Below are 144,179 nucleotides of genomic sequence, written 5' to 3'. Positions count from 1 at the left end.
AATAATCAATGCTATGGGTCTCTTCTCTCTGTTACCAAGCTTTAACAGAATTCCAACCCCATTTAACTCTACCTTTTTTTCCCTCAAAGGTGTTGTTAAGTTTTCATAGTTTTTGAAGTGTGTAAGAAATTAAACCGGTGAAATTTGACACACAGTTTTGAGCTATTTATCTTTTACAAGTTCAGAGGAGCACCTGTTTTCAAGTGCTCAAAAGGAGTTCAGCAGTGTTCACTGGCAGGGGCAATGGGGCATGCAAACTACCGGGCCCTTCAGAGTGGGAGCCCTGGCACTTATTTATTTACAAATTAAGCACCGGCAGAATACAATTCTCACACTTACTCTCTCACAACTTGCCATTGGCTGTTTGGTTTATCATTTCTCCTCTAATCAAGTGCTCGTATTGACATGTGTGAGAGACTATTTTACAGGTTAAAAAAATACTTTGAACTATCATGCCTTCAATTCTTCTATCTCTCTAATAAATTGTCTATAGAAAACTATTGTTTTCTTTTTTTCACTGCTTCAAGCAAAGACTTTTTAAAATGTTTTTTACAGGACTCAAAGTTTAGGCCACACATATTGGCATTGCCAATGCTTGTTTTTAAACAGATTGAATCCATCTCATTTTAGGTCATGTGCCTTCGTCACCTTGCTTTCTTTGGTTTTAGTTGTTTTGGGTTTTCTAATCATTATGCCATTGTATAATGAATTTTCATGACACTTCCCAAAAAAAACTTCATTTACCTCAGCTCTTTTCTGGAAAGATTCAGGGTGAGTCATCAAAACATGAATTTCCCCATGTAATTTCCCATAGGAAAATTAAACAGTGTTACTGCAAAAATGGCTGAATTTAACTACACCAGATTTGGAAGAAAGCTAAGTATGGTCCAAAAAGCTTGCTTTTTGTGAATTGACGTGAATCTGTTTGGTAGTTTTTGAGAAATCAAGGTTTAAAAACGTTCTATATCTGGGCGGTTGGGTTAGCGAGAGTCCCGCAATTTGCCCAATCTGATTGGATGAGGGGGGCTTTTTTTACTTCAACCTCTTCGCACTCAGGGAAGCAAAAGGCTCTCATGAACTCCTGCTGGAGACCGTGCTCTGATTAGCTGACCGCCACGTGAGGAAAATTGTTGCGCCCAACATTTCAGGACACGTGAACTAGGTCCCCATGTCCCAAGGGTTTTCTGTGGAAGCCAGTGGAACCCCATGGACTCCCACATGAGTCCAACAGGATGATAAGGAGCACGAGTCTCGTAGGATCTGACAAAAAGTTTTAAACAGGGGGTGGGCCTGAGTTTCTCTGATTGGTTGCTGTGAACAGGTGTGGGCTGTGAATGGCAGGGCAATGGGGTTTACTGCCCGTTGGGTGGTGGATGGAGATCTAGGCCGCAGGCCAGACCCTGCGGCCGACCCCACGCTGGCCATATGCGGTGGGGAGTTGCCTGGCAGCGGAGGGGCTTGGCCTTATGCATGGTAATAAAATAATAATTTACACTGAAAAAATAAAGGTGAAAGTGACGTCATAGTTAGGTATGTTAATGATATCTTACTGTGCATTCCTAAAAACCTGCAGAAATGCACTGAAAAAAAGCAAAGTTAAAGTGACATTACAGTGAAAATGTCAGTTTAGACTTAACATTTCAAGGTAAAAAACCTGAAATTTTACAGGTATAGGGCCAGATGTAGGTAAATGCATGTTTGCGATTCCTAATTAGCGATTTTTAGGAAATCGCTATTAAGGAATCGCAAAATGCTATGTAGGTAGGAATCGCAATATTTGTTGCGATTCCTTAATATTCCTTAATTGTGAATCGCAAATTGCGATTCGCAACTAAGGAATACCTTCCCATTCATTCCTATGGGCCAATAAGCCCATAGGAATGAATAGGAATTGCTCCCGCAATTTGCGAGTCACCAAGAGGCACTTGCAAATTGCGGCCGTAATTTCAAGGGTGCCATGGTTCCAAAAGGACACCCTGGTGCATCCCTAAAATGTGCATGTGCGTGTGCACATGTGGCACACATACATGCCCTTATTTTTTAAAGGAAATTGCTAATTACCACCAACTTAAAGTTGGTGGTAATTAGCAATTCCTTAAGGCTAAAGTGCACTTTCTTTTGTGCTACTTACATTGCATTTAAGGAATCGCAATTTGCGATTCCTTAAATGCAAGATCTAAATAAGGAATCGCAATTTTGTCATTCCTTATTTGGTAGTAGGTTTCAACTTACCTACATTGCTTGATGCCAAAAAGCGATCGCAAACGCTGAAATTCTGCAAATGTAAGCGTTAGTGCTCACTATTGGCCACCTACATCTGGCCCTATATCTGAAGTCTCTACGTCTGTTAGGCGTGAAACCTTGCGAACACAAGCCATTAAACTGCACTTAAAACCTTGAAGCTACATTAACTGTTCAATTAAGGAAAAACTTGTAACTGAAAGTAAAAAATAAAACAGAGGGAGCGATAGAAAAGACAGACTTAAACTTCAGTAACTCAGGAGGTCAGCCGAGGTGATTATACTTTAAAGAGCCAAGATAAAATCAAAAGACCAGAATGGTATCAGTATTCTGATTGCTGCTGTTCCTTTTCTTTCAGGACTTTGATGGTCTCTGAGCAGAGAGAGGGGATCAGACCGAGTACTGAAGAAATGAAGAATATAGCATGTAGAAAGGTGAAACAGGATGAGAAATTGAGATCAGAGTAAAAAGAGGAGAGAAAGGTTTAGACTCTAAAACTCCATTCAAAAAGAAGAAAGTGGCAGGATATTTCTAAGAAACATGTCATGTAAGCTACAAATACTTCTGCGGAATGGGACTATGGCAAAAGTGCTTTGAGACAGCGCAGCAGAAATAGCAGTAGTGCAGCAGACCCTCCAGAGATTTTGGGTGGCGAGTCCAACTGATGATTTCAAACAGTTTAAGAGTCCAGATAAATATGTAAATCCTCTTGATTGGTTTGATTTAGATATACAGATTGAAGGGGGTAAACTGTGCACAATTAAAGCAGTCTTCTGGCTACATTTATCAGTAGATTATGACTTAATACTAGTAGATGATGAATCCCTCTTGTCTTCATTAGGAAGGCACCCCAAGGAGGTAAGGTAATACAAATTGCCATTTCCTCCATAGTAGCTGAGTATATCGGGGAAAATTACACAAGAAAGTGGACTGTATAACAAGTTCCAGCTTTATACAGATACCAAATCGGGTAGGATAAACATTCTATTCTGCATGCCATTCCCTTACACAATGATCCCAGAACAGCAGCTTAATGTTCCTCGCAGGCAGGTGCAAAGCGTGATATAAATTCAATAATAAATCAACAAAAATCTCAGGACATTATAGTGCTTTGTAATTCCCCAATAAACACTCCTCTTTTCCAATCCTAAAACCGGATAGATGCTATTGAACAGTTTTTGTAGCACAGCAATCTCAACTCACATACACAAACATTTCACACAGTACAGGTTTAATGACAAACCTAGTAAGGAAAAAAAATAAAACAACCCTGGACATTTCCAATGGGTCCTTCAGTCAGAACTTTTCATCTGAAAGTGAGAATCTAACTGCCTTCTGTTATGATTGGGGTAAAAATACTCTTTCAAATGATTTCCCATGGCTTTAAGAACATTTTCAGCATGCATAATGGAGATCTTACAACTAGACCCTGGGGTGCTATCAAATATTGATGACATCTACCTCACAGATGATGTCTTAAATGCACATCTAACTAGGGTGGACAGGATAGTGACAGTATTAGCATCACAAAGATACAAATTAACTTTACAAAGTCTGAAATAGCCTGTGAAACCTGGGCCGATAATCGTGAATATTACCTACGCCACCTTGCCCGATAATCCTTTTTGCGCATACATAGGCCACAGCCATTTTTTAATCGACCACAACCATTTTGTGTTCTATTGTTCACCCCTGTTTCACCCACACTTCCACAAGTATCCGTATAACCTTCTGACCGACTTGGTATGTGTGCTAAGGGCCATAACCTAGCGGACATGCCCACGTTTGATGTTAGATTAAGAACGATATTCTATTACCGCCGCAAACCTCTGCATTCATTGTTCCTCCTCATCCCTGTGTATGTAACCAAAGATTGTAGATACCAAAAGGTCTCGCACTAACCTGGTTTATTGCACCCCAAAGAATGCACCTCCTGATGGACAATGGAACTTGTTTTCCTATCAACAGTAAAGGATGTTAAACCCCGACCAGTCTCACATGTTCCCGACCCTGAGGCAAAGGCCAGCTGCCTGATAAACATTATATGTCCGACTGTTTATGATTGGGAGGGTACGATCCACTTGTCCGAAATGTATGGCATTCTGTCCGGGGCGGGGTACCAAGCTTACATCACACCGCTCATAAAGATTGTATTGTCGAAACACTGTATAAAAGTAGCCTGTTGAAGAGTTGAAGTTAGAACACCTCCCTGAAAGACATCTCGGTGTCTGCGGTAGCCGTACTCTCCTCTAGAGAAAATAAACCTCATTCTTGCCTTCCAGTTCCAGCGCCTGCCTCGTGAAAGTGAATTAAAGGTGATAAGCCAAGCAGCTTTGGGGGTCTCAAAGGGGGCTGCTTTTCATCAAGCCTACCTGATGGCGAATTTCCTTGTATATGAATTATCCAGTGAGGGCAAGGTACTGACACCTGATTTCCTTCAGAAATGGGCACCTTGCAACCTCTTGACACACTGAAATTGTTACAATCCTATTGGGTTTCTTAACTTCAGACAGACTTTCTTGCCACACTATGCTGAGTGAGTAAAGCCCTTGTAAGACTGAATTTCTCCCATGTTTTCTGAACAACAATGGACAAAATGACACACTGATCTTGCATGCTGTGCAAGCAGACAGGTTGGAGACAAAGTAGTTACAGACTAAGGACAAGATGAACCTAGTATTAAGAGGTTGCACCAGGCTTTCAAAGTTACACACATGTAATACATATGTGGAGGGAGAACTAATGATTGTGATTTCTCCTGTTCTTGATTTAGAGACAGCCAAAATGGCAAGCATTTACAATGTTTGAGCTCTACAGCCAAGAAGAGTGCAATGGATGTAAAGTTTCAGTATGATCCGACTCTGTGGACACAGGCTTTTCTCCAATATGAACAAAATGTCAATCAGATCCTCAAACCCTGACCCATTGAGTCATTCTGGAGCATGTTCTACATAGTTGGCTGTGCACAACCTGCAGTTTAGACTAAACAAAGTTCTCCGTAGCCTGCAGAGCAGTGCAAGGTGTAGTTTACGATGGTGAATTCTACCCACGGCACATGCAGAAATAAATCCATGCCTTGGTGTTTGCATTACAGAAAGCTGATCTGTCAGTTCTCACGTGGAAAGTGTATGATTCATCTTTCTGTGTATGAGGTTGCAATGTAGATCTAATAAATTGGTGCCTGAATGGATTCAAAGATTCTTAATGAAAACCGATTCAGAAGAAGCAGCCGTGGTGAAAGGCAGCTGCCTTACAAAATAAGCTTCTATTGGTCCATGTGATACACACTTGGGGCCATCAGCATGACAGTATTCACGCCAAAGTGAACCGTATAGCCAATTTAGCAGCAAAGGCTGCTGAGCAGACTGTTGAATTAGCTGTGTTAATCAGATCTCAAATGAAGATCAACACATATATTGTAGTAGCAATACAGGCAACAGTGAGGAATGAATCTTCTACAGCTGTCTCTTCTCTCGAATACTTTTACGCCATCAAATAAGATATCACTCTGCGGGTACTATGGCCGGTTTGGAAGATAGGATAATTCCTTATAGACACTCTAGATTAGATTTAATCAAAGCAACTCATGAGAGGCTTTGGCATCTGCTCTTACAGGGATAATTACAGGGATAATTGCAACCATTCAACGATTGCAATGCCACTGCTGCGCGTGTGCACAAGTCAGAGATTAGGATCGACAATGTGATGCTTGGCACCAGATTTTAGCTTCTCATGTTAGAAGACCCGTGGGAACTCCCCTCATTGTCTCAAACCTACCATTCAGGATGTTACATTTTGACCATATCAAGCCAATAAACTCAGTTAACAGATATAAGTGCATATTGATGGCAACTGATTCATGTTCTTGACTCCAATGGGTGTGGCTTCAGAGAAATGCAGGTGTTCAAGTAATCGTAAAGGTCTTGCAGTGTCTTAAAGTCAAAGGAGCACTACATACATATCATTCAGACAATGGTCTTTCATTTGCTTTCAAGGATTACAGGGATGAAATGTCTAGTCTGAGAGTGTGTCTGCAATTCAGCAATCCTTTTCAAGTGGAGAGTGATGGTTTAATCGAGCGCGATAATAGGGCACTTAAACAAGCCTTGAGCGATAGGTTACATGGTTTATGTTTTAGTTGGTACCATCACCTGTATGGAATTTTGAGAGCATTAACTAACTTGCCTGGAAGAGTGTTGGTGGATTCACTCCATAGAAAAATTATTTTCAGAGTGCCTATTTATGTACCTGGCATAGGTAATCCTGGGAAGGTGCCCGAAGAAAAAGAATTTGACCTAGACCAAGGGTTACATGTCTTACAAAGTGTCTAAGATGTTCAGAGACAAGCTATTTAGTTCAATGAATTCTGAAGCTTCCATTGGTGAAGAGATGGTGTCAACAATTGCTTACGGGTAGGCAATGAAGTCCAAGAAAAGATCCATGATAAACAAGGCTTTAGGTCATCATGTAGACCTGTCCCAGTTCTTAGAATAAAAGGCAAACAAACGGTAGTCTTGTCTCCTTTGTCTGATTCAAAGTAAAACTGACAGGTATCCATTGACTACATTAAAAATCACTATATGGCCAATACTGTACTGAAGACCCTCATGAACATAAAGAAAGATTCAAAGTGGAACCTCCCAGCCTCTCCCTTCTCTGAATGAACTAACTCTAGAAGAACACAGAAACATTGTTTGCTTGAATACCCAGCCGGATATATTAGAGGCTACTGTTTCTCCAGCTCTACATCAAATGATGGATTCCACGCAAGAATCTGATGCTACCCTTACTGAAGAAAAGTGACTTACTTTCCTTCAAATTATTTTCATGATTGCCAGAAATATTAATCATTGTACTGGTACAAAAAAAACTCACATCTGTTTAATTAGTGAATTTTGTTTCTCCTACATGTGTTTAAATAAGGATGACCCTGTAGGAAGGGTTATGAGCAGGTGTTCCTCCTTTCCAATGTTATACGCGTATCAAAGGGTAAAAATCAACACAATAATCAAGTTGGGTTGAGTGAAAAGCGATTCTTTTTATTCACCACATTGTTGTATCCATTTCACTCTTTTGTAATGCGGCAGAGAGGACAAAGGGCGCTGGCTTCTACGAGGGGAAAGATGCAGGTACTGACCGGAATCGAACCAGGAGGCTCGGCGAGAAGCAGACAAAGAGATTTTGGATGTTGAATATTCTGCTTTTTCATAAAATAGACCACTGGTTGACACCGTAATGTTGGACTATGACGACTAGCCTTGAGAAAGCCCTGGCTCTACCTGCCTCATAGGGTGAAACACGTGTCTGCTGTTCACTTATTCAATTTTGTCCTCTTCACTTCAAAGAAAATCATTACAATAGAGTGAAATGGACACAACAATGTGGTGAATAAAAAGAATCACTTTTCACTCAACCCAACTTGGATTACTGTGTTGTTTTTAAGCAAGGAATTACCCTTTGATACATATATAACATTGGAAAGGAGGAACACCTGCTCATAACCCTTCCTACAGTTGTCCTCTTTAAGGAAATCAAGTACCAGAGCCTTGAGCGAAGTTCCTCCATGTTTGCTAGAGATTCATATCCAGTATCAGGATCTCTGGGCCGTTCACCCTTCCGTTAAAAAGGATGACCCTGTGTTTAGCAGTGTTTCCGGCTGCAAAAAACCTGTAGGTCACTCACTACTGTGCGATTCAATTTCTTTGCACGGAATATCTAACCCTTTGATGCCTGGGTTGAACAGTATCTAATCAGTAACTCCCATTCGCCCATCCCCAATCACTACAAACTTACAAATTAAGTTTTATATTTAAAGTTAGCCAACAGCAGCTGTTGCAGCGTTGAACCCAGCCAACTTTATGTGATTATGGTTTCTGAAACAATACAGTGTTGTGGAAGAATCGTGTGCCCATCATGCAATACAAGGAGTCTCTTGGCCTAGAATTGATATGGAAGAGACGCATCTTGTAAAAATGATTAAACTTTATAATTGTACTACAAAAAAGTGGTCTCTTTGAATTCTGTGGCAGAAACCTGTGATTTGCAGACAGCCAAAACTGCTTTGGAAATGCAGATGCTGTTACCAACACCATACCCAAATATTTTTGATGATATTTTTCAAACAATTTGTAATGCTTCAGTAAGACCTGGTATTGTGCACTTTTTCAACAACATCAGTTTTGGTCTGGTGACTGGATTTAAAGCTGTATTCGGACTGATTCCGTTGTTTTTCCACTGCTTGTTCTCAAGTCTTTTTGGATGGTTCCGCACTATCCTTCTACTTAACGGCTGTGGTGTTCTCTCCTTCTCCCAGATCCAACAAGGGAATCGCAAACATGGAGTGCAAGTATCCAGCAGATCAAAAGTGCTGTGAAACCGCATTGTACTATCTGGGACAAAAGTGGCTTTCTGAACTCAGTGAAAACTGGATTTTGACCTTTTGCAAAATGGATGCTCTACAAGTAAAGCCCGCCTTAAGGGGTATGAACTAACAACCAAAATCATTTTTGAACTGCATCTGTAACAGCCCCCAGTGGCTCTCCCAGATCTAGAAGGTCTCCTGCAATCATTGCAGTCACACCAGATGCAATGTTGAACAGTGCATTAGCCTGTGCTGGGGAATGCCCATTATGATGCAGTAAGTGCCACAGAGCTGCGTTGCAGAGAGGTGTAAAAAGGAGCACGGCCTGGACCACCTCCCACCAACGCAGCACTGTGGCACTTATTGGAGGCACCTGGTGAGCTAGTTAGCTCCCTTGGACCCTCAGGATTGAAGGGGAATTATTTCCCAACTTAAAACGCGCCACAGGGCGTGTTTGCACACATCACCTCAGGCCCTATCCCCTGCTTTCACCACTGTGTAAACATGCTCTGTGGCCATTTTAATTTCGGAGATTAAGTCCCCTTGAATCCTGAGGGTTGCTAGAGTCCAACTAGCCCACTAGGTACCTCCAATAAGCGCCACAGAGCTGCGTTGCAGAGAGGTTTAAAAAGGGGCACAGCCTAGACCACCTCTCTGCAATGCAGCGCAGTGGCGCATACTGGATGCACCTGGTGGGCTAGTATGCCCCCTGGGGCTCTCAGTATTGAAGGGGAATTATTTCCTCAACTTAAAAACGTGCCAAGGTCCGTGTTTGCACACGTCACCTAAGGCCCCTCCCCCTCCCTTCACCACTGTATAAACGTGCCCTGTGGACTTTTTAAGTTTGGAGATTAAGTACCCTTGAATCCTGAGGGTCCCTAAGGTCCAACTAGCCCACTAGGCACCTCAAGAAAGTGCCACAGAGCTGCGTTGCAGAGAGGTGTAAAAAGGAGCACGGCCTGGACCACCTCTCTGCAACGCAGCGCAGTGGCCCTTACTGGAAGCACCTGGTGGGCTAGTTAGCCCCCTTCGGCCCTCGGGATTGAAGGGGAATTATTTCTCCAACTTAAAACGCGCCACAGGGCCTGTTTGCACACGTCACTTCAGGCCCCGTCCCCTCCCTTCCCCACTGTGTAAACACTCCCTGTGGCCGTTTTAAGTTGGGAGATTAAGTCCCCTCGAATCCTGAGGGTCCCTAGGGTCAAACTAGCCCACTAGGTACCTCCAGTAAGCATCATGGAGCTGCATTAGATAGTGTTGTAAAGCAGCGCGTGGCCTCTGAACACCTGTCTGCAACACAGCTACCTGGCACATACTGGAGATACCTGGTGGCTAGCTGGCCCTCAGGGACCAACAGTATTGAAAGAGAATTAATTCCCCAACTTACAACTCTCCACGGGCACGTTTGCACTGTGGTGAAGGAAGGGGGAGGGCCTGAGGTGACATGTGTGCAAACACGCCCTGTGGTGCTTTTTAATTTGGGGAATTCATTCCTCTTCAATCCTGAGGGTCCCTGGGGGCCAACTAGCCCACCAGGTACCTCCAGTATGCGCCAGAGAGTTGCGTTGCAGAGAGGTGTTCAGAGGCCACGCCCCTTTTTACAACACTCTGCAACACAGCTCCGTGGCACTTACTGGAGGTACCTGGTGGACTAGTTGGCCCTCAGGGACCCTCAGGATTGAAGAGGAATTAATTCCCCAACTTAAATTGTGCCACAGGGCATGTTTTGCACATGTCATCTCAGGCCCCGCCCCCTCCCTTCACCACTGTGCAAACGCACCTGTGGCGCGTTTTAAGGTTGGGGATTAACTCCCCTTGAATCCTGAGGGTCCCTGGGATGCAACTAACCCACCAGGTACCTCCATTAAGCACCATGGAGCTGCGTTGCAGAGAGGTGTAAAAAGGGGAGTGGCCTCAGAACACCTCTCTGCAACGCAGCTCCATGGACCCCCAGTATTGATGGGGATTTAATTCCCCAATTCAAAACGCACCACAGTGTGCGTTTTCAGAGTGTTTCCATGAGGGGGCAGGGCCTAGGCATGATCGCAGATCTTTTCATTTTTGTGGAAGGGGGGCTTTGTAGTCCCCCTTATTTTTACTTTGTTTGGGCCCTGGGGACCCCATCCCCCAGGGCCTGACCCCCAATGTAAAAAAAATATATATGTTAACGGGAAGGGGGCTGCGTGGCCCCCCTCCTGTGCCCAATTCTGGACCCCGGGGACCCCATCCCCCGGGGCATGGCCATTTTGTTTTACTCTTATTTCAGAGGGCGCTGCATGGCCCTCCTCCTAAGGCCATTTATGGCCCCGGAGACCCCATCCCACGGGGCTCTCCTATGCGTTCTTTTTAAAAAAAATTAAAATAATTATAATTGGGGAGGGGGCCACGTGGCCCCCTTCCCTGGCCACTTCTGGCCCCGGGGACCCCATCCCCCGGGGCCTGGCCACCTCGTTGGGGTCCGTGGGGGGATCCCTAATAGGCCCACGGTCCCAGCCAACTCCCCGCAACCTGTGGGAGACGGCATTGCTTTTCCACATGGGGAGCTGCCAAGATGCAGCTCCCCGTGTGGAAAAGCAATCTGCTTTGGTATTTGGAATAGAGAGCAGGTTTCCTGCTCTCTCTTCCAAATACCAAAGCAGAGTTTGCTATGGTAGGGCGGGAGCCGCGAGCCTTTCAAACTGCAGTGTACCATGGGTGGGCACCCTGGGACACTGCAGGACCACCATCACGCCATGACCAATCGGCACCATGCTGTATTGGAACAAAAACGAAACTAATGGGCGTCGCCTCATTATGCAGCATCACGAGCGCTTACTGAAGTCTTTAGTTTTAGTTAGAAAGGACTGCTAATATTGCGCACTGGCAAGAAGTTTTATACACAGCAACTCACTCTGTTCGAAGCGATGTCTTTGTTGGTAATCAGGCTCTTTTAGGCAGTTATTTGTTTAACACTGCTAGGTTGCACTGTTCTTGGTTTTAATAAGGGAGTAGGCAGATTCTTATTAAAAAAAAATTCTTCTGCCTTCTATCCTGTTTTATCACTCACTACCATTATAATTTTTTGCACTGCACTACAAACCCATCATCTCCATTATTTGGTAAATAGGTGCTTATGGGAAGGACCCAGCCATGGTATTAGGTATTAATAGGGTTTCAGTGATCAAGAGATCCTTCTACCTATAATGGATAACCAAATGATAATATTTAATCATTGCAAGATGTTGATGGGAATCCTCTGAATACCTCTTGGATTCTACTCACTAACCACAACGGACATTCTTTTTGTTGTGTGTCTCACTTTCTTCTAATCCGTGATAGTCATTTTTGGTACTGTTCAGACCATTGTGACATACTGAGATAGTTTTTCCTTTAGACCCCTAGGTTTCTGTCTTATATATATATATATATATATATACATATATACATATATATATATATATATATATATATATATATATATATATATATATATATATATATATATATATATATATATATATATTTTACCTACTGGCAGTCGCCAGTAGGTAGTTATAGTTAGGACCTAGTTTCCATAGGAAATCCTCAACATTCTATTTGGAATAACTTTGGCCCTGGTGGATGAGTCTTTGCGAATTTCTCAAAGAAGATGACTGGGTCCGCTGCGCTCCTTCCCTGAAAGTTTGGGGGGGATTGGTCAAGTGGGGGCTGAGATATAAGGGGGGTCCCAAAACGTGTTTTCTCCATGTTATTTTCCATAGGACCTTTAGACTCGGCAACAGGTCGAACGGCTGAATGAATTTATAAGAAATTTGCCAAAACTGTAGAGTCTTGTTCGCAGATTACGCTTTTTTTGGAATGGTGTAAATCCGTTCAGTAGTTGTTGAGAAAATTAAAGTTAAAGCCAATTATATATCTATAGGCGCGCACACGTGCGCGCACCCAAGCGGCTGCGCGTGAGCGGAGTTTTTTTGGGCTGCGTGACGTCTGTTAACGTTCGATTCGAAGGAAATCAGGAAGTTTTGTCCGCCATTTTGTCATTGCGAGTAAATATATTGTTCATTTCAAAGCGTTGAAACATGGAAAGGGGAGAAGGTAGAGATTGTTTTGCTGCGTAGCTTTTCTCGGGGTGTGCAGTAAGGCCCTTAAACGCAAAAAGATATAATTTTTCCCCGAAAAAAATACGGGGTGCGCGCACCCGGTCGCGCACACCTATTTACAAGAGTGTGAAAATGGAGATAAATCAGAAGTTTGAGTGCTTAGATATAAGGTGGCTCTGAAAAGAGCCCTTGTGTTAATTGAGTGTTTTCTGCATTTATAAGTAAGTACCGATGCAGAGCCTGATGTTGCAGAGGAAGATTCTGTTTCCCTCATTCGTGAAATGAACACCGTCTCTCCTATAGACGTCTTGCATGTGGTATCGCAAGTTGTTGTGGTAAATAGAACCCATGCTATAATCTCTGAGGAACGCAGAAACAGATTTATTTACATGTCTCCTTGCTTTCTCAAATTGTGCACAATGGTGATTGGACCAATTCTATTTCTGTCTTTGGCATATATTGGAATATACCAAGGCAGATCGAGGAAAAAGTGTCATCAATTGTCGAAAGGTGTCTTTTAGAAGCATTTCCAGACCTACCCCAGTGATTGTGCCTAGATCGTTCCCACCACAGTGCACAATTATAAGGTCTGGTTCTGGGAGATGCATAAAAGTTTTCACCAATGGAATCAATTGGTGACATTTCAATCCTCTTTTGGAAATCCATGTTATGTGTACATTTGGTAAGCTGAGGTTGCAAATTCGTCTGCTTACTGCATATTTTTCACTCCAGTGAATATAACTGTGTCCTATTAGCCAGACCTTCATTTTCAAGGGATTTGTAGTCGTCCTCCGATCGGTTCTGGAAGTGGAATGGTAGTTAGAAGTTGAAATTCTAAATAAAGAAAAAGGAAGAGGCTGGGTGTGGTTTAAAAAATAAAAATGATTGGTTGATTGTAACAAGTGGAGATTGAACAGGTTAATGTTTATGTTAAACGAAAAGTACTATTGGGTGTGAAAAAACAAGATATGTAACAGAGCTGTGTATTGGTAGGTGTTTCTGGAGAGAAAATAGTGTTCTTAGTTTGTTGTAGAACGTTAAGACATGAACTTTTGACCTGTGCATTCAGCAAGGTGCAGAATGAGGTGTAACCATGGAAACAGCCGGAGATGGCAGTTGGTGATGGGTTCACTCTTTGGTGCCTCTGCATCTGAGTCTGTTCTCTGGTGGCTGGCGGACAACTGTTTGTTATTGTGGAGATGAAAGGGTGATAAGGAGAGAAATACGACATAGCGTCTGGCCTGTAGAAGCGTGGGAGCAGTGATTAACTCTGAGTGAAGCGGAACTGTGTCGGTGCTTAGTAACAGTAAAAAAAAAATGTTAACACTGGTATAACTGTCTTTACGGTGCGCGACCTACTAAGAAAGAGTTCACGGGCCGTAATTGGCTTGCAGGTTCTAGTATCAGTAAGTGAGGTCGAGAAAAGAAAACATTCAGGACTTTATTTATGAAGGCCTTGCGCCACCGGTGCGTTACTTTTTCCCATTTTAAAAAATGAGGCACTGGCGGCGGAAGGTCTTCATAAATAAGGTCCTCAGTGACTACAGTTAAGGTTATGTGGAACCCATGAATAGTTTTTCAATATGAAATCATTTCAGTTGAGATTATGGATTAAAAGAGAAACCGTGAATATTTGAAATGTTTATTTAGAAATGTACTGTTTTAAAGGCAAATCATTATGTAATATGAGTACAGAAATTGCAAAAAACACAGTAATTGGTATTGTCAGTAGTACATGGAATACAAACGCTATAGTTGAAGAAAAATGAATATAGTTGGAAAAAACATTGTACAGTCTTATAAGGAAGTATATTATATTTTAATAAATGGAAGAAGGTTTCTGGCCTTTCAGTTTAGGAACGATATATGAAAATGGAAGTGGTTATACATCATTACTTTATGAATCAGCTGTCAAACAGCACGAAATCATAATGTCCACTGTTAGTAAAGCAAATAGGTCTGTTCTTCAAAAGAAAATATGGAAAAGAATGTGAAGAATATAGAAAACCAAAAGGAAATGAGGACGTCAATGGCTTGTTTGAGAGTTATTGAAGCATTGTTTAGGCAAAATAGGTAGCTTCTGCTTGTAACAGGAAATCAGTTTTATCATTTGAAAGTATGTCAGCTATCCAATGGAAAAGAGTAAAGCAGTACTGATGATCTGTTATAATCGGAGCCTCTTTTACCATCAGAGGGCAGCTCGGTGGGTTTTCGATGTAGCTCGCTGTTAGGAAAGAGTTAACCGTCCATTGTGTAGGCAAAGTATGCAGCAAGTGCCTCTAACATGAAATCATTGTTATCATCTGAAAACATGTCAGCCATCCAATTGAGAAGATGAAAGGAGCATTCATGATCTGTCATTATTGGGGCGTCTTTTACCATCATAGGGCAGCTCAGTGGGTTTTCGATGTAGCTCTCTGTTAGGAAATCTTGCGCCGCTGCGAATATATTCCAATGACCCAGAACTCCTTGTATCGCTGCAAAGGCCATAAACCCTCCGGAAAGTATGTCAGCTATCCAATGGAAAAGAGTAAAGCAGTACTGATGATCTGTTATAATCGGAGCCTCTTTTACCATCAGAGGGCAGCTCGGTGGGTTTTCGATGTAGCTCGCTGTTAGGAAAGAGTTAACCGTCCATTGTGTAGGCAAAGTATGCAGCAAGTGCCTCTAACATGAAATCATTGTTATCATCTGAAAACATGTCAGCCATCCAATTGAGAAGATGAAAGGAGCATTCATGATCTGTCATTATTGGGGCGTCTTTTACCATCATAGGGCAGATCGGTGGGTTTTCGATGTAGCTCTCTGTTAGGAAATCTTGCGCCGCTGCGAATATATTCCAATGACCCAGAACTCCTTGTATCGCTGCAAAGGCCATAAACCCTCCGTTGTAACAAAGCTGTTCATGATCAAGTAACGGATTCATGAGGTGATTGTAATTCGGTTCAGGAGGTACCAAATTGCAGAGACATAAATCCAGGGCCCACGTGAAATCACAGCTCAGGCAATGAAATACAGGCTGCACACAGGTGAAATACGAATATCGAAATGATAATCGATATGAAGTATTCAAAGTTGAGAGTGGTAAGGTGCCGTAGTACAGAAGTATTCTCTGTCGAAATAGTTCTAAGTGGTCCGGCTCGTTTGCGAAGGCAGGAGGGACATCCATTTTGAATTTCCCAAGATGGTACAGGAAACGGCTCAGCACTGCCGGTTGTATAGCAACTCCACAGAATTAGGTCGCCGGCTATGCAGTGGAGAGGAGCAGAATGACTTGATACATTTTCTAGGAGTCTAGTCACTTATATATTGCTTAGTGGTTATTAAAAAAGTAGCTTTTTTTGAACTGGAGGATGCGTTAAAAAATAAGGGAGTGATTTGAGGGAGTTGTAAAGCAAGGTCAATTTTTTTTTACATCAATGCTGTTTTCTGTGAATGTTAGCTTAGTGAAAGATATGTGTGTGAGCAGATGCAACGTTCAGTTTTAAATGTGACAATGTCGGTCTTGTTCATGTCTTCCGATTCAAGGTCGGTATTCGCTGCCAAATACAAAGATTAAGAAACGCATGCGTGGGGTACATAGTGTGCATTCTTAAAGGAAAGCAAATGAAGGGTTATTTTTACCGCGTTAGCATTGTCGTTTAAAAAGTTATAGTGATTTCTATTATATGTGAAGAAAGTGTCACTGATGAAGACTGAAAATAAATCCTTATAAATGATAGGGACTGGTGTATTTTAGAAAAGGTGTGTACCATTACATGAATTGTGGAAAAAAAAATAATGTAATTGAAAGTGTATGGTTTGAAAATGAAAAGTAGAGGTTTATAGTTCATGTTTTGAAAGCAGTTCTAGAGGGTCAGATGAAAGTGTATGGTTTGAAAATGAAAATATGGCTGAGATACCCGCCACCCCCTCTCAACACAATCCCCAAGGATGGGAAACCGGAAACAGTTCTGAAGTTTTTGGAAGACGGGAGGGAGTAACCCTCCCGGCCGTATTTATTAAAATATGAAACAAAATTAAAACATTAAATAAACAGTTTCATATTATGTACAATTTCATTACCACATTGCGATGTTTGGCTAACCTTAACAGATTCTCTAATACAAAGGTTCTCCTAGCCGAACTAACATCCTACAAAACATTTACTTGAAATTTTGAAATTGTACATCCTAACGTTTAAGGGCCAACGGCAAGGTCGTAACCGGTGTCAAGATCCCTAACCCAGAAATATCGCCCTCACTTGTGAGGGGCGGCCCAGAGGCGTACCTCAAGTGCAATTACCAATTTCCCTTGACTTGACGGGGGCCCCAATAAAACTCGACGCCACTTAGAGGTCGTACGAGGACTCGTGTGAGGTATCTAGAAGGTAGCGTAGACCCCCCCCCAAACCCCACACAACTTACCACATCTGCCGTCGCAGACGTCCTGGCCCCGGGAAATTCCCCAGGAGGGGGCTGTAACCCCTCCTACCCAGGAAGGGGCCTTGACCGCCTTTCCTTTTCTTTCGGCGACCCATCCTTAGAAGGGACCGCCTCCCCGTTGAGGGGCCAATGGCCACCTCCCCCGAGCGCTCCCATCCGTGCTGGGTGACGCCCACTCATAGGGATCTTCCAATTAGTGCTCACCGATCATGACCTTACCGCCCGACCAAAATAAATACGACAATGCTAACTAAATGACTAAACTAAAAGACAGTAGCAACTACAATTTTATTAAAAGCATGCTTACCAATGAACACTAAAGCAGAATTTCTTTATTTGCGAAACGTAACACAAATCGACCATTCTTTATTACATACTCAAAATCATCACGAAAATACCAGAACCTGTAAACGAAAATCAGAGTTATCCATCAACTTTATTCAAAAAACCACTTGCTGTCCTCAGGGGCTGGTGGGTGGGTCAAAATTGGCTCTTCGTTCCGCCTCGAGCTCACGTGCAGCGAGGAGGTGCAGCTTCAGAGCACAGGAACAAGAGGATGCCTTCTGATCTTCCTTCTCCTTTTATCCGTCTTCAGGGCGGGCGTAAACCCGCCCCTGCCTGCCCCAAGGGCGTGGCCAGCCGCGTCAGTGTCTAGGCCAACCCACTCTAGGGCGGGAAAAGGCGCGCCCCGGCTACGCCGCTTCGGGCATACCAGCCGAGACTCGCCTCCCGCCCAAGATGGCTTCCCGGGGGGATCGTGGTACTCTGCCATACGTTCGGGGGGACCGAGTGGTCGCCCCTTTCCATATGGCTGAGATACCCGCCACCCCCTCTCAACACAATCCCCAAGGATGGGAAACCGGAAACAGTTCTGAAGTTTTTGGAAGACGGGAGGGAGTAACCCTCCCGGCCGTATTTATTAAAATATGAAACAAAATTAAAACATTAAATAAACAGTTTCATATTATGTACAATTTCATTACCACATTGCGATGTTTGGCTAACCTTAACAGATCCTCTAATACAAAGGTTCTCCTAGCCGAACTAACATCCTACAAAACATTTACTTGAAATTTTGAAATTGTACATCCTAACGTTTAAGGGCCAACGGCAAGGTCGTAACCGGTGTCAAGATCCCTAACCCAGAAATATCGCCCTCACTTGTGAGGGGCGGCCCAGAGGCGTACCTCAAGTGCAATTACCAATTTCCCTTGACTTGACTGGGGCCCCAATAAAACTCGACGCCACTTAGAGGTCGTACGAGGACTCGTGTGAGGTATCTAGAAGGTAGCGTAGACCCCCCCCAAACCCCACACAACTTACCACATCTGCCGTCGCAGACGTCCTGGCCCCGGGAAATTCCCCAGGAGGGGGCTGTAACCCCTCCTACCCAGGAAGGGGCCTTGACCGCCTTTCCTTTTCTTTCGGCGACCCATCCTTAGAAGGGACCGCCTCCCCGTTGAGGGGCCAATGGCCACCTCCCCCGAGCGCTCCCATCCGTGCTGGGTGACGCCCACTCAAAGGGATCTTCCAATTAGTGCTCACCGATCATGACCTTACCGCCACAGGCCGGATAGTTGACCGGCTATCCGGACCCCCCACAACACTCCTACCTAAAGGTCATGGTATAACGTTTTTAGCCATGCTAAGAAGTCTCCTATGAGTAACTCATTCCCCACCCGAGACAAATGCACTCCATCCCCCAAATACATACTGTCATCATGAATACACCCATGCGAAATAGAATGCAGTGTCTTGGAACGGAACAACCTACTCACTTTGTTATTAAGCTTTCTAACAGAATGATTTAAAGCAGGAACCGAAATAGCCTCCCGCCACACTTTTCGTGGGATCATATGGGACCACGCAATTGTGCACCCTGGAACTCTCCTCGCTAACCAACTTACAGTGGAAAGCATCGCCTCAAGAAGAAGTCGTCTACCAGTGGTGACCAAATCATTACCCCCAAGATGTACTATGACTACAGACGGCGGTGACCTCGTCCGCCCTAGCAAACCCTCAAAAATTGATTGAAACTGGTCAATACAGAGACCGCCTCTTCCGTAGAAGGACACACTGTACCCGTATTCCCCAGCTACGTGAATCATGTCACCTGCCTTGAATACGTCTGCGGCACGTCTCACGTATGAGTGGCCCACGACCCACACCTCCTTTTTCACAGCCGGTGATGTCTGACCGCTGGCCCGGTGTTGGGTCGACTGCAAAGTCCGCCCCGCCTCGTAGGCTTGCGCAACTGAAAACCAAACAAAAACAAGAAGCGTGAGTACATTGTTACAGCTTCACAACATGTGCAACCGCACATACCTTTTATAACAATTGGAGGACCAACGCCCCACCCGTTTAACTTGTTCCACATTCAGACCCCTGGCTGTAGCTTCTGTAGCAGCCCCTATCCGAAAGGAATGGGTCCCAAATTCGCCCGGGTTCAAGCCCGCAGCGGCAATCGACATCGCAAGCACCCGCTGAAACTGAAACTTTGTCAGTGGGGTGGCGTCAGCGTGTCTCAACAAGGTCCCCCCCCATGATGCCACCCTTCATGCTAAATAATCTTCTAAACACTTTACCGGGCACGTGGAGGACCCGGGAATCCTGCGTATGATCACGCAGTCACCCATCCCACTTTGATCGGTCTTGGACCTGACAAATGAGACCGTCATTGTCTCCCCTCTGATCTGGACGTGCTCCTGGCACAATCCTCCTGTCACATCCTGCTTGTTCCTCGCCACTAGTTCGCTTACCCGCATAGCCCCATGGAATGCCAGCGTAAAAGCGGCTCGGAATAACACTGTCTCAAACTGAGATGAACACGTAGCAGGGAGTCTGGATAATAACTGGGCCAGCCTATCCAAACCTATCGGGCGCCTCTCGTCTACTCTGCGACCCTCAAGGCGTTGCCACCCCCGTAGCGCTTTCTGTACAACGAAAGACGCTGTCGGGTCATGGATACCATGAGCCCTAGCAACAAAGGAAATGGCAGCCCGATGCCTCTGAGCCGTGGCCACCGACTTCCCGACCAAATGTAAGGACATCAGAAAATTCACCACCCACTCCTCCTGGCCCCAAAGCTCCTCTCTATCACTCCCCAAAAAGGCTAAATAGGACCGGAACGCCCCTTCATATGCCTTCCTCGTCCTGGGTGCTAAGCTCTCTCCCACGAGGTTACGAAGTTCGGGGCACCGAGAGACCAGAAAGCTTCGGGAAAGGGTGCCGGCTCCGGGTCCACTGTGGGAAGAAAACCCCAGAAAGCCTGCATACGAAAACGAGACAGTGCATCAGCCGCCTGGTTCATTACCCCTGGGACATGTCTTGCTCTGAATATCACATTCAATTGCATACACAGTAAAACGATTTCCTTGAGCAGTCTCAAAATCCATATGCATCGTGCTGCCTGACTATTGATACACTCGACCACGGTCATATTGTTAGACCAAAATACCACAGAGTGATCTTTGAACCCCTCGGGCCAAGTTCTCAGGGCCACTAAAATGGGGAAAAGTTCCAGGAAAGCAATGTTACTTGTCAGTCCACTGTCATGCCACCATGTCGGCCACTTTTGTGCAGACCATCTTGTGCCGAAGATGGCACCGAAACCTATGCTCCCTGCCGAATCTGTCCACAGCCCCAGCTCCTCAGAAGACACGGCCGGTTTATTCCAGACGACTCGACCATTGAAATCCGCCAGAAATGCCAACCAAATGCGCATGTCCTGGCGGACCTCTGCCGAGAGCCTTGTGCGATGATGGCCCTCCTTCAGGCCGACCATGGCTTGAGCAATCGAACGGGAAAAGGGGCGGGCCATTGGTATAACCCTCAGGGCAAAATTCAACTGGCCAACTAACTGCTGTAATTGATGCAGCTTAACCTTAGGTCCACTTATACACATTTGCAGGGATGTCCTGAACTTTGACACTTTGTCAGCTGGTAAACGAAAACAACCTTCTCCGGAGTCTAACTCGATCCCCAGAAACTCGAGGCAAGTGGAAGGCCCCACAGTCTTACCTGGTGCCAATGGCACGCCAAACTGATTCATCAAGACACAAAACTGCGCCAAAGCCTGCCCACATTCCGGATCCCCGGCTGCCCCCAGGAACAAAAATTATCAAGGTAATGCATCACATGTTGGAAACCCGTCTTCCTTGTGAAGACCCATTGTAGAAAACTACTTAATTTTTCGAAATAGGCACAAGATATAGAGCACCCCATCGGCATACACCTATCCATGTAATAATGACCCTGAAACATGAAACCTAGGAGACGCTGATCGTCTGGATGTACCGGGAGCAACCGGAACGCTGACTCGATATCAGATTTTGCCATCAGCGCCCCGGGCCCCAGGCGATTCAAAATGGCTACGGCCTCATCGAAGGATGCGTACCGCACCGAACACACTTCCGGGTCTATCGCTTCGTTTACGGAAAGACCACGTGGGGCTGATAAATTATGTATCAGCCGAAACTCACCCGTGTCCTTCTTTGGGACCACACCTAAAGGGGAACAAACAAAGTTAAGAACCGGTGGTACACTAAATGGACCGGCGACTCGACCTCGAGTAACCTCCTTCCTGATCTTATCCTGTGCCACGGTCGTATGCTGGAAGACCGATAGCTGATTTTTACATTTCTCTACACCTTGAAAGTCCCCCACTGGGATGCGGAAACCATAAGAAAACCCGTTCCGCAACACCCCAGCAGAAGTACGATCCGGGTATTCACTGAGCCAAGGAATCATTGCCAAGGTATCAATCGGGGTAGGTAAAGGCGCCCCTCGGACTATGTTAGACCTGTTTGGCGCCTCCTCTACCCCCGTTATCACCCGTTTTGGCTCTGCACGTGGACTCAGGATGGGATGATTGCCCACACCCACTACATTCGTGTCTAAATTTGCACGATCCCTGGGGCCTAGTACATTTACCCCTGTTGAAGTTCCAACAAACCCCCCTTTTTCCTATATTGCCGGCAGGCCTCGAGTAATTGTCGGTACCCGCACCTGATCGAAAGGGCGTCCCCGCATACTGGCGGGAGGATTCGCCAACGTTACTCCCTACTAATGGCAATTTTAACATACCAGTATCCTCCATTTTGGACCATGACACAGAATCATAACAATCCCACGTTAAGTTTTTATCATGTTCTTTAGCCTTCCTAAACAGGTTATCATAGCAGAACCAATGATTACCCTCGTGTGATACCGAGTACCCCATGATTCGCGACTGATAAATCGGCAATTCGGGTAACAGATCGGGCCTTCGTTCCCCCAAGATCGATGTAAAAACCCCCCACGCTTTGCCCCAATTGCCAATGTTTTCATTTACCTTAAAGGCGGCCATTTTTGCGCGCCAAACACTCGGATGCATGAGATCCTTCTGGCCCTTAACATGCTCCATCTCATAGTGATCAGTAAGCAACGAGAAGATGTTTACGTACTCCCCTGCCCATATCTTCTCTTTAATAGCCAAAGGAACATGCTGACCCAACTTTTCCCTACGAGAGGGTGCTGACTCATCCCTCGCAATCGGCAATGGCCGCTTACCTGAACCGGACGCTGTCTCTGCTACTGAACCCGTCCCCTGTGGCTTCTCTACAGCTGCAGCCGGCGTGGACACCTTCGCTGCTTCCCGTGACTCCCGCAGTTGCTTCATCAGCACCTGTGCGTCGACAGCCGTGGCGCCCTCGCTACCTTTACTCAACCACGCTGCTAATTGTGCTGCCAGCTCGGGCGGCATATCTTCCCCGGACACGGGGGTGACCACAACGGGAATCGGATTCCCTTCCTCCGGCACGGGAGTGGGTGCCTCTAGCGGGGTACTGGGACCCGGGATGTCTTCCCCAGCTGTTCCTCTCCTGGGCCTCTTGTTTTTCCCTCCCGGGGCTGCTCCCGCCAAAGGACGTTTCGGTCCCCCTTCCTCGTTTTCATCCATTCGCCTCTTTAGTTCGGTCATCTCTTTCATGAGAACGCGCAGCATCTGGTCAGTAGTCATGCGCTTTCCCGCCTTCTTCGGCATTCTCCAACAGAGTATCTGGAAAACAAACAAGAACGATTACAACGCTCAAAATTGGCTCTTCGTTCCGTCTCGAGCTCACGTGCAGCGAGGAGGTGCAGCTTCAGAGCACAGGAACAAGAGGATGCCTTCTGATCTTCCTTCTCCTTTTATCCGTCTTCAGGGCGGGCGTAAACCCGCCCCTGCCTGCCCCAAGGGCGTGGCCAGCCACGTCAGTGTCTAGGCCAACCCACTCTAGGGCGGGAAAAGGCGCGCCCGGCTACGCCGCTTCGGGCATACCAGCCGAGACTCGCCTCCCGCCCAAGATGGCTTCCCGGGGGGATCGTGGTACTCTGCCATACGTTCGGGGGGACCGAGTGGTCGCCCCTTTCCAGTAGAGGTTTATAGTTCACGTTTTGAAAGCAGTTCTAGAGGGTCAGATGCATGATAGATTTATAAAAAATAGAACATGTTTTTAAATAGTATTTTGGAAAAAATATGTGCCTTTATGTACTATTTACATTATCTGCCTGTTGCGTATTCTTTGAGTTTTAGTAATCCTGTGTCTTATAAGTTTCTAGGGGCGGTTTGAGGTTCATGGTGGGTTTGGGCAGGGAGGGTAGGTTGGGGGTTTGTAATAGGGGGTTCGGCTGGGGTGGAGTGCGGAGTTTAGTGAAAAGTGAGGGGGGCGGGGAGTTACGGTGTTTGGTAATGGAGCAGAGTCAGAGGACGCCACATTTGTGTTATGGGGTGCCACGGAAATATGTATTTATTCTCAGAGGTTTATTATATTAAGGATATATATCAGCATGGTGGCTCTTGTCGTTTTGTGGTTCTGTGTATGTTTATAATGCTGGCCCTGTAGTTTTTGTTTATGGACCTTATTACGACACACAGGGGAGCTACGTTGCACAGTTGGAGATCAGAGACTTAGGAAATAAAACTTTATAATTGTAAGGGCTGTAAGCGATAGAAATCGCCCGTTCTCGGTGTAAAAAATATCACCGCTATTGGTGGTATTTTCTACGGTGTTAGTACACGAAGGAGAATAGTAACATATATGTGAAATAAAATTATGTAATAGGCTCAGCATTTCACATTATCGCCTGAAAACAAAAGTTGCTTTTACATAGCAATAAGTCTCTTATAATTAAGGGACGGAGTGTATATAGTGCTATTTAGTACTCTGCTATGTGATTGATGTAGAATATTTCATAAGAGGAGGCTTTAAAAGTTTTTTGATAAACTGGTTTTCTAGGGAAGTGGGTGGAGTGTTCCGTGTAAATTGCAGAATAGAAACTAGTAAGAACCAATTGGAAGTGTTGTTTTAAAGTCACATGACTGCACATGCGTGTCTCGACGCGATAGGTGGGTGCGCGCACCCGGTCGCGCACTATAAGAAAGCGGCGAGAAAATATCAGCTAATATGCTCTTGAAGCTTGTTTTGGTACAAAGAGTTAGTTCTGAAAAGAACTTTTTTTTTTTTTTTTTTTTTTTGGAAACAAGTGTTATGATGCTTTTGATTTCTTAAAGTTGCTACGACATTTTTCAGTATGTTATACTATCCAAATAAAGTGAAGAAATTTAACTTTCCTTTTAGCATTTATGACTCTCAATTTTGTGTTTAATTAGAGTAAAGCTTTGCTCTCCGTATACAAGAAGTTCTCCACAGTTGTTGCATTTTATGTGCACCTTCGCCAGACATGGTTTCAAGTCCATTTCAGCACTCGATGGAGATACAGGTCGTCCACCGGAAGATGTGCTGATTACTTCTGATGGTAATAGCGTGGCCTCCGTTTTTCTTGTCAAAGGTGGTCGCTCATTTTATCAGAATCGGAAGATGAATGCGGAACTGTAGCCATTGTACCGAAGTCTTCGGGAAGATGTTCGACGTTGTTGTCTCTTGAGAGTAGAAAAGAAAGTGATGGAAGTGGGTGGAGTGCTGCGTGTAAATTCCAGAATAGAAACTACCAAGAACCAATTAGAAGTTTCGTTTAGAAGTCACATGACTTCACATGCAAGTGTCAGGTCCTGTACGCGATAGAAGGGTGCGCGCACCCGGTCTCGCACTAAAATAAAGCGGCGAAAAAACATCTTATAATATGCTCTTGGAGCATGTTTTGGTGGAAAGAGTTAGTTCTGAAAAGAACTTTTTTTTTTTTTTTTTTTTTTTTGGAAACAAGTGTTTTGATGCTTTTGATTTCTTAAAGTTGCTACGACATTTTTCAGTATGTCATACTATCCAAATAAAGTGAAGAAATTTAACTTTTCTTGGAGCATTTATGACTATCAATTGTGTGTTTAATTAGAGTAAAGCTTTGCTCTCCGTATACAAGAAGTTCTCCACAGTTCGTGCATTTCATGTGCACGTTCGCAAGATATGGTCTGAAGTCCATTTCAGCACTCGATGGAGATACAGGTCGTCCTCCGGAAGATGTGCTGATTACTTCTGATGGTAATAGCGTGGCCTCCGTTTTTCTTGTCAAAGGTGGTCGCTCATTTCCTTCAGATTCGGAAGATAAATGCGGAACGGTAGCCATTGTAGCGAAGTCTTCGGGAAGATGTTCGACGTTGTTCTCTATTGAGAGTAGAAAAGAAAGTGATGGAAGTGGGTGGAGTGCTGCGTGTAAATTCCAGAATAGAAACTACCAAGAACCAATTAGAAGTGTTGTTTAGAAGTCACATGACTTCACATGCAAGTGTCAGGTCCTGTACGCGATAGGAGGGTGCGCGCACCCGGTCGCGCACTACAATGAAGCGGCGAAAAAACATATCATAAGATTCTCTTGGAGCATGTTTTGGTAGAAATAGTTAGTTCTGAAAAGAACTTTTTTTTTTTTTTTTTTTTTTTGGAAACAAGTCGTATGATGCTTTCGATTTCTTAAAGTTTGTACTACATTTTTCAGTATGTAATAGTATGAAAATGAAGTGAAGAAATTTATTTTTTCTTGGGGCATTTATGACTTTCAATTTTGAGTTTAATAAGAACAAGACTCTGCTCTCCATACAAAAGAATTTCTGCACACTGGTTGCATTTCATATGTACCTTCGCAAGATATGGTCTCAAGTCCATCTCAGCACTCGATGGAGATACAGGTCCTCCACCAGAAGATGTGCTGGCCACCTCTGATGGTAATAGCGTGGCCAGGGCTCTTGTCGATGCTTTTGCATAATGCTCAGGGTGCCTTTGTTTAACATGCCGCTGCATGGTATGTATAGAAAAGGAATATTTTTTATTTGGATTTCCCCTTGAGAGCTCCGAATTGCATATCGTGCAGGTTACTTTTGGCGCATTCACTTTCTTTTGATCTTCAGGATAAGTAAAAAATTGCCAAATGAAAGATTCCTTTTTTCTTCTTAACGGTGGTCGCTCATTTCCTTCTGATTCGGAAGATGAATGCAGAACGGCAGCCATTTCAGCAAACTTTTCCGGAAGATGCTCGACGTTGTTGTCTCTTGAGAGTAGAAAAGATTGTGAGGAAAGTGGGTGGAGTGCTTCGTGTAAATTTCAGAACAGAAACTACTAAGAACCAATTGGAAGTCTTGTTTTCAAGTCACATGACTTTACATGCGCTTCTCAGGACGTGTAGGCGGTGACACTATCTAGTTACGAACGTGATTACATACTTAGGAACTAGCATTCAAAAAAACTATGAAATTCACTGAAAAAACCATAGGTTTTACACACGTTATAGTTAGGAAGTAGCATTTGAAAAACCTATGAAATTCACTGAAAAAACCATAGGTTTGACACCAGTTATAGTTAGCTGGAAATTTTACTGACATAAAACCAATGAAATTCCACGTTATAGTTAGTTGGACTCACTATAACTTGCGCGTGTAATGCACTGCTGATGACATCACATATTACATCACTCATGAGATCACTGATAACACCATCTAGTGAATGTCTGTCTTTTTAAAAAATAAATATGTTTTATATATGTATATGTAGAGGTCGATGTAAAAATAAATTTTTAAATAAGTGTCTTAATGGATGTGGAGGACTGTATGGATGGCTGAGTGTGTATATGTGTGTGTTAGTGAGTGAATGCCTGCCTCACTAGTGTGTTTATCAGTAACGATATATGTTTTAATCTAGTTTATGTAAGTATTGATATATATAAGTGAGTATATGTGACAGTGAGAGATTGAAAGAGTTCCTCTTTAAATAAGTATGTGTTTCTATAAGTGATTGTTTAAAAGAGTAAGTAAGTGTAAGTTTACTTAGAAGTAAGGTGTTACTGTGTGTATATCTGTCTATGTAAATAAATGGATGTTTATTACTTTATTTGCAAGTGTGAATATGTGTGTGATTTACTTTTGGATGTCTGTCGGTATATAACAGGATGTATAGCTGTATCACTATATATAATCAGTGAGTATATATACGAGTGACTATATAGAACTGTTATTGAATTATTGGATGTGTATATAAATGTTGGAATTACTGAATTGGTTGTTGTAACTGGTATAGGTATGTCCACTTTTTTTTATATGTTAGTTTTTTTTTCAAAATGTGTTTTAAGGGTTACTTTAGAGTGGAAGTAGGTTAGTCTCTCTGTCACAAAGATGGTATCATCAGTGATCTCATTAGTGACGTCACTGACCATGTCATAAGTAATGTAATATGTGATGTCATCAGCAGTGCATTACACGCGCAAGTTATAGTGAGTCCAACTAACTATAACGTGGAATTTCATTGGTTTTATGTCAGTAAAATTTCCAGCTAACTATAACTGGTGTCAAACCTATGGTTTTTTCAGTGAATTTCATAGGTTTTTCAAATGCTACTTCCTAACTATAACGTGTGTAAAACCTATGGTTTTTTCAGTGAATATATACATGATTAGGACTAGGAAGTGACTTTTTCATTTTCATTGATAAGCGAGGCAATGGTGACATGGCTGAACTAGGTGCTGCAAAATCTATATATATATATATATATATATAAAAAATGATAAATTGACAACTGCTTCAAGGAGGCATTCACCCGAGGTTATTGCAAAAGGCCCTGCCAGACTGCCACTGCATCCATTCATATGCTGAAAGCTAATACAGAGAGGAAAGTAGCTGAGACCTAATGAAGTGTGTTTTCCTCCCGAGTAAAACCTTTCTTCGAGCTAAAGTCTGATCATCACAGCTTCTCCACTGTGAACACATATTCAATGCGCTGAATCCAAAGAAACTCTAGTGGCAAGTTAGCTACTCCATGCTTTCATTTTGTAACACATAGAAATAGCCCTACGGGTGCTAGGCTGCTCGGAAGATTTCAATCCTGTTAGAAATGTTCATATAATTTTCGTTAATAGTAACAAACATTAGTACTGTTCGAGTTATATTCTGTGTGGTTAAAAACTTATGTACTGAGCAGCAAGATAAGACTGTTTAAATAAACACTTGTAAATATAGTGTCTTTTCTTAGCACAGTAGTTGTGTGCGGTATTCCATAGACCTGAGGGCCATATTATCAAGGAAGCTGCAGTAGTTTATTGCCGCTTTACCGGTAGGAAACTGCCGATAAAGCGGCGATAACGGACTTGATAATATGCAATTCGAATTTCAATCGAAGCCCAGGTTAGATGGTCACACATCTAACCTGAGCTTCGATTGAAATTCGAATCGCATATTATTAAGCCAGTTATCGCCGCTTTATCGGCAGTTTCCTGCCGGTAAAGTGGCGATAAACTACCGCAGCTTCCTTGATAATATAGCCCAAAATTAGGTTGGAATTGCCACTGTATCCCCGACCCCTTTACAGGGCTGCTAGTGACCCAGAAAGCACGAAAACCACACCAACAGGTATGTCAAGTGGGGTTATATGGGGCTACAATAATCGGGACTTTCACATTCAAGTGTTGGCACACTGAACTAAGTCCAGGCACATTGTAGATCTAGATCCGAGCACTAGTTTACACAACAATAGGCTCTTCTATTGCCCAATGTTTTCAGGTTTTCACTGCTTAAGAATGTTTAACTAGTTCTGAATTATCCTAAGGTTGTTGCACTGAACTAGCTGGTGTTATAGACAAGGTTGCACCTATAATCTTTCTTTTCTTGTCTTTTCAGGTCACAGAAGAGTATCTTGGAACTTTACAGATTGAGGCAGAGTATTAGGAACTTGACAAAGGTAAGTGGGAACACTTGATGAAGTCTCGAAGCCAAGCAAGGCCTTGTGTGATATATGTGGTATTTATACAAACCCAGCCCAAGATGGCTGCCAGTTCTCTTTGGGAGCCTGATAGCTCACGAGTGTCTTGCCCCACGTTGTCCCCCATGCAAATGTGCAGTGTGCAAAAGCGAATATGGCCCCAAGCACTCTGGACCCTTGCATGCTTGTTGATTTGTTGTCTGTGCTCTCAATCACTGCAGGCTCTGGTCTGGCAATGTACATATATGTGCCTGAGCACTAGTGATCTATTGCCAATATTTACAGAATGTTCCTACATGCCCCGAGCACTGCTTGCTCAGATCTATTGCCAATGTTTCCAAGAATGCTTCTGAGCACGAGTTTCCCTGTTATGCTGGTTGTAATGAGATTGCCAAGATCTCATTTTTGGTAGCCATGTTGGGTGTAGCAAGGGTGCGGTCATGGACATAGCAGCCTATTTTAAACTGTGCCCTCTCACCAGAAACTAAATTATTGAAGACGCCGATGTGGAAGGAGGACCACACAGGAGTCCTCTATTCAGAACTCTGGGACACTCAACCTAAAAGCTGACTTACCTGCATTAGGACATCTCCTCTGTCGCAGCAGCAGAACCCGAACATCTTCTTCAGCTGCAGAGCCCATAATTAAGACTTGCAAAAACAAAATAATGAACAAACAAACTAAATTCAGGTTTCTCGTGATGCCTGCATGCAAAAATAGCAATAGAAAATCAAGCATCAAAAGGCAGCAACAGTGTCTGCGGACCAAGCATTGTGTTCCTCTGTTCTTCCTGTTTTATATTTTGTAACACTATCAAAGACTAATTCTACTATTAAAAACTATAATGCTACAGCTGCAAAAACTATAACAAACTAGCCGCTTCTAAAGACTAATATTGTGATGAACCAGTTAACAACGTTTGGGAGGGAGGGGGCAAGCCAAACCGATACCCATTTTGTGTGTGAAAAAGGCTGCTTTATTGAAACAGGTGCATTTTACAAAATAACCAACTGGCAAAGTGCCTTACAAAACTAAAACCTTGCTATGCATTGAATAACTGACCCCTGATCCCCCGCGCTCCTATGATCCCTTCTAACGTTGCCCCACCCTGGCATTAACATAACAATAACATTACACAGTATTGCAGTTAAACCTTTTCCCTCCCATGAAACCACATTCCCTACCAACCTTCCTGCAACTGTAACTGACAAATGTCTACCCTGAAACTTAGACTACCTACATACCCTTTCCTTGCTCCTGCTCACAAACTTACAATATTTAACCAAAAACCTCTGCCAACCTTGGCCAACATTTCAAAACTCTGCTACCCAGGAAAAAGGGGATAGGCCACCTATCGCCTATCCCCTTTTTTCTGTCCCCCTTTCCTAGTAGGCATCTTACCTTCCTGAATGGCTCTGGGCATTTAGGGTCCTGTATAACACCTCCCTAATCTCCAAAAGGTAAAGGTCCATGCCCAGCCCTGACAGCTGAATTCCGTCCCCTCTAAAAAACTCCACTGAGTCAGAACGAATGTCCCTATGTACAATCGTGCCAAAACCCAAATCCCTACACAACCAAGACATCTCTGTGTTAAGTTTCCTCCTGGCCCTTTCTACTGCTCCTGGGTAAACTGCCCCACACCAAACGCAGCGGGGGACAAACTCGGTCCATACCACAAAACATCCAGCCCAATGTTACTTGATCAGTGCTAATCATACTTCTCATCAGCACTATGCCCTTATTCTTACACAAGTCATTTTCACCTAGGTCTAAGACCAAAATGTCTGGGCGCCTTCTCCCAACCAATAAACCATTAAGATATGGAAGCAGTTCCCTCCAAAGCATGCCCCCTTTTCCCTTCCAGGACACTTTAAACAATTTTTCATTAAATCCTAAATTCTGTCTCAAAGAACTCTTCCGTGCTTGATGATGAGCTCACTTCACAAAGGAGTGCCCCACTACCCAGATTGACATCTCCACCGAAAGGGAGCCAGCCACCGAACCGGTTACAAGAAAAACTGCGTGAACTCATGCATTGTTAACAACCGCGCCAATCCCATTATCATTGCCGCGCAGATAGTACCTATAATAATCAGAGGACCCCCTCCCAAATCGCATCATATCACCTTGCTCCCACCCCCTGTTGCTTGCTTCAGATGCAGCCCGATCCGAAAAGAGTGTGTCCCAAAGCCCGCACCATGAATGCCCAATTCTTTAAATGCCTTCCTCAGCACCGCCAGCAGCTGAAAGTCTGTGACTCTTTTCCTGTTTGCAGGTGTGAAAACTTTCCCCCCTGATATTCCTGGATGCTGCCCACAAACATGCCCCCTACCTGAACGGGCAACTAAGAATAGGCCATTGTGCAAGGGGTGGGAGTGCGCCAGGTAATGAAGTCCAGAAAATTGGTATTAGGTTTTTTAAATAGTCTTTACTTTCAATTGATTATTTCTCATGATATGTGAGCATTACACTCAGCCAATGCGGTTTGCTGTCACATGGAGAACTGCCCCTCCCAATCAGCTATAAGACGATCACCATCCCATTTCTCTGCCGCCCAAGTACCATAAAGGGCACAGAGAGAAAGCGAGGTGGGGCGGGCATGATACTGGCCTGGAAAGACTCAAAGTCACAGAAACAAAAGCGGGTAGACAGGCTGCTAGAGCCAGTCACAGTAGGAGCTCCCCATTGAAGTTGCCCAGAGAAAGGACCAAGCAGCTGTGGCACTTAGGGCCAGGGACTGGGCTGTCAGAGAAGGTCTTTCAACAGACCACTAGGATTAGGCAGAGTTGCCTAGCTTCTGTAACATTCTTCCCCCACTTAAAAAACATCTGAACAATGGAGAGACCTTTGAGGACATCCTGGACCTGGCGGAAGCAATGTCAGAGGAATGCCAAGCTTGAGAAGGGAAGGCATCTGTTCCTACTGCAAAGAAAGACTCAGGGACTAGTTTTAGTTGGTAAAAAAAATTGTTTCACCAGTGACTGTGGTGCTGCCCCCTACACCTTCTGGGAAACAGTAAGGCGATGGATCTGCGGAGGGTCCTGGGGGGTTCTTCTGGATCTTTTTTGCACTGACCCTGAAGGAGTGTGACTTCCAGAAAGAGGGGGCTTCTTACTTCCTCAGACCCAGTTGCTCTGTAAGTGGCCAAAGGAGACCATAGGACGTGCAGGGTGCATACAGGGGAAACACTCTGCCTTGGTAATGCTGCTGAGGAAGGCTTCAGGCCCAAGATAGTGGCAGGAGTTCACACAGGAGACAGGTCTAGTGGGAGGGAGGAGAGCAGTAAAACTCAGGGTTCTGAACAATTTCATAATTTAGAGAGTAGGAGGCCTAAAAAAACACTCCTGATTTCAGGAGTCCACCAACAAGAGCAAGAAGAAACTTTCCACATGCAGTGAACCATTACAGGTATTACTGAATGTCATTATCAGAGGGTACCATCCTCAGAAGTGTTACAGGTGTTGCATTGGTTTATCATGACATATTTCTACTTTTATTTATGTGGTGACATCCTGGCAAAGTCAATGGGCATTCTTTTTTCCAAGTACACCCTGTTATATTGTGCATAGTGTATGTGGGGTTATCGTGGTCTTAGAGTTCAGGACTTGCTAGAGGTCTGACTGTTGGAAGGATATCACTGTGGGAATTTTCTCTTCGCATGACACATACAGATATGTAAATTAATGCATAGTATTTCACTTTTATAAGTAAAAGTACTGACTGATCAGTGATTTATGGGGTGTTATTTGTTGTGTGCCTGCTGAATAGGGCCCTAGTCCACACCATGTCCCTTAGTAGACCTTAGACTACCCTGTCTCCCTGCCCTGTCAAGTGCTACAACTGGTTTGCAGTAGACAGAAGGTTTTGGACAAACTACTTGTGAATGACCCACATACTTCACAACTAATAACACACTTTTTTATACTGTGTATATATAAAAAAAAAAATAACAATGTGTCAGGCAGACAGCTGTGCTGTCAGCACAGAACTAATGTACTCCAAATGCTCAATAAACATTATGGAAAGAGAACGTGAGAAGATAATAGGATTGTTTTTATCATGCAACATAGATAGTTTCTCAGATACTTTATACTGCCACTTCTCACATTGTTCCTATGCCATTCGGTCAGTACAGTACAAGACAACCATCAGGTGTACTGACATAAAATTAAAGCAACCTGAAAAAGGACAGTTGACAAAAGGACTCCTCCTAAAAGGTTCTAAAAAGGATTCTCACCTTGTGGATCTTCTAACCACCAGAGGACCTAACCAACACCAAAAGCCTTGCCTACTACTGTAATCTGTGAGCTTCCATGTAATGAATACCTGCCTACATACTTCAACACAGTGCAATAGCAATTCACCTTTAAGGACCTGCTTGTTTTAATGTATGCTTTTTTCAATAAATATTTTAGCCATAATGCCTTTGTTGAAACTTTTTATAATAAATTGACCAGATCCGTGAAATGTAACATAACTTTCCGAATATGCCACTTTACAACCTGTACTAATGCCACACGTGCCATTACAACCCGGGTATTAGTAGGCGAACACATTTACCACGACCTGCCATCACAACACAAACTTTTACCACATATATACCTTTAACAAACATGCCTTTGCAATGCAAAGGCATGCGTAGTAAAGGCATAGACTTGGTAAAAGTGTCTACGGCAAGTTATAGCCCCTGACCTTACCCTAAAACACTACCCCTGCAAGACCCTCCCCCAGCCCTCTCCCTACCCTAAATCACTACCCTGCATAACCCACCTGACCTTATCGTGAGCCCTAAAACACTACCCCTGCATGACCCTCCCCTGGTACCCAATCCACTCCATACCCTAAAGCACTACCCTGCATGACCCCCAACCATAACCTAAACTAAAACACTACCCCTTGCATGACCCTCCTACCAGCCCCCAGTACACTCCCTACCCTACAACACTAATCTACAAGACCCACCCGACCCGACCCTATACCCTAAAACTCTACCCCTGCAGTACCCTACCCCAAACCCGTCCTCTCACTACCGTAAAACACAACCTTCACAACTCCCGATTCTAATCTTTAACCTAAAACACTACCCCTGCACGACCCTTCCCCTGCCCCTAGCCCTCTCCCAACTCTAAAACACTACCCTGCATGACCCCTCCGACCCTCCCCCGCCCCTCAGTCCTCCTCCTACTCTAAAACACTACCCTGCACGACCTCTGTCCCTACCCTAAGCCCTAAACCACTACCCATGCATGGCCCTCCCCGACCCCCAGTCATCTCACTACCTTAAAGCACTACCCTGCATGACCTCTCCGACCATACCCTAAACTAAAACACTACCCCTGCACGACCCTCCCCTTCTCCCCAGTCCTCTCCCTACCACTAAACACTACCCTGCACAATTCCCGACCCTACCCTTAACATACTACCCTGCATGACATACCGACCCCTTTTTACCGAAAAATTGTAACTCCGAACCCAATCCACCTAACCTCTCTCTCCTCGTGATTCCTCTTTCTCCTGCTGCACGTTGGGTCTGAGGGGCGGTGCACATTGTTGTAAGGAAACAGATACAACATATGTGCTTTTAACATACATACCTTTACAAAAAAATTCGTTCTAAAGGCTGGTTGGTAAAAGCACATTTGTTGTAAAAAAAATGTGAAGTAAAGACTACATGTTGTTACAATGCAGGTGTGGTAACGCATGCGTTGTAATGGTATGTAAGGTAACAGCCATGATGTAATGACTGTTCCCCTAACTTTCCCAATGAACCAATCAGATCTTTAGCCTTAATCACTGACTTATAATCATAACCAGATCCCTATTGCAGTACTGAACATACGCTTTCTCACAAAGTAATCTTCAGGGGATACAGTCATACAATTACAAATATTTGCAAAATTACAGTTGGCAAAACAATATAAAGTGCTTCCTAAGAGGACCGAACAAAGATTCTCACAGTGCAAATATTCTATCACCACACTTTGTCACAAGGAATACCAACACCAAAACCTTTGCCTACTATGGTGAACTTTGAGATAGAATGTATCATATATGCAGGCTTTAACACAGTACAACAACAATTCTCCTTTAAGGCATATTGAATCAATGTATGCCTTTTATAATAAACTGGTTTGGCCTGCTGTGATTTTTAATAATACCTGCTAAGAACGATGGTGCCAGACATAAGATTTCCCAGTGAAACAATCAGCCCTGTTGTCTTTATCACGTACTTACACAATAAGCAACTTTGCCCTAGTATATTGAGTATAAGCTTCCTCACAAGGCAACCATCGGAAATCTGTTTTAAAATTACAGATATTTGCAAACTTTCACTTGGAAAAATATTACTGAAAGCTTCCTAAAAGAGCCTAACATGGATTGTCACATTGCAATTCTACCTCAGGGTCTGTCAGAGTGACTAAGCAATGTAAAAGCCCTAGCCTATTATGGCAATCTGTAAGCTTCCATGTAACAAATACCCATCTGCAGCCTTTTGACATCATGCAATGTCAATCCATTCTTAAACGCCAACTGGTTTATACATATGCTTTTGACAATAAATATTTCACCCTTACTGCCGATGTCATAATTGTTCGTAATGAACAGTGAAATAATTAGTCTTTTTCATTGGCTTGTCACCATAACCAAATCCGAGGTATACTGTTGAATTTAAGCTTTCCCCCATTAGCTGCCATTGAACACACAGGCATAAAATTACAACTATGTACAAAATTACATTTGGCAAAGCAATTTACCTCTGTCTTAAAAGGGTTTCAGAAAGATTACCAAAGTGCAAATCCGCTACCCCCGGATTTGTCAGGGTGTGTAACTATCTCCAAACCCTTGCCTAAGATGGCCGTGTTTGAGATTCTCTGTACTGAAATACAAGTCTACAGGCTTTAGCACAGCACAATTAGAATACACCCCGAAAAAACTGCTAACGTGCATTCCAATAAATGAGGCAGGCCTACTGCTTATTTTCTAATATTTCATGCAGATCGGACTAGGTCAGTGAGGTGCCTACTTTAATGAGCGCAGGCATTCCCACACAGCAAAGAGTGCCGTGCAAGCACTTATTTAGAGGAAACACACACATTCAGACCAATTAAAAGCGTGCACAGAGGAAGACCAACATGTGACCCTCTTTTTTATTACCGCTCTTTAACCCTAGTTGTGTGTTGCTCACATATGGTCTGGACCTAAAAATGGTCACCAGAATGGATCTGCCTAATTAGTAGACAGGCCCGAGTGGAGTTCTAAAGGAAAGAAGCACGTGAGCCAGCTTCACCATGGGTTTGAGCTGTAGAACGAGACATGCATGAAAGGAAATAAACTTTCCACAAAGGCCAGACTGCACTATCTCGTTTTCTGTCAATCTGCCCACTAGCATCTAATGCTTCAGTGCCATATCCCTAATTCAGTTGTGCTTTAAATTCACCCAGAGGTGCAGGCATAAAATCCGGACGTAATTTGTGCCACTGGTTTCAGGTGGTATGCATTGACAAACCTTTTTGAGTAATAGGACTACTTTTTCATCATCAGACTTTGAGTCAGTATCACAAAGAGGATAGAAGACAAGGGAGAAATAAATAGAAGGAAGAAAGGTAGGAAAAGGGTGACAAAAGGAAAAAGAATGGAGGATTTTTTTTAAATTGATATCACTCTCGTGGTGCAATGTTCTGTGCACGTGCATGTTCGCCTGTGCCCTTCATCAGGTGGAGGATGGGCTGTGTAAACATAAATGCATCTAAATGGACCTAGTAAAGCACATTATCTCTGAAAAATGTAGACTCTTACTTTATTAAAAATAAATTAAAAAGACTTGTGTTCACTGGAACCATCAATGAATGTATTTATTGTGGTCTAATTATGGCTGTCGCCTCATATCTGCGCCATGTACCATGGGCGCCAACAAGGCAGGTGTCAAGCATGGCTCTAAAAGTAAAAAATAAACCGAATAGGGATGGACTCATTTAGGCACTCCAAACAGCAAACTTTGTTTCATCATGTGATCATAGAAAAGCCCAAGAAAATGTCATTTTTGAAAAGGGGGTTAGAGCCTTTTCTGTTTTATCAAATATGGAAAGGAAGCATGCCATAGGATACAGAGGAGGGGAATGTCAAAATGAAGTCATAGTCAAATCCCACAGTGACTGATTGTGAGTTTCACATACCAGAAATTACACTGTTAAGGCGCATTAACTGACATCTTATCAATTAGGTAATGTCTGACCTAGATAGAGAATTTTAGTCTTTTGTGCTCTGTGCTGTGTATGTGTGTCAGCAAACAGCGGCAGAACCCCTTCTATCAATGGAGCCTTGAGCTGGATGCACTGTAATCACATTGACTGGGACTCAATGATAACAGCTGGGAGATGGCACCGCATGGCACGCAATGAATTAAATGTCTCTCTTACTGCCATGCGTTGCTGAAGTCTAGCCCTGCGTCTGAGGAGTCTCGGTGGCTCCATCCTTTCCGGGCTCGTCTTTCAAAGACCCTACAGCAGCATGTGGGAAAGGTCTGAAACACAGCTCTAGCATGTTATCTCCTGAAAAAGGTCAACAATTCCGCCGGTCCCTGGTGGCAATAACGCATAACTCAAAGACAAATTGTTGTATCCACCGTGTGAAATAAGTTTGCAACAAAAAAGATTCTGGCGAAAAAGCAAAATATGTTGACTAATGAAGAAATGCGAGTGAAACATATACTGCAGTGTGGCAGTCTGAAATGAATTTGAACAGGATTTACACCACCACCCCAGTAGAGAGTATCACGCACCCATTCAGTGGGCTAACTTTGCGTAATGTTCTCAATTACCGCCAGTGGCGTAACGCAAAATGGTGCGTTGCCCCTGATGAGTGCCCGAGTATCCTATATCTCACAGATATTCACATAGATACATTTGTAAAAGTATGAGTGCCAGTGCCCAAAGCTTTGCTCAGAAGCCCGCAGCCAGCGCTATTATATGTCAGTGCACGAATACTAAGGCTGCCTACTCTTGAATCCACCTCATGCCTCTTTATGCCACTACCAGACTCTCTCTACTCCTTTATCTCTCTCATGCAGGTTCCGCCTTCTCCCTTTGTGACGGTTTTCCTGTATTTCTCTTCCTCCTTCCTTCCCCTGTTGTTCTTTTTCTCTCTATTGCCCTTGGTCAAAGTCTGATGTAGAAAAATAAATGGCAGCCCCGAAATATGAGTGCTGGTGGGCCCTACTGCCAACCACCAGCTCAAAATAAGCACTGGGGGGCATATTACCAATAACGAGCGATAATTATCGCTATGTTGGTTTAGCGGCGATATTTTTATCGCCGAGCTGCGGCGATTTTTATCGCTTAGGAACCTTGCTAATATCAAGGTTTATCTCCTAAGCGATAAAAATCGGCCGAAATGCATGAATATCGCTGAAAAGTCAGCGATATTCATGCATTACCGAGCTAATGCTCTTAGCCATGTTATCCACCTACCATTGGATAACATGGCTAAGAACTGCTCAGGGGCAGGGGTTAGCTTTTGGAGATATTCGCGCTTATCGCGAATATCTCCAAAAGTTGGTAATAGGAGATAGCGATGTTAGCGACGGCACGCCCACTTTGCATGTCATTAGTGATAAATATCACTGACATGCAAAGCGGGGCCCAAGATGGTCGGTATCTCCTACTAGCTGTCGCTAACTGGTGTTAGCGACAGCTAGGTAATAGGGAGATAATTTTACCTCCGCTTTCTTGGCTTTTAAAGCCAAAAAAGCGGAGATAAACCCCCTTGATAATATGCCCCTGGATATTCATTGGCCTGGGACTGAGTCAGATGCCCTTGAAGAGTTGGATGCCCTCTGAAGTGGTGCGGGCCCACTGAACCACAGAGACTACTGGGGTGTGTTTTACGCCCCAGTTTACTGCCTGCGTTGTTTTGTTTTAACCACCCAGAATAACTGAAACTACAGTGTTTCCTATCTATTTCTTAATGTTAGACCCGCCCCAGGGACTTACCGCTACCAGTATTTCTACACGATAATCCTGTCTAAGGCCCTGATTATGAGTAGCACGATACTGGTGGGGTGGTAAATCTGCATGCTAAATTCACATTACTGTCCCCCATGCCAGTTCCATGTAATTTCATGGTTAACTCAGTGTAATGGGGAAATGCATGTAGAACTGGATTTACCAGACATAATACCACATGAAATTCCTCGCTGCGATGCCGTGGAGGTTGAGGAATGTGAGAAGTAGAGATCAGAAGTGGCAGATAAGGTAAGCCCCTCAACAGAAAAAAAAAGTCAGGGGATGATGCCTTGGCTGCTGCTGCAGTCCCACCCGTATGCGATTTTATCAGGTGGAATAACAGCCAGGAAACTAGAGTGCAGGAAGACTGACCCACTTGTGATCAGGTAGAGCCAGAATACCGTACTGTAATTTCACTCCACCTTAATCATAATCAGGGCTAATGTTTGAATTTAAAAAAAATTGTATTTATTTTATTATTTCTTGAGTTTTATATAGCATGAACATGAGCCTCTCTGGTATCAGAGCACTGTACATCAGGAGAGTAAAAAGGTACACAGATAGGAGTATACAAATGTGGGAGAACAACAAAGTAAATATACAAATGTAGGTTGACATTCATAAAGTCTGAATTTGGAACGGTCATTTACATAATATGTAGAGTGGCATCTTGTACAATAACGAAGGGTCTGTAGTAAGATCAGAAAGTCCTATGGAAGGGCAGACCAGGGAAGTGAAAGTCTGGGAAGGTTGCATCTTCATTGGGGCAGGAATCTGTTCACTAGCAATTGTTTTACTCTTTGAAGAGGGCAGTTGAGGGGTTGAATATGGTCTCGAGAGGAAGTGAGTTCCAAATTTTGGGGGCATTTACAGAGAAGGAATGCAGTTTTTTTATTTTTATTGCAGGACTTCAGTAAAAGTTAGCCTGTGTTTCTTAAAGTCCTATTCATGCCTGATAGGACAAGTTTCTTGGCCAAGTACGTTGAAGTGTTGTGGTGAAGAGCTCTGAGTCAATTAAGCAATGTATGCCTCCTAGGGTGGCTGGTTAAGTGCTTTGAGGTCGTGGCTGATATGAAAGATGTTTTTGTAGCAGGTTATGAGTCGAACTGCCACTTTAACGGTTGCCTTCAGAAAGGACAGTTATATGGCTGAATGAATGGATGGTTAACAGAGATTACAGATATGTTCCATTAATATTTGCTAGAGCTGTGTGCTTTTGTTTTCTCACACACCTCTTAGTAGCCAGAAGGGCATCAATAAATGAACCTTGCGTATTCCATTTTCATTTTGTAGACTTTCTAATGAACATGATTTAGGTGGTTAGAAATGGAATTTATGCTTAAGCATTCTAAGACTATACTGCACACAAGTGCAGGAGCTTCCTCTCTGCCAAAGGCCAACAAGCTCCACTTTCATCTTCACTCTTCTAAAATCAATAGAAGAGGTCCTAATATGTTTGGCCAAAGCTTTAACACCTTGGATGCTAAGGCGTTTCCCCCCCCCCCCCCCCCCCGGTGCTGGACTATGAGTTTTCCCATTGTTCATGACAAGGTCAACTCGTCATAAGCACAGGGCAGGTAAAACCCATGACGAGTTGACCTTGTCATTAGCATGGAAGTTGTTAAGCAGGCAGAGGCTGTGGACCAGTATGCAAAAGCTACCTGAATACTGGCCTTCTTAGGGTAGCAACATAGGACAGTTTTTCCACTTCTCTTCTGAAGTGAGGTGGCTGCTTACTTGGGTTTTCACCGGTGATGATGAGGAGTAAACAAAATAAAGGAGGGGGGCCCACCTTTCTGTGTAATTGCTGTAATTGATGACAATCAATAACAGTATTTGTCAAGTGTTTTCCGGTATGTAGGAGGATTCATTCAGAATGTTAATGGCACATAAGTTCTACTTAAGCACTCAAATAAATGCACGTAAGAGGACAACATTCTCTCCCTAACTCACTAAGTCAGAAATAGTGGGATGTTGGGGGGGTGTGGTCTGCGCCCGACAGCGATGGCTGCTCCTTTGTGACTCTCCGGCGGCGGTGGGGACCGAAACGCAACGAGAGCCGCTCGTATGCCCACACACGACCTCTAGGCAGATGGACACGCTGTGGGAAACCATGGAACCCTAGTGGACATTTCTTTGGCGACTTTTCCTAACTGCAGCGAGGAGTTTTGTGGCATTCAGAGTTGCGGTGCGGCTCCGACGAGTTGCGGCCCTCATTTTGTTTTACTGCCGAGTCGCGGACGGAGTTGCTCTCCTAGCAACACTTTATTGCCATATCCAGTTTCTTCATCGAAAAGGCCCCCAGCGGACTCAAAATCATTCCAGGTATCTCCATGACGCCCCTCTACTGGCTGGTCTTTTTACCGCTATGATTGCGTTTTGAAGTGTTTCTCCTCATGAAGTGTCTGCCATTTTGAGACTCTGTCACCACAGGCTCTTTACTTTCATGGCGACTTCAATTGTTCATTTCTCTTTTGCTTCATGATTTTTATCTACCTCCTTTGTTGGGCAATATTACCTGGTGACTTTCCTCTTTTTTTTTTTTCTCTGAAGCAGTCGGTACTGCGCAGCACCAGCTTACACTTGCGGCTGTCACTCTCCACACACTCAACTTGCTCACCTGGGTTTCTCTGGACTTTTATTACATGATATTAAGATTCAAGACTTATATGTTGCTATAATATTCCTTTTTTTTAAGTAGAGAATTTCACTAGTTTTATGTTTCTTTTCATGATCGGATGTATTGCTCATGACATGGTTCTTATATAATCCTTATATTGCTGTCTCACTGAATGCTTCCTCCTTCTGGTGTAATGTTCTATTCCTTTGCTTAGACCCATATGGCTGAGATACCCGCCACCCCCTCTCAACACAATCCCCAAAAGGAGGGAAACCGGAAACAGTTCTTAAAGTTTTTGGAAGTGGGAGGGAGTGACCCTCCCGGCCGTATTTATTAAAACAAAAATTAAAAACATTAAACGTTTCATGTTATGTACAATTTCATTAACACATTGCGATGTTTGGCTAACCTTAACATATTCTCTAATACAGAGGTTCTCCTAGCCGAACTAGCATCCTACAAAACATTCTCTAGAAATACTGAAATTGTACATCCTAACGTTTAAGGGCCAACGGCAAGGTCATAACCGGTGTCAAGATCCCTAACCAGACTTACCCCTCCCACTTGGGAGGGGCGACAGCACAGAGGCTTACCTCAAGTGCAACTACTAACAATTTCCCTTGACTTGACGGGGGCACTTAAGACTCGACGCCATTTAAAGGTCGTTCGAAGACTCGTGTGAGGTATCTAGAAGGTATCGTGGACCTCCCCCCACCCCACACAACTTACCGCATCTGCCGTCGCAGATGACACTGGCCCCGGGAAATTCCCCAGGAGGGGGCTGTAACCCCTCCTACAAAGGAAGGGGCCTTGACCGCCTTTCCTTTACTTCCGGCGACCCACCCTTAGACGGGACCGCCTCCCCACTGAGGGGCCAATGGCCACCTCTCCCGAGCGCTCCCATCCGTGTTGGGTGACGCCCACTCATAGGGATCTTCTAATTAGTGCTCACCGATCATGACCTTACCGCCTACCAAAAAATAAATACGACAATTCTTACTCAAACCTATGTAAACATTGGTCGCTACGACCGAAAGAGCATGCTTAAAGATACAACACTATATCAAATCATTTTAATCGTAAAAACCTACACGACATTCACCATTCTTTATTAGGCTCAACATCAAACTGATACCTTCACAGCCTGTGAACGAAACGGAAAACATATTTATAATTCACTTTATTACAAAACAACTGGCTGTCCTCAGGGGCTGGTGGGTGGGTCAAAATTGGCTCTTCGTTCTGTCCCGAGCTCACGTGTAGCGAGGAGGTGCAACTTCGGAGCACAAGAACAAGAGGACGTCTTCTGGTCTTGCATCTCTTTTTATCCGTCTTCAGGGCGGGCGTAAACCCGCCCCTGCCTGCCCCTAGGGCGGGGCTGGCTACGTCGGTGTCTAGGCCAGCCCACTCTAGGGCGGGAAAAGACGCGCCCCGGCTACGCCGCTTCGGGCATACCAGCCGAGACGCGCCTCCCGCCCAAAAATGGCTTCCCGGGGGGATCGAGGCACTCCGCCATACGTTCGGGGGGACCGAGTGGTCGCCCCTTTCCATATGGCTGAGATACCCGCCACCCCCTCTCAACACAATCCCCAAAAGGAGGGAAACCGGAAACAGTTCTTAAAGTTTTTGGAAGTGGGAGGGAGTGACCCTCCCGGCCGTATTTATTAAAACAAAAATTAAAAACATTAAACGTTTCATGTTATGTACAATTTCATTAACACATTGCGATGTTTGGCTAACCTTAACATATTCTCTAATACAGAGGTTCTCCTAGCCGAACTAGCATCCTACAAAACATTCTCTAGAAATACTGAAATTGTACATCCTAACGTTTAAGGGCCAACGGCAAGGTCATAACCGGTGTCAAGATCCCTAACCAGACTTACCCCTCCCACTTGGGAGGGGCGACAGCACAGAGGCTTACCTCAAGTGCAACTACTAACAATTTCCCTTGACTTGACGGGGGCACTTAAGACTCGACGCCATTTAAAGGTCGTTCGAAGACTCGTGTGAGGTATCTAGAAGGTATCGTGGACCTCCCCCCACCCCACACAACTTACCGCATCTGCCGTCGCAGATGACACTGGCCCCGGGAAATTCCCCAGGAGGGGGCTGTAACCCCTCCTACAAAGGAAGGGGCCTTGACCGCCTTTCCTTTACTTCCGGCGACCCACCCTTAGACGGGACCGCCTCCCCACTGAGGGGCCAATGGCCACCTCTCCCGAGCGCTCCCATCCGTGTTGGGTGACGCCCACTCATAGGGATCTTCTAATTAGTGCTCACCGATCATGACCTTACCGCCACAGGTCCGGATAGTTGACCGGCTATCCGGACCCCCCACAAGACTCCTACCTAAAGGTCATGTTTTAACGTTTTTAACCAAGCTAAGAAGTCTCCTATGAGTAACTCATTCCCCACCCTTGACAAATGCACACCATCCCCCAAATACATACTGTCATCATTAATACAACTATGCGAGATCGAATGCAATGTCTTGGAACGGAACAACCTACTCACTTTGTTATTCAATTTTCTAACAGAATGATTCAAAGCAGGGATCGAGATAGCCCCCCGCCACACTTTTCGTGGGATCATATGAGACCACGCAATTATGCACCCCGGAACTCTCCTCGCTAACCAACTTACCGTGGAAAGCATAGCCTCCAGGAGAAGTCGTCTACCGGTGGTGACCAAATCATTGCCCCCTAAATGCACTATGACTATGGACGGCGGTGACCTCATCCGCCCTAACAAACCCTCAAAGAATGCTTGAAACTGGTCAATACAGAGACCGCCTCTTCCGTAGAAGGACACTCTGTACCCGTATTCCCCAGGTACGTGAATCATGTCACCTGCTTTGAATACGTCTGCGGCCCGTCTCACGTATGAGTGGCCCACGACCCACACCTCCTTTCTCACAGCCGGTGATGTCTGACCGCTGGCCTGGTGTTGGGTCGACTGCATAGTCCGCCCTGCCGCGTAGGCTTGCGCAACTGAAAACAAACAAAAGACAAGAAGCGTGAGTATATGATTACAGCTTCACATCATGTGCAATCGCACATATCTCTTATAACAATTGGAGGACCAACGCCCCACTCGTTTCACTTGCTCTTCATTAAGACCCCTGGCTGTAGCTTCAGTGGCAGCCCCTATTCGAAAGGAATGGGTCCCGAATTCGCCCGGGTCCAAGCCCGCTGCGGCAATGGCCATTGCAAGCACCCGCTGAAACTGAAACCTCGTCAGCGGGGTGGCGTCTGCATGCCTCAACAATGTCCCCCCCCATGATGCCACCCTTCGTGCTAGGTAATCTTCTAAACACTGTACCGGACACATGGAGGACCCGGGGGTCCTGCGAATGATCGTGCAGTCCCCCCTCCCATCTTGGTCGGTCTTGGACCTGAGAAAGGAGACAATCATCGCATCGCCCCTGATCTGAACGTGTTCCCGGCACAACCCCCCCGCCACATCCTGTTTGTTTTTTGCAACCAGCTCACTTATCCTCATAGCCCCGTGAAATGCCAGCGTAAATGCAGTCCGGAACAAACATGTCTCGAAAGGAGACGAGCATGTGGTAGGGAGTGTGGCCAGCAACTGGGACAACCTATCCAGACCTATCGGTCGTCTCACATCTACTCTGCGACCCTCAAGGCGTTGCCACCCACGCAGCGCCTTTTGTACTGCAAAAGACGCTGTCGGGTCCTGGATATTATGGGCCCTGGCAACAAAGGAAATGGCGGCACGATGCCTTTGGGCCGTAGCCACCGATTTCCCAGCCCTACGTAAGGACATCAGAAAATGTACAACCCACTCTTCCTGACCCCAGAGTCCCCCTCTCTCAGTCCCCAAAAAGGCTAAATAGGCCTGAAACGCCCCTTCATATGCCTTCCTTGTCCTGGGTGCTAGACTCTCTCCCACGAGGTGACGAAGTTCGGGGCACCGAGAGACCAGAGAGCTTCGGGGAAGGGTGCCGGCTCTGGGTCCGCTGAAGGAAGGAAACCCGAGAAAGCCTGCATGTGAAAACGAGACAGTGCATCAGCCGCCTGATTCAACACCCCCGGGACATGTTTTGCTCTGAATATCACGTTCAGTTGCATACACAGTAGTACAATTTCTTTGAGCAGCCTCAAAATCAGTTTACAACGGGCTGCCTGACTATTGATGCATTCTACGACGGTCATATTGTCAGACCAGAACACGACAGAATGATCTCTGAACCCTTCGGGCCAGGTTCTCAGGGCCACCAGAATGGGAAACAGTTCAAGGAAAGCAATATTACTCGTCAGCCCCTTCTCGTGCCACCATAGGGGCCACCTTTGTGCAGACCATTTTGTGCCGAAGATGGCGCCAAAGCCTATGCTTCCCGCTGAATCTGTCCATAGCCCAAGCTCTTCGGAGGATACGGCTGGCTTGTTCCAGACGACTCGACCATTGAAGTCCGCCAAAAATGCTAACCAAATACGCATGTCCTGGCGGACCTCGGCCGATAACCTCGTGCGATGATGACCCTCCTTTAGGCCAACCATCGTTTGGGCGATTGAGCGGGAAAAGGGGCGGGCCATTGGGATCACTCTCAATGCAAAGTTCAACTTCCCCACCAATTGTTGCAACTGATGCAGTGTAACCTTAGATGCAGTTAAACATACTTGGAGGGCTGCCCTGAATTTCAACACTTTGCTAGCTGGTAAACGGAAACACCCCTCCCTAGAGTCCAACTCGATCCCCAAAAACTCGAGGCAAGTCGTGGGACCCATAGTTTTACCTGGTGCCAATGGCACACCAAAATGACCCATCAACCCACAGAATTCAGCTAAGGCCTGGGCACATTCGGGATTTCCGGCGGGGCCAAGGAACAGAAAGTCGTCAAGGTAGTGCATTACATTTCGGAAACCCGTTTTCTTAGTGAACACCCATTGCAGGAAAGTACTGAATTTCTCAAAATAAGCACATGATATAGAGCATCCCATTGGCATACACCTATCCATGTAAAATGACCCCTGAAACCTGAATCCCAGAAGACGCTGGTCGTCTGGGTGTACCGGGAGCAACCGGAACGCTGACTCGATATCTGATTTCGCCATCAACGTCCCGGGCCCCAGGCGATTCAAGATGGCTACTGCCTCATCAAACGATGCGTATCGCACCGAACAAACCTCTGGATCAATTGCATCGTTCACTGAAAGACCATGTGGAGCAGACAAATTATGGATCAAACGAAACTCACCTGGGTCCTTCTTGGGGACCACCCCTAACGGAGAACAGACAAAATACGGTACCGGGGGTACACTAAACGGGCCGGCGACCCGCCCCCGGCTAACCTCTTTCTGAATCTTCTCTTGCACTACAGATGTATGTTGTAAAACGGAAAGTTGATTTTTGCACGTCCCTACACCCTGAAAGTCCCCTACCGGGATGCGGAAACCATGTGTAAAACCGTTCCGCAGCACCCCAGCAGAAGTACGATCCGGGTATTCGCTGAGCCAGGGAATCATTGCCAAGGTATCAATCGGGGTTGGTAAAGGCGCCCCTCGGACTATCCTAGACCTGTTTGGCGCCTCCCTTACCCCCATTCTCACTCGTTCTGGCTCTGCACGATGACTCAGGATGGGACGACCCACAAGTGCTACATTCATGTTTGAATTTACACGATCCCGGAGGCCTGGTACATTTCCCTTTGTTGAAATTAAAGCAGAAACCCTTTTTCCCTGTATTGCCTGCGGGTCTCGAATAATCGTCGGTGCTCGTACTTGGCCGAAAGGGCGTCCCCACATTTTGGCGGGAGTAATCAACAACATTGCTCCCAACCAATGGCATTTTTAACATTCCTGATTCTTTCATTTTATCCCATGTCACAGAATCGTAACAGTCCCAAGTCAAACTCTTGTTATGCTCCTTTTCTTTCCTGAACAGATTGTCATAACAGAACCAATGGTTACCTTGATACGCTGTCGAGTAACCCATAATTCGTGATTGATAAATGGGAAACTCAGAAAGCAACTCGGGCCTACGTTCCCCCAAAATCGATGTAAAAATACCCCACGCATTGCCCCAGTTGCCAATATTCTCATTTACCTTAAAGGCGGCCATTTTTGCGCGCCAAACACTTGGATGCATTAGGTCCTTCTGACTCTTGACATGCTCTACCTCATAATGATCGACAAGCAAGGAGAATATATTCACGTATTCCCCCGCCCAAATCTTTTCTTTTATTGCTAAGGGAACATGCTGCCCTAATCTTTCTCTACGAGAGGGTGCTGACTCGTCCCTTGCGATCGGCAATGGCCGCTTACCTGAACCGGATGCTGCGTCTACCACTTGCGGCTTTTCTATCACCGCCACCGGTGCGGTCACCTTGGCTGCTTCTTTTTCCTTACGCAGCTTTCTTATCAGCGCCTGTGCCTCGGCAGCCGTGGCGCCCTCAGTACTATCGCCCAACCACGCTGCTAGCTGTGCTGCCAGCTCGGGGGGCATATCCTCGTTGGATGTCGGGGTGATGACAACGGGGATTGGATTCCCCTCCATCGGTAGCGGGGTCGGCACCTCGAGCGGGGCAGAGGGAGCCGGGACACTTCCCCCGGCTGGAACCCTTCTCGGCCTCTTAGGTCTCCCTCCAGCCGGTGGTTGGCCCGATCCCTCCTCCCCGTCTCGCTCCGCCAGCCGCTTCTTTATGTCAGACATATCCTTAAAGAGGGTCCGAACCATCTGCTCAGTCGTCATTCTCTTTGCGCCTTTCTTGGGCATCTCTCCGACGAAGTATCTAGAAGACAAAGAAAAAGATCAAAACGCTCAAAATTGGCTCTTCGTTCTGTCCCGAGCTCACGTGTAGCGAGGAGGTGCAACTTCGGAGCACAAGAACAAGAGGACGTCTTCTGGTCTTGCGTCTCTTTTTATCCGTCTTCAGGGCGGGCGTAAACCCGCCCCTGCCTGCCCCTAGGGCGGGGCTGGCTACGTCGGTGTCTAGGCCAGCCCACTCTAGGGCGGGAAAAGACGCGCCCCGGCTATGCCGCTTCGGGCATACCAGCCGAGACGCGCCTCCCGCCCAAAAATGGCTTCCCGGGGGGATCGAGGCACTCCGCCATACGTTCGGGGGGACCGAGTGGTCGCCCCTTTCCATTATCTCTCAATGCTTATGATATGAACTTCTTATTTCTCACTGTATAATTGCTGTTGTATGTTGATGAGATATTTGTCTCAGGTTTATGGGCAGATTATCTAAAACTTCCTCATCGCCTCAGCCTCCGCACCGTAGATTTCAGATACGTACTAGCTCCCATTACAATTGTTTATACATGGAGCACTCGAACACTTCTACACCTAAAGATGCCTCAACATCTCATAGTATGTACAGCTCTGTGGTCACCAAGGCCTCCACAAAGAGATTGAAAAAGGATCCTCTCTCTCCACCTAAGCAGTCTACTTCTGTGACAATGGACTTAATACTGGAAGAGATTAGAGCCTTTCGGCCGTTTATAGAGGAAACCAACTCTACACTTCAAATGCTTTCTGACAAATGGTCAAATATAGACCAACAAGTTTCAGTGCTAGAACAGAAGTTTGACTCTCTGTCCTCTTCAACCTCCAAAGTGGAATGTATTTCTTCACAAGTTTCTGCACTTCATAAGCAGGTTGAGAATTTGGAGAATAGAAAAAGAAGAAATAACCTTCGTATTTATGGCCTTCCTGAAGGTACGGAAGGATCAGATCCACCTACTTTCTTCAAAACGTTTCTTCCAAATCTGCTTAAGTTACCTGAGGGCACTACTTTGAACATTGAAAGAGCACATCGCCTGGGGCCACCACCTCATTCAACCACCTCTTTACCAGCACATAAACCAAGAGGAGTAATTTTGTATTTCCTTGAGTACACCGACTTGCTAAAGATCCTATCGACAGCCAGAGCAATGTCTCGCATTACATGGTCAGGCAATTCTTTGTTCTTTTTTCAAGACTATGCTAAACCAACTGCTGACTGACGTAAGGCGTTCCTGTCCTTGAGACCGCAACTACATTCAATAGTGCAAGATATGGTCTTTTTCACCCTTGCTTGTTCAAAGTCACCTTTAACAACAGAACCACCACTTACGAAGATCCTCTGAGGCTGAAAGGTTTTCTATACATTCATCATGCTAATACCATGAAAACCGCTCCGTCATCGACTTTGACTTAGATGCCTGTGATCCATGTCATGAACAATGTTTTATATGCTTTTTGAAATGTTTGCTGTCTTTGCTTATCTATGAATGAATTTGCACGTACTATTTCTTTTGTATTGTCTTTTTGTTTTACCAGGTTGTATTCGCGTCTTATCCCTTCCCTTCATTTTGTGGCTCGTTCGTTCTGTTTTCCTTCCCGCCCTCCCTTGTGGTCCCTGGACTTGTTGTTTTTCCGTGTGGCCTTACACCCCTCCACCTTCTGTATGTTCTGGATCTTACGTAAGTTTCTTTTTTTAATTGATTTTTTCCTTTTTCTGCCATTTCTTTCTTCCCTCTCGCTTTCCTTTCTTGACTACTGCATCCTCTCTTTTACTCAATTCATCATCTCCCCTTCTTTCTTTCCAGGGTCTATTTTCTTGCTTTCTTCTTTTTTCCTCTTTCTCTCATTTTCTTACTTTCATTTTTCACTCTCTATACAGTTGATTGGTTATACATTGTTTCCTAATTGACCTAAGATGTTCTTTTTATTGGGTTTATTCAATTTGTTGTAAATATGTTCTATGCATTTAAAGATTGTGTCATGGAATGTCAGAGGTTTACATTCCCCCATTAAAGGGCAGAGGGTATTGTCACACTTAGCTAGATTAGACGCAGACATTGCATGCATTCAAGAGTCTCATTTAACAAACGATAAGTCTATGAAACTCAAAAGAGATTGGGTAGGAGAAATATTTTTTTCCCGGGGGATGGTAAGCGTAATGGGGTCGCTGTCCTTTTTCGCAAATCCCTATCTATTAAAATTTTATCACATTCTATTGATCAAATAGGTAGATGGGTATTTGTTAATTTTATGTTGGATAACATACCAGTTTCTCTACTAAATATTTATGCCCCTGCAACTGGTGACCCCTCCTTTTGGACCTCATTAACCCAACAAATTTCGCCTTGGTATGATGATAATTTTATTCTCACAGGCAATTGCAATGACATTTTTGATCCCTTTCTAGACCGCATCTCCCTAAACCCCTTTGTACCTCACAGGTCTCACAAGTCCTTTGTACACACTATAAAACACCATAAACTCATTGACGCTTGGAGACTTTGTGACCCAGAGCTAAGAGAATATTCCTTTTACTCTCCAGCACATTACACACTGTCACGTTTAGATTATATTTTTGTCTCTCACAATATTACTCAATCATTGATGAAGGCTGACATTGGCTCTATTCTGATCCCAGATCATGCTCTGTAACCATATGTCTAGATGTTTTACAAAAGCCTAATTTGCCCCGTAAATGGCGTTTTAATAACGCTCTCCTTTTGGATACTGCTTTTACCTCTTCTTTCACTTCCTTCTTTAAAGAGTATTTCAATATTATTCAGACGGACGATGTATCTTTCCCCACAGTTTGGGATGCAATTAAGGCATCAGCTAGAGACTTCGTGAAATTTTACGGTGGTCAAAACAAAGCCGGGAAGTTATTGGCCAATTATCTAAAAACCAAACAAAACAAACTCTGTATAGAATCTGTATTTGGTTCCGACAATTCATTGAAATTTAAAGATGAAGAGATTTTACATGAATTTCTTCAATTTTACAAAACATTGTATACCTCTGAAACTTTGTCATCTGATCTCTCTATATCTCACTTCCTCTCCAAACGTAATCTTTCACCTGATTCCTGTCCTGACTTTTTTTCTTTAGAATCTGATATCACCCAAAAAGAACTTCACACTACCCTAACAACTCTTAAAAAAGATAAGGCTCCAGGACCGGATGGTTTTACGGTAGAATTTTTTATTCATTTTGCGTCCCTCTTGATTCCCAAATTAAACTCCCTTATACTTACTTTCTTTCAATCTGGAGATTCTATTGGTTCTTTTTCTGATGCTCTCATCTTCCTCATCCCTAAGGACGGTAAGGACTCTCAGTATTGTAAAAAGTATAGACCAATTTCTTTGGTTACCGTCGATTATAAAATCTTCTTGAAAGCCTTGGCGCTACGTTCAGAGTCTCAGCTACCCGAATTGCTAGGTACTGAGCAATTAGGTTTCATCAAGGGAAGGCTTATTATGGATAATACTCATTTATTTTTTGATATTCTTTCCAAAGTTTCTCACATTTCTCACCCTTTGGCTGCCATAGCTTTGGATGCGGAAAAAGCATTTGAAAGGGTCGAATGGCCTTATCTGTTTCATACACTCAAATGGTTTGGTTTTGGCCCTCAAATTATTGCTTTAATTTCTATCCTATATTACAACCCGAGAGCTGCTATTGCTGCAAATGGGTGGATCTCTTCATACTTTAATCTTGCAAGGGGAGTTAGACAGGGTTGTCCTCTGTCTCCATTTCTCTTTAATATTGCCCTGGAACCATTTTTGCTGAGAATCAGACAGAACGCAGACATACAAGGCTTCACCTTCCAAGAGACTAACATTAAAATGGCAGCGTACACTGATGACGTACTTTTATTCTTATCACTGCCCAAGACCTCTTTACCTGCTTTTATGGAAGAGGTGGAGGCTTTTGCATCAGTGTCTGGTTATAAATTAAATAAAGACAAATGTGAAATTCTGCCCTTGACAAAATACACTTTCAATGCTGATTTTAATGTTTCAGGTTTTTCGTGGAGTCCTCACTCCATTAAGTACCTGGGTTTAGATTTTACTCCATCTATTGCAGGGACAATATCACGGTGTATGGAAAAATGCATTGACAGATTATCTTCCTTGACAGCAAAATGGCATCCCTTATATTTATCTTGGTGAGGTTGTTTAGACACTATCAAAATGATGCTTTCCCCCATTGTTTTATATACAATTTCTAATAATCCGTTATCAATTCCTCTTAAGTATTTTAAGAGAAGTAACTCCATCTTATCTTCCTTTCTGTAGGGGAAAAATAAATCACATGTCTATTTCTAAATTAACTCGCCCAAAATCAGAAGGGGGAATTAACTTCCCTGATTTCCCTCTCTATCACAAATCTTTTATACTTGCCCAATCTTCATGTTGGTTCCTTGATCCTTCTACAAAATGCCCTCTTTGGACAACGTTGGAAGGATCTTTTCTCTCACCCCTTTCCTTTCATGAATATTTATCCTTCTCACGCAAACCACAATCTGTTTCCACCCCTCTTCTTAAACACATTTCTAAACTTATCCCCACCCCCTCTGTTATATCCTTCCTTGATTTCCCTATATGGCATAATACAAGCATTCTCATTAACAACAAACCCTTCTTTTGGAAATCCTGGAGACATCGGGATTGATGTGGGTTCATCAGTTCTATTGTCAAGATGTAATTATGTCCTTTGCACGAGCGAGTGCTACTTTTGATCTCCCTCCCTCCATTCATGCCAAATATTCTCTCTTGACATCTGCCATTGAATTTGCCTTCTCGCAACATGTATCTTCCCCCTCTGATATTTCTCCTATCCCTACTCATGCAGATAACTTGCGTTCTTTGTTACTCCGTAATTCTAAAGCTTCTATGATCTATAAATTTCTACATTTTCCTTCTAATTCAAGAGTTTAATCTAAGACAGAGCTGTCCTGGGAGACTGATTTGGATATTTCCTGGAATGTGGATTTTTGGGACAAAATATCGCTTAAGCTTCGTAAGTTGTCTAGAGCTGCAAACACGACACAGACATTCTTTTTTATATACAACAGACTCTTATTCACCCCCTCTGCCCTTCATACATACTGCTCCACCACTTCCCACAATTGTTGGTCTGGCTCGTCACTGCATGCTGATCTACTTCACATGCTCTTTGATTGCAAATTTGTTCGGATTTTTTGGACAAGGGTGTGGTCACAAATAAATTCAATTTTTCATTCTAATCACCCCTTTTCTATTGTGCATATATTTTTGGGTAGCTTATCTCCCATTTGGAAACCCGCTTTTGCGCACATAAATATAATTGATCTACTACTTGCAGTAGCATTTCAACAAATAACCACCAATTGGAAAGATTTTACCAAACTTTCATATCAAGCATGGTGGTATGCTGTCTGTTATAACCATAGATTCGACACTACATTTGTTTACCCCCAACACTTAGCATCCAAATGTTTAGATTTGTGGGAACCGGTTATATCATTCACTGACACTAGCGCGCCCCCTCTATTACACCTCTGCAACAAGAAGTAGCTAAACCTCCATGACTTCCTCTACATTATTAAACAGTTTGGCCTATATTCGTCACTGTTATCATATTTCATGCATTTTTAATTTTTTCTCTCTCTATTGTATAATATTTATGCTATTGATATTCTGATTGTTTTAACAGACCTAATTTGTTTTTTTGTTTTTACCCTTTGTATATCTTTTACCCCAACCGATACAGATTGTATAATTCTTATTATTTTTATTGTTCTTATATACTGTATGCTATTACATTCTTTTCCCCAATAAATATTTTTTCTGAACTTTAAAAAAGAGAAATAGTGGGATGTTGCCTTTGCAAATGAAAACTCTCAGAGAAGGAGAAAGTTTGTGGGCGTTCGAGATTGGGTGCAATTACAAAAGATTTATGAACCTCAACACAATCACAAGTTTGTGGGTATGCTTGTCAGTTTTCCACCCCAAACCTCCTATAGATTTATTTGTGTCAATGGCAGGAATAAATGCATTTTACATGGTATGAGTGGGGGTTTGATGCAGATGTCAGGGACGTGTCTTCTCAGAGAGGGAAAACAGTTCCCCAACTAAGAAAAATGGATTTAGAAGAATTCAATTTAATAGCTAAAAATATAAGTTTGAAAAAAATGCTTTTAGACATTTTAAGTTATGTTTCTATTTCTCTTACTATTTTGCCCTATCTGGTTATTCATAGCCCCCAATAATTTCTATGAGAATGTGCTCCAGTACCAGAGTTTGACAATTTGTGGTGCTGGATTTACTCCAAGGCTTGGCTGGTATAGATTTGATAAGCAAGAATCCTTTGAGTCTGTGAAACAAGAGAAACTGTCACTATAAACAATAAATGCCCAGACGAGTACTTAAGGAACTACTTACTACCTCTCACCTCCTATGTGTCTTTCATTGTGGTGACTTTTCCTGAGCTACATGCCAGGTTGAGGTAAGGCTTCCTCCCCGACCGCAACGGGCAAGCCCTATTCATTACAAGCTTTGTAAGCATGAAGCTATAATGAAATGAAGGTCATAGGTATTTCTGACCTATCGCCTTGGTTATGTGGGTAAATGTGAGTTATCCTTTTGTTTTGCCTTGATTTGTTGGTTTCATAAAGGAGCTACAATAACTGTCAGATGCTTGGACCTAGACTTTGCACAAATTAGTCTAATCTTATCTTTTTGTACATATTTCTTTAGGGAACTTCAGGGAATCCCCCCAAAGTAAGACAAACTAAGTTTTCACTTTTGATAATCTATTTACTACGTACTCTTGAGCAGCAGCATTAGTTGGTCCTGGAGAAAGCAACAACACCTCTGCCTGAGGGTGACAAGACTGTAACATGTCGACTACAATTTGACACTAACTTTAGGTATATGATCCTCCCACAAGTGCCCTGTTTTATATCCTAAAATAAAGAAACACACAAGAGGATGGACGGAATGTTGCACAATGGCAAAACGTTAACCCCTAGTAACAGATCTGGGTTTAATCCATCGTTATTTTGCTCACCAAGCCACCCCAGTTCAGACATGGCCATATGCAAATCAGTCTTGACCCTGTGCCTCATGGGAACAGTCCGGATGTATGTCGTTACAACGCATGCTTTTTCCACGCATGCCTTTACAACGCAGGTTTTACAACACAAGTCGTTACAACAACTTGCGTTGGGGGGCGCTGGATAGTGCATAGTTTAATTTACTATTCCAACTCCAGTCCCCGTGGATAGTAGGAAAGGTTTTGGATAGTAAATTAAACTATTCCCTATCCTACAGCGCCCTCCAGCGCAAACCGTTGTAACGACTTGCGTTGTAAATCCTGCGTTGTAAAGGTACTGCGTGGAAAAAGTTTTGTTGTAAAGGATGTTTCCCAACATTCCAGCCCGAACTGCCAAGCCAAGTCTTCCCTGCACTGGAATCAAGCATCCTAGGACCGGTTTCTGGCTATCAGCCGTCTTCAGCCAGGATAGCTTGACTCCAGTGGCGTAGTGAGCACGGGACCCACTTCTGGGCATACCCTTCCCACATAGGGTGAACAGCAAAACACACAAGATGATGGACGGAATCGTCCATCGATGATGGACGACTCGTCCTGGACATCCCCCGCCACAACCACATCTCCGCCCACCTGAGAGACCTGCACTGGCTCCCCGTCAGCAAGAGGATCACTTTCAGACTCCTCACCCACGCACACAAAGCTCTCCACAACCTTGGCCCCAAGTACCTCAACAACCGCCTCACCTTCTACACGCCCACCCGCCAGCTACGATCAACCAGCCTCGCCCTCGCCACCGTACCACGCATCCGCAGAACCACCGCCGGAGGAAGATCCTTCTCCTACCTGGCGGCCAAAACATGGAACTCCCTCCCCATCCACCTGCGGCTGACCCAGGACCATCTCTCCTTCAGGAAGCAACTCAAGACCTGGCTTTTCGAGCAGTAAGGGACCCCCCCCCCGCCTTGAGACCCTCCAGGTGTGTAGCGCGCTATACAAATTGTTCTGATTGATTGATTGATTGATTGATTGATTGCACAATGGCAAAACATTCACCCCCAGTCACAGATCTGGGTTTAATCTATCGTTAGTTTGCTCACCAAGTCACCCCAGTTCAGACATGGCCATATGCAAATCAGTCTTGACCCTGTGCCTCATGGGAACAGTCCAGACCGAACTGCAAAGTCATGTCTTCCCTGGACCGGAATCAAGCATCCTAGGACCGATTTCTGGCAATCAACCATCTTTAGCACAGGTCCAAGGCTGATTTGCATTTGGCCATGTCTTAACTGGGGTGGTGTGGAGTGCTAACGAGTGATGGATTAGGCCCAGATTTCTGTACTGGGGTGAATGTATGACATTGTTCTGCATTCTGTCCATCAACTGTTGTTTTTGCTGTTTGGAATCCTGGCCCAGGGATGCACGAATAAAGGGATATTGCCTACCCTGGAGCTAATTTTACTAAATCTTTCTTTTGTGCTGTCATCCCCACTGACTTGGAGCTCTCATTGTGGTATATAATATACTTTCCTCTACACAAAAACATCCCTGAGCTCCTCCTTCTCAGTGAGGGGGTTGTAGCACATGCCATGACTAGGCATCACTGCACAATGAGAATCCCAAAGATGAAGCATACTACCTTTGGTCAGTGAGGGATTTTGTACTTTTAAAGGAATACCCCCACTCTGCTAGGTCACCGCTTGTGACAGTTCCTCTTGTTTCAAAGATCCAAGAGTTTCTTGCTTGTGACATATACTTCAGATGGGGAGCTAACCCTTGCAGGTCTTTAAATCTCCTCGGACCCCAAACCCCTTCTTCTTTGTGATAAATGGTATACATTTCAGCCTTTTTACCAGTAGTACTACTGTAGTAAATGTAGGTGTACCTTTGTTGATTATTAATCGTCTCACTCTTTCATTGGTGTGCCTTTGTAAATGCTCATCCCTAACAAACCCCCTTTTTAAATTTCCCTGAACCCTACCCATTTAGTAGTAGATATTCCCCATTTTCCAACCACTTGCTTTGTTCCTTCCACATTTACTACAAAAATCTACACCTCAATGCGCAGAGTTCTCCGCCCTCGTTTCAGAGATCTCCACACATAACACATAGGTCTCTGGACAAATGTTTGTTAATAGCCTTTGTGAATTTGTAAGCAGAACTACTGGAATACATTTTCACTTGCTCGAAAAATGCTTTTATGGAAAGGCCCGGTTTACTGTTTGTATATGGTAAACATTAGAGTGCTGGGACAGAGCTTGGTGTACATGCCCGTTTACCTCAAAACTATATCTCTGTTCCTCCTTATTTCCAACTTTTACTTGGTTGGTGTGCCTTCTTTTCTATTTCCATTGCATTGCAGGGTTAAAGAAAAGGCATTATTGTTGACTAAATCAAACACAGTTTGCAAATAAATAAAAGACAAAATAATGTTGCCCCCCCCTTGACATAATTTGCCATTAATACGTAAAAAAATGCTTGTCATATCCTGATCTCTTGCATTTTCCTCAACTTGAAACCCAATTAGATAGTGAGCCAACAACTGCTAATTCTCTAGGCACTCTAACGTCTCTCTTCCAATACATTCCCAGTGACTTTTTATTGACTACATGGAAGGGATGTCGAACAGTACATTGCTAATATATCCCCTTACCATAAAAAATATACAAATATGGACTCTTTCTGTCCTTTTTCACATGCCTGTCATAGTCTGACACTCGTTGTAAGGCAGGAGAGTAGCTTTTAGCAATTTTTACAGAACAAATTCGGGCTAAGGGCCATACCAATTGTTTTCTGTCCATGAATTGCCCTACCAATTTCCTTACAAAGAGAACTGACAAACACGAAGCTTCTTTAGACACTATGAGGACTTAATTCTCTCTGTCTATGCTTTGTGCTACCATTCAGTAGTTTACATAATGCTATCAGACTTGTAATATTAACATCTATGTAAAATCCACAAAGAACTGTGCAAATGAACTACTGTGACCACGGTGCACTTGAACAGCAATCAACGCCTTGCTTTACTGGGAAGCCTACAGGTGAAGGTAATTTATGAAGTTCATGCTTGTATTAGCTATGCAATTTATGTTTTGCATGGCAAGTGTAACAGCTCTTGTTAGCAGAGCTCACCATAACAGGGAAATTTCAGGGTTTTTTGGTTTTATTTCCTAACCATAACTGCACTTTAACTTCTGTTTTCTAAGTGAATTTTAGAGCTTTTTTAAGGATACCTGTTAACAATGTGGTAACAGATAAATTAGTATGAAAGCATTTAGCATTTGCAAAAGATTTAATTTGCAAAAGCGGGCAATTTGTAACTGCGTAAAGGTTTATTGGCATGTAAAACCAACCCATATTGTGATTCGGTAGTATGTTACTGATTCACAATTTGATTTTGGGATTAAACACCAAATTGGTATTTGAAGGAGGTGTGTTTAGTGTGCCCCTTTCAAATACTGATTTGAAATTTTATTTTATTTATTTGCAAAGTTTTATGAAGCGCCAACAAGACCCACAGGGGTATCAGAGCGCTGTACAAAGTTGGCGCCAGCAAGTTTACAAAACACAATGCAAGTAAGTGAAGTTACAAACTGTGGGGAAACATTAAAAGTTACAGAGTAGGGGGTATCAGCGGTGCCTTGGAGCACGCAGAGCAAAACATCATACTATAGAAAGAATCAATAGGTGCAATTTGAATCACGGAATTTAAAAAAAAAAGAAAAACAAGAGCTAGATCAACAGTTAATGCAGTTAAGGACCCATCAAGGGCTAGATCACAAAAACATAAAAAAATAGGGAAAAAATACAATAAGGCATCAGTGTAATACTTCAGGATTTAGGTTATTAACAAATACAAGAGCATGATCACAGGAATAGAGAGGTAACGTTTATTAATTAGTAGTCGTTTCACTAGTTTTTTAAAGGAAGTAGTGGAAAGATTGGATCTGATCTCGGATGGCAAGGAATTCCAGATTCTAGCTTCAAGAGATAACCAGTTTAGTTGCAGCAGGTCAGGGGAAATGTGATCATATTTTCTCTAGCCTGTCATAAGTCTAGCCGATGCACTCAAGGTAGCTCTCAGTGGGACCAAGCTAGCTTTGGGAAGTCCTGCGAGGGTCACCAGCCCATATTCCAATCTAGAGATAATCAGGGATTGCACCGCCTGCCTGAGATCTTCAGGGGGAGGAAAGGTTTGATTTTCTTCAGTGTGTTGATTTGGAAACTGGCTCCCCTAGTAGTAGCACTGATGTGTGCTGGCATGTTTAAGTGTTTATCCAGGGTGATACCCAAAGCATTGGCACAGTCTACAACATGAGGTGTGCAGTTCAGAGCAGTTAGGTGTTTAATCCACTCATGGGTAGGAGCCGATTGATTAGGTGGGGTGAACAAAAGAAATTCTGTTTTGAGAGTATTTAGTAGGAGATGGTTTTGAGCTAACCATTGTTGAGTCTGGGCAAGTGCAGCATTTAATGTTTTTATGTCCTCTTGTGAGGAAATCTTCAGGTACAATTGCGTGTCATCCCCATACATGTGTTATTGAATGTTCGCTCGGTTTAGAATGACCGCATGGGGCTCCATAAAGAGGTTGAAGAGAGCGGAACCTTGAGGGACTCCAATCAAGACAGGGGTACTGGAAGCAAGGGCATGATTGATTTTGATCCTTTGTGTGCAGGTGTTAAGGAAGGAGGCAAACCAGTTTAGTACCGGGCCCAAGAATCCCATTCTGTGTTGCAGAAGATCAATCAGGTTTTCATGTTTGATGGTATCGAAGGGTGGTGACAGGTGAAGAAGGATCAGGAGACAAGGGATATTTTGGTCAATGTCTCTCACGGCGTCATCAACAATGTGCAGTAGTGCCATTCCAGTACTGTGCCCTGATCTGAATCCAGACAGGTGAGAGGCCAATGAGTTGATATTTATGAATGTGTTTGCAGAGTTGCGAATGAACACATTTTTCAAGCAATTTAGCTAGAGTCATACTGTTGGTAATAGGTTGAAAGTTGTTTGGACATGATAGGTCCATGTTGGGCTTCTTACGAATGGGTGTAACTTGCCCAAATTTTAGGCAGTACGGAATCTTACCCTGTAAGAGGGATTCATGAATGATCCTGGACCAAAGAGGGAGAAAGGCTGAGATTAAATCTTTACAGAGCTTGGCGGCTAAAGGGTCACCAAAATGGTTGGAGAGTTTGATGGGTGCCATGTTGTGAAGTAGCTCAGTGCAGTCTGGTAGGAGAAAACTGCTCCAAGAGGTGTTGTTTTTGGGAGAGCCACCCAAAGGCGAGTATATTGTTGTGGATTCTGCCACATCCCCTGATCCTGCAGGAGGTTTCCTAGATAACAAAGTTAGGGTGGCAGGTAACTCCAGCTCTATTTTCCTTGGCATTTCAGAGAAGTGAGCTTTAAAATCATCACCACTAGGGAGCAGAGATAACGGAGTAGAGTTCTGGTTGGAAAACTGATTAGATTGTTCCCTAATCTATTTTTGCTCCATCCAGTTGATTTCTGAAGTGTTTGGTTTTCGCCATGCATATGTGTTTGCTATAGGCGCTTCTCACTTTTTTCAATTGAGAGTGATTTGTGGTTGAAGGTGAATTCCTCCAGAGTCTCTCAGAGAGTCTAAGATTGCGCCATTCATCAGTTAGGGAACCATTAAACCATGGTTTAGAAAGTTTGACTGGAATCCTTTTGAGCTGTTTCAGAGTAATAGAGTCAAGAATGTTAGACACAGTGTTAATGTAATGCTCAGAAAGATCATCAAGGTTGGTCAAATTAGGGGGGCTGTAGCTTATTTTTGGTGATTGAAGTTATCATGTTGATGTCGAGGTCTCCCATATCGCGAGTCAGTTGTTTTGCTTTAAGGGGTTGACCCTGATGACCCAAATCCTTGTCTAAGATGAGGAAGGGTAGGATGTCTGCTATTTGTATGATGTTGCCTTTGGCAATGGTGACGATGAGAGTGGCGCCTTTATTGTTAGTAGGGCCTTTACAGACCTGTGAGTGGTTGAGGTTAGAGAGGAAAGTTTTAAAGAAACAGGCAATGGGATCATTTGTGTCATTCCAATGAAGGTTCAAGTCTCTACGGAATATGTGACAGAGTTGATCAGAGCTCGAGCTAATCACCTCCATCTTTGCTCTATGAAGACTAGTTTGTCACCAGGAGGGTGGTAGATCAAGTGCAGCACACAACTCTTCTTGCCTTTGTTCCAGATTTCAGTGATTAGCTGTTCACGGTAAGATAAAACAGAACATGATGATTGTTTTACTGTGAGATAGGAGAGATGAATGCAGGCATTACATTAGTGTTTTGTGACCGAAATCAAGTCGCAAGATGTCATTATTTTACTGACCACAAAAATGTAGTGGTAACTAATTTGCAAACAGAAATGTTTCCCCAAGGGACCCCTTCCCCTTTGCGAATATTGACAAAAACATTTTTAAGAGTAGAAAATGGTCCCATTGAGCTAGTGGTCTCATTATTATTCATGAGGTAGATGGAATTGCAACCATTACCTTTTTGTATTTTGTGAACTGTCCTATTAGTACATAGGTCAGTTTGCAAAAGAGTACACTGGCCATAAAAATATTGGTCACAACCAAATTTCTTGCTTTATATTACAAGTAAAATTTTACCCCCATGGTTATGTTTCTTCAGTGGCAATGAGTGGAAGGTGAAAAGCGGTAAGAAGTCATTTTCAGGTCTTTCGATAAAGTCCTTCTAGACATATGGATATTGGAAATGGAAACAAGCTATAAAAGATGTGATTTTCAATTTACTGACTCAATATTGTAATTTGATGGTGATAGCACAGGTAGTATGGGAGTGTGTGGGTAGAGGATAGCAATTGTAGAGAAACTGGCCTTGCTGAAGTTGCAGAATAAGACATTGCTTCTAGTTCTGGTGCAGGAGGATTAACTGCAAGGACAGCATGGGCCCAAATGTGCCTGTTGTGCAAGCTGGTCATGGAGATTTTGTGATAAGTACTGCGCAAGACCGACAGACTTCCTCATCGCGAAAGGAACACAACCGATCTACATAATTATATTGCAGGCTAGAGGTAAGGCCCAATAGAGGAGATGTACATGTTCAACATCGCTGCGCATTGCCAATGGTAATGCGCACAGAATAAAGTAGAGGTACTGTGCATTAAACAATGACAGCACACCCTAATGAAAGAGTATACAGCATGTGCTTGGAGCAGTGAAGAGCATCTGACGAAAAAAGAACTTGTGTATTAACGCTGAAAGGTGAAGTAGACATTATCATTCCTTTCAACTCTATTGTATATATAGAACACACGGAGGAAAAAAAGAAGAGAAGAACAGCATCTGAGAACAGAAGCTCATACCAGTACATCAAAGAACCAAGATTTGGCAAACCCAGTAGGTCTGGCCTTTCACATAGCTGGAACTAAATGTCTCTCTTGAGTCAGAAGCAACAGCATGAAGTTTTTAACAAGGCCTTAGCCCTTCAATACTTTACGAGGTGTTCACCTTGAGTAAAAAAATAACTGCTTAACAAGTCAATCACAACGCTGCAGTACCTCAAATCTGATGATTGAAAACTGCATATTTCAATAAATGTCTTTATCATTAGGAAACACTTGTGTGACAACCAAGTGCACATAGGTCATTGGTACTAACAGTCACGTGTAAATTAAAGAGATTCATGCATTATTCTTAGCAACCTGGTATCATACATGTGTGTTATTAAAATTCAGTTGCTTATAATAAAGTCAGTCTATGACTGAGCTGGGGTAATCCAGTGCCCTATGTTGTGGGCGGTTAAAGGAAAAAACTGAATGTCAAAATCTCTTGAGCAAACCAATAGATGAAGAAATGTGACCACCAAGGGCCTTTTTATTCATACATATGTATGTATTTTAGTACAACTTTTATTTTAGGTAAGAAAGATGTGTACAAACCTGGAACACTCCAACTTGAGAAATATGCATAAGGCTGAAAAGTCTTTCAGAAATTTGCAGTACTTCAAGTAGTTACAAGGCATCTCTGTAGAGTATTATTCACCTGCTTTAAGTCTTCACCAAGCTGCAGTCTCTCAAGTCGTTACGGGATGTCCTGCTAGAGTCAGAAGCTAGTGCTTCAAATGGTCTTCACAAATCTGAAGGCTGTGGCTTCAACATAAAAATTTACATATACACTTTTGTTGCTTTAATGATGTGTGATTGTTTTCTATAGGAAAAATAAGGCCGCCAAAGCTGGTTTATGATGATGAGTCAATATTGTGACTTTCAATAAATTTCTATATTACTGTGAAATACTTGTGATGACAAACTAGAAGATATAGGTAATATCAGAGAGCAGACACTGGTAAATTCAAGAGCCTTCAACCTTACTTTTAGCAAATAGTTTTTTGGGTGATCTTTCAAAACTAATGTCCCACTCCGGTCAGCTCCTGTCTTGAAAGTGTCAGGGTGATTTGTCAAGCCGGGGGCGGGAAAAAAGGGGGTCCCAAAATGCATGAAGATAATGGCTCATCCATGCACCCCTCTCCCCAAAACATGTTTTCACCATGTTAATTTCCATCGGAAAAATCAGAACAGGCTCCAGCCCAAACTGCTGGACGGAATTACACTAAATTTTGCAAAAATGTAGCTCTTGGCTCAGAAAAAAACTTTTTTTTAAATTGAGTAAATCCCTTCTGTAGTTGCTGAGAAATTCAAGAAATAAAAATATCCATATCTGAGCACCGAGGATGGTGCGTGAATCCTCCCAGGCATGAGCTTCACTCTGATTGGCTGCCAACACGGCAAACCAGTAAGTGTTGGCAGCCATCTTGTGACTCGGTAACCGAGTCACAAGAAAAAGGGAAAAAAAGATGAAAAACAAGAAAAAGAGGCATGGTAGAATCACCCTGACTCCATGGGCCTGCTCAGGGACCCCCAGGGCCCCAAAAAGCATTTAAAAAAAATAAATCAGCAGAATTTGTGCTGGGTCTAGGAATCCTGCCGACAAAATTTAAAAAAATGAAGTGCAGGCTCCCGCACTTCATTTTAATAAGCCCCTGGGTGGGCCAGGTCCTGGAGGCAATGCCAAAATTAAATAGTGCGGGCCCGCAGGAGCCCCCACAGCCACGGGGACCGCCATCTCCCCAGGGCTATGCTAATTATATGTGGGGGGCACATGGCCCTTGCAGCCCTGAGGACCCCGATCTCCCTGGGGCTTTAATTAATACAAAATAGGTGTGGGTGGAGCTCCTGCTCCCCCACATTGCTCCAGGGACCACCACCTACGGAGGGCTTTATTTAATTAAGTGCAGTGGAACGTGGCCCCTTGCAGCCCCGGGGACCGCCACCTTCCTGGGGCTTAAATTAATATAAAATAAGTGTGGGGGAGCTCCTGCTTCCCCCACACTACCCCAGGGATCACCATCTCCAAGGGGCTTAATTTAATACAAAATAGGTGTGGGGGAGCTCCTGCTTCCCCCACACTGCCCCAGGGATCACCATCTCCCCGGGGCTATTTTAACATTGGATGGGGGGCCATGCAGCCCCCCTCCTGGAGCCCTTGATGGGCCTGGGGACCACCACCCCCCAAGGCCGCCTCCTGCAATTTCCCTGGGTACCCACCCCGGGACATTGCTATAGCAGGGCAGGAGCATGGCTCCAACGCCTGTCATAGCAAACTCTGCTTTGGTTTTAGGGTGTGAGAGCAGGAAACCTGCTCACGTGTCCAAAACCCAAAGCAGGTTGCTTTTGCACAGGGGGGGGCTGCATGTCAGCAGCTCCCTATGTGCAAAAACAATGCCGGCTCACGCAGGAGGCGGGGAGCCGACGGGAACATGGGGCATTGGTGCTTCACCCATGGACCCCAACGCTAGGGGTTGGCCATGGTGATGGGGTCCCCAGGGCCAGCCTTGTTTTTTAAAATTAAATTTTTTGGGAGGGGGCTGCGTGGCCCCCTCCAGAGGCCAAATATGCCCACTCAGCCTCCTCCCAAAATAACTATATACAAATAAGACTGGCCCGGCCCGGGGGTATGGCGTCTCCAGGGCCAAAAGTGGCAAAGGGAAGGGGGACCTCAGCACACAAGTGGAATTCATCCCCCGAGCAGCAGTGCACCAAGAGGCGTGCTTGCGGAGTGGTGTAAAAAGGGGGCGTGGCCTCGAACCACCTCTCAGCAATTCAGCTGTGTGGTCATTACTGGAGGTACCTGGTGGGTTAGTTGGCCCCCAGGGACCCTCAGTACTCAAGGGGACTTAATCCCCCAACTTAGAACACACCAGGAGGCGCATTTGCAGAGTGGTGGAAAAAGGGGGCATAGCCTGTGTCCACCTCTCAGGAATCCCACTGTGTGAGGCTTACTGGAGGTAAGAGGTAGGCTGGTTGGCCCCTAAATGACCCCTGGCAACGGAGGGGACTTCGATCCCCATCCAAGAGCGCACCAGGGAGTGCATTTGTAGAATGGTGGGTAAAGGGAGTTGGGCTTGTTATGAGAACTTAGCAATCCTACTGTGGAGTACTTACTGGACGTAATAGGAGGGGTAGTTGGCCCCAATGATGTCCTTGGGGGCCAAATACCTCGCTTGTTACCTCCAGTAAGTCCCACACAGTGGGATTGCTAAGAAGTCTTCGGAGGCCATGCCCCCCTTTCTCCATCACTCTGCAAACGCGCCTCCTGGCAGACTACGGGATGGGGGATGAAGCACACTTTACTCCAGAGGAGGAGAGGAGTTGGCCTAATGGCTAGGGCAGTCAACCTCGAATCTGAGGAACTGGGTTTAAATCTCGGCAATGACACTGAACATCCTGTGATTCTGGGCAAATCACTTAATCTCCCCGTGCCTAACAAAAAATAGAATGTGTCCTCATGTAATGCAACTGGTGCTATGTAAAGCACTCTGATACCTAATTTGGGTCAAGTTTGCGAAATATAAAACTCTGTACCTGGAGAAGTGTGGCTCAATGGTTAGAGCGGCAGACCCTGATGCAGAGGTCTAGCCCGGGACCAGGGTTCAATTCCCGGCCTCGGAGTGGACGCCTCACAGGGAAAGCCAGGATGGGTTCCACAGCGGTATTCGTACAAGCGCCTTGAGACCCTTGCAATGAGTAGTGCGCTATACAAGTATCAATTTACATTTACCTCCTGTAAGTCCCACCCAGAGGAATTCTTGAGCGCTGGTTGAAGGCCCAGTACCTTTTCTCTACCACTCTGCAAACATGAGTACTACATAAAGAAGTATCTTTCTGCACCTCTGACTTAGAGGTAGTTTTAACTCCCTGCCCTGATATATACTAGGGCCTTACAGAGGAGGTCATGCCAATCACAGGGGTACCCCAACCCATAGTGTTCCCAAGTGTATATAGGTGTTTACACTGTATTATAAGTATCTTTTAGCATAGCACTGGCTCCAGGCCTTGTAAGGCAGAGTCAGTTACCAGTCAGTAAAAAGTCAGGGGCACAGGATGACTTTAAAACAAGTCCTCCTTCTGCACCTCTGTTGGTTCTTTCTGCATATCTCTTACATCTTTCTGCACTTTTCTTTATCTTTCTGGACTTCTGTTGCCTCTTTCTGCATTTCTCTTGCTTCTTTTTGTGCGTTTCGTCCTCTTCTTCACATGGCCTACCTCTGTAGGCATAGTTAGAAATTAGCATTTAAAAAAACCTTAGAAATTTACTTGAAAAAACTTAGTTTTCAGGGAGGGTATAGTTAGAAATTATCATTTAAAAACCTTTGAAATTCACTGAAAAAAACCCATAGGTTTCTGAGACGCTATAGTTAGAAATTACCATTTAAAAAACCATAGAAATTCTCTGAAAAAACCATAGGTTTCAGGGACGTTATAGTTAGTTGAAATTTAACTTGTCCAAATCAGAGAAATTCGGCCGTTATAGTTAGTTGAGCGAACTATAACTAGCGCCCCTGCAATGCACTGCTGAGGACGTCACATATTACATCATTCGTGACAGGGTCGGCGACATCACTGATGACATCACTGATGATATCATCCACATGATAATCTGATGCACCTCCTCACAACCTAATATAACCTTTGATGGACCCACTCTAAAATACAGACTCATTTTCAAAGTCATAGACTCACCAATACCAGTTACTACATACCCACTCCCTGATTACTTGGTCTATGCATGCGCCCACTCAGTCACTCATACATGCAGTCACTTATCAATACAGCATTATCATTTGCACTCACACACCTGTACAGACACTCACTCATTGACACTCATGCATAGAGTTACTCACACACCTAGTCAATCATGCGAAGAATCATTCACACTCCCACTTACTCACCTCACACTCACTCAGTTATACACACACCAGCTCAATTATTCATACAGATACTAACACATACTTACTGTCTTATACAATCACTGATGCAAGCACACACTCATCCCTACAGCCACTCCCACAATCACTCACTCTCACATATTGTGATTTATATACCTCAACACTCACATATACTGGCTTTCACATATATAGTTACTCTTGTACCATTGAGACATCCATTCACTCACCAACACACCCATACACATACTCACCCACCCATACACAGATGCACTCTTGAACCCATACACCCAGTGAATCACCCACTCACACATCTATGCACAGTCACACAACTCACAGACACTCAGGCACCCATACAGATACTCAGACAACCAATCAATAACCCATATATACACTCATGTAGCTACTCACCAATCCATGCAGCCGCTTACACACCAACTGACTGACTGATACAGACATTTAAATAGTTTACTCACTAACCCATGCATTCAGTAAGACACGTTTAATCACTCACTTATACCGTCAGTCATGCACCTACAATATCATCCATTCAGGCACTCATACACCCATTCATACTACAATACACGTGGCATACATAATTTACAGAAACACACAGTCACTGGATGATGTCATCAGTGATGTCATTGGAGATGTCATCAGTGATGCCATCAGTGACGTCACTGACCATGTCATGAATGATGTAATATGTGACGTCATCAGCAGTGCAATGCGGGGGCGCGAGTTACAGTTAGCACAACTAACTATAACGGCCAAATTTCTCTGGTTTTGTGCGAGGGAAATGTCCAACTAACTATAACGTTACTGAAACCTATGGTTTTTTCAGTGAATATATATACATACAGCAATTTGCGTCGCCCCCCGGTGCTAACCTAGCGCATGGGGAGAGAGGAGGCAGTACAGAGCTGCCTGATAAGGGGGACCCAGGAGGACTATGTTACCTGCTTTCCGTGCTGCAGGGGCGGTGGAATGTCGACCAACTCAGTTGGCAGCATCACTTGTTGTTGAGTGGGGCCCTTCACTTTATGGGTCCCTGCGGCAAACTACAATGTCCAACATGCAGTGGGGCAGCAGGAACAGCACAAGGAGCTTCGCACCTGTGAGGCAGAGGAGGGGCGTGACCACGTGACTGGGAGTGGTCACAGCTGATATAACACTACAGCAATGGACCCCTAACAAGGATACAACTGGAACAGGCACTGATGAATCCATTTTAAGGAAGAAACGCGTCTGCCTAGCGTTTCAGGAACCCTTTTCATGCTTGTTCATCTACAACAAATAAAGCCGCTTTTGAAGTCCACCGGAGCATGGTCACACTTTTTCCTGGTGGAGGGAAAAGATTAACAACTGCTACCTTACCCTTTTCCCTCCTGAGGCGGAAGCCGGGAGGTCTTCTCTCTATTCTTGGGCTTTTTTAAAACGAGTGTGTTTTCTTCGTGTTTGCAAACTGTATTTTAATTACTGTGCAGCCTAAGATCGCGCTTGTGTTATAAGCGCCCAGCTGCCTGCCTTTGACTTCCCAGCGCTTGTAAGCGCTTCGCCTGCTCCCTCACCCTTGTTTGGGGTTTTAGACCGCCCTCGGCTGAGTGTTGACGCCGAGGGCAGGGATCGCATTTCGGCCGCCATCTTGGGGGTAGGACTCTCCACCCTCGCGCTCTAGCAGCACTATAAAAGGGAATACTGCTACTCTGTTGGTGATTAACAACTGCTACCTTACCCTTTTCCCTCCTGAGGCGGAAGCCGGGAGGTCTTCTCTCTATTCTTGGGCTTTTTTAAAACGAGTGTGTTTTCTTCGTGTTTGCAAACTGTATTTTAATTACTGTGCAGCCTAAGATCGCGCTTGTGTTATAAGCGCCCAGCTGCCTGCCTTTCACTTCCCAGCGCTTGTAAGCGCTTCGCCTGCTCCCTCACCCTTGTTTGGGGTTTTAGACCGCCCTCGGCTGAGTGTTGACGCCGAGGGCAGGGATTGCATTTCGGCCGCCATCTTGGGGGTAGGACTCTCCGCCTTCGCGCTCTAGCAGCGCTATATAAAGCTCCCCTTTCCCTCCGCGCAGCGGACGCGGTCAGCGGATGCGCCGGACCTGCGCCGGAGTCGCGCCAGAGTCCTGCCCGTCTGCGCCCGTCAGCGTCCCGGAGGCGTTTGGCGTGGCAGGTACTTCTGGCCATTATGCTCTCCTACTCCGCTTAGGAGCTCTACTCCCTGCGCGCCGCGGATGCTGCCTGTCATTCAGTATTTCCTGGCCGTTATAGGGGGAAACATAAGTGCCCTGTATGTAAGTGGCATCCTACCAGCAACCTCCCTTCTACCCGTCCTATCACGGACTGTAGCATTAAACATCTTTGTCTACTCCTTAATACGAGGTCGCTGCATAGACATACTCAGGAGATTTTTGATCTCCTTTCTACGACCAGCCCTACTTGTCTGATGCTCACTGAGACATGGCTTAACGAGTCCTCCCACCCGGACATAATGGCAGCCATTCCCTCTGATTATATCATCCATCGACAAGATAGAGACAAGGGAAGAGGGGGAGGAGTCGCCCTAGTTGTGAAAAAATCTTTTTCGTGCATGGTCACGCACACAAACACCATTGCAGGGGCTGACTCTTTAGCTTTCACCCTCTCCCTTTCGCCCCAGCAAGCGCTGAAGGGTCTTGTCGTTTATAGACCTCCGGGCCCTGTGGGTTCGTTTTTTGACGATCTCCAGCAGGTCCTGTCGGTTCTTGTCTTAAGATCTGAGCAGTGTATATTGGCTGGTGATTTCAATTTCCATATGGATGATCACCAAGACCAAGATGCTATCAAGCTATTGGATATTACATCTACCATGGGCCTGTCCCCCTATCTCTTCGGCCCGACCCATGATAAAGGCCATACACTTGATCAGATCTTTTCCACTTCACCTATCATGGCTGTCACACTTTTACCGGTCTTATGGTCTGATCATTGTCTTGTTCACTTTGAAATATCCTCCACTGTGAAACCAATGGTCAGTGCTACGAGATTACAGGGTAGCAGTCATAGGGCGTTCCATCGGGTGACACCAGATCTGTTAGCTCAGGCTCTGGTGGATCATCCTCTGTCTTATTCGGGTGATCTGGACAATGACCTTGAGAGCCTGCAATCCTGGCTTCTAGCTAGATTAAATGAGCTCGCCCCACTACAGCCTGCCAGGGCTGCCACCCATCGGATTTCGGCCCCTTGGTTTACGGAGGAATTGGCCCATCACCGTAGGCAGTGTAAAGTCGCAGAACGGGCTTGGAGAGCCCAGTACGATTCAGAGGCTAAACAAAATTTTAAATCCATGATGAAATCCTATCATGATTTAATTCTTCAGGGCAAGAAATGCTATTTTGCCAAAAGAATTGAGGATGCGGCAAACTCCTGCAAGGAGATTTTCTCAATTGTTCGAGAATTTACCACCCCGCGCTCAATCTCAGCTCAGGACGCCCCGGCAGAGACCTGGGCCAACACCATTGCCAATTTTTTTACCACCAAAATTAGGCAAATACAGGACTCTTTTCCTCCGAGATCAATGGATGACCCGCTGACTCTGCCGATCGAGACAGCTCTTCCGTCGACCTCAGGCCCAGTCCTGTTACACTTCTCGCCCCTTACGGTTTCCGCATCCTTAGCTTTGATGAGGAACCTTAAATCGGGCTCACCGCTAGATTCGTGCCCGGCAAAATTCTTAGCGAGAATGGCAGATGTTGTCAACCCTATAGCCAATCCCATTCTTAACCTCTCCCTGAGTCAGGGATTTCTGCCTCAATCCTGGAAACAGGCCATGGTGTTACCTCTTATTAAGAAGCCCAATCTGGACCCAGAAGTGCCATCCAATTACAGGCCAATTTCGCTCCTTCCAGCACTTACCAAAATCTTAGAGAAACACGTTCACAGCGTGTTATCTAACTTCCTGGAGTCAAACGACCTACTCCATGAGTCCCAATCGGGCTTTCGCTCTAACCTAAGCACCGAGAAAGCGCTCTTGGAAGTCTCTGAGACTGTGAAGGAGGTGCTGGACACCGGAGGCAGGGTGATGTTAGTTATGCTAGACCTGTCGGCGGCGTTTGACACCGTCTCCCATGAGGATCTCCTCACTAGGCTTCATAACATCGGTCTAGGGGGGACGGTGCTCAACTGGTTTCGTTCCTTCTTAGCCAACCGCCGACAGACGGTCTGGGTCCCACCTGGATCTGCCGAAATGCCGCCATTGGGAGTCGGAGTCCCTCAGGGCTCCGTACTGAGCCCCACTCTATTTAACATCCTCATGACCCCTCTGGCGACAGTGGCAGAGTCCTATGGGGCCCGGATCGTCTCTTATGCTGACGACACCCAGCTTCTGTTCACCTGCCGCAAGAGCGAAGATTTCAATGGAGCAAGTATCCGCGAGTGCCTTGGGGCTGTTTTTAATTGGTTCCAACTTAACAGCCTCAAGTGCAACTCGGATAAATCCGAGATACTATTCTTCGGATGCCCATCGGTACCAGTCTGGCATGGCTGGTGGCCCGCTGACATGTTCCTCCCAGCTCAGTCATCTAAATGGGCCAAGAACCTGCGAGTTAAAATTGACAACGAGCTCTCGCTCAAATCCCAGGTCTCCACTCTTACGGGAACGTGCTTCGGGATCCTCAGGATGCTTCGTAAATTCTTTCCTCTTCTATCCGAGGAACATCGGAGGATAACTGTCCAGGCACTTATAGGATCCAGATTGGATTATGCAAATGTTCTATATCTGGGTCTGCCAGAATATCTCCTACAGCGCATGCAGGTGACCCAGAACGCTGCAGCTCGGGCGATTTTTGGCCTGCATCGCCGCACTAGTGCCTCAAACCTTCTTCGATCCCTCCATTGGCTTCCTGTACGGAAGAGGATAATGTTTAAGGCCATGACTTTAGCCCATAAAGCCCTGCATGCCAATGGTGCAAAATATCTTCAGAAAAGACTGGATTTTTATCGGCCTACACGATCCCTAAGATCGGAATCATTGGCTCTGGCAGTGGTGCCACGGATAAAAAGGGCCCGACTGGGCGGCCGGTCCTTTAGACGCCTTGCCCCCCAGCTATGGAACTCCCTACCGCTGTCCTTGCGGACCACATCGAATCTGCTTGCCTTTAGGAAAGGGTTAAAAACTTGGTTGTTTTCTGGTTAGTGTGTTTCTTCTTTTCTAGGTTTCTGTTTTTATTTACTGTTATGTTTTCCAGTTCTTCTCAAGGTCTGGAGCACAAAGCGCCGGGACACTCCTTTGGAGTAGCCGTTGCGCTATAAAAGTCCCTTTTAACATAACATAACATAACATAACAGATTGGTAACTATGTTAAGCCAGATTGCAGGTTCTGGCTATGTGACCGCCCTCTCGGTCTGGTGCTACGCGACTTCCCTGCAAAACTCTTTTGGCACTTGTTGGTTACAGCAATTTGCGTCGCCCCCCCCCCCGGTGCTAACCTAGCGCATGGGGAGAGAGGAGGCAGTACAGAGCTGCCTGATAAGGGGGACCCAGGAGGACTTTGTTACCTGCTTTCCGTGCTGCAGGGGCGGTGGAATGTCGACCAACTCAGTTGGCAGCATCACTTGTTGTTGAGTGGGGCCCTTCACTTTATGGGTCACTGCGGCAAACTACAATGTCCAACATGCAGTGGGGCAGCAGGAACAGCACAAGGAGCTTCGCACCTGTGAGGCAGAGGAGGGGCGTGACCGCGTGACTGGGAGTGGTCACAGCTGATATAACACTACAGCAATGGACCCCTGACAAGGATACAACTGGAACAGGCACTGATCAATCCATTTTAAGGAAGAAACGCGTCTGCCTAGCGTTTCAGAAACCCTTTTTATGCTTGTGCATCTACAACAAATAAAGCCGCTTCTGAAGTCCCCCGGAGCATGGTCACACTTTTTGCTGGTGGAGGGAAAATATTGGTAACTATATATATATATATATATATATATATATATATATATATATATATATATATATATATATATATATATATATAAATATATATATATATATATATATTACCTACTGGCGGTCGCCAGTAGGTATATATAGTTAGGATTTTTTTAAATAGGGATTTCTGAAAATTCTATGTTGAATAACTTTGGCGTTGATGGACGGAATTGGCTGGAAACTTTTAGGAAAATGGCACATTTTGTTTCTGAGTGTCCCCTGAAAGTTTGGGGGGGTTTCGTCAAGCGGGGGCCGAGAAAAAAGGGGGGTCCCAAAACGTGTTTTTAACATTGAGTTTTCCATAGGGCGGTTGGACTCACTTTTAGCTCGAACGGCTGAATGGATTTCTATGAAACTTGGCAAAATTGTAGAGACTGTTTGCCCGATGTGCCTTTGCTAGGTCTCAAGAAATGTGCTCCAGTGAATTTTGAGAAATTAACGTTCAAAAAATATATATATCTGTGACAGCGTCCCGGTTAGCGTCCCGGTTCGCGTACTAGACGCGTAACGGAACTTCACGAGGAGAAGCGGATTGGCTCTCCGGTGACTGTCAACATTCTAAACGGTCCGGTGCGGCCGCCATCTTGTCTCTCGGTAGGATCGAGAGACAAGAGGTGGAAATAAATGAAGGGGGAAATGAATTAAAGGGGGCAAGGTAGACCCCTCCTGACCCCCTAGGATTGATGTGGGGGCTATTAAAGGGCCCCGCGGGTCAAAAAAAAATTTCAAAATGTTTTTCGATTTTTTCGCTGTGGAAGCGCTACCCGGTACGCGAACCGGGTAGCTAACCGGTAGTGTAACGTGAGTCCGCCATCTTGTGTTTCAGACGAATTTAGTCACAAGATGGAGGATAAACAATGTTGGGAATGGGTATAAGGGGCATGGGAGACATATCCTGACCCCCTAGGTTTTCTGAGGGTGGCTGAGGAGGCCCATATATGTAAAAAAAAAAAAAGAATTCTCACATTTTCACACGGTGAGCGCCCGGTCCACGCACCGGGTAGCGTTCCGGAAAGCGTAACAAGGGGAAAACCAAGGGAAACAGTAAAATAATATTTTACAGTGCTTTGAGGTAGGGTAGCTCTGAATAGAGCTGTTGTGTTGTGTGGGTGATGTAAGTACCAACATGTAGGTACCAATGAAGAGTCTAAAATTCAATGTACACCGTCTCCTCTGTAGATATTTTGTATGTTCTAATATGGGTTATTTAAATGTAAATGTGTGGAAAAGCACTTCATGCTTTAAAGCAATTGTATTTTTGAACTGATTGTTCTTTTCTCTTAGTCCTCCTCTTTGGTTTTTTTCCCCCACACTCTTCTTCAGCATGATAGTTGATAAATTTGTTCCCTCACCTCCCTTCCCTCTCCCTCACTCCCTTTCCTCCCTCACTCCCTTTCCCTCACTTGCCTTCCTTCACACCTTCTCTCACTCACTTTCCTTCATTCTCCTACTGCATGAATTAACAATGAAAAAGAATAATGTGTCAAACAATTTTAAATTTCTAAATATAAATTTATTCCGTAGAATTTTCTAAATTTTGAAGAACTTGTAACAAGTCTTTATCAGGAATATCCTCTTGAATTATTTCCTCAGGAATGTCTTCATTACAAAGTCTTTCTAACAGGTCAACTGCATCCAAACATTTGAGGTACTCCTCATCAAGAGATTGATCCCAAAAATCCCTGTCTTCTTCTGCATTTGAAATTTCATCAATATTTTGGCTCTCATTTTTAGGGTGAATCATAATTTCCTTGTAGGTTGATGATATCTCCAAAGTATTTGCAACAGCCTCCTTCGATTGTTCCATTTTAATTTTTTTTATTTTTTGCTGTAAATTGCAATAAAAAAATAACTTTAATTTATCGTTTTCAGTAGAACCTAATATGAAACTACATTTATCAAGTAATTAGCAATTAATATGGACAAATTTGATCAAATATTTTTTAAAGCTATAACAGTAGAGATAATGCACTGTAAGGGTGAAGTTGATACAGGTTCTTCTGAGTTTGTATCAGTGAAGTTATCTTTGGGCAGTGTATAGTATCAGGCAGGAACTAGAAAAAAAGAAGAACTGCATGTAATGAAGCCTAACTCAATCCATAACTATAACTGAGGGATAGTACATAACTAACATAAATCGTTTTTTAAAAATAACTTTAGCTGCACAACATATTTCCCCTTAGAAACTATCAACTTACCTGTGGCAAAGTGTTTCAGGTTTCTCTGAAAATGGTTCTTAAATGTACCTCAGGGAGTACCAGTCAAAATGGCTGTCTTTCCCTCTTATTTTTCATATTTATTCATGTAGCAAACCAATCAAATGTCAGGACATAAAAATACAACTTGAAAGTAATGTTATCATTGGTTGAAAATGTCAACTCTTTCTAATGTGTTTTTGCCATGTAATTTACCTCAGGATATTTAGACAGGGCTACAACTTGAATGGCTTGATGGAATTCCATCAAATTTGGGAAAATGGTAGGGACTGGTATGTAGTAGGGACTATTCCAAATTTGGTGAAAGTGTCTCCAGTGCTTTTTTTCTAAATTAACTTCCCACATTATTTTTTCCTGTGTGTGCCGTTGCGCGCCCCGGTTCGCGCACCGGGTAGCTTACCGGTAGCGTAACGGGAGTCCGCCATCTTGTGTTTCGGTCTAATTTGGACACAAGATGGAGGATAAACAATGCTGGGATTGTGTAAAAGGGGGTAAGGGAGACATATCCTGACCCCCTAGTTTTTGTGAGGGTGGATGAGGAGGCCCATATATGCCAAAAAAGAAAAAAAAAATCAAATTTTCGCGCGGTTAGCGCCCGGTGCGCGAACCGGCTAGCACTCCGGAAAGCGTAAATCGTGAAAATAAGTGAAAAGTTACATTTTAAATTTATTAAGAGTGATCATAGTTAGGGTAGCTCTGAAAAGAGCTTTTGGGTTCTGTGGAAGATTTAGGTACTTATAAGTAGGTACCAATACACAGTCTTAAATTCTGGATGAAAACTCTGTTCCCCTCATCTGAGAAGTGCACACCATCTCCTCTGTAGATATCTTGCATGTAGTAACGCAAGTTATTGTTGTAGATGGAGCCCATTCCATGGTCTCTCATGTAAGCTGAAACAGACTTATTTACATGCTTTCTCGCTTTCTCAATTTGTGGACAAAATTGATTGGACCACCTCCATTTTTGTCTTTCGCATATATTTGAATACACCAAGGCAGTTTGAGGAAAAAGTGCCATCAATTGCTCAAAGGTGTCTTTTAAAAGCATTTCCAGACCTAGCCCAGTCAAAGTGCCTAGGTCATTTCCACCACAGTGCAAAATTATGAGGTTAGGGTGTGGCAGATGCAAAAAGGTTTTCACCAATGATATCAATTGGTGAGATCTCAATCCTCTCTGGCCAATCCACTTGATGTCCACATTTTGTAAATTGAGGTTGTGTAAATTTCTCTTATCAGCATACCTGTGAGCCCAGTGGATGTAACTATGTCCAAGAATCCAGACAGAAAACATGGTGAGAGGAGGTTCTGCTGCAGTCAGATGAAGTGTGGGAACGAAATGGCAGTTGAAACAGTAGGAGTTTGTAAAGAAAAAAAACTGTGGAGTTTCAGTGCTAATGATTCAGTAGCAGTGATTGGTGGATTTCCATTGCTGAAAACAGAAAGTTAGGGTGCATGGATGTGTTCTTTGAAAGATGTAATTCGAATGGTCAAGAAAAAATCATTTAAAGAAACATTGCACTGGATAAGCAGGTGTACTGAGAGTTCAGAGTTCAGTTGAAACATTGTTGTGTGAACTTGTAAACATGAGAGGTCTGTCAGGAGGTAGTTGCTATGGAAAAAAGGCTGGAAGGGCAAAGGAGGAAGGGTGTTGATTTGAAAAAATTGAGGGAAGAGTTTTGATTGGGTGACATGAGGGATATGTGTAAAGAATTACAGCATTTCTGTGCCATTGTTGGTTGCAGCCTCTGGAGTGCATACCCTTTGCTCTGCTAATGAAAAATTGGTGTGTGTCTGAGACTGTTTTCAAACTGAAAAAGCATTTGCTAAGGTGAGAAAAGATTCATTTAATTTAGATAGAGACTAGTATGCTTTAAGGAGAAAATTAGAAAGCAAGTTGTGTATTTAAAAGGTTTTTTGTGTCAAGTTTTTTCATTATGTTTTACAAAAAAGATTTTGCTTCTATGTGAAATTGTAATTGGAGTTAATGTGAAGTATTAGTACTGACAGGGTGTGCTTGTACATAGGAGCTGTGCTGTGTTTTCAAATTATGACTCGAAAATTGTTTTTAAGGAAAAGGAATGCTTTTTACATTTTTGAGAAGGAAAAAATGGTGTGTGCTTCTTTAAACAAATATTTCACTTCCCCCATGAATCTGGGAGAATAATTTGCTTACTTGATATGTTTAAAAATCGTTTCATGAAGTCACTTAGGTTTCACGATATGTACTGCTAGAGTTTCATAGCCAGCATGGGGCATATTTACAAGGCTTTTGAGCCACTTTCACGTCATTTTCCCCATGTTAAAAGTGACGCAAAAGTGGTGGAAGGGCCTTGTATATACGCCCCCATGTGCGCTAGGCCATTTTAAGTCACTTCCCCCATGAATCTGGGAGAATAATTTGTTTACTTGATGTGTTAAAAAATCGTTTCTTGAAGTCACTTAGGTTTAAGGATATGAACTGCTAGAGTTTCATAGCCAGCCTGGGGCATATTTACAAGGCCTTTGAGCCACTTTCACATCATTTTCCCCATGTTAAAAGTGACGCAAAAGTGGTGGAAGGGCCTTGTAAATAAGCCCCCATGTGTGCTAGGCCATTTTAAGTCACTTCCCCTATGAATCTGGGAGAATAATTTGTTTACTTGATGTGTTTTAAAAATCGTTTCTTGAAGTCACTTAGGTTTCAGGATATGTACTGCTAGAGTTTCATAGCCAGCCTGGGGCATATTTACAAGGCCTTTGAGCCACCTTCACGTCATTTTCCCCATGTTAAAAGTGACGCAAAAGTGGTGCAAGGGCATTGTAAATACGCCCCCATGTGTGCTAGGCTATTTTAAGTCACTTCCCCCATGAATCTGGGAGAATAATTTGTTTACTTGATATGTTTAAAAATCGTTTCTTGAAGTCACTTAGGTTTCAGGATATGTACTGCTAGAGTTTCATAGCCAGCCTGGGGCATATTTACAAGGCCTTTGAGCCACTTTCACGTCATTTTCCCCATGTTAAAAGTGACGCAAAAGTGGTGCAAGGGCCTTGTAAATACGCCCCCATGTGTACTAGGCTATTTTAAGTCACTTCCCCCATGAATCTGGGAGAATATTTTGCTTACTTGATGTGTTTAAAAATCGTTTTTTGACTTAAAATGGCCTATTACATGACCTGTTACGCTTACGTTACGCGTCCCGCTCCGCGCACCGGAGCACTTCCGAGTGCAATAACGCGGCGCGTCATAAGACGCATTATGCGGCAACGCGATACGTCACGCTTACGCGACACGTCACGATGTTTTTGAACGCGGCAGTTGCGCAAATGGAACGTTTCCCGGTGCGCGGATCGGGTCGCGGCACCAAATTGCGCTAACGGGAAGCTACCCGGTGCGCGGACCGGTAGCGAAAAAAATAAAAATAATAATTATATGCATAAAAAAATATATTAAATACATATAAAATATATTTTTCCATTAAAAGAAGAATACATTTTACAGCTTTTGATATTTGCAATTAAAAAAACCATTGAAATTCACTGAAAAAACCATAGGTATAGACCATATATAGTTAGGAATTAGCATGTACAAAACCTTGAAAATTCACTGAAAAAACCATAGGTTATAGACCATATATAGTTAGGAATTAGCATTTACAAAACCTTATTTTACTCACACAAAACCATTGAAATTCGCATATATAGTTAGTTGCACTAACTATATATCGCGCACCCGCAATCCACTGCTGATGATGTCAGATATTACATAATTCATGACATGGTCAGTGACATCACTGATGACATCACTGATGACATCTCAAATGACATCACTGATGACATCACTGATGACATCTCAAATGACATCACTGATGACATCACTGATAACAACATCCAGTGACTGTATGTTTCTGTAAAGTTAAAATATGTCTTACATATTGAAGAATGAGTGGATGTATAAGTGTCTGGATGAAGGATTTAGTAGGTGCATGACTGACTGTATGAGTGAGTGATTAAATGTGTCTCACTGAGTGCATGGGTAAGTGACTAAACTGTCTTAATTTGTGCATCATTATGTCTGTTGTTCTGTAAACTGCTGCATGTGTTAATCAGTAGCTATATGAGTAACTATATGGGTTATGGATTGGTTGCCCAAGTATTTGTATGGGAGACTGAGTGTGTGTGTGGGTGGCTGGGAGGTGTATGACTCTGTGCATAGATGTGTGAGCAGTTGATTCACTAGATGTATGGGTTCAAAAGTGCATGTGGAAACAGCTGTATGGGCAGTTGACTGTGTGCATGAGTATATTGGTGAGTGAATGGATATCTCAGTGCTGCATGTCAAAGTAAGTACATATGTAAAACACAGTACATGTAAGAGTTGACATATATAAATAACTTTGCATAAGAGCCAGTGAATGTGTGAGTGGCTGTATGGATCATTGTGAACTTGAATCAGGGATTGTATAAAAGAGTAAATATGTGTTAGTATATGTTTGAATAAGTAAGGTGTGTATAACTGTATAGTTGAGGAAATGGAGGTGTGATTGATTCTTTGCATGACTGACTAGGTGTGTGAGTAACTCCATGGATGAGTGACAGTCTGTGAGTGTCTGTTTACACTGAGTGTATCTAAGGTTATATTAGAGTCTGAAGAGGTTCATCGTATTATCACATGAATGATATCATCAGTGATGTGATCAGTAATGTCAAATGAGATGTCATCAGTGATGTCATCAGTGATGTCATTTGAGATGTCATCAGTGATGTCATCAGTGATGTCATTTGAGATGTCATCAGTGATGTCATCAGTGATGTCACTGACCATGTCATGAATTATGTAATAAGTGACATCATCAGCAGTGGATTGCGGGTGCGCAATATATAGTTAGTGCAACTAACTATATATGCGAATTTCAATGGTTTTGTGTGAGTAAAATAAAGTTTTGTAAATGCTAATTCCTAACTATATATGGTCTATAACCTATGGTTTTTTCAGTGAATATATATATGTATATATATCTATATATATATATTTATTCACTGAAAAAACCATAGGTTTCACACATGTTATAGTTAGCTGGATATTTCACTCATACAAAACCATTGAAATTCCCCCGTTATAGTTAGTTCAGCTAACTATAACTCGCGCGCCCGCAATGCACTGCTAATGACGTCACATATTACTTATTTATTTATTTAAACTTATAAGGCGCACAGCTACCCGCAATGGGTTTCCCGGCTCCAAGGGATAGACTGGAGAAGAAAGAACTACAAAGCTTTAAAGAATGGGACAGCTAGAAAGAGACTGTTCTGAAAAATTATTGCTGAAAAAGCCAAGTTTTTAATCCCTTGCGAAACCTGACAAGATCAGATTACTTCACTCATGACATGGTTAGTGACATCACTCATGACATCACTGACATCACTGATGACATCTCAAATGACATCACTGATGACATCACTGATGACATCATCCAGTGAATGTGTGTCTTTCTGAAAAAAAATATTTTTTATATATGTATATCTAGAGGTCAATGAAAGAATAAATGGGTAAATAAGTGTCTAAATGGATGGTTTTTTTGTAAAAATGATTTCATAATTGAATTCTTTTTTTAAAAAAAACCTTTATTTATCAAATGCACAATACACAGCGTCTGCCTACAACCCACTCGGGCCGGCCGCTATGACAAGAAAGCGAACTATCAACCACATTGCGCTGCGGAAAAGGCGATATATCGCTTCATTATGGTGTAATGGCATGAAACATCATATAAAGGATAATGAAGGTTCAATTGTTGTAATTTTGACAAAGTCAAACAAACAACAGAAACACATACATGGTAAAAACAATGTCAAGTTCGTGGGAGGGGAGGGAAGGCGGGAAATCAATATATAAGGATGGAACCAGTTCTACTAGGGGAGGGAGACAATGAAAGGAGTGATAAGAATGGACGCCGAATAAGGGAAAGTCAATTATGGGGATGAGGGAATGGTTTCAGTGTAATCAAGTGGCGGGGTACAGATGTCGCCTACGATATTCGTTCTATTGCGTCCATATTCTACCCCATTTCCTAGGACGACCCTGAGCCTCATAAACTGTCTTCTCTCGAAACATGCACCAGTCCATGTTATCTTTCCAGGCACTAAGTCCGGGTGGTCTGTGGGAGCCCCAAAGTTGCGCTATGTCCCTCTTGGCAACCATGTTGCCCAGGGTGATCCAAAAGGTCTGAGCGGCCGTACAATCCGTAGGCTCCCATACATTAAGCAGGCAGCGCCTTGCCTCAGAAAGGAGAGGGACCCCAGTGACACGCCCCATCACATCATGCACCCTAGACCAGAAAGCAGAAATAACCGGACATTCCACAAGAATATGAAGAAAGGTGCCATTCATGCCACAGCCACGCCTACACAATCCATCAGTTGCGAGCCCCATTCGTACCAGACGCATACCAGTCACATAGACTCGGTGGAGGATCTTCAATTGCACAAAACAGAGCCGAGCCGGAATAGCCACCTCCTTAGGGGAGGAAATCGCCATTTGCCAGTCTTCGTCATCTAATTCGAGACCATCTGCTACCCAGGAGGCCCAAAGTTTCACCAGAAGGTCAGCCCTAGTGTTTATGAGTTTTTTGTAAATTAAGGAAATCGTACTATCCGGGACATGGCCGTCTAGAATACGATCTTCCAGCGGGGACGACTGGGGGATTTCCGTCCCAGGGGGAAAGGCAGAGAGCAGAGCATGCCACACCTGAAGGTAACGAAAATATTCCTTGTCATCCAGTTGATACTCTACCTTCAGGGCCTCAAAGGATTTTACTGTGCCTCTGGCCCAAAGATCCTCCACCTTGCTAATACCAATCATATCCCATCTGTCAAACCCTTTCGTCCGCCACAGGTTACCCAGCCGTTCAGAATCATACAGCGGGGTCATACGTGTCAATCTACCGCTCCAACCTGTAGCCACAGTCGCATCCTTCCAGGCACGCACGGCACACTTCGTAGGTCCAGTCAGGAGCCAGAGTGGTGCCTTCGAATATAAGGCTCTATTGAAGTTACCGCCCGGCAACAGGAGTTTATCCATAGCGAAAGCGGGAGGGGTCCTGGAGAATCCGTCACATGGTTAATCGCACTTAATTGCGAGGCCCAATAATAACGTCTGATGTCAGGCAGAGCAATTCCGCCATCGTACCATGGGAGCGTGAGTTTTGATAGGGAGATACGTGCTCGTCCGTCCCAAATTAACTGCCTCTGAAGGCCTTCAACCTCACAAAAATAACGGGAGGGGACAGGATCGAAAAAGTTCTGTAAGGCATATAAAAACCTGGGAAGGGACATCATTTTAAAAAGTGCCGCTCGACCCAATGGAGACAAAGGCAAATCACGCCACCTTCGTACATCCTGCTTGAGGCGACGAAGAGGAGCGTAAAGATTACGATCATAGCACACTGAGGAGTCCATGGAAATGAATATTCCCAAATATTTAAAGCCATCCTCTGCCACCTGAATCGGGAATCTACGAGGCAGCGGAGGCAGCTCCCCCGCTATAACATAGACACACGATTTGGTCCAGTTAATAACAAGTCCAGAGTTCTTACCAAAGGAGGTGAGAACATCGAAGAGCACGTTAAGAGACTTCTGAGGTGAGGTGAAATAAAGAAGGATATCGTCAGCATAGAGCGAGACGCGATCCTCCAGATCCGGTGTCCACTGGATCCCTTTAATCGAGGGCTCCCAGCAAAGCCACGCTGCAAGGGGTTCCAATGCCAATGCGAAGAGAAGTGGAGAGAGTGGGTACCCCTGACGGGTGCCACGTCCCAATGGAAACGAATCAGAACCTCTGCCCTTCACTACAACTTGGGCTAACGGTTGTTCATATAGGAGCCGCACCCATGCAATAAAGCTAGGACCAAAGCCAAACTTGGAGAGGGCCGCCTACAAATATGGCCACTCGATGGAGTCGAAGGCCATTGTAGCATCCAGGGAGGCCACTACTGCAGGTTCAGTGAGAGCCTCAGCTCTCGCGAGAACGCTGTGGAGTCTACGGAGATTGAGAGCTGTATTTCGATGGGGAATAAAACCGGACTGATCCGGATGGATCAAGTCGCAGATTACTGACAATAGACGATTAGCCAGGACTTTGGCTAGAATTTTGGGCTCGGCGTTGAGCAACGAGATGGGGCGATAAGAGGTGCATCGATCACGAGGCTTGCCATCCTTGTGGATGACCACTATGGTAGCCAAGCGCTGTTCGGAAGGAAGGACGCCCGCCTCGAATGCATCAATAAACATAGCGCGCAAATGGGCAGCCATTTTGTCCGGTCGCAGTTTGTAAAGCTCGATAGGCAAACCATTGGGACCCATTGCTTTACCTGATCGCAAGGACCTAATGGCAATAGCGATCTCGTCCACCGTGATAGGCGCCTCCAAAGCTAATCTATCCTCCTCCGAGACGCAAGGCAGTGCAATGTCGCGCAAAAGCAAACAGGAGTCAGCCTCATCACGGTCACTCACAGATCTGTACACCTTTTGGAAATGGTCCACGAAACATTCAACGATCTCCCCCGGATCAGTCACACATTCACCAGTCTCACGGGTGATTACGGGCACCACACGGTTCAGTCTCTCAGCCTTGTCTAACCACGCCAGGAGCTTACTAGCCTTGTCACCCACATCGTAAAGACGGCCTAGCTGATTCATACGCATCACCTTAGCAGCGTCAGTTACCAAGGCTCTATAATCTGCCTGCTTCAGTTCTAAGGAGTGTAAAAGTGCAGGTGTATCATCTCCACTCAACCCACTTTCGAGCGTAGTTAGTTCGGCCTCAAGAGCCGACACAGCCTCCATCCTAGTCTTCCTATCAGCTGCAATAAGGGACAACGCGGAACCCCGTATAACGGTTTTAAAGGCCTCCCACAAGGTCGTAGGGGAAGCGACCGATTCCACATTCTCATCAAAATAACAATCGATCGCCCTAACCAAATTCGAGCGAAGCTGAGGATTCCTAAAGTGCCAGGGGTGTACAGGAGGGACTCTATTTCTAGAAAAGCCTCCCACCGAAACCTCGAGTAACAGGGGGGAATGGTCAGAAATACCCCTAGGGAGATGCCGGATCCCACGCACCAGGGAGGAGTTAGCAGTGAGCATCAAGAAATAATCAATCCTCGAGAGGCTGCCATGAGCACCAGAGTGAAAGGTGTATTGAGTTTGTGTGGGGTGCAACATCATCCAAACATCCACCAGCCCGAAGGTCTCAGTCAAGTCAGTCAGCCACATCTGGGATAACGGCAGAACCCTGGGGGGCAGCCGGTCACACTCGCCTGACATTACCGAATTGAAGTCCCCACCTATAATCAGGAGACCATCCGGAAGCCCTAGAAGAGTCCTACCAAGTTCAGCAGAAGTGGTAGCCTGCAACCCCGGGGGAACATAAACAGCAACAATTACAACCAGCCTCCCCTCCCATCTCCCCGAGACAGCAGCATATCGACCCCGATCTTCGAGGGCGACGTCATCTATTTCAAGGGCCAAGGAGGATTTCACCATTATACCAACCCCTCGGGAACCGGATGTAAAGCCAGCGTGAGCCACAAGTCGATAACCTCGGCGGTCAAGAGCTTTACAAGCATTGCCTATCAAGTGGGTTTCCTGGAGTAAAACAACATCAGGGGAATGACGTCTGATAAATTGTAGCACAATACCACGTTTAATCCTATCTCCCAGACCATTAACGTTCCAAGACAGCACTTTCATGTCACCCCCCCATTCCAGTAAGACTCCCAAACCACCCCCTCCCAGAACCTCAGAGCAAGGATACATGCAAGCGATACAGTACCAGGTAAGAAAGAAAACATAGAACACAAAAAACAACCAAAACCCCTCCCCCACCCCCAACCAAGAACCCGTTACAACACCCCCCACCCTGCACCCCTGTTGACTCATGAGCCACCCCAAACTGCAGTGTGCCTGTCGCCCCTTCCAGAATCTACACAAAGAACCCCTGACGAGGAAGGGAGAGACTACCTCAACCCGCCCCACCCCTGGGCCTAAAAATGAAAGCATATAAAAATACTCTGCAAAATGTTACGACCCATAATCGGACCTCAGGACCCAAAGTCATTCCTGTGCCGATGCACCTCCGTCTGCGCCTCTGGGGCCTCCGCTCTCGGCGTCGTCCTTTGGCAATGAGTCCAGCCAGTCACTGACACTATCCGGTTGATCAAAAAAGAAAGCACGTTCCCTGTACTCGATACGTAGGCGTGCGGGGAACAGCATCGCATATTTAAGTCCTGAGTCTCTAAGGCAACGTTTCACTCCAAGGAATCCGGATCGTTGCCGCTGCACTTGAGGAGTAAAGTCAGGGTAGATAGAAATGGAGCTGTTCACAAATTTCAGCGGGCCGTGCTTGCGAGAGGCCTTAAGAATGGCGTCCCTGTCCCGAAAGTGGAATAGCCTAGCAATAATAGGCCTCGGGGGGGGCCCCCGGCTTGACCTGTCCACCCGGGAAGCGGTACGCGCGCTCAACCGCAAAGAACTTACTGAGGCCTGCCGGAGCAAGTTTGGCAACAATTAATTCCTCGACCAGTAAATCGATCGAGGCAGCACCACTGTCCTCCGGTACCCCGACCAGATGGATGTTATTCCGTCGGGCCCTGTTATCGTACTCCTCCATACGTCTGGTTAGCAGATCATGCGACGACCGCAGATTCCCGATCTCCGATTGCGCTTCCGCCATGTCAGTCACCAGACTGGAAGCTTTAAGGTCCAATGCTTTGACCCTCTCATTAGTTTTAGCCAAGTCGGCTCGAATAAGGGTAACATCAACCGCCACCGTGTCTATCTTGGACACGATGGCCTCGTATTGCTGACCCATATCTGCCTTGAGTCCTGTAATGGCGGCCAATAGGTCTTGAAGGGACATCTCTGATGTGGCCATCATGTCCGTCCTCGGGTCCTCAATACTGCGGCTGGCAGCGTTGGGGGAGCCTCTTGGCTGAGTATAATGATCTATCACGTTAGACTGGACTGATCCCCCACGATTGGTGACTCTCCTGCGCTTCTCCAGCTCGGGTTTCATCACCATGTTGGAATCAGCGCCCCGTTGGGTCTTCCTGGGCGCGATAGAATGGCAGCGACCCTCTGGACTCCAAAATCGCAATCTCACGAAAAATCACAGACTGCTGGTCCGGAGCTGTGATGAGGACGTACAGCAGGGTAGACCACCAGAGCCAGGAGTGCAGATTAGGTCATAGGCAGTCAATTCGATGATGGAATGGAAACCAAAAGTGAAAGCGAAAACACCGCCGGTTAAGCAGATGCCAGGCGACCATTGTTGTTGAATTACTGCTCGGCCACCCAGAGCAGCAGAGTCCCCAGTCCCGTCCGGAGCTAGGCCAGAAAACTTAGGACGACGTAGAGATGGTTCCCGAAGTCCGATCTCGGCCCCGAAAAGTGCAGCAGCATCAGCAAGAGTAGTACTTCAAAAGCCCATCAAAGTAACCAGGATTTCGGAAGGATAAATCATGAAGGGCGGCGCGGGTCTCAGGAGCCCTCTGCTCACGTGACCATCTTGGATGCCCGCGTAGCTCCTCCCATAATTGACTTCTTAAGTGTTTCTTAGTGAATAAATGTATTAGTGAGTAATGTTTAAATATGTAAATATCTGTATCAGTGTCTCACTTTGTCTATAAGTGGCTGCATGGGTTGGTGAGTAGCTACATGAGTGTCTATATGGGTTATTAGTTGTTTTTTTAAGTATCAGTATGAGTGTCTGTATGGTTTGGTGGGGGGTATTACTTAGCGCATAGATGCATGAATGAGTGACTCACTGTTTGTATGTGTTTTGAAGACAGCATGTGTGCAGGACTGTATGGGTGGATGAGTGTGTGTATGGGTGAGTCAGTGAATGAATGACTGTCTCAGTAGTATCTTTATGAGTAACTACATATGTTTTAAACTAATATTTTTGAGTATTGATGTATATAAGTAAATATATGTGAGAGTGAGAGATTGGATGAGTTCTTGGATAAATAAGTATGTGTTTCTATAAGTGATTGTTCAAGAGAGTAAGTATGTGTAAGTTTCCTTAGAAGTAAGGTGGTAGTGTGTGTATAGCTGTATATGCAAATAAATGGATGTTCAATAGTTTATTTGCATGTGTGAGTATGTGTGTGAGTAACTTTTGGATGACAGTGGGTCTGTAACAGGATGTATATGTGTATCACTACATATGATGAGTGAGTATATGTATGAGTGACTATATAGAACTGTTGCTGAATGAGAGGATGTGTATACAGATGGTGGAATTACTGAATTGGTTGTTGTAACTGGTATGGGTATCTCAATTTTTTTGTAAATGTTAGTTTCTATTTTTGAATATGTGTTTCAAGGGTTACATTACACCCAAAGGAGGTCTGTCAGTCTGTCACAAGGATGGTGTCATCAGTGATGTCATGAGTGATGTCACTGACCATGTCATGAGTGATGTAATATGTGAGGTCATCAGCAGTGCATTGCAGGCGTGCAAGTTATAGTGAGTCCAACTAACTATAACGTGGGAATTTCAATGGTTTTATTTCAGTAAAATTTCCAGCTAACTATAACTGGTGTGAAACCTCTGTTTTTTTCAGTGAATTTAATAGGTTTTATAAATGCTAATTCCTAACTATAACTGGTGTGAAACCTATGGTTTTTTCAGTGAATTTCATAGGTTTTTTAAATGCTAATTCCTAACTATATATAGGGCCTCAAACCTATGTTTTTTTCAGTGAATTTCAAAGGTTTTTAAAAAACAAATGTCTATAGCTATGAAATGTAATATTTTTTAAAATGAATCCTATATTGTATATTTATGTAATACTATTTTTTTTATGTATATTGTTCATATTTTTATTGTATTTTGCCCTGGAGCGCTCTCGGTGCGCGTACCGGTAAGCGGACTGGTAAGCGCAGTATTCCGGCGCGCCCCGGTGCGCGTAACGGGGCACGTCCCGTTAGTGCACCCTCCCAAAAAAATAAAAAAAATAATGAAGGAGTGAGCATAAAGAAAGGGGACAGAAAGAGTGGTGTAAAGAGAAAGAGAGCTAGAGGGAGGAACACAGAGAGACTGTGTAATAGATAGTGATACAAAAAAAGGTGTTAGAGGAAGTAACTGAGAAAAGGAAAGACATGGGGAGTGAAGAGAGAAAGGATAGAGAGAGAAAAGGAAGGAGTGACAGAAAGGGACTGAGTGAACCAGAAAAGAAAGGAAAGTGAGGGAGTGTGGGTAATCAGGAAGACTGAAAGAAGTTGAATGTGGTTGAAAAGTAAGGAAAAGAGAAATAAACATGGAGGATAAGAATAAGTGAAGGAAGCAGAGTAAGGAAACAGGGGTAGCATAGCGTGAGAGAAAAGTAGTGACGTTAAAGCAAAGGATCATGACAAAGTACATTTTTTTAGTCACACTTACCATATAATTAATATAAACTTAATTATATTTTTTTTCTACACTTTGTATCTGTGAAAGAGAGAACAAAAAATCAGTTATAATTAGTAGAATATATATTTTAAAATAAAAGAGACAGGTCAAGAGGTTAAAAATCATTAAAGTGTATAAAGAAATAAATCAAGAGTGAAGGATACAGAAAGGGAAATAAAGTAATGTAGAAGGACAAAAAGAGTGAAAAAGAAATAGAAGAAAAGCAAATTACTAAGACTAAGGCAGATACATTCAGTGACAAAGAGGAAGAGAAGATGAGAGAAATGAAGTGAAGGTAAGTAAGATACAAAAAGAATGAGACAGAGTATGAAAAAGAGATGAGTGAGTAAAGAGAAATTAGTAAAAGAGCAAAGGAGGAAAAGACGGAAAAGGCAAATAAAGCAGAGTGACTGAAAGCTGAAAAGTGGTGCAAGGGACAGAGGGGATGCAGACAGTTGAAATGGGAATGAGGGGTTGTGAAAAAAGTGGAGTAAAAGAATGGGGATGAAACAGAGTGAGAGAAAGGCAGTGTGAGTGAGTAAAGAGAGCTGAAAAAGGGTGGAAAAGGGAAAGTGAGTGTGAGAATTTCACTAAAAACAGTGAGTTCGAACTATTCATCATATGACAGCGGGAAAAAAAACACAATCTAAAAGATTGTGTTTAAAAAACCCATAAAAATTTACTAATCACATATTTACACTAATCTTTGATTCACTTACTTTTCCATGAGGCCAAATAGTAGATCATGAAAGTCCTTTTCATTGGAAAATACTCTGCTGTTCTCTAAAACTTCCATTTCATCGACTTTCTATAAAAAAAACTCTAAGAACTTCTGAAATATGTCTCAATTTTTTATTTTTCTCGTTGTGTTAAGTTATGACTCTTTCCTAATTCCGGTACAAAAGAGGATGGTGATGGACAGAGCATCTGAATCAATCAAACACTGACACCCAGTCAAAAGATCTGGGTTTAATCCTTCACCGTTCTTTAGCCCACTCTGCCACCCCAGTTCAGACATGGCTATATGCAAATCAGTCTGACCCTGTGCCTCATGGGAACAGTCCAGCCCGAACTGCCAAGCCATGTCTTCCCTGGACCGGAAACAAGATTCCGAGAACCGGTTTCTGGCATTCCAGCCGTCTTCAGCCCGGCTTGCTTGAATCCAGTGGCAAAGTGAGCAAGGGACTCACGTCTGAGCATACCCTGCCACACTTATGGTGGCCGAAAGCGGTACAAAAGGGGATGGTGATGGACGGAGCATCTGAATCAATCAAACACTCACACCCAGTCAAAAGATCTGGGTTTAATCCATCACCGTTCTTTAGCCCACTCTGCCACCCCAGTTCAGACATGGCTATATGCAAATCAGTCTGACCCTGTTCCTCATGGGAACAGTCCAGCCCGAACTGCCAAGCCATGTCTTCCCTGGACCGGAAACAAGCTTCCGAGGACCGGTTTCTGGCATTGCAGCCGTCTTCAGCCCGGCTTGCTTGAATCCAGTGGCAAAGTGAGCAAGGGACTCACGTCTGAGCATACCCTGCCACACTTATGGTGGCCGAAAGCGGTACAAAAGGGGATGGTGATGGACGGAGCATCTGAATCAATCAAACACTCACACCCAGTCAAAAGATATGGGTTTAATCCATCACCGTTCTTTAGCCCACTCTGCCACCCCAGTTCAGACATGGCTATATGCAAATCAGTCTGACCCTGTGCCTCATGGGAACAGTCCAGCCCGAACTGCCAAGCCATGTCTTCCCTGGACCGGAAACAAGCTTCCGAGGACCGGTTTCTGGCATTCCAGCCGTCTTCAGCCCGGCTTGCTTGAATCCAGTGGCAAAGTGAGCAAGGGACTCACGTCTGAGCATACCCTGCCACACTTATGGTGGCCGAAAGCGGTACAAAAGGAGATGGTGATGGACGGAGCATCTGAATTAACCCTGGGCGTAGTGGGCGTAGTGGGGCTTCGCGGAGCTACCTGAAGTGGGTGAGAAACTACGCCCACCTCCGCACTCCGCGTAGCCCCACTACGCACCGCAGGCCTCCCTCCCGCCCTCCCTAAATACTTTAAATTAAAGGTGTAAAAGAATTAAAAGGCACTTACCTTGCCCGCCGCTGCCCGCCGCGTCCCCGGGGCTCGCTCTCTTCATTGCTGCCATCTTGTGTACTAATGCGCATGCGCGAGTGGCCGCGCATGTGCATTTCTCACGAGAAATGCGCATGCACGGCCGCCTGCGCATGCGCATTAGTACACAAGACGGCAGCAATGAAGAGAGCGAGCCCCGGGGACGCGGCGGGCAGCGGCGGGCAATGTAAGTGCCTTTTAATTCTTTTACACATGTGAATTAAAGTATTTAGGGAGGGCGGGAGGGAGGCGGGTGGCGGCCAGCTACGCTCCGTCTGCGGAGCGTGCGTAGTGCCGAATTCTACGCCTGCTACGCAAAATGCGTAGAAGCCGGCACTACGCACACTCTGTGCACGGAGCGTAGCTGCCCGCCCACCCTTAATCTGAATCAATCAAACACTCACAGCCAGTCAAAAGATCTGGGTTTAATCCATCACCGTTCTTTAGCCCACTCTGCCACCCCAGTTCAGACATGGCTATATGCAAATCAGTCTGACCCTGTGCCTCATGGGAAAGGTCCAGCCCGAACTGCCAAGCCATGTCTTCCCTGGACCGGAAACAAGCTTCCGAGGACCGGTTTCTGGCATTCCAGCCGTCTTCAGCCTGGCTTGCTTGAATCCAGTGGCAAAGTGAGCAAGGGACTCACGTCTGAGCATACCCTGCCACACTTATGGTGGCCGAAAGCGGTACAAAAGGGCATGGTGATGGACGGAGCATCTGAATCAATCAAACACTCACACCCAGTCAAAAGATCTGGGTTTAATCCATCACCGTTCTTTAGCCCACTCTGCCACCCCAGTTCAGACATGGCTATATGCAAATCAGTCTGACCCTGTTCCTCATGGGAACAGTCCAGCCCGAACTGCCAAGCCATGTCTTCCCTGGACGGGAAACAAGCTTCCGAGGACCGGTTTCTGGCATTCCAGCCGTCTTCAACCCGGCTTGCTTGAATCCAGTGGCAAAGTGAGCAAGGGACTCACGTCTGAGCATACCCTGCCACACTTATGGTGGCCGAAAGCGGTACAAAAGGGCATGGTGATGGACGGAGCATCTGAATCAATCAAACACTCACACCCAGTCAAAAGATCTGGGTTTAATCCATCACCGTTCTTTAGCCCACTCTGCCACCCCAGTTCAGACATGGCTATATGCAAATCAGTCTGACCCTGTGCCTCATGGGAACAGTCCAGCCCGAACTGCCAAGCCATGTCTTCCCTGGACCGGAAACAAGCTTCTGAGGACCGGTTTCTGGCATTCCAGCCGTCTTCAGCCCGGCTTTCTTGAATCCAGTGGCAAAGTGAGCAAGGGACTCACGTCTGAGCATACCCTGCCACACTTATGGTGGCCGAAAGCGGTACAAAAGGGGATGGTGATGGACGGAGCATCTGAATCAATCAAACACTCACACCCAGTCAAAAGATCTGGGTTTAATCCATCACCGTTCTTTAGCCCACTCTGCCACCCTAGTTCAGACATGGCTATATGCAAATCAGTCTGACCCTGTGCCTCATGGGAGCAGTCCAGCCCGAACTGCCAAGCCATGTCTTCCCTGGACCGGAAACAAGCTTCCGAGGACCAGTTTCTGGCATTCCAGCCGTCTTCAGCCCGGCTTGCTTGAATCCAGTGGCAAAGTAAGCAAGGGACTCACGTCTGAGCATACCCTGCCACACTTATGGTGGCCGAAAGCGGTACAAAAGGGGATGGTGATGGACAGAGCATCTGAATCAATCAAACACTCACACCCAGTCAAAAGATCTGGGTTTAATCCATCACCATTCTTTAGCCCACTCTGCCACCCCAGTTCAGACATGGCTATATGCAAATCAGTCTGACCCTGTGCCTCATGGGAACAGTCCAGCCCGAACTGCCAAGCCATGTCTTCCCTGGACCGGAAACAAGCTTCGAGGACCGGTTTCTGGCATTCCAGCCGTCTTCAGCCCGGCTTGCTTGAATCCAGTGGCAAAGTGAGCAAGGGACTCACGTCTGAGCATACCCTGCCACACTTATGGTGGCCGAAAGCGGTACAAAAGGGCATGGTGATGGACGGAGCATCTGAATCAATCAAACACTCACACCCAGTCAAAAGATCTGGGTTTAATCCATCACCGTTCTTTAGCCCACTCTGCCACCCCAGTTCAGACATGGCTATATGCAAATCAGTCTGACCCTGTGCCTCATGGGAACAGTACAGCCCAAACTGCCAAGCCATGTCTTCCCTGCACCGGAAACAAGCTTCAGAGGACCGGTTTCTGGCATTCCAGCCATCTTCAGCCCGGCTTGCTTGAATCCAGTGGCAAAGTGAGCAAGGGACTCACGTCTGAGCATACCCTGCCACCCCCTTTTGAACCTCTTTCCTAATTCCAACACTATTCCTTACGGCCAAATAGTGTCAGATTTATCAGTCTATTTTCAAACTCAGAAATGATGTTTTGAAAGAAAAGCTCATACCACTTTTCACAATGTATACTTATTCATATTCCCATCCCTGGATCACTCATGTTCAACATTTCCTATAATACTGATATCACTTACTATGAGATCCACTTACAGTACCTATATGAGAACTCCATTTTTTATATTATGTTCATCAATTTTATTCACAATATAATTTTAAATAGCAGACTAACTTTTATTAACTGCTCCTTTCTTTATAGGCCAATTACCCTTAGTTAAATTTTGGTTCTAAAAACACTAGGTAAGAATTTTTTACGTCAAAAGGCAAACCTGGTTTGAAAGTCAAATGAGTATCATTACAGAAAGACCAACCTTTTCGACATTTTAAATATGGTGTATAATGCCCTGATGTTGTTGAAGGACCTTCATGATAAATAATAGCTACAGTTACAAAGGTTCTTCCTGAAATTGATAACTGAGAAGCCACAACATTTTTAATAGAAGTTGTCAATTTCATTCCATCAGATCTACATCGTTGAAGCATAAAAATAACATACTGTCCATAAGTTTGTATAAATAATGTGGACAGCATTGGACACTTACATTGGGAACAAACCATATTATGATCAGCTGCTTTAAGTAGATTATTAAAAGACACTGATTTGCAGTCTGGTAAAGTCAAATATATAAATCTTTCAGTGTCTATTCTAGTACTACTTGATAAACTACAATAGTCGCAGTCATGCTGCCATTGATAAGAAAGCCTAAGAAGATTTTCTACATCTACATCTTCATCTTCCAATACACCAAACATATACATTAAAAATTCCTGACAATCCTGCTGAATATTTTGTGAACATTTTTTTTGACCTGAACATATATCTAAAAGATTTCGAATTTCGGAAACACTTTCTATTTTTGCTCTATCACTGCTACATTTCTGAAACACAGAATTCAATAAACCGCAGAATCTTTGATCCCGATTTTCAACAATCTGTTCTTGTAAAGTTTTAAGAAAAAAAACAACATTAACCACTACATAAGCATAGCAGTTGACACCAGAACTGTTTTCAAATTTAAATCCAACAACATCTTGAACAGAATCCTTTTTCTTTCTGCTTACAATTATAGTTTCATCTACTTTTTGTCTTTTTGCTACTACCTCACTGCAATTATTCTCATTTCTTCTTTTTCGGCCTACCACACGTTTTTCAAACAGAGGATATTGAGGCAAATGTGGAGCATACTCTCTTCTTAACCTATTGTATTCTTTAACACAATCTAGATCTGCACAAATCTTTGTCTCATCACACTTAATCAAGTACAATCCTGATAAAGTTCTGACTCGTGATAATGCCACATATGCCATACCCTCTTTAAACACAGAACTTCCAATGTTCACCAAAGCACTATCTACACTTAAACCTTGAGATTTATGAATTGTCACTGCATATGCCAAACAAACAGGAAACTGTTTTCGGCGAACATATAAGTCTTTTACAAGCAAAAATCTAGCAGAACAACGACTAATTTGTTGTACTTGCTCAATGCCATCAAATTTTATTTTTAAAAATTCAATTCCATCTCTATTTCTATAATTCACAAAATCAACAACATTACCCATTGCTCCATTTACCAGACCTCTTTCAACATTTAAATTCCTTCTCAAAATGATACGACATTTTAAACACACATTCAGAGTCTTTTCAAAACCAGCTGTTTTAGATATACTTTTCTCTAATGAATCCAATTTTGTTTTCAAATTTTCTGACAAAACAATTGTTGCACCCATAGGCTCTATGTTATCTATTGCTTCCAGTTTCACAATCTCTTCATTTTCTAACTTTAACATTTTGTTGTTGAAGATGGAACATTCTTGCAGAGTTGGCATCAAACACATCCCAGATTTCATCTCAGTATTTTCTTAAAAATATTCTCTGGAAGAATGTTTTCATTTGGATAAAATTTGAAATTAATCGAGCATGTAAAGCTTCTTTCCCAAGCTCACTTACTTTTCCGATTCTTACATCTTGTAGAATATTTTTATGATCTTCATCCTTTACCTGTCGCATATTTTGAAGCAGTTCTGCATATTTGAAATTTAACCATATATTAACGTTTCCAATGCTTCCAAGGGACTTCCTGGTATCTTCATGCGTGAGCATTTTAAACACTGGTTGTCCTTTTACTGGAGTCAACTGTAGTATATCTCCAAAAACAATAATGTGTTTTCCTCCAAATAAAACATCATATTCTGTTCTAAGAATTTCTTGCATTCTCACATGCACAAAAGCAAGCATTAGATTTGAGACCATGCTTACTTCATCAATGATAAGAAGTTTCATTTTCATTAGAACTCTGTAAACTTCAGAACACGCATCTCCTAATAGCTTGTTGTGATGCAATTTATTATCATGCTCAACTGGCAGCATCAGTAAATGATGTAGGGTAATCCCTTTAATGTTATGTGCTGCCAGTCCAGTTGAAGCGGTTAAAACACAAGACAGCGGTGATTCAGTCCTTTTCTGCAGATAACTTGCAATGGCTTTAATCAGAAAACTTTTTCCTGTTCCTGCTTCTCCACTTACATACAGTCAGACAGGCTTAAATGATGTACATGAACACTCTTTTTTCTCATGTCTGAATCCATGTTCAATCTGTTCTGTGACTTTGTCATATATCTTTTTCTGCTCAATGTTTAGTTGCTTTACCAAATATTTTAAGTTAACTACATCCTCTTGAGCTTGTTCCATAGCTCTTTCCACCTCATCCATGGCAGTTGCAGCTTCATTTAGGATAATTGGTCCTCCTAGTGGATCCTGACTCAATGAAGTAGAACTCTGACTGTCTTGAGAACTGTCTCTAGCAATCTCTTCAGCAATTGTGGCTTCTTGTACTATTTCATCGTTCAACATTTGCAGATAATTTGGAAAAACAGGACATTCTATGGTATCCTTCGTTGCATTAAAAGAGTCTTCATAACAGAGAAAATCTCCAAGTAGTTCCTCTTCTGTACGCCGTGGCTTAAAGAGTTGCAAAAGAGCTAAATAGTAAAATTCTCTTTTGTCTGGAGATTCGCAACTCAATTTTCGATGATTAATCAAATGGCCTTTTCTCTGCTTCACTAGACACCCTTCATACCCAATGACAGCATATTTTCCATTATTGATATCTTCTGTGATGTTCCTCTTATAACTGTAGTTTTGCAGAACTTCATACAAACAAGTGTTCTCAAGGTGAGTACTTCTATTTGGATAGTATGTATCCAACATGTTTGTCTTCAAAATATCTGTACTGTTTGGTTCTTTCTCCACCAAATATTCAATTTCTTGTACAGATTTCAAAACTCGGTTTCGTGTTGCAGCAAGACCTAGACTCACCCAAATGATTGTTCTCGATTTGGCATAGAGACTTGCTGATGATAACCGATCAGAACATTCATATGCTCCAATTTCTCGATGCGACAACATCTTCAGACTGAAACTGTATAATTTTTTACTTATTCTCTTTTCATGTGAAATGTCTTCCCACATTTCCTTCAGTTCGGTCTTTTCTTTTTTTGGGATATAAGACTTCACATATCGAGCCACAGCAATAGAGTTGTCAGCAACAAACTGAATATCCATGTTAGCATTCCACATGGATAAAATCACTGGGTTGTAGTCGTTGATGTACTTGGACTCTTCGTTTCTTTTTAAATTGTATGTATTTTTTGGTGATTTCCTTGTCACAGTATGTCGCAGAGAAGACATCAAATTATTTACTCTTCCTTTAGAAATCACTGGTCGTGGAAACGCGAAACGACATTTCGTGTAGAACTTGTCCTTGTTTTTAAATTTTCGACGACAGTGCTTTCCACAACGATGGGATTGAAAACGTAAAACTTGTTGCCTTAAACTATTTTCTTTAGGAGATTTTCGGAACAGCACATGTTGAATATTCTTCAAAGAAACTCATCACTGTGTCATCCGAATCAGTTCCAAATTTGGGTGCATCTTTAATCCATAACAACATATGTATGTGAGGAGCACCTCTCGCTTGATACTCCTTCCTCCAAAAGAAATCCAAAACCTCTCCAAGTGGAGGATTTTTTTTGTTGGTAATAAAAGTCATCATAGCTTCAAATCTATGATTAAAATATCTGCAAACATTCACTGGATCCAAAGAACACAGTTCTCCAGGTGTTTTCAATTCTATATTTTGTATGTTTCCATTTGCCTCTCGTAGAAATTGAAGTAAGTCGTCCCATGCATACTCAGCACAGCTAAGAGTGAGGAACCATGTAGGAGTTCCTAAGTTTCTTAGCATACATTTCAATTCCCCATGACGACGGAACCAATACTCGTTTGTTCCGCGCTGACATGCCATGAGATTGATTAGCTGAGATTCCAAAATACTGTCTTGCAGATTGACTTTTTCCATAAAGTCCCTTGCCGAAACATTTTGCAGATGAGCTCCACTTTTCAGTATATGATTAACTGCATAAGAAAGCCCAGACAAATCACTTTCATACAGTAGATGAAACAAATACGGAATGCATTGACGAAACCTTGGATCTTCAGCATACAATCTTAAAGTCTGGTATTCAGCTGCAGGAATTTGAACTGGTCGATCGTCATATCGTCCACCTCGACCTGTTGGAAATAACTGTGGAAAACAACCAGCTTCCAAACTTTCTTCCCATACACTAATAGGACTTCCTTTTGCTGCTTTCATTTGAAACAAGTCAATTGTATTCCCCATTACTTCTTTGGAATGCAAAGGATGAACAGTATAATGTTCATATATGTCTTCAATTCTAGACACATCAACTTTTTCAATTTGGCCAACTGAACAATCACTGTCTTCTTCTGTAGCTGTTTCCTCTGCTCCAACACTTACATCTTTGTAGTACTCATTGTTTTTGACCAAATACAACGTTGCCTTTTTGACTTTCCTAACATCCACTAAATCTTGCCAGATTTTCTTACTCTTTGTCGGAACCCCATTAACTAGAATAACCAGAGGATCCTCTTCTACTCTTTCTACACCAATTGTATCAATATTTTTCTTGACATCTAAAGGCAAATAAACAATTCTTCCCTTTAATCCTCTTTGTAAATCTGTAGGAGGCAATTTCCCTATCCTAGGCTCCATGCGAACAATAGCTTGAAAAGGATGGACACATTGAATCAAAATAGATTCATAAGTATTTAAATCCATCAATTCAGAAGGAATATCTATCAACTGAAGATTATTATGAACAGCTCTAGCAGGCATTCTATTTTCATTTAATTTTTTCAAACAATAATTACAAATACGCTGATCAAAACTCAAATCAAAAGAATTTCCCACCAACAAATAACTTACAAAATCCTTCCATTCACTATTGTTTTCCAATTCACATTTTGCATAAAAATCAACTAACCTAGTCTGAATTTTATAATGAGTCCATCGACAACTCACACAAGTTAAATTAGGCCTTTCACTTGATTTCACATTAAACTCGGTAATTTCCTCGTCAAAGTTTTTTATACTTGAAATCTGTACATTGTCTTCCACATTGTCTTCCACACTCTTGAAAAAACCCCAGCTAGATCCTTCGGACCTGTCCAACTACAGGCCAATTTCCCTGCTCCCTGGCATTAGTAAAGTCACCGAGAAATTGGTAAACATCCAGCTATCACAATTCCTCGAAACAAATAAACTACTCCGATCATCCCAAACCGGATTTCGCCCAGGCCACGGAACGGACACCGCACTCCTTGCGGTGATTGAAGAGGCAAGGGGTTTACTAGATTCAGGAGGATCAGTGGCAGTGATCCTCCTGGATCTAAGTGCAGCCTTCGACACGGTCAGCCACCGTGTCCTTCTGAGTAGACTGGCAAATGCAGGACTTACCGGGACAGCTATTAAATGGATCGAATCCTATCTTACAGGACGCTCCTTTCAAGTATGGGATGACAGCCACCACTCATCCACCCTTCCACTCACTAGCGGCGTCCCCCAGGGCTCGTCTCTGAGCCCGACGCTTTTTAACGTTTATATGGCCCCCCTCGAGGACGTGGTAACGCCATTTAACATCAAAATGGTAAGTTACGCTGACGACACCCAACTAGTCGTCTCCCTGTCCCAGCTGCTTGACCACCCTGAAAATCTGACCAACTGCCTCATAAACATCCACAACTGGATGAATGAATCATCATTGAAATTGAACGGGACCAAGACAGAGGTAATGCTACTCGGCAAGCAATGGACAACTATCCCTCCCACGATATGGCCCGATGTGTTCGGTGAAATTCCCCTTCCCAAATCTGAAATCAAGACACTCGGGGTATGGCTAGAGCCACAGCTTACAATGAAGACCCAGGCAACCAAAACCTCGGGCACATGCTTTGGGCTCATGCGTACGACCCGTAAAATTCTGCCTTTACTCCCACCTATGTCCAGAAAGCTCCTTATCCAGGGCCTAGTGCTGTCCCGTTTGGACTATAGCAATCTGGTCTACTTGGGAGCCCCCGAGGCTACCATCACGAAACTCCAGCGGACACAGAACGCGGCAGCACGTATGATTACCAACACCCCCTTCAGAACATCCGCCAAGCCAGCCCTTAAAGCCCTGCACTGGCTACCTATACGCCAAAGGGTGCACTTTAAAGCAATGTGTATTACACATAAGCTGTACAACGGATCTGGCCCTGCGATCCTTAGTAAAATGATTACTCCTTATACAGCTACTAGATCGCTACGATCTCAAAATGAGAATCTAGTCTGCACCCCCAGATTCAAAAAAGTCCGCACAGGAGGCCGTCAATTTTCAGTCCAGGCAGCCAAGGGCTGGAACGCATTACCCCGCGCACTCAGACTGGAAACCAACCACCTTGTGTTCCGCAAAAAGCTAAAGACCCACCTGTTCCCCAAATACCTCCATTCGGCTTCCTCACCTCTCAATAGGATTCAAGCTACATAGCGCGGGGATGCCCTTGGGCCACCAGGCGCTTTAGAAATCGCTAAAATAAAAATAAAAAAAATAAAACATTACCATCCATTACTATATCCATTTCTACACTGTCCTCTTTGTTCCCAAAATAACAAAACTCAATTTCTTCACAAATAGTCTTCACATCTACTTCAGATCCATGCAAAAGAGCACTGTTTAACTGTTTAAGCTTAAGTGCTGGACTTTTTGCATAATACAACCTTCTCACTAATTTCCTCACCTTATTATGATGCACTGCTAACATCCTAAAATGATGAAAAACACTCTGACATACTTTTCTAGATAGACAAGCCAGTGAATGCCCATGCAAACCTGTGTTTTCTCTCACTATGCAAGGATCTAACTCTTGCAAGATCTTCATTTTTTGAATTAGACTTTTCTTACTATATGTACGTAAGAAATTTCAGAGCAAATCGATTCAATCCTGTCGCACACTACAAATACTACTGCACTTCCATGTGTACACTGGACCCTTAGTACGTCTCCCTAAAACTTCATCTGCTAACACCTCTTAAGCATCTCTAGACACAAGTTTCTCTTTTTCCAACGGACAACCATCTTTCACCTCATATGCTGGTGTCAACTGCATGCACCAAATCATTTTCCTGAAAGTAACTCTCCTCATTAAAAAATGGCTCAGAACTTGAACTATGCATCCATTCTCCAGAAAAAACTTCAAAAAAATGTGTCTGATTAGTTATTCTTTTCCATCTACTGTTCGATTTGAAAACATCAATTGCCTTGTTAAGTATCCTAATTCTATTGATTACTAAATTAAATATTTTTTCTTAACTTCAAAAGCCTGATCAACAATCTTCTCTACACTTTTCTTTTTCTTGTAAAAAGCAGCTCTCTGTTTACCTTTCTTTTCAGTTTTTAGCAAATTTAAAACTACCCTATTGCGAAACATTCGTCTACGAATGTCCCTAAATACATTTTGCCTTCTATTGCTATCCATACTCTTCTCTCCTGCTCCAGTAGTGACATTTTTTGAGGGCCTCTCCCTCCTTTTCAAATTTGCTCTCTCCTTCTGGATCTTCACATTTCCATTAACATTTTTTTTTCCTCTACATATGTTCTGAAAAAAAGACTTAGTTGTCTTACCAGGAGCTTTTTTGCTGTTTTTTGAAGTACTTGTTTTAGGGGATTCCTTTAATTCCGTTGCTGATTTTGTTCTTTTCCGTATGGTATTTTTTCTTCTCCTTTGCCTTGACGGCATTTTTGCTTACGTTTGAAATGTTGATTTCAATTTGTGGTAAAGAAATAAATAACACATTATAGACCACTATTATCAAACAACAAAGCAATGACAATAAGCAAACGATATAAACACTAATTTGCAACATATCTAAGTTTATACCATAGCAACTATATAACTAGGAGTAAGACAAAGAAAAACAGCTAGAGGGAGTAATACAAAGACACAGAGAGACTCAGACAAAGAAACAGGTAGAGGGAGTAAAACATAGAGAAGGACTAAGACAGAGAGAGTGTATAATATGTTGAAAGACAGAAAAAGGATGTAATAGGGAGAGGAAGTAAATCAAAAAAAGGGAGTAAGTCAGAAAAAGGATGTAACAGGGTGTAAAACAGAGAGAGGGTGTAACAGGAAGTAAGTCAGAGAGAGGGTGTTAGAAGGGAAAAGGTTGTAAAAGAGACTAAAACAGAGAGAGCCTGTAAAGGAAGAGACAGAGAGTAAGTTTGAGAGAGGGTGTAAGAGGAAGTAAATCAGAGACAGGATTTTACAAGAAGTAGGTCAGACAGAGGGTGTAACAGAAAGAGAGAAAAAAAGTCAGAAAGAGGGAGAGAGAGGGTATAAAACAGACAAAAGGTCTAATAGGGAGTAACTCAAGGACAGAATATTACAAAGAAAAAGGGTGATTAGATAGTATCTGCATGATTCAAAAAATATATTAGCACATTTCACAATCATGTCATCTATGTTTCCTCAGATTAGTCATGTTTTTTGATAATGCTTGGTTAAAACATTTTGCTGCATAGAGGAATTGCATTATGTGAAATAGTGAAGTATCAGTAGTAAAATTGAATGCTTGTACATAGGACCTGTGCTGTGTTTCTAAAATGTAATTTAAAAAACGATTTTGGGGTAATTGAATGGCTTTTATATTTTTATTAAGGAATTAATAGTGTTTACCTCATTAAATAAATATATTTGAACCTTTTACAATGATATCTCCTATGTTACCTCAGATTAGGATGCAGATTGAGCTTCTTTCTTGTTGGTTTGTGTCATGTTTTTTGATAATGCTTGGTAAATAGATTTTGCTGAATATAGGTATTGCATTATATAAAATTGAGAAGTTTTACTAGTGACATGGAATGCTTGTACATAGGACCTGTGCTGTGTTTGAAAAATGTTATTTAAAAAATGATTTTGGAGTAAATGCATGGCTTTTATATTTTTGAGAAAGAATTATTAGTGTTTGCCTCATTAAATAAATATATTAACACATTTCACAATCATGTCACCTGTGTTTCCTCAGATTAGTAAACAGATTGAGCAGATGAGGTAATGCCTATCCAGGGGTGCAAAGGACTTGAGCACTGTGTCCAATAGTGTAATGGACAAGACTTACCTTCTCTGACCCTTGGGCAAGCCTCACCTCCTCTGTGCCCCCTTGACAGACCTCAATGTATTGGGTATAATTAATAGTGACAGGGTGCACATGAAGTGAGGCCTGAACAGGAGTGCAGATGAGGTGATGCCTGTCCAGAAGAACAGAGGAGGTTAGGCCTGTGTCGAAGAGTGCAATGGACATGACTTCAAAAAGCCTCTCCCCCACTGCATAATAAAACACAGACTTCACCTCTTTTGCACCCCTGAACAGACTTCTCTCCCACTACACTCTTGAACACAAGCCTCACCTCCTCTGCACCCCTGTGCAAGCCTTACGTCATCTACAATCCTAAACAGGCTTCACCTCATCTGCAACCCTGGACAGGCCTCACCTGATCTATACCCCTGGACAGGCCTCACCTCATGTACACTAATTATTCCTTCTCCAAAATGTAAAAACTATTCATTTACCCAAAAATCGTTTTTGGCATCACATTTAAGAAACACAGCACAGGTCCTATGTACAAGCATACAATTTCACTACTGAAACCTCACTATTTCACAGAACACAATTCCTCTATCTTGCATATGTTGATATCAAGCATTTCCAAACAACATGCCACAAACCAATAAGAAAGAAGCTCAATCTGCATCCTAATCTGAGGTAATGCAGGTGACATCATTGTAAAAGGTTCAAATATATTTATTTAATGAGGCAAACACTAATAATGCCTTTTCAAAAATATAAAAGGCATTCATTTACACCAAAATCGTTTTTTAAATAACATTTTAGAAACACAGCACAGGTCCTATGTACAAGCATTCCATGTCACTAGAGAAACTTCTCAATTTTACATAATGCAATTCCCTATGCTGCAAAACCTATTTAACAAGCATTATCCAAAAACATTACACAAACCAACCAGAAAAAACCTCAATCTGCATCCTAATCTGAGGTAATGCAGGTGACATCATTGTAAAAGATTCTAATATATTTATTTAATGAGGCAAACACGAATAATTCCTTCTCAAAAATATAAAAGGCATTCATTTACACCAAAATCATTTTTTAAAAAACATTTTAGAAACACAGCACATGTCCTATGTTCAAGCATTCCATGTCACTAGAGAAACTTCTGAATTTTACATAATGCAATTCCCCTATGCTGCAAAACCTATTTAGCAAGCATTATCCAAAAACATGACACAAACCAACCAGAAAAAAACTCAATCTGCATCCTAATCTGAGGTAATGCAGGTGACATAATTGTAAAAGGTTCAAATATATTTATTTGATGAGGCAAGCACTAATAATTCATTCTCAAAAATATAAAAAGCATTCATTTACCCCAAAATCGTTTTTTTAAATAACATTTTAGAAACACAGCACAGGTCCTATGTACAAGCATTCCATGTCACTAGGGAAACTTCTCAATTTCACATAATGCAATTCCCCTATGCTGCAAAACGTATTTACCAAGCATTATCCAAAAACATGACACAAACCAACCAGAAAGAAACTCAATCTGCAGCCTAATCTGAGGTAATGCAGGCGACATCATTGTAAAAGGTTAAAATATATTTATTTAATGAGGCAAACACTAATAATTCCTTCTCAACAATATAAAAGGCATTCATTTACACCAAAATCGTTTTTTAAATAACATTTTAGAATCACAGCACATGTCTTATGTACAAGCATTCCATGTCACTAGAGAAACTTCTCAATTTTACATAATGCAATTCCCCTATGCTGCAAAACCTATTTAACAGGCATTATCCAAAAACATGACACAAACCAACCAGAAAAAACGTCAATCTGCATCCTAATCTGAGGTAATGCAGGTGACATCATTGTAAAAGGTTCAAATATATTTATTTAATGAGGCAAACACTAATAATTCCTTCCCTAAAATATAAAAGGCATTCATTTACACCAACATCGTTTTTTAAATAACATTTTATAAACACAGCACAGGTCCTATGTACAAGCTTTCCATGTCACTAGAGAAACTTCTCAATTTTACATAATGCAATTACCCTATGCTGCAAAACCTATTTAGCAAGCATTATCCAAAAACATGACACAAACCAACCAGAAAAAAACTCAATCTGCATCCTAATCTGAGGTAATGCAGGTGACATCATTGTAAAAGGTTCAAATAAATGAGGCAAGCACTAAGAATTCATTCTCAAAAATGTAAAAAGCATTCATTTACCCCAAAATCGTTTTTTAAATAATATTTTATAAACACAGCACAGGTCCTATGTACAAGCATTCCATGTCACTAGAGAAAGTTCTCAATTTTACATAATTTAATTCCCCTATGCTACAAAACATATTTAATCAATCAATCAATCAAAGACATTTATAGAGCGCACTACTTACCCGGAGGGTTTCAAGGCACTTGGGGGGGGGGGGGGGGCTGCTACTGCTCGAACAGCCAGGTCTTGAGCTTCTTCCTGAAGGAGAGGTGGTCTTGGGTCAGGCGCAGGTCGGGAGGGAGGGAGTTGCAGGTCTTGTCGGCCAGGTAGGAGAAGGACCTTCCTCTGTTGTCGTCCTTCGGATGCGGGGGACGGCGGCGAGGGCGTGACTGGCTGATCGGAGGTGGCGTTTGGGAGCGTAGAAGTTGATGCGGTTGTTGAGGTAGCTCGGGCCTTGATCGTGTAGGGCTTTGTGTGCGTGGGTGAGGAGACGGAAGGTGATTCTTTTGTTGACGGGGAGCCAATGCAGGTCTCTCAGATGTCCGGAGATGTGGCTGTTTCGTGGGATGTCGAGGATGAGTCTGGCTGAGGTGTTCTGGATCCGCTGGAGTCTCTTCTGGAGCTTGGCGGTGGTTCCGGTGTATAGGGCGTTGCCGTAGTCCAGTCGGCTGGTGACGAGGGCCTGGGTGACCGTCTTCCTGGTCTCGGTGGGGATCCACCGGAAGATCTTCCGTAGCATGCGCAGGAATGTTGAAGCACGACGAGGAGACGGCGTTGACTTGTCTGGTCATGGAGAGGGAGGAGTCCAGGATGAAGCCCAGGTTGCGTGCGTGGTCTGTCGGTTTGGGTGCGGTGCCCAGGGCGGGGGGCCACCAGGAGTCGTCCCAGGCGGAGGGCGAGGAGCCCAGGATGAGGACTTCCGTCTTGTCTGAGTTCAGTTTCAGGCGGCTGGTCGTCATCCACTCGGCTACATCTTTCATCCCTTCGTGAAGGTTGGCTCTGGCGGCAGCAGGGTCGTTGGTCAGGGAGAGGATCAGCTGGGTGTCGTCGGCGTAGGAGATGATGTTGAGGTAGTGTTGGCGTGCGATGGCCGCGAGGGGGCTCATGTAGACGTTGAAGAGGGTGGGGCTCAGCGAGGATCCTTGAGGGACGCCGCAGGTGACTTCAGTGGCCTCTGACTTGTACGGTGGTAGACGGACTCTCTGTGTTCTTCCGTCGAGGAAGGAGATGATCCATTCCAGTGCCTTCTCCTGGATTCCGACGTTGCTGAGGCGCTGCACTAGGGTGCGGTGGCAGACAGTGTCGAATGCCGCGGAGAGGTCTAGGAGGATGAGGGCCGCTGTTTCTCCGTTGTCCATCAGGGCTCGGATGTCATCGGTGGCAGCGATGAGGGCGGTCTCGGTGCTGTGGTTGGCTCGGAAGCCAGACTGTGAGGGGTCGAGGGATCCATTCGTCTCGAGGAAGGCGGCCAGCTGTTTGTTGACGGTCTTCTCGATGACTTTGGCTGGAAACGGGAGGAGCGAGATGGGGCGGTAATTCTTGAGTTCGGTGGGGTCCGCTGTTGGTTTCTTTAGTAGAGCGCTGAGTTCGGCGTGCTTCCAGCTGTCCGGGAAGGTGGCGGTGTTGAAGGAGGTGTTGATGATGTCCCGCAGGTGGGGTGCGATGACAGCGTCGGCCTTGTTGAAGACGTGGTGAGGGCAGGGGTCGGTCGGAGATCTGGAGTGGATGGAGTTCATCATGCGGACGGTGTCTTCGGTGCTGATCAGAGTCCAGGCACGGAGGGTGGTGGTGGGGGGCGTTGCTGCGGTCGTGGCGTGCGTCGGTTGAATGCTGAAGCTGTTGTGTATGTCCGCGATCTTGTTGTGGAAGTAGGAGGCGAGGGAGTTGCAGAGGTCTTGCGATGGGGTGATGTCGTTGTTTCCGGCGTTGGGGTTGGAGAGCTCTTTCACGATGTTGAAGAGTTCCTTGCAGTTGTGTGCGTTGTTGTCCAGCCGGTCCTTGAATGCAGTTTTCTTGGTGGCGCGGATCAGTTGGTGGTGCTTCCGGGTGGCAAGCTTGAGGGTGGTCATGTTGTCCGGTGTTGGTTCCCTTCTCCAGACTTTCTCGAGGGCTCGGCAGTTCTTCTTGGAGCTCTTGAGTTCGTCGGTGAACCATGGGGCTTTCTTGCTGCCGGGTCTGCTGGGCGGGGTCCTCAGTGGGGCGAGTTCGTCCGCGCAGTTGCTGATCCACTTCGTGAGGTTGTCGGCGGCCTGGCTGGGGTTCGCTGAGCTGGCGGGAGGGTGCTGGCTCAGGGAAGCGGCGAGCTGGTCGGCTGTGATCTTGTTCCAGCTTCTTCAGGCAACCTGTTGCTGGTGGTGGTGGATCGTCGTTCTTCTGAAGGTGGAGTGGACGCAGCTATGGTCCGTCCAGTGGAGTCCTGCGGCGTGGCTGAAGGCGATGTCTTTGCTGGATGAGAAGACGGCGTCGAGTGTGTGTCCGGCGAGGTGGGTGGGGGTGGACACCAGCTGCTTGAGTCCGAGGTTGGCGAGGTTGGCGAGCAGGGTGATGGTGTTGCGGTCGCTGTTGTTCTCCAGGTGGAAGTTGAGGTCCCCCAGGAGGATGTAGTCAGCGGAGGGGAGGGCATGCGGGCTGACGAAGTCGGCGATGTCCTCGCTGAATTGTGTGCGTGGTCCCGGGGGTCGGTAGATCAGGGTGCCTCTGAGGGTGGTCTTCGGGTCGGTGTGGATCTAGAAGTGTAGGTGTTCGGCGGTGGTCAGGGTGTCGTCGGTGTTGGTCGTGATGCGGATGGTGTCCCTGTGGATGATGGCGATGCCTCCTCCCATCTGGTTGGCGGTGCGGTCCCTCTGGGTGATCTTGTAGCCCTCTGGGATGGCGATGGCGATGTCGGGCACTGAAGAGTCGTTCATCCAGGTTTCCGTGAGGAAGGCAACGTCAGGAGCTGTGGTGTCGAGGAGGTTCCAGAGTTCGATGGCGTGTCTGTGGACGGAGCGGGTGTTGAGCAGGATGCACTTGAGGTGGTTGCTGCTGGTGTTCGGCTTGGCGGGTGCTGGTGCGAGGCAGGTCCGGATGCAGGTGAACTTGCAGGCGTGGCAGCTGAAGGGTCCGTGGGTGCGTCTCGGGGTGGCTCGGTAGCATCCCGGGATTCGGCCGGTGTTGAGCGCGTTGAGGGTGGTGTCTGTGTACGTCCAGCGGGTGGGCTGGGGTCCTCGAGGGCCAGGGGTCCTGGCACTGGGCGCGGTCCAGGCGCGGACGGGCGCAGACGGGCTTACCTTTGGCGCACCTTCGGCGCTCAATCGGTGCTCCCGCTGCGCGCGTCCGCTGCGCGGTCGCTCTGGGGGCGTCATAAGAGGGGAGCCGGGAGGGAGGGTCTGCGGGGAGGCGGGTAGCGCGGCAACCAATCGGCGGGCGGGGGGCGGGGTTTCGCGGGAGTCCGGCGGGAAAAGGAAAGCCTGGGGGCTCGGCGGCGGCCCTGCGGTGGCTGGGGCGGTGCTGGGGCGGCCCTGCGGTGGCTGGTGCGGCTCAGCGGCGGTCCTGCGGCGGCTGGGGCGAGGTGCAGTGCGAGGCACAGGCACAGGCAGCAGGTAGCAGCAGGTGAGGAGGAGCAGGTGGGGAGACCAGGCCAAGGGCGTAAGCATTATCCAAAAACATGACACAAACCAACCAGAAAAAACCTCAATCTGCATCCTAATCTGACGTAATGCAGGTGACATCATTGTAAAAGATTCAAATATATTTATTTAATGAGGCAAGCACTAATAATTCATTCTCAAAAATATAAAAAGCATTCATTTACCCCAAAATCGTTTTTTAAATAACATTTTAGAAACACAGCACAGGTCCTATATACAAGCATTCAATTTCACTACTGAAAATTCACTATTTCACAAAATACAATTCCTCTATGCATTAAAATGTTTTAACCAAGCATTATCAAAAAACATGACACAAAACAACATTAAAAAAATCTGCTTCCAAGTCTTCTCCATAGAGCATACAAGTCTCTATCTAAATTAAATGAATCATTTCTTACCTTTACAAATGCTTTGGGAGATAGAGAACAATGTCAGACACACACACCAATTTTTCTTTAGCAGAGCAAAAGGTATGCATTCCACACACTGCAACCATGACTGGCACAGAAAACCTCTAATTCTACACAGATATCCCTCATTTCAACCAATCAAAACTCTTCGCTCACTATTTTCAAACCAACACCCTTCCCCCCTCAGCCCTTTCTATCTGTTACCATAGCAACTCCCTCCTTACTTAACTCACAGGTTCAAAAGTTTATTCTACAATGTTGCAAATGAACTAAGCAAGGATGTCTGGCCTCTCAATACACCAGCTTATCCGATGAAATGTTTCTTTAATTGACTTTTTCTTAACCATTCAAATTGCTTCTTTCACAAAACACAACCATGCACCCTAACTTTTAGTTTTCAACTATTTGAATCCATCAATCATTGCTTGTGATTCAAGAGCAGTGAAACTCCACAATTATTTTTTTGTAAACTCCTACTGTTCCAACTGCCATTTCATTGCCACACTTCATCTGACTGCACCAGAACCTTCTCTCACCATGTATTCTGTGTGGATTATTGGACATAGCTACATCCACTGGGCTCAAAGGTATGCAGCTAGCAGACATTTTCACAACCTTGATTTACCGAATTGGAAATCAAATGGATTGGCCAGAGAGGATTGAGATGTCACCAATTGATACCATTGGTGAAAACCTTTTTGCATCTGCCAAACCCTGACCTCTTAATAGTGCACTGTGGACGAAATGACTTGGGCACTTTGACTGGGGGAGGTCTGGAAATGCTTTTAAAGGACACCTTTGCTCAATTGATGACACTTTTTCCACAAACTGCCTTGGTATGTTCCAATATATGTCAAAGACAGAAATGGAACTGGTCCAACCAATTTTGTCCACAATTTGAGAAAGCACGGAATGTGAATAAATCTGTTTCTGCTTACATGGGAGACTATGGAATGGGTTCAATATACAACAATAAATTATGTTTCCACATGCAAGATATCTACAGAGGAGATGATGTGCACTTCTCAGATGAGGGGAATAGAATATTCCTCCTGAATTTAGGACTGTGCATTGGAACCTACTTGTAGGTACCTAAATCAGCCACAGAACCCAAAAGCTCTTTTCAGAGCTACCCTACCTCTGATCACTCAAAATGATTATCTTTCTCTAACTTTTTTCACTATTTTTCACCAGAGTACACTCCCCGGTACGCTCCCCGGTGCGCGTACCGGGCGCTCCCCCGCGAAATGTAATTTTTTTTATTTTTTGGCATATATGCCCCTCCGATACTCCCCTCAGCAAACCTAGAAAGTCAAGGGGTGTCTACTGTGCCCCTTTTTACCCATTCCCAACGTTGTTTGTCCTCCATCTTGTGTCTCAATTCGACCGAAACACAAAATGGCAGACTCCCGTAGCGCTCCCAGTACACGTACCGGGGCTCGCACCGGTGAGCGCTCCCCAAAAAAATGTGGGAAATGAAATTACATAAAAACCACTGGACAGACTTTCACCAAATATAGCATAGACCCTACTATATACCACTCCCTACCATTATCCCACATTTGATGGTTCCATTCAGCCATTTGGGCTGTAGCCCTGTCTAAATATCCTGAGGTAAATTACATGACAAAAACACATATGAAAGTATTGGAATTTACAACCAATTAAAATGTTACTTTCATTTCCTACTTTTTTTTCCTGACATTTGATTGGTTATGTACATGAATATGAATGAAAAATGAGAGGGAAACATGGCCATTTTGACTACAACTACCTGAGATACATCTTTAAAACATTTTCTCATTTATCTTCATCACCTTTCTATAAGGTAAGTTATAAATTTGTGAAGGGGCACTTTAAGTTCATTTGAAAAAACGTTTTCTGACCGTTATTTACTGTCCCTCTGTTATAATTACAGATTGAGATAGGCTTCTCTGTTATAGTTATAGATTGAATTAGGCTTCTCTGGTATAATTATGAATTATATTAGGCTTCTTTACATACACTTTTTTATATTTCTACTTCCTACCTCAAACCATACACTGCCCAAAGATAACTTCACTGTTAAAAACTCACACGTACCTGTCTGAACTTAAACCCAACAGTGTGCTATCTCTACTGATATATTTATTTTTTATGCAATTTACAGCAAGAAAATGGAAGGAGAACAAAATAAAATTAATATTTTATTTGAAATTGATCTGGAGAACAATCCTAAGGAACAGATTGATGAATTAGACTTTTTGGATCAGTGTCTGGACCAAGACTTACTTAATTGTGTGGAAGAAATTGAATCATGAAATCCAAATGAGGACATACCTGACGAAATAAGGTTGGAAATTCTTTTAGATTTTGAAAAATCACAGCAATACATTTTTATTTAAAAATTAAAAATTGTTCGAGACATTCTTCTTTTTTATATGTAAATTATGAAATAGTACCAAAATAGATATAATATAAAGTGAGACTTATAGTATACTGTGCAACTTTTTTATGTTACATAGTAATTTTGCTCATAGTTACTTCCTTTCTCCCACTATATTATCTCCAATGTGTATTTAACATCTATTTATCATCACCTGCCTCCATATTGTTTCTGCTTTCCTGACAGACTATGGTATGAATTCCATATACCACAATAACTTCTGTAACAACATGCAAGATATCTACAAAGGAGACGGTGTGTACATTAAACTTTAGACTCTTCATTGGTACCTACATGTTGGTACTTAAATTTAAAAAAAACAACAAAAAGAACAATTTTATTAATAATTCTACATTTTTTGATAAGTCTGTCATTCTTTTTTCCGCATGGTACGCTCCCTGGTGCGCTCCCCGGTGCGCGTACCAGGCGCTCCCCCCGCAAAAATTGAAAAAAAAAAAATATTTTTTTTGCCCTGCGGGGCCCTTTTATAGCCCCCACATCAAACCTAGGGGGTCAGGGAGGGTCTACTCTGCCCCCTTATGGTCAATTCACCCTTTGTTTTTGCCACCTCTTGTGTCTCGATCCTACCGAGACACAAGATGGCGGCCGCTCCGGACTGTTTAGAATGATTACAGACACCCGAGAGCCAATCAGCTTTCCGCACGCAAGTCGCGTAGCGCACCCGGTGCACGCCCGGTGCGCGTACCGGGGCGCTGCCATAGATATATATATTTTTTGAACCTAAATTACTCAAAAACCGATGGAGCACATATCTTGAGACATAGCAAAGGCACATCGGGCTACCAGTCCCTACAATTTTGCCAAGTTTGGTGGAAATCCATTCAGCCGTTCGGGCTAAAAGTGAGTTCGACCGCCCCATGGAAATTAACATGGGGAAAACACGTTTTGGGACCCCCCTTTTATCTCGGCCCCCGCTTCATGAATCCCCCCCAAACTTTCAAGGAAGGACCGGAGCTCCGCGAGGCAAATTTGAGGAAAATTTCAGGCAGATTCGTCAATCGGCGCCAAAGTTATTTACAATAGAATTTTGAGATTTTGCATTGAAAAAAATCCTAACTATAACTACCTACTGGCGACCGCCAGTAGGTATTATATATATATATATATATATATATATATATATATATATATATATATATATATATATATATATATATATATATATATATATATATATTCACACAATGTTTGCTCCGAAGGAAGGAAACTCTGGTCACACCTGAAGACTCAATTTATCGCTTCTTTTATTGAGGAAAAACACACGGCTTGTGGCATTGTCCCAACATGTTTCGTTCCGCCTGGAACTTTATCAAGGTAAGCCTTGCTCTGGAATCCGTTGCGCTTCACCCCACAGCTCGATGTAGTGGACATTCATTTTGTTTGCCTCCAGTGGCATTCTTTTAAGGAATCACTTCCGTTTTTAAAATGAATTGTGGGACTTGTAGTTGCGCATAGATTCATGACAGTTTGGTTAGCAGTCCGATTTATTTTCAAGCCTTTTCTTATTTGTTTTAAGTGCCTCACTCGGTGTTTGTATGACCTTGATTAGTTCTGGCACTTAATCGGGTCTGTTAATCCAAACACGATGTCAAATAATAACCCTCCAGTGGGTAGAGCGTAATGATGTTTGCATTTCGGCGCTTGTTTTCCCTTGTTGATAGGTGTTAGAGCGATGAGCCTTCACGGGTCAGCCCTCCTTTGAAGCCGACTCCAGAACCAATACCGCGGGTACAGTCCCCGGCGGCGCCAACCTCCCTTTTCGTTTTACCGAGTCTGCAAATTGGTTCAGGGCGGGAGATCCACGGCGCTCTTGTGGCGGTGTACGACCTTCGGCAGAACCACGCCGATATATATTCACACAATGTTTGCTCCCAAGGAAGGAAACTCTGGTCACACCTGAAGACTCAATTTATCGCTTCTTTTATTGAGGAAAAACACACGGCTTGTGGCATTGTCCCAACATGTTTCGTTCCGCCTGGAACTTTATCAAGGTAAGCCTTGCTCTGGAATCCGTTGCGCTTCACCCCACAGCTCGATGTAGTGGACATTCATTTTGTTTGCCTCCAGTGGCATTCTTTTAAGGAATCACTTCCGTTTTTAAAATGAATTGTGGGACTTGTAGTTGCGCATAGATTCATGACAGTTTGGTTAGCAGTCCGATTTATTTTCAAGTCTTTTCTTATTTGTTTTAAGTGCCTCACTCGGTGTTTGTATGACCTTGATTAGTTCTGGCACTTAATCGGGTCTGTTAATCCAAACACGATGTCAAATAATAACCCTCCAGTGGGTAGAGCGTAATGATGTTTGCATTTCGGCGCTTGTTTTCCCTTGTTGATAGGTGTTAGAGCGATGAGCCTTCATGGGTCAGCCCTCCTTTGAAGCCGACTCCAGAACCAATACCGCGGGTACAGTCCCCGGCGGCGCCAACCTCCCTTTTCGTTTTACCGAGTCTGCAAATTGGTTCAGGGCGGGAGATCCACGGCGCTCTTGTGGCGGTGTACGACCTTCGGCAGAACCACGCCGATATATATTCACACAATGTTTGCTCCCAAGGAAGGAAACTCTGGTCACACCTGAAGACTCAATTTATCACTTCTTTTATTGAGGAAAAACACACGGCTTGTGGCATTGTCCCAACATGTTTCGTTCCGCCTGGAACTTTATCAAGGTAAGCCTTGCTCTGGAATCCGTTGCGCTTCACCCCACAGCTCGATATAGTGGACATTCATTTTGTTTGCCTCCAGTGGCATTCTTTTAAGGAATCACTTCCGTTTTTAAAATGAATTGTGGGACTTGTAGTTGCGCATAGATTCATGACAGTTTGGTTAGCAGTCCGATTTATTTTCAAGTCTTTTCTTATTTGTTTTAAGTGCCTCACTCGGTGTTTGTATGACCTTGATTAGTTCTGGCACTTAATCGGGTCTGTTAATCCAAACACGATGTCAAATAATAACCCTCCAGTGGGTAGAGCGTAATGATGTTTGCATTTCGGCGCTTGTTTTCCCTTGTTGATAGGTGTTAGAGCGATGAGCCTTCACGGGTCAGCCCTCCTTTGAAGCCGACTCCAGAACCAATACCGCGGGTACAGTCCCCGGCGGCGCCAACCTCCCTTTTCGTTTTACCGAGTCTGCAAATTGGTTCAGGGCGGGAGATCCACGGCGCTCTTGTGGCGGTGTACGACCTTCGGCAGAACCACGCCAATATATATTCACACAATGTTTGCTCCCAAGGAAGGAAACTCTGGTCACACCTGAAGACTCAATTTATCGCTTCTTTTATTGAGGAAAAACACACGGCTTGTGGCATTGTCCCAACATGTTTCGTTCCGCCTGGAACTTTATCAAGGTAAGCCTTGCTCTGGAATCCGTTGCGCTTCACCCCACAGCTCGATGTAGTGGACATTCATTTTGTTTGCCTCCAGTGGCATTCTTTTAAGGAATCACTTCCGTTTTTAAAATGAATTGTGGGACTTGTAGTTGCGCATAGATTCATGACAGTTTGGTTAGCAGTCCGATTTATTTTCAAGTCTTTTCTTATTTGTTTTAAGTGCCTCACTCGGTGTTTGTATGACCTTGATTAGTTCTGGCACTTAATCGGGTCTGTTAATCCAAACACGATGTCAAATAATAACCCTCCAGTGGGTAGAGCGTAATGATGTTTGCATTTCGGCGCTTGTTTTCCCTTGTTGATAGGTGTTAGAGCGATGAGCCTTCACGGGTCAGCCCTCCTTTGAAGCCGACTCCAGAACCAATACCGCGGGTACAGTCCCCGGCGGCGCCAACCTCCCTTTTCGTTTTACCGAGTCTGCAAATTGGTTCAGGGCGGGAGATCCACGGCGCTCTTGTGGCGGTGTACGACCTTCGGCAGAACCACGCCGATATATATTCACACAATGTTTGCTCCCAAGGAAGGAAACTCTGGTCACACCTGAAGACTCAATTTATCGCTTCTTTTATTGAGGAAAAACACACGGCTTGTGGCATTGTCCCAACATGTTTCGTATATATATATATATATTCCAACACAACCCAGTTGTACAGAAATAATTCACAAAATGAATATCTTTTTTTGAAATGCAAAGATCCGAAAATCCCAATTCTATATCTCTTGCCCAAAATCCATAAACATGCTACTATACCACCAGGGAGACCTATAGTATCTTCAAGGGGTAGTGCATTGGAGAATGTATCGAAGTACGTAGATCATTTTCTTCAACCTTATGTACAGGGCTCACCGGCTTATGTAAAAGACACGGGAGATTTCCTGAAAAAAATCAATGGAATTGAATGGAAGGAAAGTTATCAACTAATGAGTATGGATGTGTGTAGTCTCTACACCAGCATCCCTATGGCAGCTGGTGTAGACGCATGCAGATACTTTCTAAGAGAAAGGTCACTATCATTTCTGTTGCATACAGACATGATATTGGAAATGATTGCATTATGTCTAAAAAATAACTTCCTCATTTTCAATAAAGTTTTATACAAACAGACCCAGGGGACGGCAATGGGAACCTGCTTCGCCCCCAGCTTTGCAGGTCTTTACCTCGGCTGGTGGGAGGAGCAGGTGGCCCGGAAGATCGATCATTTTCAAGATCATGTCGTCCTCTGGGCAAGGTACATCGCCGACATATTTTGTGTCTGGGATGGTGATCAAATACAGGCAGAAGAATTTGTAAAACATTTGAATCAGAATGAGTGTAATCTACAATTCACCAGCGAAATGAGCAAGAAGAGAATTGAATTCCTTGATCTAGAACTCAGTATTGTCAACAATACAATTTGCAGTAAACTATATAGAAAAAAGACAGCTGGCAATTGTTTATTGCTAGCCCAGAGTTGCCATCCAAAAAATCTCATTAACAGTATCCCCTATGGGGAACTGTTGCGTGCTAAACGCAACTGCAGTTCACAAGACGATTTTGAAAAAGAAGAGCAAGTGATGATAACTAGGTTCAAGGACCGGGGTTACAGCTTGTCAACTATTCAATCAGCAGTTGATAAAGTTGCTCTAATAAAAAGAGATGACTTGCTCAAGAGTAAAGAGACAGAACAGACCATTGATGACAAAATGAGATGTATTTCTACATACCACAGCCAGGCATCGGAGGTACGTAGTAGTTTATGGAAGTTTTGGGATGTTCTTAGAACTGATGAGGATCTGAGGGAAAATCTGGCAGATCAGCCGTCTATAACTTTCAGACGTAACAAATCACTAAAAGACATGTTAATGACAAGTGAGATCAAAGAAACCAGGAAATTGAATCCAATACAAGGTTTCTTTACATGTTCAAAATGTAAGGCTTGCCGTTACAGTCAGAATGGAAAGGGGCGACCACTCGGTCCCCCCGAACGTATGGTGGAGTACCCCGATCCCCCCGGGAAGCCATTTTGGGCGGGAGGCGAGTCTCGGCTGGTATGCCCGAAGCGGCGTAGCCGGGGCGCGCCTTTTCCCGCCCAAGAGGGGGTTGTCCTAGACACCAACACCGCTAGCCACGCCCTGGAGGCGGATTGGAGGTGGGTCCACGCCCACCCGAAGAAGGATAAAAGGAGCGACAAGCCAAGGAAGCATCCTCTTGTTCCTGTGCTCTGAAGCTGCACCTCCCCGTTGCACGTGAGCTCGAGACGGAACGAAGAGCCATTTTTGAGGATTTAATCTTGTGTTTCTTCTTTCAGTGAGTTCGGAGCTTCCTGGCCTAGGACCTTGAGGAGTATACGTGGACGATGCCTAGCAAGAAGGTCGGAAAGAGGGTCGGGACCGATCAGATGCTTCGTATGCTGATGAAGGACATGGCAGATATGAAAAAGCAGATGGCGATAATGAATGGTGCGGGGGGACCGAAGAGAGTCATCGGACCAGCATTGCCGGGAGTGGTCCCTAACGGGAGAGGTAGAAGGGCCAAGAGGGGAGCGTCGGGTGGTGAGGCCCCGGTTCCCGAAGCACCCCCTACGCACCCGGTCACCCCGATCGAGGCCCCGACTCCGGTTCCGAACGTGGGGCAACCGATCTCTGTGGTAGTCACTCCTGTGAACGGGGAGGATATGCCTCCTGAGCTGGCTGCCCAGTTGGCGGCATGGTTAGGCAAAGAGAACGAGGGGGCCACGGCTGATAAAGCCAGGGCGATAATGAAGCAGTTGCGGCAATCGAAAGATGCTGCGAAGGCACCGTATCCTTTTGTTTCCCCGCAGGCTCCCGTGGAACAACCAGTATCGGGCGTTGGTTTGGCAGGAACTACGGTCACAGTGGCCGGTTCAGGTAAGCCGCCATTGCCGATTGCGGGGGAGGGATCGGTACCTTCAAGGAGGGAAAAAGTTGTTCAGCATATCCCGATTGAGGTAAAAGAAAGGATATGGGCTGATAAATATGTGAACATGTTTTCCTTGTTGACCGATCACTATGAGATTGAGCATGTAAAAAATCAAAAAGAGTTTCTGCATCCTAGTGTATGGCGCGCCAAGATGGCCGGTTTCAGAGTGGATGAATCGATAAGCAATTGGGGCAGAGCATTTGGAATGTTCACTGCAATTATGGGGGAACGTAGGCCTGAATTATTGGTGGAATTAGCCGTGTATCAGACACGTATCATGGAATTTTATGAAACGTATGGTGGCAATCAATGGTTTTGTTACGATAGCATATTTCGTAAGTCCAAGGAGCACGACTCATCCCTGACGTGGGATTGTTTCGACTCCATTTCCTGGCAGAAAATGGAGAAGTCAGGCACGGCGAAGCCGCCATCTTTGGGGGGAAACATGGTTGAGTCTTCCCGCCATTCGTCTGGGGCGCCCTTTCGGGCGGGATCAAGCAATGATCAGCACACAAGGAATAATGGCAACTCAGGTAAAAAAGGGGTCTGCTGGAGCTTTAACAGAGGCAAATGTACTAGGCCGCAGGGATCTTGCAGGTTTAGGCATGAATGTGGAGGGTGCGGGCAGTCCTCGCACCCCGAGTCCATGTGCAGAACCAAAACTGGTGATACGGCAAGTAGAGGGGGCGCCAAACAGGTCTGAAATAGTCCGAGGGGCGCCTCTCCCTACCCCGATTGATACCATGGCACTGATTCCTTGGCTGAACGAATATCCGGATCATGTCTCCGCTGGGGTGTTGCGAGATGGTTTTTCGTATGGTTTCCGCATCCCGGCGGGGGATTTTCAGGGTAAAGCACAATGTAGGAACCAACTGTCGGTTCTGCAGAATACGGCGGTGGTACAAGCAAAGATTGGGAAAGAGGTGACCCGAGGTCGGGTTGCTGGACCATTTGACATGCCGCCAGTTGCTAATTTTGTTTGTTCGCCTCTGGGAGTGGTCCCCAAAAAGGACCCAGGGGAATTCAGGTTGATACACAATTTGTCAGCTCCAAGGGGTCTTTCGGTGAACGATGCGATTGATCCGGGAGTTTGTTCGGTGCGGTACGCATCTTTTGATGAGGCTGTCGCCATGTTGAATCGCCTGGGGCCCGGAGCGCTGATGGCCAAATCAGACATTGAGTCGGCGTTCCGGTTGCTCCCGGTACACCCTGACGATCAGCGTCTCCTTGGTTTCATGTTTCAGGGACGCTATTACATGGATAAATGTATGCCAATGGGTTGCTCCATCTCTTGTGCGTATTTTGAAAAATTCAGTAGTTTTTTGCAATGGGCGTTCACAAGAACAACAGGGTTTACACATGTTATGCATTATCTTGATGACTTTCTATTTCTGGGGGCAGCCGGGGACAAAGAATGTGCACAAGCTTTGAATGAATTTTGTGATCTCATGACTCGCTTTGGCGTGCCATTGGCACCAGGTAAGACGGTGGGCCCGGCAACTTCGCTCGAGTTTCTTGGAATAGAGCTCGACTCCGAAGAGGGGTGCTTCCGTTTGCCTAAGGAAAAGGTAACGAAATTTAAGGCATCGCTTGAAACATGTATTAGCGAGACGAAGGTAAATTTGCATCAGTTGCAGCAGGCTGTGGGTCAGCTGAATTTTGCCCTTAGAGTGATACCGATGGCTCGCCCCTTTTCCCGCTCTATTGCTCAAGCCATGGTCGGCCTTAAGGAAGGGCACCACCGCACAAGGCTCTCGGCAGAGGTCCGCCAGGACATGCGCATATGGTTGGCATTCCTGGCGGATTTCAACGGTCGTGTCGTGTGGAACAAACCAGCGGTCTCCTCCGTGGAGCTGGGGTTGTGGACTGACTCGGCAGGGAGTGTGGGCTTTGGCGCCATCTTGGGTAATCATTGGTCAGCACGAACCTGGCCGGCATGGTGGCACGAGAGGGGGCTGACAGGTAACATTGGGTTTCTCGAACTGTTCCCTATTCTGGTGGCCTTAAAAACATGGCCTGAGGAGTTTCGTGATCGCTCTGTGGTGTTCTGGTCTGACAATATGACCGTGGTTGAGTGTATCAATAGTCAGGCAGCACGCTGCAAATGGATCTTGAGACTGTTGAAGGAAATTGTCCTGCTGTGTATGAGACTAAACGTCCACTTTAGGGCGAGACATGTGCCAGGGGTGTTAAATCAGGCAGCTGATGCGCTTTCTCGTTCCCGTATGCAGGCCTTCTGGGGTTTTCTGTCCTCAGCGGACCCGGTGGCGGCACCATTTCCCGAAGCTCTCTGGTCTCTCGGTGCCTCGGACTACAAGACCTCCTGGGAGAGAGTCTGGCACCCAGGACAAGGAAGGCTTATGAAGGGGCGTTCCGTTCTTATTTGTCCTTTTTGGGTTCAGCTAGGGGGGGGCTTTGGGGCCAAGAGGAGTATGTCCTGAACTTTTTGTTATCATTACATCAGGCAGGCAAATCAGTGGCTACGGCCAATAGGCACCGGGCCGCCATTTCTTTCATGGCACGGGCCCATGGCATACAGGACCCCACGGCGTCTTTCTTGGTACAGAAGGCGCTGCGTGGGTGGCAACGCCGTGAGGGTTGCAGAGTGGATGAGAGGCACCCGATAGGTTTGGAAAGGTTGGCCCTGTTACTGTCCGTACTCCCTGCGACACGTTCATCTCAATCAGAGACAGTGCTATTTCGGGCCGCTTTTGCATTAGCATTCCATGAGGCTATGCGGGTAAGCGAGCTGGTAGCGAGGAACAAGCAGGATACGGGGGGAGGTCTCTGCCGGGAGCACATTCAAATTAAGGGGGAGACAATGGTAGTCTCATTTGCCAGGTCCAAGACCGATCAGAAAGCGATCGGGGACAGCGTGGTGGTTCAGCGGATTCCGGGATCTCCCATGTGCCCGGTAGCATGCGTTGAGGAGTATTTGGCGCAGAGGGCGGCCTCATGGGGGGGAAGCTTGCTGAGGCACGCCGACGCCACCCCACTGACTAGGTTTCAGTTCCAGCGGGTGCTAACGATGGCAATCGCAGCGGCGGGCTTGAACCCGTGTGAGTTTGGGACCCATTCCTTCCGGATAGGGGCTGCTACAGAGGCTACAGCCAGGGGTCTGAGTGTGGAAAAAGTAAAACAGTTGGGGCGTTGGTCCTCGAATTGTTATAAAAGGTATGTGCGGTTGCACATGTTGTGAAGCCTATGTCATGCACTCACGCTTCTTGTTTTGTTTGGTTTACAGTGTCGCGAGCTTACGAGGCGGGGCGGACTGTGCAGTCGACCCGACACCTGGGAACCAGCGGTCAAAGATCACCGGCTGAGGAAAGAGTGGTGTGGGTCGTGGGCCACTCATACGTGAGGCGTGCCGCAGACGTATTCAAAGCAGGTGACATGATTCACATGGCTGGGGAATACGGGTACAGGGTGACCTTCTACGGAAGGGGCGGGCTCTGTATTGACCAGTTCCAAAGTTTTATGGAGGGTTTGTTAGGGCGGACAAGGTCACCGCCATCTGTAATCATAGTGCATCTTGGGGGCAATGATTTGGTGACCACTGGTCGACGGGTACTTCTCGAGTTGATACTATCCACAGTGAGTTGGTTGGCGAGAAGGGTTCCGGGGTGCACGATTGCATGGTCCCATATGATTCCACGGAAGGTGTGGCGGGGGGCTAATTCTGTGTCTGCTGTAAATCATTCAGTGAAGAAGGTGAATAACAAACTTGGTAGATTGTTCCGTACAAGTACATTGCATTCTATTCCGCATGGATGTATCAGGGGGGACCATATGTATCTAGAGGATGGAGTCCATTTGTCCCGGGTGGGGAATACTTTACTCATAGGAGACCTCGTAGCTTGGTTAAAGAGTTTGCAGCCATGACCTTTAAGTAGGAGTTTTTGTGGGGGGTCCGGATAGCCGGTCAACTATCCGGCCTGTGGCGGTAAGGTCATGATCGGTGAGCAGGAATTAGAAGATCCCTAGAGGTGGGGCGTCACCCATTATGGATGGGAGCGCCCGGGGGGAGGCGGCCATTGGCCCCTCAAACGGGGAGGCGGTCCCCTCTAAGGATGGGGACGCCAAAAGGGAAGGCGGCCATAGGCCCCTCCCTGGGGAGGAGGGGCTAGGGCCCCTCCTGGGAATTTCCCGGGGCCAGGACATCTGCGACGGCAGATGTGGTAAGTTGTGTGGGGTGGGAGGGGGGTCTACGCTACCTTCTAGACACCTCACACGAGTCCTCGGACGACCACTAAGATGGCGTCGAGTTAACAGGGGGCCCCCGCTAAGACAAGGGAAATTGGAAGTTGGCACAGAGGTACAGTCCTCTGTGCGACCCCCCTCACAAGTGAGGGGGGAGTTCTGGTATTGGGGATCTGACACCGGTTACGACCTTGCCGTTGGCCCGTAATGTTAGGATGTACAATTTCAATTTTGAGTAATGCATTTGCAGGATGTTTAGTATCGGCTAGGAGAACCTTTGTATTAGAGATGTGTTAAGGTCAGCCAAGAACATCGTAATGTGAAAATGAAATTGTACATGATATGAAACTGTTATTTTAACGTTTTAATTTTTGTTTCATATTTTAATAAATACAGCCGGGAGGGTAACTCCCTCCCACCTTCCAAAAGTTCAGAACCGTTTCCGTCTTCCCATCCTTGGGGATTGTGTTGAGAGGGGGTGGCGGGTATCTCAGCCATATGGAAAGGGGCGACCACTCGGTCCCCCCGAACGTATGGTGGAGTACCCCGATCCCCCCGGGAAGCCATTTTGGGCGGGAGGCGAGTCTCGGCTGGTATGCCCGAAGCGGCGTAGCCGGGGCGCGCCTTTTCCCGCCCAAGAGGGAGTTGTCCTAGAGACCAACACCGCTAGCCACGCCCTGGAGGCGCATTGGAGGTGGGTCCACACCCGCCCGAAGAAGGATAAAAGGAGCGACAAGCCAAGGAAGCATCCTCTTGTTCCTGTGCTCTGAAGCTGCACCTCCCCGTTGCACGTGAGCTCGAGACGGAACGAAGAGCCATTTTTGACCCACCCACCAGCCCCTGATGACAGCGATTTGTTGGAATAAAGTCGAGTGTCGTGATATTGTTTTTTCTTACAGGTTGTCTTGAGTAAAAGTTGGTAATTTGGTGTGTAATAAAGTTGATAATTTTTTCCTTTTCAGCATGTTTTATTCAGCAGAGTAGTTGCACCGGATGCTCGGTAGAGATTATACTTTGATTTGCTTAAGTATAAATTGTTTTTCTCCACTTTAGTCTTAGATTGTCGTATTTATTTTGGTCGGGCGGTAAGGTCATGATCGGTGAGCAGGAATTAGAAGCTCCCTAGAGGTGGGGCGTCACCCATTATGGATGGGAGCGCCCGGGGGGGAGGCGGCCATTGGCCCCTCAAACGGGGAGGCGGTCCCCTCTAAGGATGGGGACGCCGAAAGGGAAGGCGGCCATAGGCCCCTCCCTGGGGAGGAGGGGCTAGGGCCCCTCCTGGGAATTTCCCGGTGCCAGGACATCTGCGACGGCAGATGTGGTAAGTTGTGTGGGGTGGGAGGGGGGTCTACGCTACCTTCTAGACACCTCACACGAGTCCTCGGACGACCACTAAGATGGCGTCGAGTTAACAGGGGGCCCCCGCTAAGACAAGGGAAATTGGAAGTTGGCACAGAGGTACAGTCCTCTGTGCGACCCCCCTCACAAGTGAGGGGGGAGTTCTGGTATTGGGGATCTGACACCGGTTACGACCTTGCCGTTGGCCCGTAATGTTAGGATGTACAATTTCAATTTTGAGTAATGCATTTGCAGGATGTTTAGTATCGGCTAGGAGAACCTTTGTATTAGAGATGTGTTAAGGTCAGCCAAGAACATCGTAATGTGTAAATGAAATTGTACATGATATGAAACTGTTATTTTAACGTTTTAATTTTTGTTTCATATTTTAATAAATACGGCCGGGAGGGTAACTCCCTCCCGCCTTCCAAAAGTTCAGAACCGTTTCCGTCTTCCCATCCTTGTGTTGAGAGGGGGTGGCGGGTATCTCAGCCATATTGCAAAATGGTGAAACTAAACAAAGATACATCTGCCTTTAAAATAATGAAACATCTATCCTGTGACACAGAGTTTGCAGTTTATGCCTTGAGGTGCCCATGTGATTTATTTTATATAGGCAGCTTCATTAAAAAAGCCAAATTACGCATCTTAGAACACCTGCGGGCTATTGCCAAACATGATAAGCAATACCCGGTTGCTCAACACTTTTTTGAAAAGCACAATCAGAACCAAAGCCTGCTTAAATTCTGTATGCTAGACACAATACCCTTGAGAGAGAGAGGAGGGAACCGCACACTAGAATTAAGGAAACTTGAGTCAAAGCTGATCATAAAATATAATACCGTTATCCCTTTTGGTTTGAATTTTGATGATGAAATTTCTATACACTTGAGATAATGTACTAATCTGTATCCTCACCCCTTTCCTTACTGTATATCTTTATAGATTTTTTAAAGTTCGAGTTTTATTTTTTGACACTGAAGGGTTCAAATATTTTTTAAAGATAGATTCTCATTTGTTCCATTGCAGACAAAAGACGAAACTTCCAAAGATGATTGCCAAGGAAATGAGAAATTATGCTCACTAGAGCTACATCAAAGAAAGACTTTATTTGGGTGCCCAATGGATACAATTATGAAATGTGTAACCAAGGTGTTATTACTTACTGTGTCTTTATTTAACAATCAATAGATGATAAAGAATAGCCCACTGGGGCAAGATAGTTGTGAATATTTTATGACACAAACGGTTTTCATTTATTATTGGGTAATTTAGAATTCCATTATGATTTAAAATTCTAAGACTGCTATGATTTTGAAAGTTAGTCAAATTGCATGGAAGTAAAAACGGAAGTATTTTTACCATGTTTATGAAATTGATGTATTTTGAAACCTGCACCTTTAAATATGTGAGTTGCACTTTATTTGATCACCCGTGACAAAGCAGTGAGGATAACTGCGAAACGCGTCAGGTTTGCCCGAATGCCTGAATAAATACCGTTTAAGAATTGTGGCTGCGGCACCAGTGAATTATTTCTGTACAACTGGGTTGTGTTGGAGTATATGGGATCGGCATCCCTGCCGTGTACGCCCGCCGTGGATGTGGCTTGGCTTTGCCAAAAACTACGTCGTGATATATATATATATATATATATATCACTAACTGCTGAGTAGCACCTCGCCACCTCCACAGCAGAAACGGACACGGACCAGTAAATAAGTGCAGATTTTTTTTGGGGTGTATGTCACCATAACGTTTCGGCTTGTCCGAGCCTTGTTCACCTGACAATGTGAAATTGGCAGACCACAATTTTTAAAGTGACAGTGAATAATTCAAATCAGACCACGTGACAATGTTCGCAATAGATATGGTAAAAACACTACTGTGATGTCAAATGAATCTGGCTTTTAAAGACTTTAGAATCTCTTCCCATTAAGTTGTTAAACATTTGATTACCTAACTAAATACAGTGTAAATATAGCAAAAGTGTGTAAAATGCCAGTTGTGTAAAATACGTCATTTAAATTTCATTTGCTAATACAAACTGGCATTTGTAGTAGCTGAATTTGCTCTAATCAAAAGCCTGCATGTTGCTCAGACATACATGCAAAATATTATATTGATCATGGGATAAATCCCCAAATGTGCAAATTAAGCTTTTAAAACGCATCTAAAACATATTTGTGCAAAATACGCTATTATAACCACATCTAAATATTAAGCTATGTATAATATGACACTGTATTGGAAAATATATAGACAGTATACCGATTCCATAAAAACATTGTGCAAATTTGCTTAATATGTGCAAAAAGGCATTTGTGCAAAAGTAAATCATGAACATTGCATATATTAGCATTGATATGTGCTTTAATACTAGAATCTGCCCTTACAATGAGCCAACATTTGATTCCACAGTACAATATTACATATCTAAAAAATCCCAAGATGATACAAACATAACTTGCAGGATATAAAAAAAGAATTATATCCCATTGTGCAAAATTCACTTATAACATGCCCAGTCCACATCGTTGTTTAAGCATCTCCTTCAATTATGGAACATGTATGAAACTCTAAGATAATGGGTTAAATCCCTGACTCATATATTATATCCTTGACTGCGCTGCAGTGTGACTACCGTATATCTATCCGAAATACCTAAGTGCAAATAGTGCTACAAATTTGCAAAGTTATGTTATGTTATATATGACTTGTAGCGCGCACAAATACTCAGGAGTGTCCTGGCGCGGAATTGAACTGAGGTCTGAGGGCAGAGAATAATTAAATGGACTGGTTAAAAAGATGAGTTTTAAGTAATTTCCTAAAAATACGGAAATCCTGAGTATGCCGCAGTAAGTCAGGAAGACTGTTCCATAAAATGGCTACCTTTACTGAAACCGACTGTCCCCCCCCATCCTATAACGGCAGAACCGGGGTGTAATCATCAGACGGTGAGAAGCAGAGCATAGAGAGCAGCAAGGATTGTAAAAGGTCACGCGCTTCTTGATATAGGAAGGTCCTGAATCATGCAGGGCTCTATGTGCTAAAGTAAGAGCCTTAAACTGCACCCACTGGGCCACAGGAAGCCAGTTTAGGTCACGTAAATGTAACCTCACACTTGATCTTGATCCAGCGGGTCTAATGAATTTCAGTGTCATATGTAAATTCTACACCAGGATACTTACCATTATTTATAAATCTATCACTAGGCCCATATTTAGCAAATAACTGTATTCTTGACCTACTGAATCATATGACCTAATTATTTTAATCTAACACATTCATAAATTATGTCATATATAAGAAAGGCAATGGATTAACTAATGGTAACACAAAGAAACGATCAAGACCAGCTTGTCATTTCAAAAATCCATTTATTTACTTTATTTCATAAAGAAGCCTTAAACTTTATTAGCAATTTTATTTTTCAAACATTAATCATTATTAGCACAAAAGGTCATGTAAATTCAAAGAACCATCATCAGCATGAGAAAAGCTCAAACAGTTATTTATTTATTTCTCCATAGCCTATTTCCCTAACTTAGCTAAGAGTAGGGACCTATAGGAAAGCAACAATAATAAAGTCTTACGTGAAAGGGAAAACTGGCAGCGTCTCTGGAGCACAGGATCGATCGAACAGTGCTCTTAGCATGGGGGCAATTCTTATAGTATTTTCCTATCTAAAACTAGCTAAAAGAATACAAATATTTGAGCAAAACTGAATCTCATTGGCTGTTAGATGTCATACGATGCGGTCATCATCCGTTTCTCACATAGCCAAAGTCACTTTCAAAAGTACCATTGTTCATGAGTATGACACCGGCAGCTTCCAAAGAAAGTAACATTTAACGAAAGCAAAGGCTTCCTTCGTCCGCTCATGCTTTTCCGTCTTTCCGCTGCCGAACGACAAGTACGGCTTTGATCAAGGAACAAATTGAACCAAATGTCCTAAACTTCCACACAGCCTTTGTTTGCAAGCCTCACTTCAAGAATTAATGTAGAAAGATATAATTTTCCATTCCTGCGTAGCTGTGCAAGGCTCACTCTGGTCAAGCCATTCTGTCATCCATTTTAGAAGTAGGCCTCAAGCCTTTTGCATGCAATACAATGAGGGTGTCTAGTATGCAAAGAAACACAAGACAATAATTAATTCAAGAAATAATAATTATTCTGTTACCCACCCTTACCCACTAAGTTTAACCCATTAGCTATGTTACCTAGTTTTGCATTACAAACAAATAAACAAACACATACACATGAGACGACAATACATAACAAAAGCACATTTAAAGAATGCACATGCTATTATTTCCAAAACGGCTGCAATTAGTAAATGACAAACAAAAGACAAAGTGAATGTATTATTTAAAGCAAAACGACAAACATAACAAGAGCACAAATGATTAAACCGACATTTTCATGATGGTGCATTTTAATCTAAGTTGGATCAGTAAACATATAAATCATGCAACACACATTAGTGAAAAATAAAAATCACGAGAGTTTCATTTGTCACAAACTTTTTAGAAATAAATCTGAAAGTCCACTCCATCAACTCCCTCCTCTGGTGATTTTAAAATCACCAAACAAAACCCACAAAATTTATACTAAATTTATATTTTATAAATATCATATAATGAGTTCTCTCAGTATTAGTAAGTCTAAACTCCTGTCTCATCAGTCTGTCTCTGCCTGGGTCTATCAATTTGAGTTCTGCGGAATTCATCCATTTCAATCTCTTTCTCCTGAGCCTTTTTAAGCTTATAAATTCTCCTTTTTTCCCTCATGTGCTTCTTTCTTTTGTGAATCATGCAACTGATTTTCAACAGAAGTGTCACTTTAACAATTACTATAATAGGATAGAATACGTTGCCAATAATTGAACTGCCAATGTCAGCGAACCATTCTTTAATTGCCCCAAATCTTTTTGCCAATCGTTCAGAAACACTGTCATCTTCCATAGGTTCTATTTCAGAGTGAAATTCTGTAATATTCTTAATTAAGGATTCAATATTCTGGCTTTTATCTGGGATATATGTGCAGCAGTGCTGAACATGCAAAATCCCACAGACTCCTCCCTCTTTTGCTAAAAGGATATCAAGAGCAAGCCGGTTTTGTATAACCATGCTTCTGGTAGCAATAAGCTCAGTGTTGACCAACTGGAAACCACTTGCAGTATCAGTGGACAATCTATCAACAATTGTGGAAACTTTTCTGATCTTTATTGAATTTAGGGTAATTCCCACCATAGGAATTATCGCACCAAATATATCTCCCATGATTTCTGAAAAACTTTCCATTTTAATTCTATTCAGGTGTTTGCCAATTTCGAATGATCCTTCATTATTTCTGTCAACATGAAAAATTTTAGGGAAAACAAGACCAAGGTAACATGTGCCATACTAATGGTCAGGAAGACTGAAATATGCCTTATTTCCACAGACAAAATAAATTCCTGGAAAAATTGGGTCTTTGCCACCTTTGAATCCCCAACCCCCAATAATTCGATAGGTATCTTCACATTGACTTGCACCAACAAAATAATTATCATATAGTGTATTATCTCTTCTAAAAAAAAAATGTCCGCTAACTGGTTCATCAATTTGGATGGCAGCAAATCTGTTTTCTCCATTAAGTTTCTCGTCCTCTATCTGCCAAAACTTGGACTTAGTTTGTTTCACCATTTCATTCCTTTTATAATTTGCCCTCCTCTCCTCAACCTGATCAAGAAATGATTTTTCTTCGTCTCTCATTTTGCAAGTTAAATTATTCTTAAATGCGTACTCATAGGTTAATTCATTAGTAACCAGAAATAATTTGCTCATTTGTTTGGCAGGCTTAACTTTGTTCAAACTGCTCACAACCTTCAAATTTGCAAAAGTCTCGTCATAGTCTGAATAATAAAATTTCAGACGACCAGTTTGATAGAACAAGCTTAATATAACACTACAGGTAATTCCATATGTTAGGGGAAGCATATTGTACTTGACCCCTTCAGGGACAGAAGTAGGAAGCTTAACACACACATAACAATCTTTAACATCCATGACTCTAACATATTCTGAAAGAAGTCTGGAAAATGAGTTAGTAGAAAAATCCCCAACTGATCTGTCCTGATGGACATCTGGTTTGTGCTCAATAATTCTATTAGTTCTACCTACTACATCATGACTAACTTGTTTTGATTCAGCTTTACTTGTTATATTTGCTCTAAAATGCTCCTTATCAATTTCAAAAGGGAAAATGACTGCTAAAATTAGCCAAACTAAAATAATCATAATAACACAAATAGAAGACATTTTACAGCATCTCCTAAAAATAGCACGCCTAGAGTTATCAGCATTAGGCATTTTATTCTATTGAACAAAAAATTTAAAACTATATAAAAATATGTAAAAATATACTACCCTCCTCTTAAATTTTTTTTTAAAGAGAACCTTCTAACAGCTTTTCTTCCACCTTGCGTCCGTAAAAAGTATTCAGCTAACACAATTTCTTCGACCTTGTGTCACCTAACACAATTTCTTCAGCCTTATGCCAGAAATGAAATCAACCTATTCTCAATTAAATGTAAACTTCAATCATTGTCACTGTTTTCTTCCAAATCTTCCTGACTGCTGCTGCTCACTTCAACTATCGGTGGGATAATTATATAGGCCCACTCTGGAGATTTATACTTCTGATTAGGTTTCAGTGGTCTTTTACTTTTTCTATTTATTACTTTGATTTTCTTTCCATTTTGATCTTCTTTGTCTATTTCACCTTTTTGACTTGAAATCTCATTCACTTGATCCTTCGACTTGTTGATCAATTTGAACTTTAAATTTTCTTTAGGCCAAACATCACCTTTTCTCAAGAGCTTCTTTTTCGGCTCTACTTCATTGCTCTCAGCTTTCCAAGCTCTTTTTCTGAATTTCCTTATTTCTGATAGACTAGTCACACACTTCAGAATCTCTTAAACTCAGTGGAGACCCCTCAGTCCAGTATATCCATAAGGAGGAACACAAACACATTAGTCATGGTATGAAGCGACTGGCCACTAGTGAATACCAGCATGAGCTGCCGCAGAGCGACATATCAGGGGGGACAGTATAACTACTCATAGGTTGGTCGCCAAGGGGAACGGTTAAGGCTGTGAGAAAACTTACCACCTGAAGTTGCTATCAGTGGTCCGGGACGAGTATGAAGGGGAATGACCAGTTGCTCTGTGAATGAGAGACCAAAAACTTTAGTCTCCTCGGAGGGGGTGGGGGGGGGTGGGGGGTCGTTTGTGTAATGAAGACAAGGAAACACTAATGTGTTTGTGTTCCTCCTTATGGATATACTGGACTGAGGGGTCTCCACTGAGTTTAAGAGATTCTGAAGTGTGTGACTAGTCTATGAGAGTCATATATGTGTCTACCTGCTACGCTTTGTTTTATTGATGTGATTATTCTTGTGTCTAAAGCATAATTTCGATTTTCTTTCCTTTTCCTTTTTGTTTAGTTGCCTGAGGCCCTGATGAGAATCTCCACAGAAATAAAGGAGATTCGAAACGCGTAGGCCCCTTCCCTTACTGGTCTGCCAACTGATCTAAGAGTTACAATTTCATATAGACCACTCTATCATTTGTTGAATATCGTTTATCTTTGGTCGAATTTGATAAAACTGTTTGAAATTGTAAAACCTTTGGTAGCTTTCCACACACCCTGTAAATATTGTGTTCATATTAAGGCAGTTCCAGTTTTCTCTTGTTGTATATAATGTACATATGGTATGTATGAGAGTAGTTTGCATGGTTTCGAATGTATGGTGAAAGTGATATGATTGTAGTAGTGAATGGTGGTTCGCTCCAGACTGATTGGTGGTTTATGTGTCCTCTATGCATTCTTGTTTTCCTTCAATGTATTGTTTTCAAATGTACAAATGGATTTTATAAAATATTTGTGAATATATAATAAAACTGCGACTAAGAAGCATTCCCTTTTCTGAATTTGATTTTCAGTTAGTGGAGGATTCACCTCAGTTTTCATTCAGTAGTATCAGCACTGGCACTCCCTTTTGTTGTTTATGATATAGGCTCAGCCTTGCTGATTAGAGCCAGCCCTACTTTGTTTTTTTGTATATTAAATTGTGGCTTGTTTGTAAAGTTTTCCTTAAACTTGCCAGGATTCTGATTCTGCTGAAAACCTTTATTTTCTAAAGCTGCTATCTGTTGCTCAGCTACCTTCACTTGTGCCCACATTGCCTTTTCCTTGAGTTTCTTCTGTTTTGCATCTATTTCATCACTGCAATATTTTGCTTTTCTCAGGATGTCATCAACTGAAAGAGCTTGCCAGCCTACAATTCCTGTCCTAATCATGTCCCCTATTTCAGGTCTCAGGCCATAAACAAATCTGTAAATGAAGTGGCTCATATCACTTTCACTTAATTTTTCATAGCCACTGTATTGTTTAAATACCAGCAACAATCTTTCATAATAAGAATGAACTGATTCTTTTGGCTCTTGAATAATTCTGTCAATTTTAACCCAATCCAATACTTTCGCAGGTTTTTTGTCTTTTAACCAAACAATTACTTTGTCATAATAATCCATGACAGTGTCTGAAGGAGCACCTGTCACTCTATACCTTTGTGGTTCTTCTTTCGGCCAGCCCACAGAAATTTTGCATATGGCCGGGATGCCCGTCACCCCCTCCCAACACAATCCCCAAGGATGGGAAGTCGGACGCAGGCTTGAACTTTTGGAAGGCGGGAGGGAGTCACCCTCCCGGCTGTATTTATTAAAATATGAAACAAAATTTAAAACGTTAAATAAAAGTTTCATAATCATGTACAATTTTACATTTATTACATTTCGATGAAGACATGTTCTTTGGCTAACCTTAACAGATCTCTAATACAAAGGTTTCCTAGCCGAGTCTAACATCCTGCAAATGCATACATTCTAAATTAAAATTGTACATCCTAGCATTAAGGGCCAACGGCAAGGTCTTAACCGGTGTCAGATCCCTACTACCAAAACTCTCGGCCTCACGGTGTGAGTGGCGCATGCGCAGAGGACTCTACCCTCATTGTCAACTGTAATTTCCCTTGTCGTGGTGGGGGCCCCCTTTCCACTCGACGCCATCTTAAAGGTCGTCCGAGTTCCCGTGTGAGGTATCTGTAGGAAGGACAGCGTGGACTCCCCCATCCCCACACTCTCTATCCGCCGTCGCGGATATCCGGCCCCCGGGAAATTAGTAGGAGGGGCATATAGCGGCCTCCTCCCCTGGGAGGGGCCTATGGCCGTCTCCCCTTAGGCGACCCATCCTTAGTGGGTGCCGCCTCCCCGTGGGAGCGGCCAATGGCCGCCTCCCCCGGGCGCTCCCATCCATTCTGGGTGGCGCCCCCCTCTAGGGACCTTGAAATTACTGCTCACCGATCATGACCTTACCGCCCGACCAAAAAATAAATACGACAGTTGTTCACCTACTAAGGAAGGAAAAAATTCAGCATGCCTAATTGTATCACGATTGTTTACTCCTAAAAAGAAAAACAGTACCTACAGACAGAATTCACATCCTCAATCTAAACATTCCTTTACTTTTCTTCAAAGGAAAAAAGGGGCCTAACTCAGCAACTTTATTACACAACAAACATTGCCATAAGGGGCTGGTGGGTGGGTCAAAATTGCTGCTTGTTCCGTCGAGGGCTCACAAGCAACGAGTGGGTGCGGCCTTCAGAGCGCAGGAACAAGAGGACGCTTCTTCGGATTCCTGCTCAATTTATTCTTCTGCGGGAGGGCGTGTACCCTCCTCCAGTACGCCTACTGTGCGTGGTCATCGGTGTAGGTGTCTAGGACAACCCCTCCTGGGCGGGAAAAGGCGCGCCCCGGCTACGCCGCTGCGGGCATACCAGCCGAGACACGCCCCCGCCCAAAATGGTTTCCCGGGAGATTCGGGGCACCCAACCATACGTTCGGGGGGACCGAGTGGTCGCCCCTTTCCATATGGCCGGGATGCCCGTCACCCCCTCCCAACACAATCCCCAAGGATGGGAAGTCGGACGCAGGCTTGAACTTTTGGAAGGCGGGAGGGAGTCACCCTCCCGGCCGTATTTATTAAAATATGAAACAAAATTTAAAACGTTATATAAAAGTTTCATAATCATGTACAATTTTACATTTATTACATTTCGATGAAGACATGTTCTTTGGCTAACCTTAACAGATCTCTAATACAAAGGTTTCCTAGCCGAGTCTAACATCCTGCAAATGCATACATTCTAAATTAAAATTGTACATCCTAGCATTAAGGGCCAACGGCAAGGTCTTAACCGGTGTCAGATCCCTACTACCAAAACTCTCGCCCTCACGGTGTGAGTGGCGCATGCGCAGAGGACTCTACCCTCATTGCCAACTGTAATTTCCCTTGTCGTGGTGGGGGCCTCTTTCCACTCGACGCCATCTTAAAGGTCGTCCGAGTTCCCGTGTGAGGTATCTGTAGGAAGGACAGCGTGGACTCCCCCCCATCCCCACACTCTCTATCCGCCGTCGCAGATATCCGGCCCCCGGGAAATTAGTAGGAGGGGCATATAGCCGCCTCCTCCCCTGGGAGGGGCCTATGGCCGTCTCCCCTTAGGCGACCCATCCTTAGTGGGTGCCGCCTCCCACTGGGAGGGGCCAATGGCCGCCTCCCCCCGGGCGCTCCCATCCATTCTGGGTGGCGCCCCCTCTAGGGACCTTGAAATTACTGCTCACCGATCATGACCTTACCGCCACAGGCCGGATAGTTGACCGACTATCCGGCCCCCCTAACTCCTCCTAAAGGTCATGCTTCCTCAAACCCCTTAGCCATGCTATGAAGTCTCCTATGAGTAAATCATTCCCCTCCCGGGACAGGTGAACCCCATCATTCAGATACATGTGATCACCCCGAATACACCCATGAGGAATGTTATGCAACTGCGCAGAGCGAAACAATCTACCAATTTTATTGTTCACCCTCTTCACTGAATGGTTCAGTGCTGACACCGAAAGGCCCCCGCGCCATACCGTCCTGGGAATCATGTGGGACCAGGCAATCGTGCACCCCGGGATTCTTTTCGCGAACCAGCTAACAGCAGACAAAACTTGTTCAAACAACACTCGTCTACCCAATGCCACCAAGTCATTGCCCCCCAGGTGTACTATGACTACAGATGGCGGTGACCTTTGCCGCCCTAAGAGACCCTCAACAAATGACTCGAATTGGTCAAAACAGAGCCCGCCTTCCCATGGAAAGCCACTCTGTACCCGTATTCCCCAGCTGCGCGAGTCGCGTCACCTGCTTTGAATACGTCCCCGGCGTGCCTCACGTATGAGTGGCCCACGACCCATACCACTCTCTCTCTAGATGGTGATCCATGACCGCTGGTCTCCTGGTACAGGGTCGACTGCAAATTCTGCCCCGCGTGACAGGCTCGCGAAACTGTAATTAAAACAAAAGACAAAAAGCGTGAGTGCATGTCACTTGTTCATTACAACATGTGCAATCGCACATACCTTTTGAAGCAATTCGAGGACCATCGCCCCAACTGTTTCACTTCGTCCGCACTCTGACCCCTGGCTGTAGCCTCAGTAGCAGCGCCTATCCTAAAGGAGTGGGTCCCAAAATCGCACGGGTCCATGCCCGCCGCAGCGATTGTCAGTGCTAACACCCTCTGGAACTGAAACCTTGTCAGTGGGGTGCCATCCTTGTGCCTCAGCAAACTCCCCCCCCATGTAGCCGCCCTTAGTGCCAAGTATTCCTCTATACACATTATCGGGCACGTGGGGGACCCTCGCGCGCGCGCTGCACAACAACGCTATTTCCCATAGCCCCTTGGTCGGTCTTGGACCTGGCTATCGTAACCACCATCGAATCACCCCTAATTTGGACGTGATCCCTGCACAAGCCTCCCTCAACGTCTTTCTTATTCCTTGCGATTAGTTCGCTCACTCGCATAGCCCAATGGAAAGCTAATGCGAAAGCTGACCGGAACAGAACTGCTTCGTATTGGGAGGAGCATGTTCCATCTAGTTTCGCTATGAGTAGGGACAACCTATGTAAGCCAATCGGGCGCCTTTCATCTTGCTTGCAACCCTCGAGGCGCTGCCAGCCGCGAAGGGCTTTTTTCACCAAAAAGGAACCCGTTGGGTCTTTTATGCCATGCACCTGCGCCATGAATGAAATGGCCGCCCTATGCCTATTGGCCGTTGTCGCTGATCGGCCCTCCCTGTGCAGTGCTACCAGGAACCCCAGGAAGGATTCCTCCTGACCCCAGCTCTGATCCCCTGCCGGACCCAAAAATGTGCAATAGGAATGAAACGCTCCTTCATATGCCTTCCTTGTCCTGGGGGCTAAGCTTGCTGCCACGAGGTCTTGTACTCCGGGGCACCGATTAGCCAAAGTGCTTCGGGGAATGGTGCCGCCACTAGGTCCGCTGTAGGTAGATAACCCCTGAACGCCTGCATATGTGAACGAGAGAGTGCATCAGCCGCATGATTCAGTACACCCGGCACATGTTTCGCCCTGAACTGTACATTCAGTCTCATGCAAAGCAGCACAACCTCTTTCAACAATCTCAAGATCCACTTGCAGCGTGCTGCTTGTTGGTTAATGCATTCGACAACAGTCATATTATCAGACCAAAATACCACTGAGGGGTCTCTGAAATCGTCTGGCCATGCCATTAGGGCAACCAAAATGGGGAATAGCTCCAGGAACCCAATGTTACTTGTGAGACCGCTGGAGTGCCATCACGCCGGCCATGTTTGCGCCGACCATCGATTACCAAAAATGGCGCCAAATCCCACGCTCCCCGCCGAGTCTGTCCACAGACCTAGTTCATCTGAAGACGCTGGTGGCCTGTTCCACACTACCCGACCGTTGAAGTCCGCCAGAAATGCCAACCAAATGCGCATATCCTAGCGAACCTCTGCAGACAGTCTCGCACGGTGGTGTCCTTCTTTGAGACCAACCATAGCTTGTGCAATAGAGCGTGAGAAGGGGCGGGCCATCGGTATCACTCTCAAGGCAAAGTTAAGCTGACCCACTGTTTGCTGCAACTGGTGCAGGGTCACTTTCTCCTTACCAAGGCATAGCTTCAAGGAAGCCCTAAATTTGGCTACCTTTCCCAATGGCAAACGGAAACATCCCTCCACAGAATCGAGCTCAATTCCCAGAAACTCCAGTGAAGTAGATGGCCCAACCGTCTTACCTGGTGCCAATGGGACTCCAAACTCCCTCATGAGGATGCAGAAGTCATGCAGCGCCTGCGCACATTTCGTGTCGCCAGCTGCTCCCAAAAACAGGAAGTCGTCGAGATAATGCATAACATGCCTATGCCCTGTGGCCTCGGTGAATGCCCATTCTAAAAAACAACTGAACATTTCGAAATAGGCACAAGAAATGGAGCAACCCATAGGCATGCATTTATCCATGTAATAACTCCCTTGGAATGCAAAACCCAGCAAACGCTGATCCTGCAGGTGCACCGGGAGCAACCGGAACGCCGACTCGATATTTGATTTCGCCATCAGCGCCCCGGGGCCCAGGCGATTCAGCATGGCCACGGCTCCATCGAACGATGCGTACCGCACCGAACAGACTTCTGGGTCAGTGGCCTCGTTCACCGAGGAACCCCTTGGAGCCGACAGATTATGAATAAGTCTAAACTCCCCTGGGTCTTTCTTCAGGACAACCCCTAACGGGGAACAGATGAAATCCGCCACCGGTGGGCGATGAAAAGGCCCTGCCACTCGCCCTAAGCTGACTTCCTTTGCAATTTTTCTCTCCCACACTTGGATTATGTTGCGCCGATAACTGGTTTTTACAAAAGGAGTTCCATATGGAAGCCGTGCAAGAATCCCTTCCTCAACACCCCAGCGGAGACATGATCAGGGTATTTGTTTAACCAAGGAGTCATAGCCATGAGAACAACGGGTGTAGGCAATTGGTCACAACGTTCTACCTTACTCCTGCTTGGACCCTCCCTTTCCTCCCGCTATTTTTCGATCTACATGAACTCTCTGGGTGTGAGGAATTCCCATAGCCCGCTTGAACCTACATGTTCCTTACGGTCTGTTACAGTTGCCTCGATTGAAGCCCAAACAGACCCCCGCTTGCCGCCATTCCCGCCAGTTTTCGGCTGGTGATCGATACCGGCGCCTGCTCGAAAGGGCACCTCGGGCTTTTGGCAGAAGGCCCCAGACCCACTCCCGCCCGGCGAGGATGTACCTGCCGCCCCCGGCAGGAGCTGCTTATGCCATGAGACCGAGTCGAGGCAGTCCCATGTCAGAGAGGCATCATATTCTTTCGCTTTTCGGAATTTCATGTCATAACCTTTCCATTCCTCTCAATCATACATTGCATAAAAATCCATAATACGAGTTTGATAGCAAGACAGTTCAGTTAACACCTCGGGTTTACGTTCCCCCATAACTGCAGTAAAGATTGCAAAGGCCTTCGCCCAATTCGTTATCGTTTCATCCACCCTGAATTCCGCCATCTTGGCACGCCACATGCTCGGGTGCCACAAATCTTTCTGGGTTTTAGCATGCTCGATCTCGCGATGGTCAGTTAAACATATTGACATACTTGTCTCCCCATATTAACTCTTTTGTGGCCATAGGGATGTGCTGTGCCACCCTCTCCCGCCTTGAGGGTAATGAGCCCTCCCCCGCCACTGGCAAAGCGAGCTTACCCGGTTCGGTCGTTGTTCCCGCCGTTTTCTCGAGACCAACTGCAGGTCCTACCGGTGTCACCTGTGGGGGAACAAGAGGAAGATTCACCTTTGCGGCATCTCGCGACTGCCGCAATTGCTGGATTAGTAGCTTGGCCTCTTCGGCCGTGTCTCCGGGCGCCTTGGCACCCCCTGCCTTTTTATTGAGCCATGCGGCCAACTGGGTGGCCAATTCAGGAGGCATATCTTCATCGTTAGCGGGGGTAATTACTACCGGGATCGGTTGACCCGCGTCTGGGATTGGTACTGGGTTGTCTGCCGGTGTGACAGGGGTGGCCGGGGTACCTCTGGGACCGGAACCTCTGGGACTGGAACCTCCCCTGAAACCGCCCTCCTCTTGACCCGCTTCCCTCTACCCTCGGGGACGATTCCCGGCAAGGCCGGGCCTATTACCTTCTTAGGGTTACCAGGATTGCTCAGTGCAGCCAGTTGTTGTTTGACCTCCGCTAAACCTCGACCGATCGATGGGACTTGACTGAGTTTCTGCTCCATGCCAGCCATCCGGTTCACCAACATGCCTAGCACTTTATCCGTCTCGGAACCCTTTCCTGCTTTCTTGCCAGCCATGGTTTCGATTATCCGCTCCTAGACGATCAACGAGGTCCTGGACTCTTCGCCTTCGAGTAACTGAAAAAGAAACACAAGAATTACAAGTTGTCAAAATTGCTGCTTGTTCCGTCGAGGGCTCACGAGCAACGAGTGGGTGCGGCCTTCAGAGCGCAGGAACAAGAGGACGCTTCTTCGGATTCCCGCTCAATTTATTCTTCTGCGGGAGGGCGTGTACCCTCCTCCGGTACGCCTACTGGGCGTGGTCATCGGTGTAGGTGTCTAGGACAACCCCTCCTGGGCGGGAAAAGCGCGCCCTGGCTACGCCGCTTCGGGCATACCAGCCGAGACACGCCCCCTGCCCAAAATGGTTTCCCGGGAGGATCGGGGCACCCAACCATACGTTCGGGGGGACCGAGTGGTCGCCCCTTTCCATTCTGTCCAGAGATGTGACGGGACAAAAATGTCAAAGAAACCATCAAGATCAACCCACAGAACGTTAGAAACTTTAATAAACCTGTCCACCTGACGATACCATTCCACTGGCTTTTCTCTAAGTCTGGGAAAATCATTCGTAAATAATAATATGTCCTGTCTTGTCCATGGAACATGAACATAACCTCCACCAGCTATTTCTCTCATTGGAAATTCACCAAAAACTTCTCCCCTGTCCTTCTTTTCTTCTTCTCTTTTCTTTGTCCATTTAACTCTCCATTTACTTAAGTCACCTAATCTTTTCAGGAATACAATTAATTCTTTTATATGAGTTATTCTTCCTGTCGTATTAAGATTTTCTATGTCCCTTTCAGAAAAATCTACTCTGTAATGCTTTTGTAATTGTTTTTGATGAGTTCAATCTATTTCCAATTCAGCAGCCACCTCTTCAAACTGATCATATTTATTCTTTGTTTTCCACTGAATGCTTTTACATATAAAAAGCAATTCATCATCCTTATATTGTTTCAGACAATCAGTACCAATTGTGCCAATAATCAGTTCCTCTAAATCTGCTTTTAGTTTAGCAATATCAAGCTGCCTCGATTCAGGAATTTGTGTTAACTCTGTTCTATTTACAGAGCCAGAATCTGATTCTGCAACCAATGGTGTGACATTTGACAAACTTTGATTTAAAGTTAAATTTGGCATTGTTTTATCTTTATGAATTTCTGTTAATTCAGAATAAAAATTTTCAGCCACTTTTTGAATTTCCACATTCAAAGGATTTGCTACTAATGACTGCCTTGTTTTATTTTCATCAAAAACTGGGACAACAGGACCAATCATAACTGGTACTGTTACTACTTCCATGCTTTTTGTCAATTGTTGAATTAATTGTCCCTTTGCTTTCAAATAATCTGTTATATTTGGAATATCAGACAGAGTCTTTTTATCATTTTTCTGAACATTATTTCTAGAATTGGAATTTTCTCTTGGGGACCTTGTTTTACTTCTCGACCTTTCTCTATCAGGCAATCTCATAAATCTGGGTGACTCCTCAACTTCCTCCCTAGGTGCAGAAGGAGAAACACCTGAAAAATTTCTTGGAGTTGAATGTGAACAACCTGGTTGCTGATACGGCGGAGGACTGTTTAGAATGTCCTCTAAAACTGCATCAAATTCTTGATCTAATTTGCCTTTCTCTTGAGAACCCTTTTGATTGGTTTCTAAAACCATTTCTAATACTGGATATAATCCTTCCTGCATATCTCCTTTCCTCCAACGACGTACTTTTTCCTGATGAGTTTCTTTATATAAACTCCTTGGTGTTCCCCAATTTTCTCGCTCAAGCTCCATCATTTCTATTTCCCATTCAACTAAAGCTTCAAATTGAGTGGGTCTGGGTCTTGGTGAAAGAGCCATCATTTTATCTCTCAAATTTCTTAAAACTTTAACATTAAATGACCCATCCTCCAGGAGGCTAAAACTCCATCATCCCTTGTATATTGCATCCAATTTTCAAACCAGAGAACAGTATGATAACCATATTCTCCTTCCATATATGCCGCAGGTGTTTTATACTTATGAAGTAATTTTCCACCACGCGTTTTAATTTTCTTGTCAGGAGTAAATACGTTTTTAATTTTCTGATGAATGAAGGCTTCTTCTCTTCTTTATACCAATAAATCATGATTTAAAATGAGTTTGTAAGTTTCGAAAAAGATCGTAAATAATTTCCTTGTTGCTCCGCTACTCCGACCAATCCGTGCACGAAACACACCAACAAGCCAATGAGGTTAAGCTACGTCACCACCTTGCTCAACCAATAAGAACCCTGTTTTCAGAAACAACCAATCAGCTAACAGCTCAACTTGATCACGTGAACAAATCAGTGTGCTCGCTATGCCGTATGTCAGCCAATCACAGCGCGAACCCTGTGACGTACACTGCCGCTGCAGAGAAGCTGCGCTTGTCAGTGTCACTCCGTAAGCTTACCCCTCCCTTACAAAATATTTTCACAGCGCCATTTTAAACAATTCTTTTCGGAAGGATTCAGTTAATAACTACATAAAACAAACCATTTGTCCGATTAACTAACAAAGTGATAGTTTTACCAAGCATTCAGAAATTTCACTCGCATGAAATAGACGACGCTATTTTCATTTATAACAATTTTTCAGCATTCATACGAAAAGAAACTTAACCACATACATGAATTCTCGAGTCGGACTTTAACCAACCAATGAATCCCTGCTTACGCCAGTAAGAAAAGGCTTTCTTACCCTTCACACAAGTTCGGAAAAATTCTACTACTTTTTTCACATCAAGTTTTAAAACGGGCTCCAAGTCCCTATACTTCAATGCTACGATTTCAGACACCCGAGAGCCAATCAGCTTTCCGTACGCAAGTCGCATAGCGCGCCCGGTGCGTGCCCCGGTGCGCGTACCGGGGCGCTGCCATAGATATATATATTTTTTTTAACCTAAATTACTCAAAAACCACTGGAGCACATATCTTGAGTCATAGCAAAGGCACATCGGGCTACCAGTCCCTACAATTTTGCCAAGTTTGGTGGAAATCCATTCAGCCGTTCGGGCTAAAAGTGAGTTCGACCGCCCTATGGAAATTAACATGGGGAAAACATGTTTTGGGACCCCCTTTTATCTCGGCCCCCGCTTCATGAATCCCCCCCAAACTTTCAAGGAAGGACCGGGGCTCCGCAAGGCAAATTTGAGAAAAATTCCAGGCAGATTCGTCAACCGGCGCCAAAGTTATATATATATATATCAAAACCCAGAGAGTCCTCAAAGGAGGACGCTGCGCTGGCTGTGGTGCTGGCAACTGCCGGTGATGGTGTGTGGAAACCCTTCCTGTGTGACCTTTCCTTTGAGGACTCTCTTGGTTTTGATGTTGAGCGGCTCGTCCGGCCGCGGAAAGGTCCCGCTGCTGTATCACGGCGGATCCTGGTGCTCGTGATTACGGGCGCATTTCAGGAGCGGAAGGGGCCTCATCCCTGGATTAAATTGGTGTGCCACACTGCGGTTACCACGCAAGCGCTCACCCACTGGGACTAACATTGTGACACTATGAGGCACCCAAGCCACTGGGTTATATTTGGAACGTTAGGCCTTAGCAGATGGACTACATTTACCATGATGCCGTGCCTGCTCACGCCCACTGGGGCGGAACTGTTATCAGCAAATAAAAGTTCCTTGTTTAATGGATGCCTCCTTGTGTCAATTGCAGGCCGGTGATCAAGGGCTACGGCTTGAAACGTTTGGCATTCTGCAATACGAACGCTGCACTGGCTGTGGTGCTGGCAACTGCCGGTGATGGTGTGTGGAAACCCTTCCTTTGTGACCTTTCCTTTGAGGACTCTCTTGGTTTTGATATATATATATATATATATATATATATATATATATATATATATATATATATATATATATATATATATATATATATATATATATATATATATATATATATATATATATCACTAACTGTTGAGTAGCACCTCGCCGACTCCACAGCAGAAACGGACAAGGACCAGTAAATAAGTGCAGATTTCTTTTTTTTTTTTGTATGTCGCCATAACGTTTCGGCTCGTCCGAGCCTTGTTCACCTGACAATGTGAAATTGGCAGACCACAATTTTTAAAGTGACAGTGAATATTTCAAATCAGACCACGTGACAATGTTCACAATAGATATGGTAAAAACACTACTGTGATGTAAAATGAATCTGGCTTTTAAAGACTTTAGAATCTCTTCCCATTAAGTTGTTAAACATTTGATTACCTAACTAAATACAGTGTAAATATAGCAAAAGTGTGTAAAATGCCAGTCGTGTAAAATACGTAATTTAAATTTCATTTGCTAATACAAACTGGCATTTGTAGTAGCTGCATTTGCTCTTATCAAAAGCCTGCATGTTGCTCAGACATACATGCGAAATATTATATTGATCATGGGATAAATCCACAAATGTGCAAATTAAGCTTTTAAAATGCATCTAAAACATATTTGTGCAAAATACGCTATTATAACCACATCTAAATATTAAGCTATGTATAATATGACACTGTATTGGAAAAATATATAGACAGTATACCGATTCCATAAAAACATTGTGCAAGTTCGCTTAATATGTGCAAAAAGGCATTTGTGCAAAAGTAAATCATGAACATTGCATATATTAGCATTGATATGTGCTTTAATACTAGAATCTGCCTTTACAATGAGCCTACATTTGATTCCACAGTACAATATTACATATCTAAAAAAATCCCAAGATAATGCAAACAGAACTTG

Source organism: Lissotriton vulgaris, chromosome 4_1 (assembly GCF_964263255.1).
Source record: "Lissotriton vulgaris chromosome 4_1, aLisVul1.2, whole genome shotgun sequence".
In the NCBI taxonomy this organism is placed as follows: domain Eukaryota; kingdom Metazoa; phylum Chordata; class Amphibia; order Caudata; family Salamandridae; genus Lissotriton; species Lissotriton vulgaris.
This window is presented reverse-complemented; position numbering follows the sequence as displayed.